A 144,179-nucleotide genomic window follows, 5' to 3' on the forward strand; every position below is an offset into this window, starting at 1 on the left:
GTAGGGAAAACATGGGCATGATTGTTTCCTGGCATTTACCTAGCACCTCTGGGACTCTGAGCAGCTCCACAGAGAGGTCCTCTTTAAAGGAATCCTGAAGGACCTGGCCCAGGAGGGCTGCACACGGCCGCCAGTATGCCTAAGGAGGGAGAGGCCACACACACACAAACATAAACCATCAGCCAATCACCACAGTCACGTTAGTCTGAGACCAGCCAGTCACCACCGCCAGAAAACCACCACTTAGGGGGCAAATATGTCTGGTGTCAAAAGTTTGCCGTGTAGAGAATATATGGCCCCGAACACTACATGTACATTGCATAAATGTTGATCTTACCTAGATACGGCATCTCATAACATAAGAATGCAATGACTTGACGTCTAAAAAAAATGTTACATTATTTTTGCTTACTTTAACCTAAAGAAAAGTATTGAAACAAGTCAGAATATCTTAAAACAAGACCAATTATCTTGATGCATTTTCTAGGTGAGCCAAATCAACTCAAAACAAGTAACTGCAGTTTGTGGGTAAGCAAAACAAGTATTTTATATATATATTTTTTAAACTTCATTACCTCAATACACACTAAAATTCTCAGCACAGTGACTTCAGAAAGTATTCACACCCCTTGACTTTTTCCAAATTGTGTTGTTACAGACAGAATTTTAAATGGATTCAATTGAGATTGTGTGTCACCAATTATCCACACAATACCCCGAAATGTCAAAACTGAATTTTGTTTTTAGAAATATTTACAAATGAATAAATAATGAATAAATATGCCTTGCATTGGTAGATGGGTAAAAATAAAATAAAATCAGACACTGAATATTCCTTTGTGCATGATGAAGTTATTAATCACACTTTGGATGGTGTATCAATACACCCAGTCACTACAAAGATACAGGCGTCCTTCTTAACTCAGTTTCCGGAGAGGAAGGAAACCGCTCAGGGATTTCACCAAGAGGCCAATTGTTCTTTTAAAACAGTTACAGAGTTTAATGGCTGTGATGGGAGAAAACTGAGGATGGATCAACAACATTGTAGTTCCTCCACTATACTAACCTAAATGACAGATTGTACAGAATAAAAATATTCCAAAACATGCATCCTGTTTGCAATAAGGCACTAAAGTACTACTGCAAAAAAATGTGGCAAAGAAATGAACTTTAGTTATGTTTGTGGTAAATCCAACACATCACTGTGTACCACTTTTTCAAGCATCGTGGTGGCTGCATCATGTTATGGATATGCTCGCCATCGGCAAGAACTAGACAGTTTTTTGGGGGATAAAAAAAATCCTAGAGGAAAACCTGGTTCAGTCTGCTTTCCAACAGACACTGCGAGACAAATTCACCTTCCAGTAAGAGAATAACCTAAAACACGTCCAAATATACATTGGAGTTGCTTACGAAGACGACATTGAATGTTCCTGAGTGGCCTAGCTAGAGTTGATTTAAATCGACTTGAAATCTATGGCCAGACTTATAAATGGCTGTCTAGCAATGATCAACAACCAACTTGACAGAGATTGAAGAATTAAAGTATACATGGGCAAATATTGTACAATCCAGGTGTGCAAAGCTCTTAGAGACTTACTCAAAAAGACTAGTGATGCACCAATATGACATTTTTGGCCGATACCAATATCTAACATTTTCCTTGCCAGTGTCGTCCAGGTTTGGCCGGGGTAGGCCGTCATTGTATATAATATTTTGTTCTTAACTGACTTGCCTAGTTAAATACAGGTTACACACACTCCACACTGACCAAAAAGTTACTTTGTTGGCATTTACGTATGTCCCCATTACCAGTAAAACATAATCAAAACCTGTTTCTTTCACTTACTTGCTGTGCTATTTCATTCTCAACCAGGATTTCTATGGAACGCCGTTTGGGTCTTTGCGTGTCAAATAACACTGTTTGACGGGTCAAATAAGCTTGTTGACCAATCAGAACATGAATATGACTGCACGTCACATAATTTAATGCGTTCATTCATTTTTTTATGTAGTTATTACACAATTACACAATCAGTCGTACACGTTGGACACAAACACACACACACACACACACACACACACACACTGGACACACACACACACGTAATATGTAGTCCGGTATGCTATGATGCTGGTAAAGTTGTCTTGCACACCTACAGTGCTGGTCATAAAATAAAGCTAGCTAGCTCATGGATGCAAACAATGTTCTTCCCTAAAAACATAACAAAACGACAATCTGTTTCAGTAGCTATATTCATCTAAAATAACAAACCGCAAATTCCACTATCGTGCCTAATCCTTATTGTTGCTCCCTTCACAACACGTAACCCGGTCCGGTCGAGCCGCACTAGCCAGATGAAGCTAGCTGGCTGCTAATAATGTTAGCTTTGAGCAACAGGGTTAAGTAGCTGGCTAGCTATTTATTTTCATGAACTGAAGTTCAATTTCAATAGGCATACAAAAATACTTACTCACAAGGATTCCTATCATTGCTAAGAATAATGAAAATGACTGCAGTTTCTACTGGTCATTGTTTTGAGGCTGGTTGTATTGATGCTAGCTAGTTAATCAAGCTAAAGATAGCTACCCCAGAAGTTGCGGTCGAACAAATTATGCTTTATTACCAATGAGTTATTATAAACACATCGTTCGTGGCCGGTGTTTGCAGACTTTTTTGTATATCTTTGACAGTGCTACTGTGTCTTTTTTGACACGCAAAGACCCAAACGGCGTTCCATAGTATGTATGTCGTGAAGCTAATAGCAGCATATTACTGTGTAAATCCGGTAGTGCAACATCTGAAAAATAGCGCACTTGGTAGTGTGTACCTGTGCTCGACCAGTCAGCGAAAGCCAACATCACCCACGACAGAGAACAAACGGTTGATTGTCAAGGGCAATGAATTCCATTATCGTGGCTTTAATGGATTTCGCCTTTTGAGTTGTCTTGCTGAAATGTTCTTACTCTTTCAAATGACTGCTCGACTTGTTGACTGCTCAATCCACACTGCAGACATTGTGGGCTAGGTTAGGAATGCTGTGTTGCACGTGTAGTGCAACATTTTACATGGCGTCATTACGTCATGTACCTACGTTATATATGTATGCACGTCAGCTTTGACATCGGTTTTGCACATCGGTATTAAACTAGACATCGGCCGATACTGATGTTGGCATTTTTAGCTAATATCAGCCGATTCTGTTCACCGATATATCATACATCCCTACAAAAGACTCACAGGTGTAATCACTGCCAAAGGTGATTCTAACATGCTGACCAGACCAGACACGTCGCGCGAGCGAGCGTCGCAAAAATAAATGTAGAAATCCATGTTATTCAATTATTGCATCCACACTGCTCGCGCACGCCAACGAGCGTCTGCGACGTCAAGGGCTAAAATAGACGTCATTCCTATTTCTGACGCAGATCGCGCTGCAAGTCCTGCCTCTCCCATCTCCTTGTTGGTTTATAGAAGCAGGTACCCACGTGCCATCTCCTCATTGGTTATACCCACATGGGTGATTGAAATATGAAATGTTTTGCCGGTTGTTGTGGTAAAAGTGTAGATGACAATCACGATAAAAGTCCTAATATGAAAAAGCCTGGAAGGAGGAGAGATGACTAGAAACGATTCGGTTGGCCGTTTTATGTGTGGATTAATTGTCAGAGTAAAAGACCTTGTGCATTTCAGGTAAAATAACAAGTCAATGTTTATATCCCAAGAAAAATTAGCTAGAAACAGCAAGATAGCAAAATAGGACAAATTAGCTAGCAAGTGCAAGCTAACTAGCTAAATTGCCATACATGTTTAATGCTTTTCGACCTGTCCCCAAATTAATGTAATTGGTTCAGAGTTTGTTTTGATATTTTAACCTGCGTGTCGTGATCACGTTACGCGCACAGATGGTTTGGGATCCGTGTAACAGCCTACAGACTGTAGGCAATTAAGGTCACAGTTCTGAAAACTTAGGACACTATAGAGGCCTTCTACTGACTCTGAAAAACACCAAAAAAAAGATGCCCAGGGTCCCTGCTCATCTGCGTGAACATGCCTTAGACATGCTGCAAGGAGGCATGAGGACTGCAGATGTGGCCAGGGAAATAAATTGCAATGTCCGTACTGTGAGATGCCTAAGACAGTGCTACAGGGAGACAGGACGGACAGCTGATAGTCCTCGGAGTGGCAGACCATGTTTAACAACATCTGCACAGGATCAGTACATCCGAACATCACACCTGCTGGACAGGTACAAGAATGCACAATCCCTCCATCAGTGCGCAGACTGTCTGCAATAGGCTGAGAGAGGCTGGACTGAGGGCTTGTCGGCCTGTTGTAAGGCAGGTCCTCACCAGACATCACCGACAACAACGTCACCTATGGGCACAAACCCACCATCGCTGTACCGCTGACGAGTTGCGGTTTTGTCTCACCAGGGGTGATGGTCGGATTTGCGTTTATCTTCGAAGGAATGAGCGTTACACCGAGGCCTGTACTCTGGAGCGGGATTGATTTGGAGGTGGAGGGTCCGTCATGGTCTGGGTGGTGTGTCACAGCATCATCGGACTGAGCTTGTTGTCATTGCAGGCAATCTCAACGCTGTGCGTTACAGCGAAAACATCCTCCTCCCTCATGTGGTACCCTTCCTGCAGGCTCATCCTGAAATGACCCTCCCTCATGACAATGCCACCAGCCATACTGCTCGTTCTGTACATGATTTCCTGCAAGACCCGAATGTCAGTGTTCTGCCATGGCCAGCAAAGAGCCCAGATCTCAATCCCATTGAGCACGTCTGGGGCCTGTTGAATTGGAGGGTGAGGGCTAGGGCCATTCCCCCCAGAAATGTCCGGGAACTTGCAGGTGCCTTGGTTGAAAAGTGGGGTAACATGCTTAATGCAGGTTGTGGCCGCACCAGATACTGACTGTTACTTTTGATTTTGACCCCCCCCCCCCTTTGTTCAGGGACACATTATTACATTTCTGTTAGTCACATGTCTGTGGAACTTGTTCAGTCTATGTCTCAGTTGTTGAATGTTGTTATTTTTTGCAAATATTTACACATGTTAAGTTTGCTGAAAATAAACGTAGTTGACAGTGAGAGAATGTTTCTTTTTTTGCTGTGTTTATATACAGGGATAGACGGATATACATGTAAAGAGGGCTGACAAGTGACTGGTAGCAGGAACATTTAAATACTCATGGTAATATACTAGTGGTAAGATATACAGTGGGGCAAAAAAGTATTTAGTCAGCCACCAATTGTGCAAGTTCTCCCACTTAAAAAGATGAGAGAGGTCCGTAATTTTCATCATATGTACACTTCAACTATGACAGACAAAATGAGAAAAAGAATCCAGAAAATCACATTGTAGGATTTTTTATGAATTTATTTGCAAATTATGGTGGAAAATAAGTGTTTGGTCAATAACAATTTTTCAGCACGCCCAATCTTTCAGTTTTTGATTTGTTAAAAAAGTTTGAAATATCCAATAAATGTCGTTCCACTTCATGATTGTGTCCCACTTGTTGTTGATTCTTCACAAAAAAATACAGTTTTATATCTTTATGTTTGAAGCCTGAAATGTGGCAAAAGGTCGCAAAGTTCAAGGGGGCCGAATACTTTCGCAAGGCACTGTATATGTAGCCCCCCAGTAGGCTGTACAATAGTGACATCTTCAGACAGAACAGAATCAAGTATCCCTATCTCAAATCAAATCAATCAAATTGTTTTGGTCATGTACAAATGTTTAGCAGATGTTATTGCTGGTGTAACAAAATGCTTGTGTTTCTAGCTCCAACAGTGCAGTGATATCTAACAATTTCACAACAATACACACAATACACACAAATCTAAGTAAAGGACTGGAATTAAGAATAAATAAATATATGGACGAGCAATGTCAGAGCGGCATAGACCAAGATACAGTTGAATAGAATAGAATACAGTATATACATATGGGATGAGTAATGCAAAATATGTACACATTATTAAAGTGACTAGTGTTCCATTCATTTAAGTGGCTGTAACGGCTTTCTTCTGGTGAAAGAGAGGCGGACCAAAATGCAGCGTGGTGGTTATTCATGTTTTTAATAAAGACGACTATACATGAACAGACTAAACAAAACAAGAAAAGTGAAAACCTAAACAGTCCTATCGGGTGCAAACACAGAGACAGGAACAATCACCCACAAAACCCAACACAAAACAGGCTACCTAAATATGATTCCCAATCAGAGACAATGACTAACACCTGCCTCTGATTGAGAACCATATCAGGCCAAACATAGAAATAGACAAACCAGGCACACAACATAGAATGCCCACCCAACTCACGTCCTGACCAACACTAAAACAAGGAAAACACATACGAACGATGGTCAGAACGTGACAGTGGCGAGTCATTTAAAGTCTATGTATATAGGCAGCAGCCTCTAAGGTGATAATGATGGCTATTTAACAGTCTGATGGCCTTGAGATAGAAGCTGTTTTTCCAGTCTTTCGGTCCCAGCTTTGATGCACCTGAACTGACCTCGCCTTCTGGATGATAGCGGGTTGAACAGGCAGTCGCTCGGGTGGTTGTTGTCCTTGATGATCTTTTTGGCATTCCTGTGACATCGGGTGCAGGTAGTTGCGGATGGTGCAGTTGCCGTATCAGGTGGTGATTCAGCACGACAGGATGCTCTCAATTGTGCATCTGTAAAAGTGTGTGAGGGCTTTAGGTGCCAAGACACATTTCTTCAGCCTCCTGAGGTTGAATGGGCACTGTTGCGCCTTTTTCACCACACTGTCTGTGTGGGTGGACCAGTTCAGTTTGTCAGTGATGTGTAGGCCGAGCAACTTAAAGCTTTCCACCTTCTCCACTGCGGTCCCGTCGATGTGGATAGGGGGGTTCTCCCTCTGCTGTTTCCTGAGGTCCACGATAATCGCCTTTGTTTTGTTGACATTAAGTAAGAGGTCACCACACTCGTCATTGTTGATAATCAAGCCTACTACTGTTGTGTCATCTGCAAACTTGATGATTGAGTTAGAGGCATGCATGTCAATGCAGTCATGGGTGAACAGGGAGTACAGGACGGGGCTGAGCAAGCACCCTTGTGGGGCCCCAGTGTGGTAGATCAGCATAGTGGAGGAGTTGTTTCCTACCTTCACCACCTGTGGCGGCCGGTCAGGAAGTCCAGGACCCAGTTGCACAGGGCGGGGTTCAGACCCAGGGCCTCGAACATAATGATGAGCATGGAGGGTACTATGGTGTTGACTGCTGAGCTATAGTCAATGAACAGCATTCTTACATAGGTATTCCTCTTGTCCAGATGGGATAGGGCAGTGTGCAGTGCGATGGCAATTTCATCATCTGTGGATCTATTGGGGCGTTAAGCAAATTGAAGTGGGTCTAAGGTGTCAGTTAAGGTAGAGGTGATATGATCCTTGACTAGTCTCTCAAAGTACTTCATGATGACTGAAGTGAGTGCTACAGGGCGATGGTCATTTAGTTCAGTTACCTTTGCCTTCTTGGGTACAGGAACAATGGTGGACATCTTGAAGAATGTGGGGACAGTAGACTGGGATTGGGAGAAAATGAATATGTCTGTAAACACACCCGCAAGCTGGTCTGCACATAAATGAGGCCATGGCTAGGGATGCCGTCTGGTCCGGCAGCCTTGCGAGGGTTAACACGTTTAAATGTCTTACTCACATCAGCTACAGAGAAGGAGAGCCCACAGTCCTTGGTCGCGAGCCGTGTTGGTGGCACTGTGTTATCCTCAAAGCGGGCACAGGTGTTTAGCTTGTCCGGATGCAAGACGTCGGTGACCGCGACGTGGCTGGTTTTCCTTTTGTAGTCTATGATTGTCTGTAGACCCTGTCACATACGTCTCTATACTGATGTTTTTCTTGTTTGATTGCCTTATGGTGGGAATAACTACACTATTTGTATTCTGCCAGATTCCTAGTCACCTTGCCATGGTTAAATGTGGTGGTTCGCACTTTCAGTTTTGTGCGAATGCTGCCATCTATCCACGGTTTCTGATTAGGGTAGGTTTTAATAGTCACAGTGCATACAACATCTCATATACACTTCCTGATAAACTCACCATGTCAGAAAATTTGTCAATGTTATTCTCAGAGGCTACCGGGAACATATACCAGTCCATGTGATCAAAACAATCTTGAAATGTGTATTTTGGTTGGTCAGACCAGTGTTGAATAGTCATTAGCACGGGTACTTCCTGTTTCAGTTTCTGCCTATAGGAAGGGAGGAGCAAAATGGAGTCGTGATCAGGTTTGCCGAAGGGAGGGCGGGCGGCGGCCTTGTAGTCATCCCGGAAGTTGAAGTAGCTGTCACGTCTGCTCCCACTTTTCCCTCTCCCTGGCGCTTGAGGGCGCCAGGTTGCCCTGCATCACACACTCCTGCCATCCATCACGCACACCTGCCTTCCCTCGTCATGTGCATCAGCGTTATTGGACTCACCTGGACTCACTTATCATCTGTTCATTTCCTCCCCTATATTTGTCAGTTCCCCAACTATGTTCCGCGCTGCTGCATTGTATTGTTTTTGTCTTTAATATTAGTTTGCTGATGCTGCTCCTGTCTCGTTCAATGTCCGTCTTTATTACATGTTTTACTCCCCATACCTGCTTCGTCTCTCCAGCGTCATCTCATGTGACAGAATGCAGCAGCCAACATCGGGGAGTACTGGTGTTCCGGTTGGTATGGTGGCATCGGCTCTGGGACGCCACCGATGGAACCGGGGGTGCCTAGCCAGCTCGTCAGGCTTCCACGCCCTAGCTGGCTCAAGTGGTTTCCTTACCTCGGTTGGCTTGATGGCTTCCCATCCCACGTCACTCTCCACCGGATCATCTGGCTCCCTCTCTGCAGCAGGATCGACAGGCGTCTTGCCTCAGCTGGATCGCCAGGCTCCCATGCCTCAGCCAGCTCGCCAGGCTCTCACGCTCCTGCCGGTTTGTCGGGCTTCCACGCCCCAACCGGCTTGTCCCAGCGTCCATATCTTGGCCGACTCGTCCAGGTGGGACGCCGGGTGGCGCCCCAAAAGGGGGGGTACTGTCACTTCTGCTCCCGCTCTTCCCTCCCCCTGCCACTTAAGGGCGCCAGGTTGCCCTGCATCACGCAGTCCTGCCATACATCACTCACACCTGCCTTGCCTCATCACGCGCATCAGAATTATTATCACCTGTTCATTTCCTCACCTATATTTGTCAGTTCCCCAGCTCTGTTCCCCGCTGCTGCATTGTAATGTTTTTGTCTTTAATAATAGTTTGCTGACGTTGTTCCTGTTTTGTTCTATGTCCGTCTTCATTAAATGTTTTACTCCCCGTACCTGCTTCGTCTCTCCAACGTCATCTCATGTGACAGTAGCAGTGGTTGAGTGTTTTTAGCAGAGTGAGTACTGCAGTCAATATGTTGATAGAACTTCGGTAGCATTTTCCTCAAATCTTCTTTGTTAAAATCTCCAGCTACAATAAATGCGGCCTCAGGATATGTGGTTTCCAGTTTGCAAAGAGTCCAGTGAAGTTCTTTGAGGGCCATCGTGGTATCAGCTTGAAGGGGAATATACATGTCTGTGACTATAAGTGAAGATAATTCTCTTAGGAGGTAATACGGTCAGCATTTGATTGTGAGGTATTTTAGGATGGGTGAACAAAAGTTCCTATACAATCACACCATGAGTAGTTAATCTTGAAACCTACACCCCTGCCCGTCTTCTTCCCGGAGAGATATTTATTCCTGTCTGTGCAATGAACTGAGAACCCAACTGGCTGTACGGACTCAGACAGTATTTCCCGAGAGAGCCATGTCTCCGTGAAACAGAGTATATTACAATCCCTGATGTCTCTCTGGAAGGAAATCCTTGCCCTCCGCTCGTCAACTTTATATCCAGAGATTGAACATTAGCGAGTAATACACTCCTATCATTAATGTGTTTGACTATTATTTTATCAAATCAATAAACTACGTTTAATTATTACGATGATTACATAAATCATGTATCAATTATTAACTCAATTAGTAATCTTGAGGCACCACGGGAAAAGTTTATTCAACGAGTAACTGTCTCCTGACTAAACTCTAAAGAATATCTCTTACATCAGTCAATTAATTAATTCTTATTTCCCTCTTCCGTGTCATTCTGAATGTCGCAAAATTCTTGAATATCTGCATGAACCCTAGTATAAATGATGAATCAGCGATATACAAATTGTCTTAATTATTTATTTACAAACTAACTAAATAATCACACAGAAGTACATAAACACACAGAGGATAGATTACACACTTATTACTACATAATGCAATGAAAAGTCCCTAGTGGACTAACCCGATATGACGGCTTGTTACACAATGAAAAGGGAGGGCATGTAAAAAGGAGTGGGAAAGAAGAGGCAAATGACTTCACCTATCATACATACAGTTGAATAATACGCTCACTGTAAATATGGATATTTAATAACCCAACAACCGCTCATTCGTATTTAGAAATGCAATGTACATATTTACAATTGTATGCCTTTGTCGTCTCGCTCTGTTGTAATCACTCGATCAGTCTGTGAAGAGTAGTTCATCAGAAGTCTCTGGTTGTGTCCCCCAGAATTCACAATGTATTTTGTAGCTGTAGCTTCTCTGTCTCTGAGTGTCTGTTGGAAGGTATCTTCCAGAGGAAGTGTTCATTAGAATGGATCTTTCAAAGTACCACCCAGTGGTTCTCGGTCGAGTTTACTAGACTAAAGTACTTAAACAGCTGCAGACTGAATGTACCTGTGGAGTCTTTTTCGAGGGAGAGTTTCAGTGTTTCTAACCATTTCGTACCTTTCAGCTCACGCTGTCAGTCACGCTGGTCTTATGTAGAGTCCAACCATTTTACACGTCTGGCTTACTGTCCGTATACTAGTCTCTACTGTCTAACCATTTGTGACGTCCGGCTTACTGTCCGTATACTAGTCTCTACTGTCTAACCATTTTACACGTCCGGCTTACTGTCCGTATACTAGTCTCTACTGTCTAACCATTTTACACGTCCGGTACTAGTCTCTACTGTCCCTATACTAGTCTCTACTGTCTAACCATTTTACATGTCCGGCTTACTGTCCCTATACTAGTCTCTACTATCTAACCATTTTACATGTCCGACGTCCGTATACTAGTCTCTACTATCTACTGTCCTGTCCGTACTAGTCTCTACTGTCTAACCATTTTACACGTCCGGCTTACTGTCTGTGTACTAGTCTCTACTGTCTAACCATTTTACATGTCCGGCTTACTGTCCCTATACTAGTCTCTACTGTCTAACCATTTTACATGTCCGGCTTACTGTCCCTATACTAGTCTCTACTGTCTAACCATTTTACACGTCCGGCTTACTGTCCGTATACTAATCGCTATTATCTAACCATTTTACACGTCCGGCTTACTGTCCGTATACTAGTCTCTACTGTCTAACCATTTTACACGTCCGGCTTACTGTCCGTATAATAGTCTCTACTGTCTAACCATTTTACACGTCCGGCTTACTATCTACTGTCTAACCATTTTACACGTCCGGCTTACTGTCCGTATACTAGTCTCTACTGTCTAACCATTTTACACGTCCGGCTTACTGTCCGTATACTAGTCTCTACTGTCTAACCATTTTACACGTCCGGCTTACTGTCCGTATACTAGTCTCTACTGTCTAACCATTTTACACGTCCGGCTTACTGTCCGTATACTAGTCTCTACTGTCTAACCATTTTACATGTCCGGCTTACTGTCCGTATACTAATCTCTACTGTCTAACCATTTTACACGTCCGGCTTACTGTCCCTATACTAGTCTCTACTATCTAACCATTCGTGACGTCCGGCTTACTGTCCGTGTACTAGTCTCTACTGTCTAACCATTTTACTGTCCGTGTACGTCCTACTGTCTAACCATTTTACTGTCCGTGTACTAGTCTCTACTGTCTAACCATTTTAACCATTTTACATTTTACATGTCCGGCTTACTGTCCGTATACTAGTCTCTACTATCTAACCATTCGTGACGTCCGGCTTACTGTCCTACTAGTCTCTACTGTCTAACCATTTTACACGTCCGGCTTACTGTCCGTATACTAGTCTCTACTATCTAACCATTCGTGACATCCGGCTTACTGTCCGTGTACTAATCTCTACTGTCTAACCATTTTACACGTCCGGCTTACTGTCCGTATACTAGTCTCTACTGTCTAACCATTTTACACGTCCGGCTTACTGTCCTTATACTAGTCTCTACTGTCTAACCATTTTACATGTCCGGCTTACTGTCCGTATACTAGTCTCTACTGTCTAACCATTTTACACGTCCGGCTTACTGTCCGTATACTAGTCTCTACTGTCTAACCATTTTACACGTCCGGCTTACTGTCCGTGTACTAGTCTCTACTGTCTAACCATTTTACACGTCCGGCTTACTGTCCGTATACTAGTCTCTACTGTCTAACCATTTTACACGTCCGGCTTACTGTCTGTATACTAGTCTCTACTGTCTAACCATTCGTGACGTCCGGCTTACTGTCCGTATACTAGTCTCTACTGTCTAACCATTTTACACGTCCGGCTTACTGTCCGTATACTAATCGCTATTATCTAACCATTTTACACGTCCGGCTTACTGTCCGTATACTAATCGCTATTATCTAACCATTTTACACGTCCGGCTTACTGTCCGTATACTAATCGCTATTATCTAACCATTTTACACGTCCGGCTTACTGTCCGTATACTAGTATCTACTGTCTAACCATTTTACACGTCCGGCTTACTGTCCGTATACTAATCGCTATTATCTAACCATTTTACACGTCCGGCTTACTGTCCGTATACTAATCTCTACTGTCTAACCATTTTACACGTCCGGCTTACTGTCCGTATACTAGTCTCTACTGTCTAACCATTTTACACGTCCGGCTTACTGTCCGTATACTAGTCTCTACTGTCTAACCATTCGTGACGTCCGGCTTACTGTCCGTATACTAGTCTCTACTGTCTAACCATTTTACACGTCCGGCTTACTGTCCGTATACTAGTCTCTACTGTCTAACCATTTTACACGTCCGGCTTACTGTCCGTATACTAGTCTCTACTGTCTAACCATTCGTGACGTCCGGCTTACTGTCCGCCTACTGGTCTGATGTGAATTTCGTCACGAGTACTTTTGTACACTTTGGAAAAAGGGCGGTTCCATTACGTTTGGCATAATGTCTGTGCTCACATGGTCGTGGGTACTGACTGGATAAACTTCATTTGAAAAACCATTTTCTCATTTAGAAGGCTAAGACCACATTTAATCTTCTCACAAATAGTTTCATATTTAATCATATTAAATAATATTGTAAATAATATTGTTTCAGTCTCCCCTTTTGGATGATGGAGTTTTGACGGGAAGAATGTCTTTTTTACAAAAGGGTTATTTCCCCTCAATTCTGCAGAGCCCAAAGGCAGAGTTTCTGCAAGGTATTTACGACCATCATAAAACTGTTCAACTCCATCCCTCTCCCCTCTTCGGGAGAGAGAGGGCGCTGTAGAGTGGACCCACTGTAACCTGATCCTTCAGATCCTCAGGTGAGTCATGACACTTGGAAGTGGTGGGTGGTGTGTGCGCCTCCTGAGTCAGACTAGAAGTCCACTCAGAGTACATCTTCTAGTTAATTTGCATTTGGGAGTACGAACGTAGGATTAGATCCTGGAAAGTCATATTCCTGGTCGTAAAGGCTGGTGAGTTACCGCCACTCTGATATCCAAAAGTTCTTCCCGGCTGTATTTAATAAACATTTTTCTGGCCTAATTATTTAAGAAATAACACATAAAAAAACAAAACTCGGATGCTTTTTCTATGATAACTGCTACTCACCTAAGGAAACAGCAGGGATATGCTGCTTCTACCTCCTATATCCCCCCATTAACAAAAGTATGTTTGGACTGCCAATAATTTTCAATCCATTGAATGTGCTGGTATGTCATAGAATCAGATATCTGCTCTTGAACAAAGGTGCAATAAATGATTTTATGCATAATTATTCCATCATGGTTGTGACAAACAGAGCAGTTTCTGTTTTCTACCTACACATTTGGCTGTAACTTTTGAGACATCTTATCCAATTATTTTCTGATATACTGCCTCAAAAACAGCCAGATCGATCTAATATTGGATTGCGAGAAAGTAATCCAGATCACTTTGATCGAGGTTGAACATTTTGAAAAAATTTGCGTAGGGTGACAAAATCTTAGAAATACTGTCAAGAAAGGTAGCCACACTCCTTATGTTCCATTTAACTTGTCCAGTGATTTTTTTTGGCTGACATTTAGAAAGTTCACATAGAAAATACACACCTCTACGGTGAGTTCCCATGGAACTGTTTAGTGTCAATAAAAACAGCTAGAGGTAATGTCACACCTAAAAAAAAAAGTCAAAAACCTAGTGTCTTGAATAAAAATGAAGTGGTTGAAGTGTTCCCATTATCCATTTAGGTATATTGCGCATGAATACATTGGTGACAGCCTTTATGCCCTACCACCTACACTACCTTCAGAAGTATTCTCATCCCTTGGCTTTTTTCCCAAAAATGTTGTGTTACAGCCTGAATGTAAAATGGATTATATTTAGATTGTCACTGGCCTACAAAAAATAGCCCATAATGTCAAAGTGGAATTATGTTTTTAGATTTTCATTATGGCAAGCCTCAATAAGTTCAGGAGTAAAAATGTGCTTAAGAAGTCATATAATAAGTTGCATGGACTCACTCTGTGTGCAATAATAGTGTTTAACATTATTTTTTGAATGACTACCTCATCTCTGTACCCCGCACATACAATTATTTGTAAGGTCTGTCACACCCTGATCTGGTTCACCTGTCCTTGTAATTGTCTCCACCCCCTCCAGGTGTCACTTATTATCCCCGGTGTATATATCCCTGCATTTCCTGTCTCTCTGTGCCAGTTTGTCTTGTTTGCCAAGTCAACCAGTGGTTTTCCTTACGCCTGCTTTTCCTCAGTCTCTGTTTCTAGTACTCCTGGTTTCGACCCTTGACTGTACTGACTTCGAAACCTGACCACTCTGCCTGTTGTGACTACCAGCCTGCCTATCCCCTTGTACTGTTTGGACTCTGATCTGGTTTCTGACCCCCTGCCTGGCCTGACCTCGAGACTGCCTATTGCCTGGTACTATTTGGACTCTGACCTGGTTTATGAACTCTCGCCTGTCCCTGGCCTACTCCCTTTTGTTTTAATGAATATCGGAGCTCAACCATCTGCCTCTGGTTTCTGCATTTGGGTCTCGCCTTGTGCCCTTATAGTACGAACTGGCCATGACAGACCCAGCAGACTTTGACCAGCTCTGTCACGTTGTCTCCCTGCAGGGAGCCACCATTGGGAGGCAAGAGGAGCTACTTTGGGACATTTTGGAAGGGCTTCATTCCCTGAAATTATAAAATGTTAGGTCATAGCAACTGGTGTTGAGTAGGAGTGCTGATCTACGATCAAACTCACCCCTGTCCATATAATCTTATTTCAGAGACTGATTCAGTATGATCTAGGCAAAGGAGATCCTGGAACAGTATTCCTCTGTATGCATTTATTAAATGTCTCAGGCTAAGAATGCTGAACTGGAATCATTTACCCCCTTGTCAAAAGTAATGTTATTCATTATACTCAAATGCTTAACAGATCCTAGTTCAGCACTCAAGCCTACTTCAAACCACCAAGTGAATGTTGGGTCTGGGGTGCTAAATGACTTGAACAATGGTTGAAAAAGTACCCAATTGTCATACTTTAGTAAAAGTAAAGATACCTTCATAGAAAATGACTCAAGTGAAAGTCACCCAGTAAAATACTACATGAGTAAAAGTATTTGATTTGAAATATACTTACGTATCAATAGTAAACGTCATTGCTAAAATATACTTAAGTATCAGTGGTGAAAGTATAACTTATTTGACATTCCTTATATTAAACCAACCAGACAGCAGGATTTTCTTGTTTTTTTATTTATTTAAGAAATAGCCATGGGAACACTCCAACACTCAGACATAATTTACAAACAAAGCATGTATTTAGTGAGTCCGCTGGATCAGAGGCAGCAGGGATGACCAAGGGTGTTCTCTTGATAAGTGTGTGAACTGGACCATTTTCCTGCCCGACTAAGCATTGGAAATGCAAGTACTTTCACATGTGAAAATTGTATGGAGTAAAAAATACATACTTTTCTTCAGGAATGAGGTGAGGCAAAAGTAAAAGTTGTAAACAAATAGAAATAGTAAAGTAGAGATACAAAAAACTACTTAAGTAGTACTTATTATTATTTTTACACCAGGGAAATTGTATGGTGAAAAAAGCACATACTTTTCTTTAGGAATGTAGTGGAGTCCAAAGGCAAGTGGTTGAGAAGCATTTCCCTCTAGCAATGTAAAAATGTTAATGTCCTTGAATGTACATAACCCATCTGAATGTATTTATATACACACTGTATGAAAGTTGATATTGTAAACCATGAAATGTAGATGAAGTATTTGTGAAAGACAACCGGCAGAAAGATAGTGTATATATATATACACACACATACATATATACATACATACATATGTATGTATGTATGTATGTATGTATGTATGTATGTATGTATGTATATGTATGTATGTATGTATGTATGTGTTGTGGAGTACATTAAATATTTTAAATATTTTTTTGTTAAGTAATTTACACAACTGAACTTGAAAGGAACGTTGTTACAAATGAAAACTTGTTGTGAACCTGGTTTAACAATATTGAACCTGTGCTGACACCTAGTGGACATTAAGAACTATACCACACACAATAAATAACCTTAAAACAGATGGATGCTTTACATACATACATTGGTTGTTTTTTATTGGACACTACTATATCTCCAATAAAGACATTCAAAAGTCAGAATGTAAAAGAACAATCGACTGGAAAGTTCTTCAAACGCCGCTGTAGTGAGTCAAGCATCTTGAGGTTACCTGAAATAGGTAAAAGCATATCTTTTTTCTTTTCTCATTTATTTAATATCTATTTAACTAGGCAAATTGAACTCAACAACATCGACATAGACACACATTACCTGCTATATTTAGCCAACAGGATTAACACAGAGAGAACTTGTCAAAATGCAATGCATGCTTCTGTATTACGAGTAGGCTGGTATATACATCATCATTGGTAACAATTATGTACAAGCCACCTAGCTTATAAAATAATGGAGCTAGCGGTCATTAGTTACATTTCAACCATAGCGATAGCTTAATTGAGGCGCAATAGAGTTCACCGGCGAATGTCGAAACGCCGGAAATAATAACTAAACCAACGAGCGAGAAATGGTGGAAGCTACCAGAATGAAGAGAGACATTTTTCAGAATAAACGTGGTGAGTGAAAATCTTAGTTACTACATCGCCCACTCCCTACCAGGTCTCTCATTATACTGCTATATGACTTTGTATGCGTTGTTTGTTGGCAACCTTGTTACGGATTCCTGTTGGAACGTTCCACAAATTACACACACCCCGTTTAATGATTGGAGTAAGGACAGTGGATTTACCATTTATGTTTGGTTTATAATTAATACTTTTGGATTGCTGATTAAGATGTAGCATATTGAATGCTAACGAAATGTACACACTTTTCCAGAAGAGGGGTTTCATTATCTCGCTTTGGAATGTTTCCCGAGACTGTGGTTTTGGGTAGAGCAGTGAGTGAGATTGAGGCCGTAAACTACCAAATTAAATAAAGCCTGACCGTTTTTACCCTAATTAGAATTACCGAATAATTTTGAAAATACGCGTGGCATGTGATGTCTACTATATAAAGTTCCACTCCACATGTAACTCTAAATGCCTACTGCTGGCTAAATATATTTTTTCAACAATATAATGAATGTTTATTTTAGACATTTTTGCAAATTTATTGAAAATCAAATACAAAAAGGTGAATTTGTCTCCCAGTGTAGGTTATAAAGCGGACTGACCCAGGTTTTCCTCTTGGATTTTGCCCCAAACGTAACACTTTGTATTCAGGACATAAAGTTCCTTTCTTTGCCACATTATTTGTACTTTAACTTTGGTGCCTTTTGCAAACAGGACGCATGTCTTAGAATATGTTATTATGTACAGGCTTCATTTAATTACTATTTTATTTAACTAGGCAAGTCAGTTAAGAACACATTTTTATTTACAATGACGGCCTACACTGGCCAAACCCGGACGACGCTGGGTCAATTGTGTGCCACCCTATGGGACTCCCAATCACAGCCGGTTGTGATGCAGCCTGCATTCGAACCAGGGTGTCTGTCGTGTGTTCAATTAAAACTTCAGAAAATTCCATGTGTGTGCGTGCCCCTTTAAGAGACCTTGGCACGAAGACAAATGGAAAACTCACTAAACACGTGAAAAAGAACACTCACAATAAATCAAACATAGTATTTTAAAAACACCAACAAATAGTAATAACTGTGTTGTGTGTGTGGGTATTTGCAAACCTTAAACATATATATAAAACACTGCATCATCATTTGTCTCGATAAAGAAAGTTCAACAAAATAAAATGACACCCCTGTCGAAACGTAACATTTTGTTGATCTTTACTACGTCTCCTATAGCTGCCATTTTCATTACATATGTCACAATGTTTTTTGAGACGTTGCTTTTGTTGAATAACCCTGGGTTATGCATAATACGTTATTGCAGTGGGCAACAGTGTCCATTATTTTCAACTTTGGTTTACTGTTGCAACAATTTAAGATTGGCAACTCTGACAAAACCAAAGTTCAATGTCCTTCAATGCGGTCTCGATTCAATGGCCTATCAATAATGAAAAACAATCAGCCATATTTATATCTCCCAGTTAGATATACAGAAATTAGTGAAGTTGCTGGAGCTTCATCCAGGAATGAGCGAGTTGCTAAAATGGACTGCTCACTTAGTCATTTATGTAACTAAATAGAGAGGTATTGTCATCATATGACTCAACTCTGAAAGAAGGCATACATCATCCTGCAAGTAACCCAGTAAACGATACTCAATATTAAATGTTTTCCATTGCAAACATGATGGTCGATATACTTTAGGACGCTGATACTTCCTCAAATCACAGGTGTCAAAATCCATTACTGAAGGTGCCAGTCTGCACTGCAGGTTTGTCTTCTTTTCCTTTGAAAAGCTCTTTAGACTTGGAAAAGTCATGGGTGTGGACTCCCGCTTAGACCAGTAGTTCCCTACTCCTGGGCCCAATGCAGGCTAAAATATTGGCCCCATGTAGGTTGCCCACGTTGGGCCAATGCACCTTTGCTCATTGGCTCCACATTGGCCCTAAAGCAGTTGGCCCCAAGGGCATCCCTCTCCATTTGGACTCCAATATAAGTTTATGGTATTGGCCCTATGTGTATTGCCCACCCTATGCAAATGTATCAGTTTTATCTATTATTTATCTACAATTTATTTATTACAATTGAACTAAAATATAAAGTGGTACAATTTCCAAGTGTTATAGGTATTTAGTGAATGTGTATCAGAAAGACAACCAAGTTGTTACTATCATACTTAAACTGTATTTGTACAATTTCTTTTTTTAACGAGGCAAGTAAATTCTTATTTACAACGACAGCCTACACCGGGGCAACTGTGCACTACCCTATGGGACTCCCAATCACAGCCGGATGTGATATAGCCTGGATTCGAACCATGGACTGGCCCCTTGAACCACCTTCTTGAACCGAGGTGCCTTAAAACCACTGCTCCACTCGGTAAACCATGAAGTAGCCTATTATCCCTCAATTTACAGTGATGATGGTCTATTTTGAAATGAGGTATGCCTAACTTGGTGTTTTGACGGTATTAAAAATATAACATGTTATTGAGACTGTGTGGGCATAGGCAGACACTAATTGGAGAATGCATTTCATTGCTAATGGGCTAAAAATGTCAGTATGAAATGATGCAATAGCCAAAATAAAAAAAATAGCACTACACCACTGCCTAGTACACACCAGCTAGTACCTAGCTTCTAATTCTAAATGTAATTTCACCACCAGTGCTGTTGGTGGCTGTACCATACCATCCTCTCTGGCACCATTCAACATCTCATATCGTATCTCTCACAGCATCTGTGGCATGAGAAGGTACACTACATGGCCAAAAGTATGTGAACACCACTTCAAATTAGTGAATGCGGCTATTTCAGCCACACCGGATGCTGACAGGTGTATAAAAATCAAGCACACATCAATGCAATCTCCATAGACAAACATTGACAGTAGAATGGCCTGTACTGAAGAGCTCAGTGACTTTCAATGTGGCACCGTCATAGGAAGCTTTCCAACAAGTCAGTCAAATTTCTGCCCTGCTAGCTGTAAGTACTGTTATTGTGAAGTGGAAATGTCTAGGAGCAACAATGACTCAGCCGTGAAGTGGTAGGCCACACAAGCTCACAGAACAGGACCGCTGAGTGTCCTCGGTTGCAACACTCACTACTGAGTTCCAAACTGCCTCTGGAAGCAACATCAGCACAAGAAATGTTCGTTGGGAGCTTCATGAAATGGGTTTCCATGGCCGAGCAGCTGCACACAAGCCTAAGCTCACCATGCGCAATGCCAAGCGTCGGCTGGAGTGTTGTAAAGCTCGCCACTATTGGAGTGATGAATCATGCTTCACCATCTGGCAGTCCGACAGACAAATCTGAGTTTGGCGGATGCCAGGAGACTAGAGTCTCCTGACCCAATGTATAGTGTCAACTGTAAAGTTTGATCTGGGACGAAGGAATAATGGTCTGGGACTCATTTTCATGGTTCGTCTAGGCCCCTTAGTTTCAGTGATGGGAAATCTTAACGCCATAGCAAATAATAACATTCTAGACAATTCTGTGCTTCCAACTTTGTGGCAACAGTTTGGGGAAGGCCTTTTCCTGTTTCAGCATGACAATGCCCCTGTGCACCCAGCGAGGTCCATACAGAAATGGTTTGTAAAGATCGGTGTTGAAGAACTTGACTGGCCTGCACAGAGCCTTGACCTCAACACCATCGAACACCTTTGGGATGAATTGGAATGCCGACTGCGAGCGAGGCCTAATCGCCCAACATCAGTGCCCGACAGTCGGCATAGCAATGTTACAACATCTAGTGGAAAGCCTTCCCAGAAGAGTGGAGGCTGTTATTGCAGCAAAGGGGGTACCAATTCCATATTAATGCCCATGATTTTGAATGAGATGTGTAGTGTAAATTGAGTACTGAGAGAGACTTGGTCATCTCTTCAAACAATCATACTTATTTAATAGTGATTAATTATTGCAATAATGAAACAGTCAGCCCAACAGTCTTGACTGTTAGGCTGAGAGCCTTTCTTTTATAGACAATGCAGTGTTTATATAGCTAATACCCAGAATGCTTGGTTCCACCCCTGCCATATTGATTGGGGGCACCATAAGCCACTTTGGATTCATCCACTGGTCATCTGCCTCTGGTGCTGTCTTCTAGATGCCAGGATAACTAGGAATACTAAGGCCTTTGTTCTGTTCCTTCAGGCTATCTCGGTTACAGCCACCCTACATCCTGTCCATGGAATACATTTTCCTCAGTGCACCACTGATCATAGAATGGAATGTGGCTGTAAAGTGTTATCACCCTCTAGTAAAACCTATTTCCTCGACTCCCAGACTAGCTGCAGGAAGCTGGAGTGAACACTAAAAAAACTCAGCCTTAGCAGGCCAGTCTTACTCTTAGTTAAAGATATAATCGTTTACTATTAATATCGAACAAATCAGGTAAGTATGTCATTTTTCTATCACAGATGTTCAATGCCATATAGTGTATCTGCTAGGAGCCAGACCCTATTGAGGAGATGTGAGTATACCTTTGGTGTGTGTGCATGAGAATTGAAGCACATCACAAAAGCCCAGATTCTTCTCTTCCCAGCCATACCTTCCACTCATCATCAGTGGAATCTCCCTGTTTTGTGTTTTCCCAATGTGGTTAATAAGATGGGCCTTGACAGTCAGCTGTGTATGTATCCATTTATTTTCTTGATAGATTTACTTTGCAAACTTGCTTTCTTTACTCCATGCTTGTAATCCTTATATTTATATTCTGAGAGTAAATTCATTACACACACACACACACACACACTGGGTATTTGTTGGGTCATTCCACCAATTAAGTAGCCTAACTTTTTTTGTAAAAAAAAACATTTGATGAAAACCTGGAGAACTGTTGGAGATAAGTGGGTTAAAGTCTTCCTAGGAGTCACAGCAGTGTTGGCACTTTAACAAGTCTATAAAGAATCAGATTTACAGTGCATTTGGAAAGTTAGAAACAAGATCAGTTTTTTTGCCGAAATGAGACCATAAGAGATTGTTTTGGGGGTTGGTTAATCCGTTTAGGGACTCAGATACTCCCAGGATTATCAGAAGCGGGTCTGGGTCTATTGAAGTCTCCAAAACTTCAGAGAGGATCCCAAAAATTACACACCAATAACCATGCAAGCTAGAGCATAAGGCAAATCAGTGGAGTAGTGTACTCTGCGCAGCCTGACATTTATCAGGAAATATCCTATGCAGTTTAGTTTTGGAATAGTGTAATCTGTGTAATACATTGAATTGTATGAGACAATGTCTGGAATTAATGGAGCAACCACCCTTGGGTTGTGCTGTGGCGGAGACCTTTGTGGGCTATACTCGGCCTTGTCTCAGGATGGTAAGTTGGTGGTTGAAGTTATCCCTCTAGTGGTGTGGGGGCTGTGCTTTGGCAAAGTGGGTGGGGTTATATCCTTCCTGTTTGGCCCTGTCCGGGGGTGTCCTCGAATGGGGCCACAGTGTCTCCTGACCCCTTCCTGTCTCAGCCTCCAGTATTTATGCTGCAGTAGTTTGTGTCGGGGGGCTAGGGTCAGTTTGTTATATCTGGAGTACTTCTCCTGTCCTATTCGGTGTCCTGTGTGAATTTAAGTGTGCTCTCTCTAATTCTCTCTTTCTCTCTTTCTTTCTCTCTCTCGGAGGACCTGAGCCCTAGGACCATGCCTCAGGACTACCTGACATGATGACTCCTTGCTGTCCCCAGTCCACCTGGCCGTGCTGCTGCTCCAGTTTCAACTGTTCTGCCTTATTATTATTGGACCATGCTGGTCATTTATGAACATTTGAACATCTTGGCCATGTTCTGTTATAATCTCCACCCGGCACAGCCAGAAGAGGACTGGCCACCCCACATAGCCTGGTTCCTCTCTAGGTTTCTTCCTAGGTTTTGGTCTTTCTAGGGAGTTTTTCCTAGCCACTGTGCTTCTACACCTGCATTGCTTGCTGTTTGGGGTTTTAGGCTGGGTTTCTGTACAGCACTTTGAAATATCAGCTGATGTACGAAGGGCTATATAAATAAATTTGATTTGAGGTGTGGATATACTCCAAGCTATCTTCCGAGTCTGCCACAGAAATGTCAGTCCCTAGTTCTTCCTCCCATTTTGCCTTAATGGCATCTGTAGAAGGTGCGCTAACAGATTGAAAAGCATCATATAGACGCGATATCAGTTTGTCTGAGGTGGGGCATATTTTTATGCATCCGTCAAACATGGAAGGTTTAGCATTCCCAAATGTTGGGAGGTGTTTTCTAACGTAGTCTCTAATTTCTAGGTATCTGAAAAAATGTCTTCTGGGAAGATTATAAGTTTCCCTCAGCAACTCAAAGGAAGCAAAGGTCCCTTCTATGTATAAATCCCCTATGGTACTTATCCCCAATTCTCCCCATCGCTCAAAGGTGTTATCAAGGTTAGAGGGGGCAAAGGAGGGATTCCTGGCGACAGGGAGCATGAATGACATTGGTCTAAGCTCAAAGTGGCTTTAATTTGCTTCCAGATTCGGACTGTGCTATGTATAATAGGATTGTTACAATAAAGTGACATCTCGGAAGTGCGTCATCCAGCAGAAACGTAACAACGCGGAGGTTAGCGGCCCAGTAATAAAATATTAAATTTGGGAGAGACAATCCTCCTTCCATCTTGGATTTACAGAGTTTTTTTTAACCTATCCTGTGTGTTTTATAATCCCAGATGAAAGGATTGATAATTGAGTCCAGTTGTTTATGAAAGGATGTAGGTATGAATACTGGGATGTTCTGATATAGGTAGAGCAGTTGTGGGAGGAAGACCATTTTAATGGCATTAATGCTTCCGAACAGAGAAATTGGGAGAGTTCTCCAAAATAGTATGTTTGCCTTGAGTTTTTGCATCAGAGGGGAAATTCTCTTTAAATAGTAAGGAGTATTGTTTAACTACAATTCCTAGGTAGGTACATTTTTCTGAAGATAACTTAACTGGGAGATGCTCTAGCCAGGAGGTGGTTTGCGACCGTATGGGCATTAATTCACTCTTGTTCCAATTTATTCTGTATCCCGATAAGGTACCAAACAAATTGATCACATCAAGAATAGCTGGGATACTAGCCTGGGGTTCGGTTACATAGAGGAGGATGTCATCTGCGTATAGGGACATCTTATTTTGAGTATCTTTAGTATTATAGCCATGTATTGCTGCATGAGATCTAATCGTCTGAGCGAGAGGTTCGATAATTAGGGCGAAGAGCATAGGCGACAGCGCACAACCCTAACTTGTCCCTCTGTTAAGGTTAAATCGGGGCGACAATGATTGGTTAGTGAGTATTCTGGCACCCATGAACCCATCTTCAATATTACATTTCTGTAGGACCTTGAATAGATAGGGCCACTCAACTTGGTCAAAGGCCTTTTCGGCGTCAAGAGATATGACGGCAAGGTCCACGTTGGGTAACCTCTGAGAATACATAATATTGAAGAGGCGCCTGAGATTGAAGAATGAGTTTCTGTTAGGGATAAAGCCGGTCTGGTCCGAATGGACCAATTTGCCATTTAAAGTGCTAAGCCTGTTAGCCAGAGTTTTTGCTAAAATCTTTTGGTCTGTATTAATGAGAGATATTGGTCTGTATTAATGAGAGATATTGGTCTGTATATGACCCTACCTCTTCCGGATCTTTACCCTTCTTATGTATAACTGTAATGAACGCTTCATCCAAAGTAGAAGGGAGAGCTCCATCCTCATTGGCCTGAACAAACATTTTGTGCAGGTAGGGAGAGAGCATGTCGCTGAATGTTTTATAGAATTCACCAGGGTATCCATCTGGGCTTGCCACTCTTTAGAGATTTAATTGTTTCTCGAATTTCATCGAGATATTTCCTTATTCAGGAAGTTAGAATCTTCCTGGTTTCAGGGCAGGAAGATTAGTCCTCCAAAAATGTTTGCATAATTAAGGGGTTAGGATCCGCTTTAGATGTATATAGAGTCTCATAAAACCGACGGAAACTGGCATTGATGTCTTTGTGGGAAGAGAGTAATTCCCCAGATGCAGATTTAACTTTGTGAATCATTCGGTCACTCACATTTTTTTGAAGTTGTCTGGCGAGTAATTTGTGTGGTTTGTCACCAAACTCAAAATATTTTTGCTTGGCATAGAGAAAAGATTTAGCAATTTTAGCTGAGGGAATCTGATTATATTCAAATTTTAAAGAGGTAATTTTTTATGTTTCTCCATAGATGGGTGGCTAGCATTCTCCCTATCCAGTAAGTGAATTTGTCCCTCCAGTTCTTCCAGTTTTCCTCTGTTTTGCCTACTCCTGGCAGCCTGAAAGGAGATGATACAGCCTCTCAGATAAGCCTTCAGTGTTTCCCACAATAATGCTGGGGAAGTCTCTGTGTTGTCATTGGTATCAAAGAAAAATGTAATTTGGTCTTTAAGACATTCACAGAATGTTGGTTCTGTGAGGAGCTGAGGATTCAACCTCCAGACCCTCAGGGAGAAGGTGAGTGGACTGTGGTCCGAGATTATAATATCATGATACATTACAGGTATAGGGGAGTAGTCTAGCATCCACCAAAAAGTAGTCAATTCGAGTGTAAACGTTGTGAACATGAGAGTAAAAGGAGTATTCCCTACCCGTAGGGTTAGCGATCCTCCATAATATCAAATGAGTTCGATTTTTTTATGTAGGTATTCAAGAATATGCTTGAATAGGAGGTAGGGGTTCGCCGGGTAGAGGATCTATCCAAATATTGGTCTAGCACACAGTTAAGGTACCCTCCAATGACCAGGTTAGTATGGGAGATATCTGGAATCAGGGCAAGGACTCTTTTGAAAAAATAGGGGTTATCAATATTTGGCCCATAGATATTTAGTAGAGTTACTGAGGTAGAGTGGATTTCTCCTATTACGATCACATACCAACCCTCTTAATCCGCAATAGTGGTTTTATGTAGAAAGGGAATTCCTTTCCGTACCAGAATCGCTGTGCCTCTCGTTTTGGCAGAGAAGTTAGAGTGATACACTTGCCCCACCCACCTACAATTAAGTCTGCTATGAGAGTTATTTTTCAGATGGGTTTCTTGCAAAAATATAATATCAGACGAGAGTGCTTTCAAGTGGGCTAGGACCTTGCCTCTCTTAATTGGTTCGTTTAAACCCTTGACATTCCAGGATGTGAATGTAAGCCCCGCCCTCCTCTCGTTTGTAGTTCCTATGGTGGCCTGCATACCATGTAACTTGATAAAAAGGAAAGAAAGCGCACCAAGCCATCACGATCAGCATATGTAGCACCTACACCCGAGCAGTATCCAACCCACCCCTCCCACCCTGCAAGCACCTTTACTTCCCACCCTGTTCCCCTAATTTCCCCAACACTTACCCCCAATCAACCCACATTTAACAGGCATGCACAAACAGGAGAGAAAAAAAAGAAGAAATACATTGTCTGGCCGATGCCAAATAAGCACGGCGCGACCTCGAACAAGAGGTAAAACAAAAATAAAATCCCAACTATACGTTCACCTCTCACTATCCTAGAACTTCTTCTAACATATGAACTGAGGAGGCTCCCGCAAATAAAGTGTTCAGTTAGCATCTAATAAACCTAAACAGAATAAGTTGCAACTTAAACATATTGCGCACTTAAGCGTCATCCTGGGTCAATCCCAGAGATAAGCAAGATATAGCCTCACAAGATTATATTGCTAAGCAATGCCGGTCAATATATACATACATATCCACACCCACACATACATACACACACAAAAAAATGCATATATAAAAATATATATTTAAAAAATATGTATATACATCCATATGCACATATACACACATACAAACATTCATACCCCACTGATTTCAAATATACACATACATAATACTAAAATGCTAAGATAAAATGGTAATAAAGTACAAATAGTAACTATATGTACGCACACCTACACAGACACAAGCACTACAGGGGACTAGTGGGAATCTAGTCGGGAGAGAGGCCCATGGCTAGACAAAGGCAGAACGGCACAAAACATCAACTTGCTAACCAGGTGTCTGCGTCTGCCCCTTCTCAACCATCACCCCCAGTCCCCTGCAAGCAATAAATAAATGGTATGGTAATAAGAATAATGTAAGGATTGTAAAATAAATAACGAAACAAAACAAAAATGGGGGAATATAAGTATATCCATCCGAAGGTGTCAGTGATCAAACCTGGAAGTAAAAATATGCATTGCTCTGAGCACAGCTGGGATGAAAGTGAATGTAACGTTAAATGAGAGCTCTGACCTCCATCCAGACGCTCAGCGTCTTACATGTTCGGTAGCCCTTGTTGAGCCCGTTTAATACGGTTTCACCCAATATGGTATAGTATGGATTCGAGTCCATGAGCAGACCCTAACACGCAATGACAAGGCACTCTAACCTGTACGGGGGATTGGTGTATATCCCCGGATAAACTTCTCTGCGTCCAAAACCGAGGAGAGCCAAATCTTCTCACCGGAAGGCGGGGTAATTCTTAGTCTTGCAGGGAAGAGTAAGGCTGGGCAAAGATGGAGTTTGTAGAGTTTGGTCATGACATCTCTGTAGTCGGTGCGATGCTTTGCCACATCGGGCGCATAATCCTCATAGACACGGAATGGATGCCCTTTATGTGACAGGTTGCCCTTCATTCGAGCTTCACGCAGGATAAGATCCTTGGTCTTGAAACTGTGACAACAGACGATTACTGGGCGAGGATGTTGACCCGGTTCAGGCACTGGGACAAGGGAGCGATGTGCACAGTCCAGCTGGGGATCCGAAGCCAAAACATCCGATCCCATTGCATCCTTTAATAGCTTGGCGAAGAAGTCGGTGGGGCGAGAGCCCGCCTCCACCCCCTCTGCCAGACCAACAACGCGAAGGTTATTACGTCTGGATCGGCCCTCCAGGTCCACCACTTTCACAGAAAGCCTCTGCACACTATCCTGCAATGACGTGCATAGCTTCTCTAACTCGTCGATCCAACCAGCGTTGAATTCAGAAGCTTTCTCACGGTCCACAATACTGTCACAATACTCTGGCCATGTGAAGCGACCGTTCGAATGATGCTCTCGATTTTGGTGTCCAGTTCAGCAATAGTGGCCTTAAGATCCTCAGCTATGGCAACACGTAGCTCCCCCAAAGCCCTGGTAAGTTCTGTAAGTGTCACGTTGTTGCATGTGCCTTCCACCATGTCTTTCTCGTTGTTTAGTGGGGAGTAGGCCTCCGCTGTGGATTTATTGTCCTTTTGTCACTTATTACTCTGCATTTTCATATGAAAAGTTACAATCTTGTATTAGATTAGAAAGAAACGTTTGTTGTAAAAAGTGCCATAAAGTAGGTTAAATTAGATGATTTCGCAAAACAGTTGCAGGAGCCTCTCACACACAGCCATTCACTCCAACATGCTAGCTCCGCCCCCCCCTGGAATACGCAGATTTAAAGAGGAGTCCGTAATTTGCTTTCTAATAATCATGATCTTTTCCTCAAAGAAGTTCATGAATTTATTACTGCTGAAGTGAAAGCCATCCTCTCTTGGGGAATGCTGCTTTTTAGTTAGCTTTGCGACAGTATCAAAAAGGAATTTCGGATTGTTCTTATTTTCCTCAATTAAGTTGGAAAAATAGGATGATCGAGCTGCAGTGAGGGCTCTTCGATACTGCACGGTACTGTCTTTCCAAGCTAGTCGGAAGACTTGTGGCGCCATTTCCGTTCCAATTTTCTGGAAGCTTACTCGGGTATTTTCTTTTTAGTTTTTAGGTGTGCAACTGCATCTAGGGTATTGTGCAAGGTTAAATTGAGTTCCTCAGTTAGGTGGTTAACTGATTTTTGTCCTCTGACGTCCTTGGGTAGACAGAGGGAGTCTGGAAGGACATCAAGGAATATTTGTGTTGTCTGTGAATTTATAGCACGACTTTTGATGCTCCTTGGTTGGGGTCTGAGCAGATTATTTGTTGCAATTGCAAACGTAATAAAATGGTGGTCCGATAGTCCAGGATTATGAGGATAAACATTAAGATCCACAACATTTATTCCATGGGACAAAACTCGGTCCAGAGTATGTCTGTGACAGTGAGTAGGTCCAGAGACATGTTGGACAAAACCCGCTGAGTCGATGATGGCTCCGAAAGCCCTTTGGAGTGGGTCTGTGGACTTTTCCATGTGAATATTAAAGTCACCAAAAATTAGAATATTATCTGCTATGACTATAAGGTCCGATAGGAATTCAGGGAACTCAATGAGGAACGCTGTATGTGGCCCAGGAGGCCTGTAAACAGTAGCTATAAAAAGTGATTGAGTAGGCTGCATAGATTTCATGACTAGAAGCTCAAAAGACAAAAACGTCATTTTTCTTTTTGTAAGTTAAAATTTGCTATCGTAAATGTTAGCAACAACTCCGCCTTTGCGGGATGCACTGCTTCAGCCATCAGGCTTAAGCCATGTTTCAGTCAGGCCAATCACATTGGTGTTACTGTATAGAGCAAGTTCTCAAGTGATTAGTTAATTGACTATAATTGCCTTTGAAGTAAGGGATCTAACATTAAGTAGCCCTATTTTGAGATGTGAGGTATCACAATCTCTTTCAATAATGACAGGAAGGAGGAGGTCTTTTATCCTAGTGAGATTGCTAAGGTGAACACTGCCATGTTTAGTTTTGTCCAACCTAGGTCGAGGCACAGACACGGTCTCAATGGGGATAGCTGAGCTGACTACACTGACTGATCTTGGCACTCCTCCACCATTCTAAAAATATTTTGGAAGCTATAGAAATGCATTCATTAATGTTTCACATTTATTCTATTATAAAGCCTAAACCTCTGTTTTGGAAGATATTAACTTTATGGCCAAATTAACCTTTTTTTGTCCATTTTGCCACTGGAATAAAGGTTTCTGATTAATATCGATGTCACATATGCCATTTTTCAAAGAGATAAGTCAGTTCTCGAGTTCAGTTCTGCTTTAATGTTTCCCAGCAATACTTCTGTGACCCACTTACACTGTCTGTGCTGATCTGAACATACAGGATAAGAGAAGGCAAATGTCAGAATACTTTCACATGTCAAAATCAAATATAAACATTTGTAAAGGAAAGGATGCTATTTTAGACCATTCATAAAGATCATTTATCTGAAAGGAATTCTCAATTTACAGTAGCGAGACAGATAAGCACAGTGATATACACACACACAATGCCAGATGCCTCACATCTGATCTAAAAACAAATAATAATAACGCGTTTCATTGGAACGTTGCAAGAACATTCCTGTGTCCATGGACGTTTAAAACACAGGACATTCTGTCATGGTCCCCTGGAGGTTTTTTGTTTAGTTGCCGGCTTGTTCCGGGGTATGTACCTAAAGACATTTTCAGGACCTCCACCGATGGTCCTAAAGAATCGTCTCCAAAAAAAAACGTTTAATTCCACATCACCCCTTGTTACTGTTGCCGAGCCCAGCAAGGCCCTGATTGGTGAACCACTAATCCATTCACAGCTCTTCGTCCGTTGGTAATGTTAGGGACACCCCCCACACAAACAGCACTTTCAACATGCAGCGTTTGTATGTTGAAAGTAGCAAGAGGTGGTGTGTAAAGAAACACATTTTTTTTTAGAATGTTTCTTAGGGACCATTAGGTGTTTAAAAAAAACACGAATTTAGGCATGTCCCCAGAACAAGCTGGGAACTAGACAAAAACAAACAAACATGGGATCATGAGAGAACGTCCTATGTTTTAAATGTAATTGGACACAGGACTGTTCTTGCACCTTTTGCCATGAAACATGTCTAGAACACTAATATATTATATTCTGAGAACATGGCAACCATGTTCTGTGTGACATTGTGAGAATGGTCTGTTGGAAAATTATAGGTAATAACTTAACGAGACTCTTAAGGGACCATTCTCTAAAGTTGTGGGAATGTTTATTTTTGGGAAGTTGGTGTCTACATGTCAGCTAGGCCTAGTTATTTCTACTTGTATGTCTTCATTCCTTAAAAACAACAAAATATAATATAATGCATGATTTACTAAATTGATAACAATTCATTCTATGAGCTCTACTTATTTGGTTACATCTCATTTGTATTATGGATGCTCGATGCTGATTGGTTAAAACCACATTCCAGCAGTTGTTTATCCTGGTTGCGGTCTCTGTTCAGCTATTACATTCCACTCCTTGCCACTTTGGAAAATGACAGGATCGGCAAGGAGTGGAATGTAAACTAAAAAGACTGATACCCAGACTAGTAGTTTCGACACCGAACAAATGTAAACTGTTGGTCCCATGTTTCATGAGCTGAAATAAAAAATCCCAGAAATGTTCCATACACACAAAAAGCGCATTTCTCTCATATTGTGTGCACACATTTGTTTACATCCCTATTGGTGAGTATGCTGGAGAGTATTCTGTTTGTAATAAAGCACTTTTGTGGGGAAAAACTCATTTTGATTGGCTGGGCCTGGCTCCCCAGTGGGTGGGCCTCGCTGCCAAGTGGGTATGCCTATGCCCTCACAGGCCCACCCATGGCTGCACATCTGCCCAGTCATCCCTAAATTAGAGCCTAATGAATTTATTTCAATTGACTGATTACCTTATATGAACTGTAACTCAGTAAAATTGTATTTTTGTTCAGTATATTTCACAACTACCTATGATGACGAAATGCCTATCTGCTGTTCCATCTAAAAAGTAAACGTGTATCCCTGTCCCATCAGCCCAGCCAGGCAATTGATGAACAAGATCTCCACTTTAAAAAACCATCTAGACAATATCTCCCCTTGCTTTTGGCTAGCATTTAGTTTGACTCAATGTCATCACAACCAATGTCACTGCTACAGAGAATATACTAATAGTCAGTGACAATAATTTGGCCTAGGTGGTGACCTTCTTTCCCAGTCAGGGTTGTGCTGAGGTCCAGCTCCTAGTCTGCTTTCTGACAGATACAGCATCACCTTTGTATGTGTGTGTGTGTTCTATGTGACATGATTTGTGTTATGTCCCAATTCGCTACCTCAGGGGTTCAGCTTGAGAACCAAATGAGGAATTAACTATCCTACAACGACCCAAGTTAAGAACAAATAGTATTATATGTGATTATAAATGTATTAACTCTTGACCTACCTCTCACATGCCCAGTGCCCACTTTGGGTCCCAACCCACAGTTTAAGAAACTGTGCTTTACCTCCCTAAGTGTGCACTAATGGCATACCTCATTATTGACTTTAAAGCATTGGATTGAGTTATATACTTTTTTCATTCTGGTTTGTATTTAAAACCCAGCAATTCAATATGATTTCAGATTTTCTGGTCAAAGAGCACTGAACACATTTTTATCGGCCATCGATTTTTTAAAATAATAACATAAATTGAATACCAATGCACAAATGCTACACTTTTGGGAAAGATACAATGCCCGTAAGAACCCTGATAATAGTACTTATATAATTAAGAACTCTTTGTTTGGTTTACAGGTATTGGAGGAGGTTGCAGAGTGAGCGAGCACTTGACTCCCCTGTACCATAGATGGTGTCCAGACAATTGTGTAATCCGGTGTGTGTGTGTCAATCAGATTGCAGATTTCTCCAAACCTGTTTTAAAAATGAATTGTTAACTGAAATTATAAATGTGTTAATTGTTTATATTTAATTGTGTAATCCTGTGTGGTGTTTGTGTGTACACATCTTCTAAATAAAATGTTAGATATATTTTGTTTAATTCATGCATAATTATGAGAAAGTTAAGAAAACCAGGTATGGGAACATTTAGGGAGTTCCTTACTTTGTAACCTTCAGAGAACATTCCCAGAATGGTCCTACTTTGTAACCTTCAGAGTGCGTTCTTAACTTTAATGTTCCCAGAACGTTCCCAGAACGTTCCCCACTACCTTCAGTACAACCAAAGGAGAACATTCAAAGAATGTTAAGAAAACCATCTATTTGAACCTTTAGGGAACATTGGTCAAATGATCAGGGAACATTACCACAACCTTCAGAACCAAAATGTGTTATCTTGGTGTTACTGTATAGAGCAACCTCTCAAGGTGTTTGTGGAGGCTGATTAATGGAAACAGGATGCACATGAGCCCAATTTTGAGTCTCATAGCAAAAGGTCTGAATACTTATGTAAATAAGGTATTTCTGTTTCTTATTTTGAATAAATTTCCACAGCAAAAATTGTAATTCATTTTAGAATAAGTCTGTCATGTAAAAAAAATGTGGGAAAAGCCAAGAGGTCTGAATTATTTCCAAATACACTGGCTGTGATTACGAGAAGCAGTTGTTCCTGGTTTTGGGTTTTCATCATTGATTATTTGGATGAATCAGGATTGGAGTGAATGCATTTCCTTTTGGCCATGATAAACACGAGTGAAATTAGCGGAAGGGAGAGGTTTGGCCTAAAGTTTCCGTTGGGGTTGCCAGGTCTAAGCAAAAATGTCTAGCCCAATGACCACTCAACCTGCACAAATGGCCTAAAAAGTATCCCCCAAATTATTTTCACAGCAAGAGACGAGTTGCAATATTTATACAATAAGCCCTTTTTCCATGATGTTATCGAGCAAATTAAGAAGGAATATCGTAGTAACTTGTAACGACGTTAGAAGCTAAATGAGGTTTTCCTAAAAATAATAATTGCGAGCTATGACATGCGTTATAAAGGAATTTGAATGCAGTACCAGTCAAAAGTCTGGACACCCCTACTCATTTCAGGGTTTTCTTTATTTTTTATATTTTCAAAACTATGAAATAACACTAGGAATCATGTAGTAACAGTGTTAAACAAATCAAAATATATTTGAGATTCTTCAAAGTAGCCACCCTTTGCCTTGATGACAGCTTTGCACACTCTTGGCATTCTCTCAACCAGCTACACCTGGAATGCTTATACAACAGCTTTGAAGGAGTTCCCCAGTGCTGAGCACTTATTGGCTGCATTTCCTTCACTCTGCAATCCAACTTATCCCAAACCATCGCAATTGGGTTGAGGTCAGGTGATTGTGGAGGCCAGATCATCTGATAAAGCACTCCATCACCCTTGGGCAAATAGCCCTTACACAGCCTGGAGGTGTGTTGGGTCATTGTCCTGTTGAAAAACAAATGATAGTCCCACTAAGCTCAAACCAGATGGGATGGCGTATCGCTACAGAATGCTGTTTTAACCATGCTGGTTAAGGGTGCATTGAATTCTCAATAAATCACCGTCAGTGTCACCAGCAAAGCACCATCACACCTCCTCCTCCATGCTTCACTATGGGAACCACACATGCAGAGATCATCCGTTCACCTACTCTGCGTCTCACAAAGACACGACGGTTGGAACAAAAAATCTCAAATTTGGATTCATCCTTTAATTCAAATTTGCCATGGTTTGCTTAGATAAAGTCAGTTAGCCTATAGCCCCTGATAGGCCTACACCTAATTTCAGATAGTTTACAGTAGCCTAGACAAGATGTAGGAAAGATGTAAACTGAACGATTTAGCAGCTTGCTTAGTTCAAATTAACAGACTAATTTGTTCAACATGAATAGCGAGACAATTTCGAGGTTATAAGTGCTTATGTTTCCCAATAGCCTGCTGGAAGGCTACTGAGGATAGGGTCATCATTTCAACACTTAAAATATTAATAATATGTACATTACCGTTCAAAAGTTTGAGTCACTTAGAAATGTCCTTGTTTTCCATGAAAACATACATGAAATGAGTTGAAAATGAATAGGAAATATAGTCAAGATGTTGATAATTTAATAGAATTATTTAAATTGATATCATTATTTGTCTTTCAAACTTTGCTTTCGTCAAATATTCCTCCATTTGCAGCAATTACAGCCTTGCAGACCTTTGGCATTCTAGTTGTCAATTTGTTGAAGTAATCTGAAGAGATTTCACCCCATGATTCCTGAAGCACCTCCCACATGATGGATTGGCTTGATGGGCACTTCTTACGTACCATACAGTCAAGCTGCTCCCACAACAGCTCAATAGGGTTGAGATCCGGTGACTGTGCTGGCCACTCCATTATAGACAGAATACCAGCTGACTGCATTCTCCCTAAATAGTTATTGCATAGTTTGGAGCTGTGCTTTGGGTCATTGTCCTGTTGTAGGAGGAAATTGGCTCCAATTAAGTGCCGTCCACAGGGTATGGCATGAAGTTGCAAAATGAAGTGATAGCCTTCCTTCTTCAATATCTCCTTTACCCTGTACAAATCTCAGACTTTACAACCACCAAAGCACACCCAGACCATCACATTTCATCTACCATGCTTGTGAGATGGCGTCAAGCACTCCTCCAGCATCTTTTCATTTTTTTCTGCGTCTCACGAATGTTCTTCTTCAAATCAAATCAAATTTTATTTGTCACATACACATGGTTAGCAGATGTTAATGTGAGTGTAGTGAAACGCTTGTGCTTCTATTTCCGACCATGCAGTAATATCTAACAAGTAATCTAACAATTTCACAAAAACTACCTTATATACACAGGTGTAAAGGAATGAATAAGAATATGTACATAAAAATATATGGATGAGCGATGGCCAATCGGCATAGGCAAGATGCAGTAGATGGTATAAAGTACAGTATATACATATGAGAAGTAATGTAGGGTATGTAAACAATATTTAAAGTGGCTAGTGATACAATTATTACATCCAATTTTTAATTATTAAAGTGGCTAGAGATGAGTCAGTATGTTGGCAGCAGCCACTCAATGTTAGTGATGGCTGTTTAACAGTCTGATGGACTTGAGATAGAAGTTGTTTAACAGTCTCTCGTTCCCAGCTTTGATTCACCCATATTGACCTCGCCTTCTGGATGATAGCGGGGTAAACAGGTAGTGGCTCGGGTGGATGTTGTCCATGATGGTCTTTTTGGCCTTCCTGTGACATTGGGTGCTGTAGGTGTCCTGGAGGGCAGGTAGTTTGCCCACGGTGATGCAGACCTCACTACCCTCTGGAGAGCCTTACGGTTGTGGGTGGAGCAGTTGCCGTACCAGGCGGTGATACAACCCGACAGGATGCTCTCGATTGTGCATCTGTAAAAGTTTGAGTGTGGGTGGACCAATTCAGTTTGTCCGTGATGTGTAAGCCGAGGAATGTAAAACTTTCCACCTTCTCCACTACTGTCCCTTCGATCTGGATAGGGGGCTGCTCCCTCTGCTTTCCTGAAGTCCACGATAATCTCCTTTGTTTTATTGACATTGAGTGTGAGGTTATTTTCCTGACACCAGACTCAGAGGTTCCTCACCTCCTCCCTGTAGGCCATCTCGTCGTTGTTGGTAATCAAGCCTACCACTGTAGTGTCGTCTGCAAACTTGATGATTGAGTTGGAGGCGTGCATGGCCACAGTCATGGGTGAACAGGGAGTACATGAGAGGGCTGAGAACGCACCCTTGTGGGGCCCCAGTGTTGAGGATTAGTGTGGTGGAGATGTTGTTTCCTACCCTCACCACCTGGGGGCGGCCCGTCAGGAAGTCCAGGACCCAGTTGCACAGGGCGGGGTCGAACTTAATGACGAGTTTGGAGGGTACTATGGTGTTAAATGCTGAGCTGTAGTCGATGAACAGCTTTCTTATATAAGTATTCCTCTTGTCCAGATGGGTTAGGGCAGTGTGCAGTGTGATTGCGTTGTCTGTGGACCTATTGGGGCAGTAAGCAAATTGAAGTGGGTCTAGGGTGGATGTGATATGGTCCTTGACTAGTCTCTCAAAGCACTTCATGATGACGGAAGTGAGTGCTACGGAGCGAGTCATTTAGCTCCTTTACCTTAGCTTTCTTGGGAACAGAAACAATGGTGGACATCTTGAAGCATGTGGGAACAGCAGACTGGGATAAGGATTGATTCAATATGTCCGTAAACACACCAGCCAGCTGGTCGTGGAATTGCGACTCTACTTTGTCTCTATACTGACGCTTAGCTTGTTTGATTGCCTTGCGGAGGGAATATCTACACTGTTTGTATTTGGTCTGGTTTCCAGTCGCCTTGCCCTAATTAAAAGCCGTGGTTTGTGCTTTCAGTTTTGCGCAAATGCTGCCATCAATCCACGGTTTCTGGTTGGGGAAGGTTTTAACAGTCGCTGTGGGTACTACATCACAAACTTAGATTAGTCTGTCCATAACACTTTTTTCAAATCTTCCTTTGTCCGGAGTCGCCTCTTCACTGTTGACGGTAAGACTGGGGTTTTTGCGGGTACTATTTAATGAAGCTGCCAGTTGAGGACTTGTGAGGCGCCTGTTTCTCAAACTAGACACTAATGTACTTGTCCTCTTGCTCAGTCGTGCACTGGGGCCTCCCACTCCTCTTTCTATTCTGATTAGAGACAGTTTGCGCTGTTCTGTGAAGGGAGTAGTACACAGCGTTGTACGAGATCTTCAGTTTCTTGGCAATTTCTCACATGGAATAGCCTTCATTTCTCAACCAAGAATAGACTGACGAGTTTCAGAAGAAAGTACTTTGTTTCTGGCCATTCTGAGCCTGTATTCAAACTCGCTGATGCTCCAGACACTCAACAAGTGTAAAGGCCAGTTTTATTGCTTCTTTAATCAGAACAACAGTTTTCAGCTGTGCTAACATAATTTCAAAAGGGTTTTCTAATGATCAATTAGCCTTTTAAAATGACAAACTTGGATTAGGTCACACAACGTGCCAATGAAACACAGGAGTGATGGTTGCTGACAATGGGCCTCTCTACGCATATGTAGATATTCCATTTAAAAAGTCAGCCATCTCCAGCTACAATAGTCATTTACAACATTAACAATGTCTACACTGTATTTCTGATTAATTTTATGTTATTTTAATGGGCAAAAAAAATTGCTTTTCTTTTAAAACCAAGGACATTTCTAAGTGACCCCAAACTTTTGAATGGTGGTGTAGCTTATTAAATCATGTCTCAAAATACAACACTTCCCCTTTAAGACATAAGAAAGCTCTTTACCTGACTGATGGGTAGAAATGCACATGTGCTTTTATTGGAAGCAACCACTCCTCCATTGTTGCATATAGGCCTACTGCACCTCTGATTGGTTATGGTGCACCGGTCTGTGTAGAGTACGGGCCTGAGTTGTGCCTGTCAATGCAATATCATCCTACTCCAATGCGCTATGCCTACAGGAGGGAGGTCAAAAAGGGAGGTCAAAAGGGGGGTGAGTGTAGCCGATGTGAAATGGCTAGCTAGTTAGCAGTGGTGCGTGCTAGTGGCGTTTCAATCGGTGACATCACTTGCTCCGAGACCTTGAATTAGTGCTTCTCCTTTTGCTCTACCAGAGCCACGGGTGACTGTTGACGTGTGCAGAGCGTCCCTGGTTCGCGCCCAGGTCGGGCGAGAGGACGGATGTAAAGGGATACTTTGGAATAGATTTCCACAATTTTTATCACTTGGAGCTGATTTGCTGTACTTTGTTTTATGTCCAGCAATAAAACATGAAAAATAAATGTAAATGTTTACTTAGAAAAGTTAAAATTTCACCCCTCTGCTGGTTGGGCCACATAAAATCATCCGTGGGCTAAATTCAGCCAATGGGCCACCAGTTGGGGAACCCTGTTGAAGCATGTCTGTCATTCACCATGTCCATAAGAGCATTATTCATTTTTACATTTTGTCCATTAGCAGACACTTGTCCAGAGCGACATACAGTCAGGACTTTCAACTAAGGCAAGTAAGACAACCCAGTCATTATTCACGTAAATAAGGTCATTTCAACAAACATAATTTCCATTTTTTCTTTCTTTATTTCAATAGATTTTACACTATCTTGCTGTAACATAAAATCGCACAAAGAAAACAGAAAAATGGTTACATCAAAACTAATAATCCAATGAATCTGGTCTTTTTCTCTATATATATTTTTTGTAAAGTAGATGGGATACTGCATTTCTAATGACAAAGCAGTCTCAATTCATTACCTGGGTAATATTAAATAGTGAAAACCGTAAACGAAACGTTTTGCAACATTAAACATAAACAAGCGTTTCTTATTGGACAAGTTCACTTAGCCCCTTCCCGTTTCAGCACATTTGCTTCCTTGTGAATACAACCCTGGCTGCAGTCCTTTTAGGGACCATTCAGCATGGCATGATGGCCACAACCCTCATCGTCAAGCTCTCTACAAGGACAGAATAGGGCCCTGTTCCAATACTTTAACAAAATGCATCATTGCTTTCCCCCTTCCTTGAAGAAATACCCAATCTGCCATGGCTGGAGCTATATGATAGAACTGTTGCTTAAATTTAACAAATTGTGTTAGATCAGAAAGTAAGTAAGGAAGGGTGTGTTATTAAAGTATTCGAATGGGGCTTTAGGACACAACTGCTTTTTGTACAGCAGTTGATCCTTTTGGCCTCACCAAAAAATACTAAACTTAAAACGATATTTAATTTATGTGTATAAATAAAAATATTGTTTTAAGTTTTTACTTTTTTTTATATATACACACACACACACACAACCGTTAAAAAGTTTGGGGTGTTAGAAATGTCCTTGTTTTTGAAAGAAAAACATTTTTTTGTCCATTAAAATAACATAAAATTTATCAGAAATACAGTGTAGACATTGTTGCAAATGACTACTTTTTATGGAATATCTACATAGGCATATTACATTATTACATACATGGAACATGTGTTCCAATGGCACGCTGTTAGCTAATCCAAGTTTATAATTTTAAAGGCTAATTGATCATTAGAAAACCCTTTTGCAATTATATTAGCACAGCTGAAAACTGTTGTTCTGATTAAAGAAGCAATTACAACTGGCCTTCTTTAGACTTGTTGAGTATCTGTAGCATCAGCATTTGTGGGTTCGATTACAGGCTCAAAATTGCCAGAAACAAAGACCTTCTTCTGAAACTCGTCAGTCTATTCCTGTTCTGAGAAATGAAGGCTATATTACATGTGAGAAATTGCCAAGAAACTGAAGATCTTGTACAATGCTGTGTACTACTCCCTTCACAGAACAGTACAAACGGTCTCGAACCAGAATAGAAAGAGTGGGAGGCCCCAGTGTACAACTGAGCATGAGGACAAGAACCTTAGTGTGTCTCGTTTGAGAAACAGATGCCTCACAAGTCCTCAACTGGCAGCTTCATTAAATAGTACCTGCAAAAACCCCAGTCTTTACCGTCAACAGTGAAGAGGCAACTCCGGGATGCTGGGCTTCTAGGCAGAGTTGCAAAGAAAAAGCCATATCTCAGACTGGCCAATAAAAAGAAATTATTAAGATGGGTAAAAGAACACAGACACTGGACAGAGGAACTCTGCCTAGAAGGCCAGCATCCCAGAGTCGCCTTTAAAACTGTTGACGTTGAGACTGGTGTTTTGTGGGTTCTATTTAATGAAGCTGCCAGTTGAGGACTTGTGAGGCGTCGGTTTTTCAAACTAGACACGAATGTACTTGTCCTCTTTCTTAGTTGTACACCGGGGCCTCCCACTTTTTTTTCTTTCAAAAACAAGGACATTTCTAAGTTACCACAAACTTTGTGTGTGTGTGTGTGTGTGTGTGTGTATATATATAAAACGCAAAAGTCTTCAGTAGAGACTAGTTTATAGCCTTTAAAAGTTTATTTTTAACAGCTCTGGAACATAAAACCTTAAGCACGATGGACTAACGATAAGGCAAAGTGTTTGGATAAGCTGTCTGCTCAGCTGACCCAAGTGCTTGTATATTTTTCTCTTACCGTCAGTCAATGTCAACACATTTAATTTCAATCCAAGAACAACTTGGATTTTTGTCTCATGTGCAGACTATCTTTTGTGTTTTTCGGTATAACTAGAAACATTCAGTAAATTGTTTATTAATAAAAACTTTTTCCATGCAAGATGCTCAAAGGTTATTTCTCTGATACAAACAGGTAGTGACTATTATACAGAATTACCGGTGTAGAGTAACTTTGCAAATTTCATTAGGTATGGCATCGTAATAATGAAATGTTTTACTTTACCGGAAGAAGTGCAATCCTTAACTGATGATAAACAATTTAACAAACTACATTCATAAATATTTTTCCATTGGTGTGCATGAAACCAGTGGTCCTTTCTCAGGGGAAAAGTTGTACATCTTAACTATTCAATTAATAGATCATTTGTTATAATTTCATCCTAAATAACATTGGAAACTTTGTCTATTACATCTTAAGTGTTAAAGTTACACCTTTACAGAGGCTGCTAAGGAAAATTGTCATAATCACGACAAATAAGAAATGTTGAAATCTGCTTTACAATCTAGTGATGTGTGCAGTGTTCTAGAAAAAAAAGTCAACTTAATGATTACATAATTTACAAAAATACAGAACTTTAGTAATTGCAACTTTGTTGCCACAGCAACAACTTAATATTATGAAATACTAGAGTGAAAAGTACATATTTAAATCATTTTTTTGGTAAAATTTCACCTATACAATTAACATTCTTATTTTCTTTTTTTTTGTTGAACAATAAGCAATTCTAAAGCCTTGTTCATTACTGTAATGCGATGAACTGTGTTGATGACAAGACAAGGGAGATCCAGTAGCTTTCTATTGGTGGCTTTTTAAGACTCCACCCCCTTGCTTCTGATCTGCATCTCATTGGCTGACCAAAGAGACACGACCTTGTAGGTATGCACAGCGCAATAAATTACATTCATTTCAAAATAGAATAGGTTACATCATTCTGACTCATTTGACAAAACATTAAAATACGATAAGTTACCAAAAAATACCTTCGTTCACCTTCCACCAAAAATTACATTAAAACTGTAACCTTTTAGAAGAAAATCTCAGTGAAAGTGAACAAAAATAAACAAAAAACGAAATACTAAGACCAGTGCCTTATTTTTGAACCAAAGGTGTCTCGTTGTGGATTGTCTGTTGATCAAGCGCCATGAAAATATGTCATGATTCTGATCCTCTTTGTTGAACACAAGGAAAATAATTGGTTGTGTAGTGTCGAGAAATGTGATTTAGAGTCGAAATACACATCTCATAAACCATTAGGTAATAACGTGGAGGTTGGTTTAAAACAATGCAAGTACACAATTAACTATAGCATGGCATAAAATAACAGACTGTTCTGGTGACACACTTATTTTGATGCTTAACATCATAAAACAAATTGAAATAAATGTGAATACATTGCTGCTACAACCATGATTATAAACTCTCAAAGAAACACATTACATACATTACACATAAGTCACAATTTCCTGTATTCTCGATCACTTTTTTCAATGTAAACTACTAAAAACCTATGGTAAGACCAAAATATTACATCATGAAAATGTTTAACAAACATTCTACCAAGCTATCTTGGTTAGTTTATATATATTTTCTATTCAGAAAGTTATTTTTTGTTGTGTTAAATATGTTTACAATAACACTAGGGTACTGCTTTAACCATGGCATCTGCATGAAAAGTGAATAGTCTTTTCTCTAAATAGGTCAACATACTATTGGGAACTTTGCTTGAACCATCCTTTAATATATTCTTATTTTTTTCTTTGACAAAATATGTTTCTCCAGATGCTTGTTGTTTTAAAGTTAGAGGATTTTTAGGCACTTCTACAGTTTTTCTAAAATAGAAACAGGATTCTCGGTGATAGCAGGGTGACGACTGACAGTCACAGATAGCCCTCCAGTCAATAACTTCACGTCATCTCACGACGATGACTAGCATCTTTGAATGCACCTTTTTGAGTCGTAGCACTTGTTTCACCCCTCGCCGATCTCACCCTTATCCCTCCTTCTAGCCCCACTCCCCAAAAGGCCTCGTCCCTGTGGTCTTGACTTTGGGGCCTCTGGTGGACTTACAGTCGAGTCGGTCTGTTCCAGTCTGCTGGCAGAATCCATGGCTTGGCCCATTAGGCTGAGGCTCTCTCCCGCCGTATGCTTTCGGCCACCCGCAAGCTTTTGTTAAGCCCTTGGCACACAAACCGGGGCCATATAGGCTAGTAAGCACTCCCTGATGCCCAGTATAACTCTCCCCAACACCGACCCCTCTGAGGCTTCCACCCAACCTCACACACACACACACACACACAACCCAAATATCAGCACCCATCCAAATGTAAAATTGAAATTTAACAAAGGAGAAGAAATCGAAATTCTAGGTTCTTTTTTTCCAGACGTGCACAAAAACGAGGCCCGACTGCACGTTTTGGCCACGAAGCTGTTCCACGTCTGTTCCCTTGCAGATCGACTCCGATCGCTTCTGTCCGTTAGTCTGTCAGTCGCGATGACTTTCGTTTGGCAAGCCGTTTGTTTTCCAGAGATTAAATGTTGGCAAATGGTTCATATGGAGTGCATACCACACCATTTTAAAGGGGTGGTGGTGATGGGGTGGGGGAACGCGTTTAAACCATCATTAAGAGGACAGTCATTGAGTAAACATGTCGTCTTCCCTAACATTTGTCTTTTAAAAATAATTAGAACAAACAAAAAGTAAAACGATCCCTTCTAGCTTGATCTGGAGCGCCAGTTGCAACCAGGGGCTTCTCTGTGACTCTCCTGTTTAAAACAATGAAGCACTTTTGACAATAAGCACTAGTTCTCTTATAGTGCAAATAAGGTGTTTTCAAAGGGTGAACATTTGTGCAGATCGAGGTTCTGTTTTGAAAACAAAATATAAAAAAGGACCCATATTACTTTAACAGAGAAAACAATCGTTAAAATGAACTATTCGCCATCTCTCCACTAAGTGTATGTAGTTCAGTACATATTATTTTTTGTCATAATTTTCATGGCAATAGTTTCCTAGCAATACATTTACATATTTTTGTTGTGTGTATCATCTTACACCAGCACTCAAGTCTTATGGTTAATTGGTAGTATTACACTCTTAGCATGCAGGTTGTTGAAGGGGAAGGTAGTATGTACAGAAAAAGGGCTGTTTTGGGCTTTGTAGTGCAGCTTCTTGACACTCCATTTCCTTCCTGACAGTTACTTCAGGATGATCTGTGGGAGAGGTGAAGAAAAATGGAGAACAAAAACATCAGTTCATTGCTTAAACCTTTTCAACTGATAGGCTCCATCTCATTTCATCTTTCCGTGATTCCTCACATCTGATCCCCTCACCTTCTTCTCAACCATATTGGAGAAGAACCAAGTTTCCTCTGACTTTCTCCAATGCGAGTAGAGAGGATGCAAGGAATCCAGGAAAGATTGAGCAAAAGACAGATTGTCTTCATAGGGTGGCTAAAAAGCCAATCCCTAACATACACTACATGACAACGTAAGTGGACACCTGCTAGTCAAACATTTCATTCCAAAATCATGGGCATTAATATGGAGTTGGTCCCCCCAATTGCTGCTACAACTGCCCCCACTCTTCTGGGAAGGCTTTCCAATAGATGTTGGAACATTGGAAGCAAGTCCTAGCAGCATCCAGCCACAAGAGCATTAGTGGAGGTCGGGCACGGATGTTGGGCGATTAGGCCTGGCTTGCAGTCCGCGTTCCATCGAACACCTTTAACATCCCAAAGGTGTTTGTTGGGGTTGAGGTCACACTGATCTCGACAAACCATTTCTGCATGGACATCGCTTCGTGCACGGGGGCATTGTCATGCTGAAACAGGAAAGGGCCTTCCCCAAACTGTTGCCACAAAGTTGGAAGCACAGAATCGTCTAGAATTTCATGGTGTTGTAGCTTTAAGATCTCCCTTCACTGGAACTAAGGGGCCTAGCCCGAACCATGAAAACTGCCCCAGACCATTATTCCTCCTCCACCAAACTTTACAGTTGGCACTATGCATTTGGCAGGTAGTACTCGGTTCTGTGAGCTTGAATAGCCTACCACTTCACGGCTGAGCCGTTGTGGCTCCAAGACGTTCCACTTCACAATAACAGCACTTCCAGTTGATCAGGGCAACTCGAACAGAGCAGAAATTTGACAAACTTACTTGTTGGAAAGGTGGCATCCTATGAAAAGTCACTGAGCTCTTCAGTAAGGCCATTCTAATGCCAATGTTTATCTATGGAGATTACATGGCGGTGTGCTTGATTTTATACACTTGTCAGCAACGGGTGTGGGGGAAATAGCCAAATCCACTAATTTGAAGGGGTGTGCACATACTTTGTATATATAGCGTGTGTGTGTGTGTGTATGCAATGTCGATCCTGCAAGCTCATAACAAGTACTTTTAATGACACGAGTGGAGTCATTTGACTTGAAGAAGAAAAAAGCTGAATGTTATATTGATGTTGTGTGATGTCCCGTTGGCTCCTAGTTGCTTACTGCTGGTTACCCAGACAGAGGCCTTCTCCAAACCCCTTGCCTCCACCCCCCACCCAGGCACTTGCGTAGAAGTAATATAAGAGGAAAAGGTCGAGCTACACCTATCCAATTCTTTCAAATATACAAAATAGGTCAACTGTTTAGGTGGTAGGGTCTAGGGGTCATTTTTGGACAGGGCCACAGAAAGCAAATTATTGGCTTATCATGGCAGTGAAAGGCCTCAGAAAGCAGACAGATACAGTAGATGAGCTGGCTGATGCATAGAGGACCACCATGATGTGTTGTACCAGCTACAGCATTGAAATATAATGATTATTCCCCCTTTTAGGCATTTTATTTCCATGCGTTACAGGCCAATGCTAGCAAAGGCAAAAGGTCACTTCACACACTGGCACAGTTAACTGGCAAACTGTTTGTTACAAGCGTTCTAATCACCTGTACATGCACACTGAACATGTGTAATGAACGCGTGAAAAATTATCATAAGTGTTCAAGGGTGGAGATGCTTGCATGCTTGGAAATGGAATACACAGACGTCACTGAGGACCGCAGTAACAACAGCAAATCAGATAATCAGTCATTTGGAGTGAGTGAATGGGCCATGATGGACAGAAAAAAGGAAATGACAGGTCAGGGGTGGATGCCTGACCCACAATAAAATAAAAGCAAACATCAGATGATGTTGTTGGAATAAAATGTGTGTGACACTGATTGCACCGTTTTTTTTGTGCTTCTGATGGAACTTTACATAAATCCTTACTGCAGACAGCAGCCCCAAAGGGGACATTGTACAATCATCCTGCATATATGTGAACCAATGTTTACTCTAATTACTTTTTCTAACCAATGTGACAAAACCACCACTAGTGTATCTCGGTGTATTTCCCAATTCAGTCAGAAGAGGGCGTCCCCACATCCGTGTCAGGGCAGTGAGAGGCTTGTCTGTGGGGCTGACGCCAATTAGTCGACCTGTCAATTGTTTGGTAGTTAGGCTGTTGGTCGACCGAGATCGTTTTAGTTGAGCAGTAACAAATATACACTACCGGTCAAAATATTTAAAACACCTACTCATTGTACAACAATAGTGAAGACATCAACTATGAAATAGCACACATGGAATCATGTAGTAACCAAAAAAAGTGTTAAACAAAATCAAAATATATTTTATATTTGAGATTCTTCAAACAGCCACCCTTTGCCTTGACAGCTTTGCACACTCTTGGCATTCTCTCAACCAGCTTCATGAGGTAGTCACCTGGAATGCATTTCAATAAACAAGGTGTGCCTTGGTAAAAGTTAATCTGTGGAATTTCTTTCCTTCTTAATGCGTTTGAGCCAATCAGTTAGGTAGGAGTGGTATATTTGGTAAAAGACCAAGTCAGAAACCTTCTGTCCAAAAATGATGCAGAAAAATCTATCCATGCTTTTGTCACTTCTAGATTAGACTACTGCAATGCTCTACTTTCCAGCTACCCGGATAAAGCACTAAAAACTTCACTTGGTGCTAAACACAGCTGCTAGAATCTTGACTAGAACCAAAAATGTGATCAAATTACTCCAGTGCTAGCCTCTCTACACTGGCTTCCTGTCAATGCTAAGGCTGATTTCAAGGTTTTACTGCTAACCTACAAAGCATTACATGGGCTTGCTCCTACCTATCTTTCCAATTTAGTCCTGCCGGACATACCTACAAGTACGCTATGGTCACAAGACGCAGGCCTCCTTACTGTCCCTAGAACTTCTAAGCAAACAGCTGGAGACAGGGCTTTCTCCTATTGAGCTCCATTTTTATGGAATGGTCTGCCTATCCATGTGAGAGACGCAGACTCATTCTCAACCTTTAAGTCTTTATTGAAGACTCATCTCTTCAGTAGGTCCTATGATTGACTGTAGTCTGGAAAAGGGGTGTGAGGGTGACCGGAAAGGAACTGGAGCAACAAACCGCCCTTGCTGTCTCTGCCTGGCCGGAAACCCTCGCTCCACTGGGATTCTCTGCCTCTAACCCTATTACGGGGGCTGAGTCACTGGCTTACTGGTGCTCTTCCATGCCGTCCCTAGGAGGGGTGCGTCACTTGAGTGGGTTGAGTCACCAACGTGATCTTCCTGTCCAGGTTGGCGCCCCCCTTGGGTTTTTGCCGTTGGGGAGGTCTTCGTGGGCTATACTCAGCCTTGTCTCGGGGTAGTAGGTTAGTGGTTGAAGATATCCCTCTAGTGGTGGGGGCTGTGCCTTAGCAAAGTGGGTTGGGTTATATTCTGCCCGTTTGGCCCTGTCCGGGGGCATCGATGGACAGGGCCACAGTGTCTCCCGACCCATCCTGTCCAAGTATTTATGCTTCAATAGTTTGTGTGTCAGGGGACTAGGGACAGTTTATTGTGTCTGGAGTATTTCTCTTGTCTTATCCAGTGTCCTGTCTGAATATTCCCCCCCCCAGGTTTTTTAACTAAATAAACAACAAAGAATATGATCTACATGATCCGTCACTTTGTAAAATAAAAAGTGGTTAATGTGAAAGCAAGCAGTTTGCATACGAATCACGTAGGTCACCTATTTTGGATTCAAAACGGCGAACTTCGCCGAAAGGTTTGCATCCCTGCCAAGTTCATTTTATGGCAAAAACAACTCTAATAAGCAAAGAAAAATGACAGTCCATCAATAGTTTAAGACATGAAGGTCAGTCAACGCGGAACATTTCAAGAACTTTGAATGTGCAGTTGCAAAAACCTTCAAGCGATATGGGTCATACGTAAATGCCAACAAAACTGGAAAAAAAAAATATGCTTCACAGAGTTCAAGTAACAGACACATCTCAACTAGGGATGCACGATATATCGGTGAACATATCGGAATCGGCTAAAAATGGCAACATCAGTATTGGCCCGATGTATAATTTAACACAGATGTTAAAAATCCATGTCAAAGCTACCGTGCACAGCATATAATGTATTTACATGACGTAATAACGCCACGTCAAAGTTTGCTCTACACGTGCAACAGATCATTCCTAACCTAGCCCACAATGTCTGCTGTGTGGATCGAGCAGTCAACAAGTTGAACAGTCATTTGAAAGAGTTTAAACATTTCAGCGACGCAACTCAAAAGGGCAAAATCCATTAAAGCCAAGATAATGGTATTCATTGCCCTTGACAATCACCGGCCACAAACGATGTGTTTACAATGCCGCGTTGGAAATAAAGCATAATTTGTTCGACCGCAACTTTTGGGGTAGCTATCTTTAGCTTGATAACTAGCTAGCACCAATACAACCAGCCTGAAAACAATGACCAGTAGAAAACTGCAGTCATTTTCATTATTCCTAGCAATAATTTAGGAACCCTTGTGACTATTAGCTAGGTTGCCACTTGTTTTTCACCTATTGAAATTGAATTTCAGTTGATAAAATAAATAGCTAGCCAGCTACTGATGTGAAGCCAGCCACAATAAGGATTAGACACAATAGTGGAATTTGCAGTTTTCCTTAATAAAAGTATGTCATTGACAGTGATGCAAATGAATACAAATAGTAGAACTATGCCATACTTTTATTTTGAAGGCTAACCCGCAAAATCCACTATTGTGGCTAATCCTTATTGTGGCTAGTTTCACATAGATGGGTCCGACCACCATTAATCAAATACGAACTGTCTTATAAATTAGGGTTATTTTTAGATGACACCTAGCTATATAGTTAGCTAGCTATCTAACTATAGCTACTGAAACAGATTATGTCGTGTTATTTGACACGTTTTAGATGACACCTAACTATACAGTTAGCTAGCTAACTATAGATGCTAAAACAGATCGTCGTGTTATTCAAATAGTGTTATTTGACGTATCTTTTTTGACATGCAAAGACCCAAACGGCGTTCCATAGAAATTGTGGTTGAGAATGAAATGACTAAACAATTGAACAACAAAACAGCACAGCAAGTAAGTGAAAGAAACAAGTTTTGATGATGTTTTACTGGTAATGGGGACATACGTAAATGCCAACAAAATAACTTGTTGGTCAGTGTGGTGTGTGTGTGTAACTTTTATTTAACTAGGCAAGTCAGTTAAGAACAAATTCTTATTTACAATAACCCTAACCCCAATCACAGCTGGATGTGATACAGCCTGAATTTGAACCAGGGACTGTAGTGACACCTCTTGCACTGAGATGCAGTGCCTTAGACCACTGCGTTCATGTGGGTGTGTTTTAACTATTTAACTGTACTAGAATGTTTAAAAGGCCGCTAAAATTTTAAATATTGCTTATCGGTATCGTTTGTTTTTGGCAAGGAAAATATCGGATATCGGTATCGACCAAATATGTAATATCGGTGCATCACTAATCTCAACTGTTCAGAGGAGACTGTGTGAATCAGGCCTTCATGGTCGAATTTCTGCAAAGAAACCGCTACTAAAGGACAGCAATAAGAAGAAAAGACTTGCTTGGGCCAAGAAACTTGAGGAATGGACATTAGACCGGTGGAAATCTGTCCTTTGGTCTGGTAAGTCCAAATTTGAGATTTTTGGTTCCAACCACCGTGTCTTTGTGAAACGCAGAGTAGGTGAATGGATTATTTTTTTCATGTGTGGTTCCCACCGTGAAGCATGGAGGAGGTGTGATGGTATGTGGGTGCTTTGCTGGCGACACTGTCAGTGATTTACTTAGAATTCAAGGCACAGTTAACCAGCATGGCTCCTACAGCATTCTGCAGCGAGATGCCATTTCACATCATTTGTTTTTCAACAGGAAAGTAACCCAACACACCTCCAGGCTGTGTATGGGCTATTTGACCAAGAAGGAGAGTGATGGAATGCTGCATCAGATGACCTAGACTCCACAATCACCCAACCTCAACCCAATTTAGATTGTTTGGGATGAGTTGGCCCGCAGTGTGAAGAAAAAGCAGCCAACAAGTGCTCAGCATTTGTGGGAACTCCTTCAAAACTGTTGGAAAACCTTTCCAGGTAAAGCTGGTTGAGAGAATGCCAAGAGTGTGCAAAGGTTTGATTTGTTTAACAATTTTTTTGGTTACTACATGATTCCATATGTAGTATTTATATAGTTTTAATGTCTTCACTATTATTCTACAATGTAGAAAATAGTAAAAAATAAATAAAAACCCTTGAATGAGTAGGTGTGTCCACACTTGACTGGTACTGTATATCACCAGTAGTACATTTACCGTTAATTCCTATAATTTCTAATCTACAATGTTTGTTACTTTGTTATGGTAATTTCTGTTAATGCATTCAATATCATTATTCCAGTCTTCTCGTTATCATTGCCCGAGTGGACACAACCTATTATACACTTGTCAGAAACAAGTTCTGTTTAATTTCATTCCATTATTGTCTTTTGTTTGGACCGCTCCTGTCAATGTTGAGAGTAAGGACGCGCACACATAGAAGTTGGCCTAAAGAATACCTGGCCTGCACGCAAATGTAGTCATATACATGTGCCCATTTGGGGATCTGATAGTATTTCTGATTGGCTTAACACACCACCACTAATGACCTGTGGAGCTTCTCAAAGTAACGTGTTCTTGAGCTCAAACAGCAAGCAAACAAAGTATGTTTTTACATCCATTGAGAATTACAATTGTTCCTCAATGTATTTGAAAAATCTTCCCAGCTCCCTACCTTTTCAATAATCACTCAGCATGAAAGGGAAAAATTGCATGCTCTGATTCAGTGGAAACGTAATAAAATAGGTCTACCTGATTACTTCTTATCAGTGCTGGAGTTCGACTGAAATAAGTTCCGGTACTCATTTTGTGTGCTGGTACTGTTTATATGTAGGATATCCACAATACCTTTTAGCTAATGTTCTATAAGAGGAACAGGAGCTCAAGCAGTAGAGAATGTGAGGTGTCGGTACTCAGCCCCAGTGAGCTCCTGCCCAAGTCAAGCACTGCTTCTTATCCCTTGCGCAAGTGCTCACTGGCGTGGGAAACTGAGGGCCCAGAATATTTTATACAATGTTTCAAGTTAGCTAGTGCAAGCTTCAGCCTGAACCAAGTTAATAGTTGATACAATGTTTCAAGTTAGTTGCAGTCAGGCAATCTGTAGCCAATGTGATTTATAGGATTTTATTTTTTATTTTTTAAAATCGGGATATTTTGTACCTGCAGTCTGCAATGGTTTTATTTGTTGGCTTTATGTAGGCTATTTTTACATCGTTGGCAATGGAAATAGAAGTTACTTTCAGTTTATCATTTTCATTTAGATTTGGATAGAATTTTGATTAACCACAAGACAATGACTTTGACAGTGACTGTTTCACGAAAATGTGCATATGAAAACCATAACTGGCAAGCAGAATGGTAGAAATGTTAAGACAAATTGGCATTCCACATGAAAAAAAGGTCAGTGTAGCCCATTACCGGCAACTTCAGGAGAGTAATGGCAGAATCTGCGAAAGCCAGCAGGAGGAGAATAGGGTCAGCTAAGTTTTTTTTTTTTTTTTTTTACTATTTCTTATTGGTCTATTAACACATTTACCGCCTGGTGATGTTACCAGGCCAAAACTCCATCAGACCAAAACTGGCGGAAATTTCAGTTAAAAGGGCATGATCATCATCTTCACAATTTCACAGTATTATTCCAAACTCATAGTGCGGAAATATATAGAAAACACCACAAAAATCACTTTTTTGACTACATTGGGCCTTTAAAAGAGGGTCCACTTCACCTATGTCAAACACGTTACTCCAAACCATTACATTTTGTACTGTGAAAACACAATGTATATGATATATTATAGATAGACAACTCATGTAATACTGTAGCTGGGTTGTGTCTGGACTGTGAAGGTATATACCCTGAATCTCTATAACATTGCTTACACCTATCCACTCCGCTTAGATCTACACAAGTGCATAGGGGTTAGGGGTAGGTATGAGATTCAGGTTTGTCCCCCATATTGAACCCTCTTCCCTGTATAGTGCAATACTTTTGACCAAAGCCCGAGGGACAGACCCAGGATGCAGACAGAGAGAGGGCGTGTAAGGGGAAGGCTATGGCTGTCTCTACAGCTCCTGTAAGACATATACACAGTCAAAGCCCGCAGCTGTTAGCTAGTGTCCATGCATTATGACTAGAGCCATGTGTTTCACTAGCTCACTGCGATGATGAGTCAGTGATAATGACGAGATCCACATTGGAACATCAAAAGTGGTCCCTCCCTCAGTTTCTCCCTGCCACTCTCTCTTCTACTCAGACACACTGGACAAAGCAACACCATCTGAAACTGGGAGGCTGTGTGTGTTTGTGTGTGCCACGTGTCCTCCCCGACGCGCACCTCGCAGTCTCATCTTCAGCTGCCTCACCAGGTGTGCTACTCTGAGGGTGGTGTGATGTTAGGGATGCGTCCGAAACGGCACCCTTTTCCCTATATAGTGCACTACATCACTGATCAGGGCTCATACGACTTTATGTGCACTGTAGGGAATAGAGTGACATTTGGGACGCGCCATAGCGAGAGGCTACAAAATGGCGATGGGTGTGTGTTTCGAAGGTAATCATTAAAAAGCTTTTCTCCCTGGTCCAAAAATAGAACAATATCAAGGAAATTGCTAGTCATGAATGATAAATAGCAAGTGGGACTGAGTTTTGAGGAAAAGGGTAGAGAGACATATGCGTAATAGTAGGCCTACAATAATAAAACATTACAGGTAGCAATAATAGGTAATGTGCTAGTAATAATACTAGTGTGGTTGGTCATACAAAAATAAATAAAAATACATTTTCATCCATTTTGAATTCAGGCTGTAACAACAAAATGTGGAATAAGTCAAGGAGTATAAATACTTTCTGAATGTGTAAGAGTGCATTTTCTGGTCCATTTTTTGACCAAATAAAGCCTGGGATTGAATGTGTAATGATGTGAAAACTAACAGAAAACCAACCATCACTTTCTCTCAATATAAACCAATTCGAGGGAACAGTGTGAAATAATGATGATTCACCCACAACCAGAAGTCTTGATGATCATGGATCGACATCATCCGTCCAATACATTTATGGGAAAGCTCACTGACCACTGAGTTGTAAATCAAATCTCATCAAGCCTGTAACGTGGCCAACGCTCAAGGCCTTTCTAAGTGGGGTTAATGGGAGGACTGCTTGGTTTGCTGAGGGCGCTCCACCTGGCAGTGCGCTGTAATTGTCAGGTTTAAAAGGAGTAGTGTGTGTGTGTGTGTGTGTGTGTGTGTGTGTGTGTGTGTGTGTGTGTGTGCGCGCGTCACCTGACTTCCGCACCAAACTGCACCTTCCCGGCCCCTGCTGACACAGAGCCATGCGTCTAACTAGTAACTGTGCTTATCTGAAGCTATTTTAGGCTTTTCCGGAGACGTCCTTCCTGTCTCTTGTAACACTAATATAGCAGACATGTCCACCCTGGATCGACAGTTTCCTCAAGGCTTTTGTCCTCACCCATCACCGCCAAGCAGAAGAGGAAGTCAGAGAGTGAAAGCTGTGTTTGCTGACAGGAGCCAACATGGTGGATGGAGAGGCTAGGTTTTTTTAGGTGGAAAAAAAGTATGTGCGTGCGTGTCACGAAACACACAAGTGATGTATGTTTCTAACGCAAGTGAAGATGGAAACTCGACCACGTAAAGTGGATGGAAAAACAACATACATGCAAAACAAAACCTAGCATCTAGTGAAACACAAGACAACAACTATTATTTGCAAATGTGAGAGCTCTGAATAAGTGCTTCACTGGGTCATTGTGAAACATGCCCAATAAATTACTAAACATTACTGTATGTTTGTACAAGTATGTCTTCTGAAATAATAGTCAACACATTCTGACACCTGTGGCAGACATTGAAATACCACAGTAGCAGACTAGAGCATGAATGAGTTGGGACAATACAATTTGAATTTAATTGAAGGACGTGGAGGTTGGGCTCAGCCATAGAGTTGGATAGAGGGCACACAAAGAAATTGACTAGTTCAATTGAAATTATAGAAGATGAGCTCTATGGTCATCAAGCACTTATTTAGAGCTCTGGGACTGGATGAAAAAGCTTTAAAATTAGCAAACCTGATTGGCTGGCGCTGCTGCTGCGTAGGGGACACTTGTGACAGGAGTTGTTGTTGCAGAGATAGTAGCAGGCGTAGCACTGTACATCATGGGTACTTTTTCAGGAAGGGGGGGGGGGGACATGGAAGCAATGAACAGGTAGGCAGTGTGATAACAATGGCAACGGGTGTTGATTGTTTGGTTGTTGTTTTTGGGCATGATGCATATTACAGAGGGGCGAGCCATCATTAGGTTAGCCCAGCGGAAGGTGTGCGCATCACAATGCAAAAGCGAGAGAAAGCATGGGAGAAAAAAAAAGAGGAGAAAAAGCTGAATTACAATCACAAGTAAGGAAATTTGGACCCACAATCAGTTGTTCCCAGAGGACTGAGTGAGATATGATGAGTGGTATTATAAGATTTAGATTAACTAGAAAACAATTTGAGCCCCGTCAAGATCGAGAGCTTTTCTACCAATTGTGTTCACCCTCTATCTATTTTTCTCTGGGATCAACACAGCACAGTAAAAAGCACAATATCTACTTTTCAACAAACAATTCATTTGGAATGCCATTTTTTTAAATTTATACTAGTAATACTGATAATGTTAAGAATGACACTTCACATTTCATAATTAGGGTAGAAGACAGTAAGTAGCTAAGTAACAAAATATATTACATCATAATTGAGAATCATCTCTTACAGGTGAGTTCGAATTAACATGTAAGGACTTCGCATTACTTTGTGGCACTTTTCAGTAAAAACAATCATGCACTCTAGCCCAATGTTCTACAACCGTGCCTCTCACTGTGTCACAACATCCATGAACTTTGTGTCACCTGTAATCGCTTACATCTCCCGGCCTGTTCCCGCTCTCCCCCCAATTTAAAGAGGCTCCATGGTGAAGTTTCCCCTAGGTACAGATCTAGGATCAGCTTCTCCTCCCCCAATCCTAACCTTAAACATTAGTGGGGACCCAAGATCAGAGTCTAGGGGCAACTTCACCCTATATTCCTTTAAAAGCATAGTGAGAATGAAAAAGGGAAAGGAAGGAACCTACCAAGGCTGCTAGCTGGAGTCATGCACAAGACTGACCCTGTGTGATCATGCAGTGGAAGAGAGTGAACAGAGGGTTAAATAAGGGGAGGAGAAAAACATGTTAAAGAGGAGACAGAGATTTTGGTTGTAGCCTGGTTCCAAATCGGTTTGTACGGTATGGCATGCCATTGACCATAGGAGTCGGCAAGTGAGCACAAACAGATCTGGGACCAGGCTAGAGATTTTGGTAGCTAGCTATATAAACAACATGCCTTTAAACAAATTTCACAAGCCTGCAATTGGTATGACTGCACTGTGCAGTTTGACTCCATTTGTAGTCTTATGCCATACATTATGACACACATCTGGCCGTGATTGGGAGTCCCATAGGGCGGTGCAAAATTGGCCCAGCGTCGTCCTTGTTTGGCCGGGGTAGGCCGTCATTGCAAATAAGAATTTGTTCTTAACTGACTTACCTAGTTAAATAAAGGTTCAATTCAACAAAAAAACAAAACACAAAAAAAAGTCTGGTCTGTAAATATATCATGAAAAAAATATGTTCTGGGGGGGTGGGAAGGTAAGATCACACATACTACAAATGAAACTTTTTAAGTGTCAGAGGTTTATTAGCCTCATATGTGTGTGCCATCTTGCCAACTCCTATGGTCTCTGTCACAGCAGACACATGGTGTGACAATGGCAATAGGAGCTGGCAAGACAGCACACACATTTCTGGGATCAGGCTAGAGAAGGTTAGGGGCTGGATGCTTGAACCATGCAGTGAGAACGAATCAGACCTGGGTTCAAATAGTATGTCTTCTTTCAAATTACTTTATGCGTTGGACCTGGAGTGCCAGATGGGCAGCGTTTGCACTTTTGGTTCAATAAAGCACAGCTAGAATATTCCAAGAGAAATCGTTATTAATTGAACCCATGTGTGGTGTGTACACAGCATTCTGAACATATGCTTCCTACACTGGGAAAGGAGAGGAAGGGTGTAAAGGCCATGGAGGATGATAACACTAAAGAAAGGAGTAGGTAGGGAGGGATAGGGGGTTAGAGGAAGGTAGTCTCATCCACAAGAGGCTTAAAGGGATAGTTCGGGATTTTGGCAATGAATACCTTTATTTACTTCTCCAGAGTGAGATGAACTCATGGATACCATTTGTATGTCTCTGCGTCCAGTATGAAGGAAGTTAGAGGTAGTTTTGCGAGCCAATTCCAATTGCAATCTTTGAACAGGGCCCATAACAACTTGAGGAAAAGCGGTTGATCACACTGTTGGTTTAAAGAGAGACTGGCCTCAAACTTTTGGAGAAAATATGGGGAGTATCCCATTTCTTCACAAGCTCACCTGGTGAAACCCTTTACGGGTTATATACTTGAACTTTGCCCTTTGATGCTTTTATGGGGAAACGGAAAGTTAGGGAAGCTCTATCCAGCTTGTGTCTACATGCTACATGGGTGTGTATCTGTGCACATAAATGTGTGTGTGTGCCTACATGCGTCTGTGTGCAGGTACATGTGCATGTGTTGTGGGCCGGTGTACTCCCTACCTGTGGGAAAGCCACAGAAAGCTGTCTGCTGCTGCAGCTGTGCGTTGGCCAAGGCCTGCTGGTAGTGCAACATACTGGGGTGAAAGAGCGAGCTGGCCCCGTTGCTCTTCTCAAGTGCTTGTCTCTTTGGTAGGGGCTGCAGGCAGCCGTGGGGGAAAGCCTGTACGGGAGGGACGAGGAGACATTAGATACAACGAGGCGGAGGCCTCAAAAATGACTACATTCATATGACTATTCTCTATACTATCACACTGCTTCTCTGGGTCTTTTGTGGCTACTAGCTACAAAACGGCACAGTTACAACAGAGAAGTCACAATGGCAACTTGGGTTTAAATAACCACATGGGGACAATAACGGAACTACACACGATATCTAGCAAGGCAATTTTAAACAATGATTTACAGTAACAAACAAATTGATACTTGGGAATTAACATTCTCATTGTTGTTATACGATCAATCAATGTAAAGCATACTAAAATAATAACTACAAGAATCATATTGGTGGATATTAATTGCATAATAAAACATACTTGGACATTTAAAACAGCAAAAAGCCAAATTAAAATTATTGTGAGTTGCTACAGTACATTAAAGAAGCTACATGCAAAGCAAAAGGTGAAAGGTCAAAGTACCAGTTCTACAGTTGCCTCGAGGGGTCGCTTCATTGCTTTGGCAGTCGACTGAGTCTTTAAATAGCAGGCAGCGAGCACATGATGGCAGTGGGCCAATGGGAGTCAAGCGTATTAACATACAGGTAACAGCAAGCAGAGGTGCGTCATGGGGGACAGCATTGCATTGTGGATAGGTGAGAAGGAAAAACAAAACAAAATAATCTGAATGCAGTATACCACATACAAAACAATAGGCATGCACATAAACAAAAAATAGTTTGCTGTTTGTTTAAAGAAACATATCACTAAAGTTCTGTAAAGCAAAAAAAGCATCTACTATACCTTTGGTTAAAAAGTTTAATAAATACAAAGATTTTCAAATGCACTTATGAAGTAAACAAACTATTTGGATTGCAGTTATTAGTTCTGTAAAGCTAGTTACGTCTTTACAAGTAAATCAGTTATCTAACCAATCTATGTATCAACATATGTTGGGGTATTATTGATAAACAATTGACATTCAGTTGGGCCAAATCCTAACTTGAGAACTGTGCGCATAACTCAACATTTTTCATAAATCTCCATTTCAAATCGTGATTTACGTGAAAGTTTGAGTTATGTACACAGATCTAAAAAAAGGTAGGATTCGGCCTCTTCTGTAAACACACTTGTACACGATCTGCTGTATGGAATATTGTTGGCTCTGTTTTTGGTGCTTTGGTGTGACTGGCCACCATGACAGAATAGGATGTGAGTGCAACAACCATTTCTCACCGAAAAACCCTAGTCTTTGTTCTAGCCCTTACTATTGTGTTCATAGAGCTGAAAGGACTGGATAGGTGAAAGCAATAGGAAACATATTAGAGGGCTAGGATGGAACCATCACATAAACCTATCCAGTTCTTTTAGATATGAGAAAACAAAAAAACAAGGGGCTAAGGAAATGGGCTACCAGGGACTAGATGTTCTCAGCAAGTGAGAGTTTCTGATCAATGTACAATGGAGAATCATTGTTGAATATAGTATTGTTGATTGGACAATGAAGGACCACATGTCTTGTTGATTGGAATTTTTAGTTTTTACAATAAAAGCAGTGCAATTTGGAACCAAAGCACATTTTAGAGACCATTATGACCAATGATTTGATAGAAGCTGCCCTATGGCAGACAATGGTAGAATGGACAATGTTTTGGCAGCCGGTCGGTCACATCCATTTCAGTCACGGGGTAAAATAAAATCTGATTTAGGTGTTAAAAGCAAAACTATTATTTTTCTTTCCATAACTACACTAATAAATGAGTGAACCCAAATGTGTAACTTGTTAGTGTGTGGTTAATGGGCAACTTTGTAACAATATTTGTTATTAGGAAAGTCATCACAAAATGTGGAGCTCTGTTTATTCTACATTCCTCTTTGATTATACAGTAAAAATATATATATATTTGCTCAATGCAATAACATTTGAAGAAGAGAAAATGGATGTTTTTTTAGCAAGGCTTCTGAATGAAACCAATCGATGACATTGCACAAAGGAAACATCGATGGGACAACCAAGGCACTTATGATTACTAGGCCATGCACAAGCCTTTGCTTTATGTGTAGGATAATACTAAGATTATTCGGTAACACTTTATATTAATGTACCTTTTATAAAGATATTAGATATTTTATAAAGTGTTACCGAACATTCCAAATGAATACACCTCAGATTCAGTGTTAGATTTAGACTGAAATGTTATGTTAATGGAAGCATACGGAGGAGAGGGAAATATGACAGCATTCAACTTGCGACACAACAGGCTATGGAAGGCAGAAATGGAGCTAAATTAAATCAAATGACACCTCAGTGTAACTGTATAGTCTAAAACTCAACACATAGCAGGATCTAACCTCCACCTGTTGTTTATAATCTTATGTACTATAAACTTGGTTCTGTCTGGGGTATATTTCCAGATGAACAAATCTTTGGGTAATGTAAGCTCATGATACATGTATTGTTGGTACAGTTGTGGGCACTAAAAAGTTACACAATGCATGAGCAACATGGCACTTGGTCTCCTTTTGATAGTTTGTCACAAAAAAACTGTACTATGGTACAACTTTTCAGTGCCCGTAACTGTATCTAACTTAGGACAAGAGTCTGGTCGAGTGGTTAACCCTCTCGCTTCCGGAACCATACGATTCCCCCTTCGGGAGGGATCTAGTTTTTTTTATCCTGCTAATATCCTGCTAATAATAAAATATACGCAAGTTCTCCTTTATAAAAAACTAACACAGTATCTAACTTACTGTACCTTGTGCCAATACATTGTAATGGCTGTATAGTACATGATACATTTATGCAGAGGATTGCAGTGGGGAAATGCTCCCATAGAGCTGACTAAAAAGCTCTTTGTCCTCCGGTAAACCATAAGCCCCGTCGCCCCAATATCTTATCTAAGGTCACACTAGCTTAAGGAAACAAAGCGCGAGTTGTCATTAACTCATAATCATGTCTTCTGCACTGGATGACGTGTGTTTTCCTATTGTTTGTGTCCTTTTTCTTTTAAACCCTAACTGTGCTCGAGTCATCTTTTCACCCAGTATCAGTGGAGGTGCGTGCGGTTGGGGTTTTAGAGAGCAAGCAGCGATGGAGGAGCAAGCTGATGAGACGAAAAGCATGCTGGACGATGCCATGGAATCAGACAGCAGCGCGAGAGCAGTGACGGCAGTGTGAGTGGCAGCGGGCAAGACAGAGCCAAGTCTACTCATTCAACAGCCACTGACTCGGACCAATGTTGACACAGAGTATAGAGAGGGGGAGGGAGGGTCACAGCCAAGTGAAAGTCCTATTACCAAAACCTGCCTGCCTCTCTGCCTGCCTGCCTCTCTGCCTGCCTGCCTCTCTGCCTGCCTGCCTCTCTGAAGGGGGAGAGTCCAATAATGATGGAGTGGATCAATGACCAACCAGAGCCCTAATGTCAGTTTGGCCTCGCATTCTCACCCATCTCTCTTGATTCAATTTGTACTGATCTACAGAGAGCTACACTTATCATTGAGAGGAGGGCGGGCATTGTCTGTTTGTATGATCAAGGGCGAATAAAATAGCTCCTAGCCTGAAGCTAATAATAGACTGCGTCCCAAACGGCACTCTATTCCCTATATAGTCCACTACGTTTGAACAGAGGGCTGGTAAAAAGTAGTGCACGATATAGGGAATAGAAACCATTTGGGACGCAACCATAGACTGTTGTGGTCGTGATATACATTCGCTTTACCTTCTCTAAAGCCTGATAACTATAGAGCCTATACCTGACCTGAGTGTGGGTTGAGTGGTCACATTTACGTGAATTGTATAGAAGAGTCCATAATAGTATTCTAGGAAGGTGGTATATCAACTGTATGGAAAAATAAAGCAGTGCTCCACATTTTATATACTTGTGTTCTTTTCTAGATGTGTAAAATATACTTTTTAAAGATTCTAGTGTGTGTACTTTACCAAACTAGTTGTCTATAGTTGATTACATATTATAAACATTAGAAATGATATTTTTTGATCTGGCCCTTTGTCAGGTATGCTTTCTGACATTGCTGGGGCTACAAAAGTCTTGTAACTTTTCCAAAAGTCCAAGGTTTTCCAGAAATTACAGTTCAAGGATTCCCTCCTGACTTCAGGAATATTTCAACCAGGATTTCTGGAAAACCAGGGAATTTGGAAAAGTTAGCAGATTTTTGAAACCTACTTTAGTGCGTGTGCTCTGCTCACTACTCTACAGGCTGTGAGGGTGGCGGAGGGTCTCACCATGGCAGCAGCTTGCGCGGCCACGGCCGTCTGGTTGGCCTGATGCTGCGCAGCCTTGATCTTGGCCTGCAGGTGGGCCGGCGGGTGGAAGTACTTGCACTTCTCCCGGGAGCAACGTGACTTGATGTAGTCCATGCACACGGTCACCGTGTTATCGCTAGTGTCAATCATAGGGCTGTCACTGGGGTGAGCGAAGCGGCAGTCCGTCTCGCCACGCGCGCAGTTGCCCCGCTGGAACTCCCGGCACACCTGGGAAGGGGGGTAGGGTGCACACGGACAAACAGACATGCACACGTACATACATGGACAGACACACGCATAATCACACACAAATGGACAGACATGCACAGTGACAGACAGACACAAATATTAGCTTAATATATCATACAATATAATACACATACCAATAACATATCAACAACTTATCATTATGTTTATAACTATGGACTGAATAATGATGTTAATCTATTCAAAGCCTGGGCGTAGTCAATCAGAGGGGGCTTCACTCACAGCCTGGGATGTAAAACATAACACCGCACACTCACTAAGTGTGCACACACACACACACACACACACACACACACACACACACACACACACACACACACACACACACACACACACACACACACACACACACACACACACACAGACAGAACATACACAAACATGCAGAAGGCGGTAAACAGTCTCACTTAGTGTGGGAGTATCCCCATTCCTCAGTGGAACATGGCCTCTCATTAGCAACCACATCGCTCTGTTGCTAAGTGACGGTACTTTGAGGAAAACACACAATACACCTACACTCCCAGGTCTGTCTGTGCTTGCCATCCTTCCAAGGCTATTCTTTGTTTTCATTAACTCACAATTGCCTTGGTGCTTTGTTGTGGTATAAACAAACCCCCCATTGAAATAATCTCATCCATTTTAAGTAGATTTTTAAAATATAGATATTTTTATTTAACTAGTCAGTTTAAGAACAAATTATTTTTTACAATGACAGCCTCGGAACAGTGGCCTTGTTCAGGGGCAAAACGACAGGTTGACCGTGCCAGCTCGGGGATTCGATCCACCAACCTTTTGGTTACTGGTCCAACACTCTAACCACTAGGCTACCTGCCGCCCCGTTAATCAACGGTGAGGTATAGAATTCTGTTGGCCAGCGCTCAAGTTCTTAAAGTGATCTATTATTTTAAAGTAAAGGTGTGTGGAAAGGGAGTATGTAAAATATAAGTTTCATATCTCTGATGGTTAGGACTAGGGAAAATAAGATCTGTGATAAGGGGTAACTTCCACCTCAACCTAGGTGGGTAAGGATGGTGTCGTAAGGTAATTATGGAGAGGCTTTCCCAACCCGCTCAAAGGGCAAACTCTTGATTCCTCGTATCGTGACTTCCCAGAGGCCGGCTCTCCTAACTCCTGGTATTATACTTGGTTATTTTGTGATGTCTCCTAACTGCTAATATACTTCGATATACTATGACTTCTGGTATTGTTATTGGTTGGTGGTGGTGTACCTCCAGCTTGTCCGTGCGTAGAAGCTTCTGGTTGGAGGAGGAGCTCTGCATGGAGCAGGGAGGGCTGCCGGGGACGATGATACTCTGGGTGCTGGGCTGGAGCATCTCGGTGGGCATCATGCCCATGCTGTGGGTCATGTGGGTCAGGTAGGGAGCGTAACTCAGCCCCGGGCTGGAGCCCAGCCCCTGGCTAATAGGAAACGACTGCTACCGAAAAATAGGAGGCGAGATGGGGGGGAAGATGGGAGACCGAGAGGGACAGAAATGTTAAAAAGGCAGAGAGAAAAGAGGTTGGATGGAGGAAGAGAAAGGGAGAGACCCCAAAAGTTATAGATTAAGAAGAGAGAGAGAGAAAAGAGGGGAGAGAAATAAGCAATTGTACACATCAGGGGTAGTAATGCCTCGTAGTCCGTTACTCACCATGGTAGGCTGCATGGTCGTGCCAGGGAACATGAAAGGCATCTGTTGAGCCAACATGGCTGCTGCAGTCTTCTGTTGTATGAGGTTGTTGCGGCCGTTGATCTCCAGCTGGGTCTTCAGGTGGGCCGGGGGGTGGAGGTATTTGCAGTTCTCCCGTGTACATCGGCCCTGAAAAAAAATACAATAAAAAAAATATGGTCATATGGTCAGAGGTGAGGCATATGCAGACATTCTTCAATACATTGAATACTGAGGGGCACATTGATATTCACAGCTGATGCTTTTGCAGCGGCTAATGGGGATCCTAATATCAAATGACGAGGAGTTGGGCGTATTGGCCTCAGCAGCCCGGTGTAGCAAGCTCAGAGGTTTGCGCTTGATGGCTAGCTGCTTCAATAAAGGATCTTTAACACCTTACAATGTGTGGCTTTGGCTTCAACGTGTGTTAGCAAGATAATGACGCCAATGATAGAACAAGGCGCCAGATGCTTCACCAGATGTATAAATCTGAAGCATCCGGTATCCATCTCCTGCTGTTGAAATGCCTCACCTCAACACCACCAGGCAGTAAGGGAAGAGCAGTGACCCAATTAGCTGAGCATCAACGCCCCAGTCACGGGTCTATGCTGAAATAGGACAACCTCCCTAACAGTCCACTGACAAACAAGCATACAGCCAGCCGCTCTCCATGCGCACACTGACCAGCTGGCTCTGACCCCCAAAATAGTTCCACTGCGGTTACTACTGCAGTATGCTAACAATATTGTATGGTGTGCAGTAAATGTTAGGATGAGCCTAATGATGACCTTAGACGTGCTTTGCTTGTGATTATTTTGTATTGGGCCACTAAACATTCCCTAAATGAAGGCTGAAGGGATCTGTGTTGCCAGTGGTGTCATGTCCATACGGGGCAAAGGCACGTGCTCCCTCAGATTTGTCCTGTTTTAACATTCTCAGACATTAAATGACAATTTTTTATTTTATTTTTAAGCCCACAGATATTTTTTGAAATAATTATGATACTATTAGTGGTATTTTGAGGAAGGTGCCCACTGATTGGACCAGGCAAAGCGTACCCCCCCACACCCCATTTTCCCTAGTAAGTGGTTCCTTCCAAGGTGCACAGAGCAAAGAGATGCCTAGGCAAGACACTAAATACTCAATGGAGGAGGAGATAGGGAGTAGAGTGACACACACAGCATTTGTCTAGTCATTCCTTCGCAAATCAAACATGTTTTGTTGTGTCTCTGCAACACTAGCCACAAAGCAGTTTTATGAAGTTGGCTTTAGCTAGCTAGATTGGGAACCTATCTCCCAACTTCATAACTAGCTATAAATCAAGTCAGAGTAGATTTTCTAACTATCTTAGCTGGCATGTCTGGCAAGGTTGCATAATGATTGTCGCTCTAGATTGCAGGGGGAAAAAGCCGTTTCAGATGTTTGAAAAATTAAGTACCAAATAATGGGTACATGACGCCTCTGCTTTTAGCCAAAGCAACATGTCAGAGAAGATGAAGTGGACCGCATTCTTGATATTTTTCTTGACATCACATGTCAACGTCAACCCTATAAGGGTGGTTGTAAATCTGAACCACGCTTTATTTATGGTTCCCCCGTTTCAACATCCAGATTATTGTTCTGGCCACAAACATGAGCGGACCTTTATTCAATGAGGGGTTATTTGACCCCGGGGAGTCCGCAGAACAAATAACGTGTAATCACGCTGGTCAGCCGGGTGTTGTCTTCCCGAGGCAAAATTAGAAACCTGATGAAAAGTGCTTGTTTTTTACCCCACTGTGATAAAAAAGCACCAGTGAGAGCATCAAACTGAGAGCAGGCATTCACACTGATTTGGGACATGAAGTTGGACATAGAAGGCCAACCTAGGGCCGAACTGTGCCCAACAAAGCTGTATGTGTGAAGGTATGCCTTATTTATGTAATAAACTAGCTATAGCTAGATATAATATGATTATAAGTACTAAACCCATCATACAATCATCTCTAAGACAAGTCTGGGGCAAAGCAGGCTACACTGTTAAAAACAAACACTGATAGTCATCTATCATCATGGGATTAATGCAGAGTTATTTTTTTTGCGTCGGTGGATAAAACATGATTGTGTTCCTTTTACGTCAGGCCTATCCTTCAAATAACTACTATTTCAGGATATGAACATAATTCTCCCTAGTGGAGGGGCACAGAGGTCTTGGTTTAGTGTGGGGGAAGTCAAGTCACCCGTCGGATGGGGTGCCACAGGGCTGCACTCTACGCTCCTTTCAGTTTCTACAGATGGTTCGTGCCAGTGCTGCACTGTACTCCTTCTCAGTTTCTCCACTGGCGCAGGATATCCCTCCTCCTCCTCTACACTCCATCCCCAGCCAAAGAATAATGTTATCGCTGTGCCTCGCAGCCAAGAGCAAGAGAGGTGTCAAAACCAATCAGAGCCTCTCTCACTGACGCCGCTCTAGGCAGACAGACTCCATGGCGACTGCTGGGAGGGGAAGAGTGATGGGGGATGCGGTGCTGCTGAGGCTGAGCTTTGGATGCCTTCCCTGTGACTGTGAGGATGGCTTGAAGGGCATTAGAGAGTGCTGTGACCCCTGACAATCACACACATGAGTAGGGCCGTGAACACCTTGACCAAACCCCAGAACCTAGTTATAGCCTATTTTCTGTGGTCAGGGAAAAACTCAGAAAATCCTGGGTTGCTTGCTTAGAAACAAGCCACATGACAATGCTTTCTTTGTTACATTTTGCTGCCAATGTCGTGATTGATTCAATGCATTCGGTGCCAGTTTAGAGCATCGTTACTCACCATTTGAGGGAGGAGTTAAGCTGCCTTAAAAACACTTGGGGAGAGTGTTTCATTTGACACATTACAAAGGAGGGGGTTATATTCATAAGTGTGTGGCACAGCGGTCAATATGCTCTCCCTCCACATTACTTTACTTCTGCTTATTAGCATTGACGGAGTGGTGTAAATTTTAACAAGCATTATTAAATGATAATCACAGGGTCCTTTTCACTCAGGTACTAATTAACTTACAGCCCACTGGCTCTCTAAGTCAAAGCGATGCTGGCTAGAACACTTATGCAGTAAGTACACGTGAGATGACGCAAGCAGGGTCGGTCTTGTCAGAGTGACTGCAGATAAGAGACAACTAGAGGAGCGTTTCTGAGCAGAGCTGCCGGAGAGGGCCCCAGAGCGTTCCTCGTGTAACAATGACAGTGCTAAAAAGCTGCCTGTCTCAGATGATGAAAAACTGAGCGAGAGGCTGTCATTAGAGCTCGAGTCAGATGTTATCTTGCCCAGCGGGGGAATAGAGAGAGGCCCGTTGTCTTAACCACCCACACTGATGGAGCAAGAATTTATTCATCCTCACCATCGCATCAGAGCACGCATTTATGAAAAGGGGCTTTTGAAACCTGAGGCACATGATTACCCCGTTAAACAAGCCCATTTCAGACGCTACATCGTTCAGCTGTAATGACACAGTGGATCCCTTCTGATAGCTGGGTCCGTCTCAAAATTTCAGCACAAAGTCAAGGATCTATGCATCTAGCTAACTTGTGATACTATGCCTAATAATATAATAGGGTTGAGAAGATAATTATCTCTTCTGGGTTTGAAAAGCGATGACAACGAGGCCAGGAGTATAATACTAATAAATGCTGGCCCCTTTTTTACATGTTTAACCACAGGACCGAGCTTTCTTGCCACCCACTTTTAAAATGATGGCTCTAGGGAGACTAAACCTTCCTTTTCCTACCCAGTTAGCGGTCACCCTTCCCTAACCAACTGACTTTCTATGAACAGCCCCTGTACATTAGATTAATCCCAGGGGGACGCAGATGAACGTCTGTAATTTCATGAACAGATTAGGATTATGCTCACTTAACCCATTTAGGCCCGTCCCCTTGGAGGCTAATTACACCTATTAACTGCCCATGTGAATCCAAAGTCTTTAACACTGAGAAATTGGGGGTTTCACATGCATGTTGTGATCGAATCATGACAAGTCATTCAATCATGGTAGCATATTTTTCCCTTGTCATATTGGGGTAGTCAAATGGAGCCAAAGTTGTTTCCCTCAAGAATCTCAATAATAAACTAGCCTAGTTAGTCTCTTCCCACAGCTGCTGTGAGTTTGGGGCAAGCAAGACTACGAGAACACTGTATGATGCCTGCTGTAGCTTTAGCATTGTGCTACATTACCAAAACCAGAATGACACAGCTGCCCTCGAAGAGGCCTTGGTGAGGAGGGAAAAACATATATCCTTAAGGCAACACTGTGGCTGACTGCTGCTGTACTGGCATGGCCCCCCCCTGCCTAGAAAAAAAAAATACCTCCGACCCCCCCACCTTCTCAATAAGCTGTGCACTGAATCGAGACAGTGATGACTGCGTGTCTGTGGGTGGCACAGCACAGAGGGCCGCAGAACGGCGATTCAGTTGAGGCCTCCGCTGGCCATTTGCATTTTCCTTTCAATGGAACTCTATTCTGCCTCGCCCGAGGTTCACCATCCCTTGAGCCGACAGAGGTGCAAAAAAGAAATTCTAAAGTAAAGCTAGACCCTAATTCAGGGAAGGCTGGGTGGCATAGCGGCCCCTCTCGTAATGTGGGTGGTAGGGGTTCAAAACCCCCCTCTCAGTCCATCATTCAAACTCTTGCTCGCATACATAAATCGGTACTGGTACTCCTTGTACATATCCATGTTATTTTCTACTCCCTATGTATAGCCATGTTATTTTCTACTCTCTATGTATAGCCATGTTATTTTCTACTCCCTATGTATAGCCATGTTATTTTCTACTCCCTATGTATAGCCATGTTATTTTCTATGTATAGCCATGTTATTTTCTACTCCCTATGTATAGCCATGTTATTTTCTACTCCCTATGTATAGCCATGTTATTTTCTATGTATAGCCATGTTATTTTCTACTCCCTATGTATAGCCATGTTATTTTCTACTCTCTATGTATAGCCATGTTATTTTCTACTCTCTATGTATAGCCATGTTATTTTCTACTCTCTATGTATAGCCATGTTATTTTCTACTCTCTATGTATAGCCATGTTATTTTTACCTGTTATTGTTTTTTTTGTTTTTTTACCCTCCTTTTCTCCCCAATTTCGTGGTATCGAATTGTTGCAGTAGCTACTATCTCGTCTCATCACTACAACTCCCGTATGGGCTCGAGAGACGAAGGTTGAAAGTCATGCGTCCTCCGATACACAACCCAACCAGACGTACTGCTTCTTAACACAGCGCGCATCCAACCTGGAAGCCAGCCGCACCAATGTGTCAGAGGGTACCTCCCTCCCTAACCCGGACGACGCTAGGCCAATTGTGCGTCGCCCCACGGACCTCCCGGTCGCGGCCGGTTATGACAGAGCCTGGGACTCTGATGGCACAGCTGGCGCTGCAGTACAGCGCCCTTAACCACTGCGCCACCCGGGAGTCTACTTGTTATTGTTATTCATGATTCACTGTGTATTTATTCCTTATGTAACTATTTATGTCTTATAACATTTTGTATCTTCTATTTAATTCTGTATTGTTTAATATAATGACCTGTAAGTAAGCATTTCACTATTAGTCTAGTCTACACTTGTTGTTTACAAGGCATGTGACAAATTAAATTAAATTAGATATACATGACTTCGGGGAGGGAGATTATGTTGGTGAATGAGAATGGGGGCTTTAGTTATGGAGGGAAGTGGTGGGGTTCTCGCTCTCTTTGTGTGACTAGGGTCAGACACAAGCTACTCATTCACCCTCAGGAGAAAGGCACTGTACAGGGTTCGCATAGCTGAAACCCACATTATGACATTATCACCATCCTGACAGCTCGACAGCCAGGATCGATGGCCTTTTGGAGAAGAGTGACAGACGAGAAGGCCAATAAGACCTAATGCCAGTTTAATCAAGGGAGAAGAGTCGTGGGGGGGAATAAAAAAAAGAGGCACTGGTGAGACATAGTGGAACGCCGCGGGCTAGGCTTCTCTCTGTATGTTACAGTTAATGCGCTAAACATTATTTCTTCATGCCTTTGCGTTAGAGACATCCACCACAACTCCTGAGATGACGGCACCTCCGGAGAAACTCTGACAACACAAAGTTCTTTCTGTTTATCCGTTTGTCCTTCTCCCCGGCGACGACTTCGCTCACTGTGAGAACTGACACTAATTTCTCTGACAAGAAGCAGGGAATATCTGTAATCCCTTTACACCATATCAGAGGGGCTTGTGTCTCCACTGACCTGGTGGCCTCTTTTCCTCTCAGTCACTCTCCCTCTCTTCGTCTTTCTCTCTCTAGGTCTCGCTCTCCATCTCTCGGTCTCCTTATTCCCAGTCAGGTGTGACATTTAAGCGAAACCTCGTGCAATGAGAACCCAACAGGATGGGCACTTACGGAACACGTTAAGGTCCAGAAAAAGCAGGTCCTGACACCACTCTAGAAGAAAGCAGAAGGGTTCTCGTTGCTGGATGCACACAGACAGGAGGTCCCTTCATCCTCCTTAGGGGTAGTAGTGTTCCTTTCCGGTGCCCTATTCCACTCAAGCCCACTGTAACAGGTTCACCTTAGCCATGAATACTACTCAAGGTGCCATGACATCCGTGAACAGTACTGGGCACCATAGCTGCAAATGGCTCTCATGTTGAGGCATTCAACTCCACGCACACAGGTCTTCTAAAAGGAAATAAGCACTAATTGAAATGGTGTACTTTAAAATACTGAAATTATATCCTATGGCTTTTAATCGTGACATTTGAGAAGATGAACTATACCTATTAGCGTTTCCTTTAACGTAAGAGTTTCTTACACCATAGAAATAGTCAAAAGTACAAATCGAAGAAAAACTGTAGATATATCTGTAACAAACCTTGCCCATTTTGTATTGGCCTACATGTCTGGCGAGTCTCATCATAAGGCTATTATGCGACAACACAAATGAGAGCCACCATTAACAAAAATAAATTATGGAACAAAGGCCCGTTTTTGCTTTTTGTCACACACACGTCTCCCGTTGCATTCACACGCTGCCTACTAGATTACAGTGTTGTCTCGGCGGTAATTACATATGCCTTTGTTTGAACACCCGTAATCCTAGAGATGGGCGAGCGGTGCTACGGCTGACACGCCTGAGATTACCCCAGGAGTGTGGCAAAGAGCCTCCTAAGCCTCCTGGCTTTCCACTACAGAGGAGAGAGGAGCGAGAAAGAGGGAGGGAGGGAGAGCGAGTGAGTGAGTGAGAAAGATAGGTGATAATACCCCCCCCTCCTGTTCTCTCAGACGCAGACAGTGTCATCTGTGTTGGGACACTCCTCAGCAGGGGTCCCTCTACCACGGGCCCACACACAAAACACACACACACTCCCAAAAACACACATGTCCATCTGGAGAGAGGGCATTGTATAAAAGTGTGGCAGGCAGTACTGTGTATGAATCAGAAATAGATAAACTCATTCTAATTCTTTGACTGTAACATCAATGAGAGTGTATTCAGAGTGAGGTGCTGCCTGGAACATTGAGCACACACACACAGTTTCTGTGAAACAACACAGCTTGAAAATAGACGGGTGGCACTTAATACAAATGATGAACCTTGAGATACAGCAGAAATAAACACACAGTCTTTCTGACTAAAAGCAAGTCTAACTTATGTGCTTGTTGAAAAAGGACTGTCTAACAATGTATTGTTGTGGACAAGTTATGAGGGAGCGTCCAGACCGAAGGCAAGTTTTTTTGTGCATGTAAGTTACAGAGTTGTGTGTGTTCTGCTTGCCTGTCAACATAGAGATAGGATTTGTGTGTGTGTCTTCAATGCTCTTACAACTCTCTTGCCTCCCAGGTCTATGCTGTAGCCCAGTAGGCTGGGCTGGTAATCCAGTGAGCCCTGCCTACTCCAGTTAATCTGATCATCTGTGACCTGCTGAGACATGAAACCCACCCTGTTGAGCTGCACTAATCTAAATCACACACACACACACACACACACACACACACACACACACACACACACACACACACACACACACACACACACACACACACACACACACACACACACACACACACACACACACACACACACACACACACACACACACACACACACACACACACACAATCTCTTTGTTGACCGGCTGAGGTAAAGGACTGAGGCAATATTCCTGACAACTAAGCCTAACTGTCATGAGCACTCAGAGTCCATTTCAGACACTTGCGTACCAGTTGTAGATTGGCCTATTTGTCACTGACACATTCTAGGAGGAAGATAATTGTAGAATAAATACTAGCCAACGTCAAGCAGCAACTAGAGAAAAATAGCCATTTCGAGAGAGAAAATGAACAACAATTGCTAGCCTATCTACAGTGCATTCGGAAAGTATTCATACCCCTTGACTTATTCCACATACCCCTTGACCTATTCCCTTTTCTAAAATGGCTTACTTTTCTTTTAATCGAATAAATGAAATCTTGCATTTACATAAGTAAATCAGACCCTTTACTCAGTACTTTGTTCTAGCAGCGGTTATAGCCTGGAGTCTACTTGGGTATGACGCTACAAGCTTGGCACACCTGTATTTGGGGAGTTTCTCCCATTCTCCTCTGCAGTTCCTCTCAAGCTCTGGGGAGTGTCGCTGCACAGCCATTTTCAGGTTTCTCCCGAGATGTCCGATCGGGTTCAAGTCCGGGCTCTTGCTGGGCTACACAAGGACAGTCAGAGACTTGTCCCGAAGCCACTCCTGCGTTGTCTTGGCTGTGTGCGTCGTTGTCCTGTTGGAAGGTGAACGAACCTGCACCCCAGTCTGAGGTCCTGAGCATACGGGAGGGAGCAGGTTTTCAAGGATCTCTGAACTTTGCTCCATTCATCTTTCCCTCGATCCAGACAAGTTCCCCAGTCCCCCCACAGAGGAACTCTGGAGCGCTATAAGTGTGACTATTGGGTTCTTGGTCACCTCCCTGAACAAGGCCCTTCTCCCCCGATTGCCCAGTTTGGCCGGGCGGCCAGCTCTGGAACCGCCTAGGCCCTTTCTAAACTTCTTCCATTTAAAAATAAAGGCCACTGTGTTCTTGTAGACCTTCAATGATGCAGACATGTTTTGGTACCCTTCCCCAGATCTGTGCCTCAAAACAATCCTGTCTCGGAGCTTTACGGACAATTACTTCAACCTCATGGCTTGGTTTCCGCTCTGATATGCACGGTCAACTGTGGGACCTTATATAGACCGGTGTGTGCCTTTCCAAATCATGTCCAATCAACTGAATTTACCACAGGTGGACTCCAATAATTTTGTAGAAACATCAAGGATGATCAAAGTTAACAGGATGCACCTGAGCTCAATTTCAAGTCGTTTTCTATTTATAATTTTTTTTAAAACAAACATGTTTTTTTTCGCTTTGTCATTATGGGGTAATGTGTGTAGATTGATAAGGAAAACATTTACTTAATCAATTTTAGAATAAGGCTGTAATGTAACAAAATGTGGAACTAGTCAAGGTGTCTGAATACTTTCCAAATGCACTGTATACTGTTGTTTAGAAACAAACACCCAAATCCCCATGGGATTCAGTTCTAACTAGATGCTAGTTACTTCTTGATGGGGTGTTTTCCCTGAAAATGATAGGGCAAAAATGGGTATGAGTGTTTCCTTGCATACCTCCGAGACTCTGAGCAGCTCCACAGAGAAGTCCTCTTTAAAAGGCATACTGAAGGACCTGGCCAAGGAGGGCTGCACACGACCTCCAGTATGCCTAAGTCTCCAACCTGGATTACACAATATTTGCACATTATTATTATTTTAATTCATCAAGCTCTGTCAAATTGGTTGTTGATCATTGCTATCAATGTCATCTTGGTAAGCATCTCATGTGGATTTGGCCTAGAGTTTTTGGTTATTGTCCTGCTGAAAGGTGAAATCATCTGCCAGTGTCTGTTGAAAAGCAGACAAGCAGAATTTCATCTTATCAAATCAAATTTTATTTGTCACATACACATGGTTAGCAGATGTTAATGCGAGTGTAGCGAAATGCTTGTGCATCTAGTTCCGACCATGCAGTAATATCTAACAAGTAATCTAACCTGACAATTTGACAACAACTATCTTATACACACAAGCGATGGCCGATCGGCATAAGCAAGATGCAGTAGATGGTATTGAGTACAGTATTTACATACGAGATGAGTAATGTAAGGTATGTAAACATTATATAAAGTGGCATTGTTTAAAGTGGCTACTGATACATTTATTACATCAATTTTTTTATTATTATGGTGGCTAGAGATGAGTCAGTATGTTGGCAGCAGCAACTCAATGTTAGTGATGGCTGTTTAACAGTCTGTTGGCCTTGAGATAGAAGCTGTATTTCAGTCTCTCGGTCCCCGCTTTGATGCACCTGTACTATTAAATCGGTTCAATCGGAATGGCCGATTAATTAGGGCCGATTTCAAGTTATCAAAACAATTGGAAATCGTTATTTTTGGGCGGCGATTTGCAGATTTAAAAAATATATATATTATTTTTAATACTTTTATTTAACTAGGCAAGTCAGTTAAGAACACATTCTTATTTTCAATGACGGCCTAGGAACGGTGGGTTAACTGACTTGTTCAGGGGCAGAATGACAAATTATCACCTTGTCAGCTCGGGGGAACCAATCTTGCAACCTTACAGTTAACTAGTCCAACGCAATAACGACCTGCCTCTCTCTCGTTGCACTCCACAAGGAGCCTGTTACGCGAATGCAGTAAGCCAAGGTAAGTTGCTAGCTAGCATTAAACTTATCTTATAAAAGACAATCAATCATAATCACTGGTTAACTACACACGGTTGATGATATGATATGATGATACTAGATATTATCTAGCGTGTCCAGCGTTGCATATAATCTGACTGAGCATACAAGCATCTGACTGAGCGGTGGAGCGGTGGTAGGCGCGTAAACATTCATTCAAACAGCACTTTTGTGCGTTTTGCCAGCAGCTCTTCGTTGTGCGTCAAGGATTGCGCTGTTTATGACTTCAAGCCTATCAACTCCCGAGATGAGGCTGGTGTAACCGAAGTAAATTGCCTAGCTAGTTAGCGCGCGCTAACTAGAGGAACGGAAGCTATACTGTTACACTGGCAATACTAAATTGCCTATAAGAACATCCAATAGTCAAAGGTTAATGAAATTCAAATGTTCAAGGGAAATAGTCCTATAATTCCTATAATAACTACAACCTAAAACGTCTTACCTGGGAATATTGAAAACTCATGTTAAAAGGAACCACCAGCTTTCATATGTTCTCATGTTCTGAGCAAGGAACTGAAACGTTAGCTTTCTTACATAGCACATATTGCACTTTTACGTTCTTCTCCAACACTTAGTTTTTGCATTATTTAAACCAAATTCAACGTTTCATTATTTACTTGAGGCTAAATTGACAAAATCTCAATTGAATAATTTCAGGCTTTAACACAAAGTGTGGAAAATGTCAAGTGGTATGAATACTTTCTGAAGGCACTGCAATGATCACATGTTAGATGCCTTTAATCAAACTCAAGAATTTCAATTGATATTCTAAAAATCACCAGTCACACAAGGGAGCCTTAGCAGGTACTCCGAACACTCAAACCAGAAAAACCACAAACTTTGAACTTTAAAAATAATTCTTTAGAACATGGAATTAATTTTTAAAAACATTCATTTTTTAAAACTCTGCCTCCTTTGTTTACCTTTATGTTTTGAGTACATGCTTAACTCTATAGCCATGCACTTCTCTCTTACGCACCGGCCACCATTCACCTAAGCCTGAGAGCCGACCCTCATTGATAGCATGTCAGGTGTCGAATGTTTCAGAGTGATGTAAATCCATAGCCCAGACCAAGGGGGATAATATGGTGGAGGGAGGGATGGAGGGATGAGTTGGAGGGAGAGCAGGAGCCGATCTATTCATCAAAGCCCATTTCCAACACACTCAGCAAATGGATGAGCACAGATGCGTACCAAATGGCATATCATTCCATATTTAGTGTACTACTTACCCATAGGGCTCCGGTCAAAAGTAGTGCAATAGGGTGCCATTTGGGACAGACCAGGAAATCTGTAATATGGGAGACATGGCTGACGCAGGCCAGTGTGTCTAAGGTTACAGTGTTGGGTTATGGGCCTTTTCTATCATTCACAATTCATAGAAGGAAAATGCTGTATTAGTAAAATCACTCTCAAACTATGAAGTGGTGCTTATAAACAAGACATCAGTCCTCCATATGCGTTGAAATGGCACCATATTCCAGCTTAAGTTTTTTTTTCATCAACGTCAACTGCCCTTCAAGAGTGGCTTAGTATATTCTCGCATAACCCAATTCATGCACGTCGGTTTGGCATATACCTTTTCCTCTACCCTGTGCATTTCTGTCATCTTTCTATAATATGCCACTTTTTATCAAAAATTACTTGAATTATGCATGACAACCAAGCGAGGACAGAATGCATACAAAATATTGTTTTCTGGTTGGGATAGAGTTTCCCCTGGTGACAGATATCCACCTGTAGGGCTGAACTCAAGAGCCTCTGAAGGCTTAGAGATGTCGTGGCAGCTCCTCTCCAGGGCCATGTTCATAAGGAAGAAAAAAACATGAAATGGACTGAAACAGGGACGGACTACCTGGACTTGTCCAATGAGAAATACATACGTTTGTTTTCCTTTGCAAAGCATTTTAAAATTATGCATGCCTTAATGAACATGACCCAGAGGTAGGTAGCTAGCTAGGTAGGTACTGTATGTAGGCTCTCTAGTGATGTTGGCCTTCTGGTTCTAAATATAAGCCCAAGTTTGCCTCGCGCTACAGGAAGTGAATTAGATCCCAAGAATGATGACTCACACAAGCCACTCAAGTGGAGTAAGCACACCTTTTATTTCTACCGTCAGCGTACACACATGCCAGAATGACCAAGCCAACACTCGTGTATCGGAAATAGAGGGAGAGAGGCAGAGCAAGACAGAGCAACCCCCCAGAGAGAGTTTGTGTTTCTATGAGTAAAGCCTGTCTAACAGAAACAATAAATTAGTCTCATTTCATCAGTTAATTAATGTAAACGTTGAATTGCATTGGTCTTTATTAAACAATGACAAATGGAAGTATAAGAGTTTAGAATCCCTGCGTCACCCGAAGAACACACGCTCATTCCTTCCCTCCACCATATCACTCCTACCTCTCAATCCCTCCACCATATCACTCCTACCTCTCCATCCCTCCACCATATCACTCTCCTACCTCTCCATCCCTCCACCATATCACTCCTACCTCTCCATCCCTCCACCATATCACTCCTACCTCTCCATCCCTCCACCATATCACTCTCCTACCTCTCCATCCCTCCACCATATCACTCCTACCTCTCCATCCCTCCACCATATCACTCCTACCTCTCCCTCCAAACCGCCCACCTACTTTTTCCCTCTCGCCCTTGGTCCCGCCTACCTCTCCCTGCCTTCCTCCCTCACTCCTTACACCTAACTCTCCCACCTCTCACCTACTTTTCCCCTCCAGCCCTTGGTCCCGCCTACCTCTCCCTGGCTTCCTTCCACCTTCCTGCTCTCTCCCGCCTAGGGTAGTTATAATTACTACAAACACACCATGAGTTTGAATTAACTGCAACAGTATATGCGCTGCCAATTTGTGTTCCCCTCCACCACCAATACTCCCATCCATCTTTCCCTCCCACTGTACACCCTTCTCTCCCTCCATGGGATCATCTGAGTCTGGGGAAGTGTGTAGGCATCCCAAATGGTACCCTATATAGAGCTCTACTTTTGACTAGAACCCATGGTGCTCTGGTCAAAAGTAGTGCACTATAAAGGGAATAGGGTGCCTTCGGGATACAACCAGTTTGTAGGCCCTGACCCTATGTGCGCTGCCAATTAGTATCCCCCACCTGTCACTGCAGGTCAGTCGCGCAGGCATCTGCTGGGTGTGAAATTGCCCATCTCAATTTCATCCCTGAACTCTGCATGCCCCCCCCCCACCCCTGCTCCTACCACCAGCAGCATCTATAGACCTTTACCACACGACCATACACTGGGGGAAGGGAGGAAAGGCATGCTGCAGATAGCCTTCTGCTGGAGTATATGGTGCACTGGGCCGTATCATTAGTACATACCAGTGCAACATTTTGCAATGAAAGCAGGTGTTTCTTATTGGACAAGTTCAGGTCGTCCCTCCCCATTTTGGTCCGTTTTATTCCGTTTGGTTTTCTAGTGATTACAACCCTGGAGTGTGTAGAGCACTGGAGAACATGGAAAACACGGCTGTTGACCCAAAGGCTTCTCAACCTCGCCGGTCGAACCATATCACTATAATAACGACTCGTCTAATCTAGTATTTGTAGTTGTCAGTTATGTAATTATGAGGTACTTTGTTCATGGTCAAATCATTAGGCACCCTTAGTGCAGTTGGAATGGTAATCAATCTGGCCTCTGTAATCATTGGAACATTATCCACAATTGAAAAGCATGTGCACAGCGCAGACGTTGACAGATGCTATCCTGTCACAAAGTTCAAGGCAACAGTAAACATGTCGTTCCCCACGAATGATGCAGCAACACATTTCAGTTAATTACTAAAGCTCAAGCCTTGGGCCAATCAGTGTAATGAGATATGGCGTGTGACAAACGTACGGATGGAGACAGATCCACAGTCCTCTCCTCGATTTCATCGTGGGGGACAATTTTGAAATGTGACCTAACGGTTTACAAGTTCAGCGATTGGAACCGTTGTAAAGCATTCCCTGACGGATATATTGTGTGTGCCAAATGGCACCCTATTCACTAAATATAGTGCACTACTTCTGATCAGTCCTATGGGTCGTGGTCAAAGGTAGTGCACTACTCCGGTCAAAAGTAATGCACTATATAGGGAATCGTGGGCCATTTGGGACACAGTATTAGTGTGGTATGGTTGTTCAGACATCGAGGGAGTTTAAGGTAAGACTCAGTGGGCAAGAAAGAAAAACACCAGCTCATTACAGAGGTGCTATTATTTTGGTGGCCTCCACATCTGGTTGCCCCCGCTTTGTTCATTAATCACTGGTGCACTGCAGACACTCACACGACAAATGAAGTAGATTCCACATTAACAGCTTGTTGGGTGCCCACCACTGCAATCCACGGTCAGTATGATAACAGTAAGCTGGGGTGTATTAGCATTAGCTCTGCAACATAAAACATGTTTCTTATTTGACAGATTTGGGTAGGTCCCACCGTGCTAGCTTCTGTACGACTCCAAATTAATACTTCCCTGGTCAGTCACCTTAAGGGGAAATTCATATCATATTGCATATCTATGCATTCAGATAGGATATAGGCTCTGAATTGCATTCCAATGAGTTTAAAAGTATAGTCAAGTTAAGCCTACAGGGGAAAAAAAAGGTCCAACGGAGTGTTTATCGCAAAATCCTTTCAGGGTAACAATTAAGTACCTCTAGGTGAGGTATTAAAACGGTCAAAAAGAAAGAAATGCTGTCGCATCTTGGCACAGAGCAACTTCTCAAGAAATACATTTACTAGGATTGTCTGGGAAAGAAAATCTGAAAACTAGCCATTATTAGCAAAGAGGTTTGGAACTCTTTGGTCTATTAACTCATTTACAGCTTGGTAACATCACTGGGCAGGCCAAAACAGGCTGGAATGTCAGGTGGTTTTTTCAAACAGTTCTTACACTAAAAGGGCATTATCATAATTTGCACAGTATTATTCCAAACTCAGTGTGGAAATACAGTATATAAAACACAGGGAAATGCATTTTTTTTTGGACTGCAATGGGACTTTAAGGCTACCTCACCTGACTAAAACAAAAGAGTGCTTCACTTCAAGGGTTAAATCATGCCAAGATGGCCGCCTCACTCCCCCCCCGACATTCCCAGAAAGTAAAAGAGGAAATAATTCAATCTCTTATACATACAGACAAGTCCTTCACTGGGCTAGTGATAAGTAATCTACTTTGCTTGATATGATACAGACAGGGAAGAGACCTGCCTGTCAGCACAGCTTTAGACTGCATTCCAAATAGCTGGGTTTCTCAACTCCACTATATGTATAGTTCCTTCAGAAAGTATTAACACCCCTTCACTTTTTATACATTGTTTTGTTACAAGGTGGGAATCAAAATGAATTAATTGTAAATTTTGGTCAATGATCTACACAAAATACCATGTAATGTCAAAGTGGAAGAAAAATTGTCACATGTAGACTGAACCAGGATTTCCTCTAGGATTTTGCCTGTGCTTAGCTCTATTCGGGTTCTTTTTATCCTAAACATCCTAGTCCTTGTCGATGACAAGCATACTCATAACACGAAGCAGCCACCACTATGAGTGGTACTCAGTGATGTGTTGTGTTGGATTTGCCGCGAATATAACGATTTTGTATTCAGGACTAAATTAAATTCTTTGCCGTTTTACTTTAGTGCCTTATTGCAAACAGGATGCATGTTTTGGAATATTTGTATTCTGTACAGGCTTTATTATTTTCCCCCTTTCAATTAGTTTGGTATTGTGGAGTAACTACAATGTTGTTGATCCTCTTTTCTCCTATCACATCCATTAAACTCTGTTTTAAAGTCACCATTGGCCTCATGATGAAATCCCTGTGCGGTTTCCTTCCTCTCCGGCAACGGAGTTAGGATAGACACCTGTATCTTTTGTGACTGGGTGTAGTGATACACCATAAAGTGTCATTAATAACTTCCCCATGCTCAAAGGGATATTCAATGTCTGCTTTATTTTTTACCCATCTAGTAATAGGTGCCGGTTGTGAGGCATTGGAAAACCCCCCAGGTCTCTGTGGTTGAATCTGTGCTTGAAATGCCCTGTTCAACTGGGGGTTCTTACAGATAATTGTATGTGTGGGGTACAGAGAGGAGAATGTTTCAAATTATTTTTTAACGACTATTATTGCACAGAGTGTGAGTCCATGCAACTTATGTGACTTGTTAAGCAAATGTTTACCCCTGAACTCATTTAACCTTGCTATAACAAGGAGTTGAATACTTAGACATTTCAGCTTTCATTTTTTATTAATTTGTAAAAACACTCTAAAAACATAATTCCACTTTGACATTATGGGTTATTGTGTGTAGGCCAGTGACAAAAATCTAAATGCAATCCATTTTAAATTCAGGCTGTAAAATAACATTTGGAAAAAAGTCTAGGGGTGCGAATACTTTCTGAAAGCACTGTACATCTCGGTGGAGTTGGGTTACGACGACTGAGCAAAATGTACTTCCGACAACATTGAGTCCCTGTCAGTCGATACGAGAAAACAGTCAGTGGTTATATTTGACAAAAGTTTTACTTAAAGTATACATTTCAGCAAACAATGAAATGCACGCAGCAACAGAGGACAAAAGGTACACACTAAGGGTTTAAGAATGACATTTTTACACGTATTGACCGACAACGATTTGATGTAGTCGGAGGTTCAGTCCGCCCACAGTCGTCTCCACTCAACTCCATTGTAGAGTTGAGGAAAAACTTGGCTACTTCCCAAATGGTCAAAAGTAATGCACAAAAGAGAATAGGGTGCCAATAGGGATGCAGCCCTAGTCTCTTCTGGTAAACCTCAAAGACCTCATAGCAGCTCTTATATCACATGGGCTTTCAGTTGATAGCTTGTCTGCTAAAGATGAGTCATACTGGGCCGTCATACTGGTCCACTAAGTCTACATTCGTACACTAAGTCCCTCAAGGACTCTCTTGGGATATAGGACTGCTGTATAAAGCCATGATTGAACAGTGTTTTGTCTGGATCAAAAAGAGGCTTAGATGGTGGCGTGGCAGGGGATGTGGCAATGGGCACGGCTGACTTGTCAATGTGGCTGAATTGTGAAGAAAATTCAAAAAATAAACTGACATGCAGCTGAGAGAACATGTTGCAGTTTTAAAGTTAATTCCCTGCAATTCTATGCATTTTTCCATGGCTAACACTGTGTTATTTTGCTCAAACATAATAAATCCATGCTGCTAAATTCATTGTTTTTGAAAGGACAGTACACATATTTTCCTTTTTTGGGGGTAAGGGGCTTACCATTAGAGCTAGTTAATCAGGAAAATTATGCTTTTGCAGCCTGAATAGAAGATACTTTATGCATGAGTAGGGCTACGGGACACAAGTGTATTACATCAAACCTAGACGAGAGTGCAGATCTAGCGGTCACTATTGGCTGCCTAGGCTAGCTCCATACCCAATGGCACCATATTCTGCATGGCACTAAAGCTTACCAGTCAAATTAATTGGTTGTGGTTGTGCCTCAGATTTGATTTTTTAAGGCCAATTAAAATAAGGCCCGTGGCTCATTAAAGGGACTCAATCCTCTCTGAAGACAGCTGTGGCTGCCTGTCGCCTAGCTGCTCCCAGACTGGTTACGTTCTGTACCACCAGATCCCAAGGCTCACAAAACATAACGAGGAAAACAAAGTACCTAGGTGGAGTGTAGGTCATTGAACAAATAAGAGTAATCTAGTCCCGTCCCCAAAAATTATAAATGTTAATTTAGCTTAATTTTAAAGTTATGTAATAAAGAGCACATGTTCAACTTCATAACAAATACTTCTTCCCAGAGTTTAATAAATACATAAAAATACTATAAAAAAGTGACTACAAAAAAGGGACAGGGTTGACAATTTCATCTTAAAATCAGCCATTAATCCCCTTGTGACAGAGGGGATGGAAGCTTGTTGTGTGCAACATCAAGGGGAAACTGAATGCAAGCTTAAAGATGCACTCTCAAACTTGTATTAATTTCAGCCAGTAGTTTTGAAAGTTGTGCTAATGAGCCAAGTGGTCCCCGTTTTTTGTGTACTAAAAAAAATATAATCAAAAGTTTATTGGTCGCGTACACAGATTTGCAGATGATCTCGCAGGTGCAACGAAAAGCTTGTTTCTGTCCCGAAGCCTGCGTTGTCTTGGCTGTGTGCTTAGGGCTGTTGTCCTGTTGAAAGGTGAAGCTTCGCCACAGTCTGAGGTCCAGAGCGTTGTGGAACAGGTTTTCATCAAAGATCTCTCTGTACTTTGCTCAGTTCATCTTAGATTGATGAGAAGAAAATAATTATATACATTTTAGAATAACACAATCCACTCATGGAATGACAAGTTTTCTATTTTTGACATAGGGGAGAAAAAGTGTGTTAACGAAAGTATGCTACTGTTGCTTAATCCCCATTCCACCTCCATATATATATATATATATATATATATATATAAAAACACACACACACACTGCTCAAAAAAATAAAGGGAACACTAAAATAACACATCCTAGATCTGAATGAATGAAATATTCTTATTAATACTTTTTTCTTTACATAGTTGCATGTGCTGACAACAAAATCACACCAGTGGCGAATTTGCCAATCTTGGTGTTCTCTGGCAAATGACAAACGTTGGGCTGTAAGCACAACCCCCACCTGTGGACGTCGGGCCACCCTCATGGAGTCTGTTTCTGACCGTTTGAGCAGACACATGCACATTTGTGGCCTGCTGGAGGTCACTTTGCAGGGCTCTCGCAGTGCTCCTCCTTGCACAAAGGCGGAGGTAGCGGTCCTGCTGCTGGGTTGTTGCCCTCCTACGGCCTCCTCCACGTCTCCTGATGTACTGGCCTGACTCCTGGTAGCGCCTCCATGCTCTGGACACTACGCTGACAGACACAGCAAACCTTCTTGCCACAGCTCACATTGATGTGCCATCCTGGATGAGCTGAGCCACTTGTGTGGGTTGTAGACTCCGTCTCATGCTACCACTAGAGTGAAAGCACCGCCAGCATTCAAAAGTGACCAAAACAGCCAGGAAGCATAGGAACTGAGAAGTGGTCTGTGGTCACCACCTGCAGAACCACTCCTTTATTGGGGGTGCCTTGCTAATTGCCTATAATTTCCACCTGTTGTCTATTCCATTTGCACAACAGCATGTGAAATGTATTGTCAATCAGTGTTGCTTCCTAAGTGGACAGTTTGATTTCACAGAAGTGTGATTTACTTGGAGTGACATTGTGTTGTTTAAGTGTTCCCTTTATTTTTTTGAGCAGTGTGTGTGTGTATATATATATATATATATATATATATTTATTTTATTTTTTATCTAGTGGTTTATTTGTCTAGGATGTGATAGACAAATTATTTTGTAAATTGATTAGGGACGGCACAGTATCAGAAAAAACAAGGTGCCTTGTAAGGGTAACTCGATTATGCTCAAACCAGTTGAAGAGAAAAACTGCTACCCAACAAAAGTGAATGACCAAAATCTAGGGCCGGGACAATTCCAGTATCGCAATATTTTTTCCATGGCAAAAATGAAAACATGAAGCAGACAACTATTTGATCCTATAAAAACCTGCCGTATGTAAAATATTGTGTGCTATAGTGTCATGTCTACTCCCGCTCCTCCCCTCCGGCGTTCAACATCGCCGGAATACTAACCACCGGCCCTAGGATCCATCATTACGCACAACTGGCATCAATCATTACGTGCACCTGCATGTCCTTATGATAGTCACCTGGACGCCATTACCTTCCTGATTACCTCTCCTATATTGGTCAGTCCCTTTGGTTCTCTCAGTCAGTATTGTTCCGGTGTTTATGAGTAGACACCACTGTTATGTTGTCTCTTTTCATGTTTTATTAAACATTTCACCTGCTTCTCAGCGATTCCATTACATATAGCTTGAAAAACAAATAAATGTGACTCTGGATGACAGCATAAATTACAACATTAGGGCTGTTTCCCAAAATAAGTTAAACATGCTTTAGTTTTGTTTCCTTGCCACGATACTAATGACTACTGCAATACTTGTATCATCCCGGCCCTAACAAAATCATGTATAAGTAAAAGGCACAATTAAAATGTGCATTAGGCTCATTTCAGATCAATAAGTAATGACAATGGCTATGTCCCAAATGGCACCCTATTACCTATATAGTGCATTACTTTAGACCAGAACCCAATGAGCCCTGGTCAAAAGTAGTTTACTACATAGGGTGCCACGTAGGAAGCAGACAACGGCATAAAGGCCAAGCGTGTAGCAAGCTTCCGGCCTGCCTGCCTTGCACTCACTGGATCTCCCCTTGGTCTGCTGCAGTGTCTGTTTACCACATCCCACAGTGGATGGATGGTGCAATTAACAAGTGTGAGGGATACTGTAGAGCAGGGGTGTCAAAGTCAAATGGACGGAGGGCCAAATAAAAAAATGTAGCTACAAGCCGAGGGCCGGACTGTTCGAATGTTCATTGAAAAATGTTTAAATGACGCATATAGTCTAGTGAACCTAATTGAACCTACTGAAAACCTAACAAATATATTCCAATATGATCAGATAAATAAAGCAATATTTTCTTATGGCTCTGTCAGTAATCTTTAATTTTCAACAGACACAAAAGACAAATTTCCTTTATATAAAAATCCCCATAACATGAACATTAAATGAAAGAAACCGGTATTCAAGACACCATCAGTAGCCTATATTTTCTATTTTAGCAAAAGTGGGCTAAATTTACTTCAAAGAAAAAAACAATAATAGCAATTTTCTATCATCCACTCAACTGAAATATTTTTAAAATATAATTGGATTGAAATACAATAAAATAAAGTGCAAAAATCTATTAATCAAAAACAACACTTTGTTTAAGGAGAAGTAACATGCAGTGAAAACAAATATTAAACTTTAACTTTTAAACTTGAACTGAGTAAAAACTCTAAATATGTGATTGCACAGTAATGTTCACTTGTTTGAGGTTGAGGGTGATACTTGGTGGTGTCCCATCTTTTCCACAAGTTCATCAATGTTCGGGGTAAGGCTCTGAGCTGAGGAAATCCTCAGAATTGAGTGGAGGTGTTCAGCAGTAAGTCGACTTCTGTGTGATGTTTTGTTCAAGTTCATCAAAGAAAACAGTTGTTCACACAGGTATGTGCTGCCAAACATAGACAACGTTTGAGCAGCCTGGATGCGCAGCTGGGGCATTGTGTCGGGGAGGAAACGGGCGAACTCCGCAGCACCCACTGCCGCATATTTTGCCCTCAGTGCATCATTGCATTGGAGGTCAATCAACTCCATTTGGAGGTTTGGTGGTGAGCTTTCCACGTCAACAGCAAATGGGTTACCGAGCAGTTCCAACCTGCTTTTTGTGCTTCAAAGTCAGCAAATCGGCGTCGAAAGTCAGCGGCAAGCATACCTATTTTATCAGCCAACTGTGCGCTCGGGAACGCACTGGTAGAGAGCTTCTCTTTCATGGTCTGGCAGCTGGGAAAGTGGCTCAAATTTTCTTTCCGCATCTGCGTCTCCCACAGAGTCAGTTTGGTTTTAAATGCCTTCACTGTACTGTACATATCAGAGATGACACGATCCCGACCCTGCAGCTGCAAGTTCATTGCATTCAGATGACTCGTAATGTCACACAGAAAAGCCATTTCACACAGAAACATTTCGTCTCGGAGTTGTGTTGTGTCTTTCCCTTTGCTGTCCAAGAACAGACAAATCTCCTCACGAAGCTCGAAACATCTTTGAAGCACCTTTCCCTGGCTTAGCCATCGCACCTCTGTGTGATAAGGCAAATCACCATGCTCCGTTTCTAACTCCGTCAGAAATGCCTTGAACTGGCGGTGATTCAAACCTTTGGCTCTGATAAAGTTAACTGTGCGCGTGATGATGCTCATTACATGCTCCATTTTCAAGGCTTTACCGCACAACGCTTCCTGGTGTATGATACAATGATAAGCTGTCAGCTCACCTGTCGCGTTTTCCTCTTGCATCTTTTCCCGTATCTTCGCCACCAGTCCGCTCCTGTGTCCACACATCGCAGGTGCTCCGTCGGTTGTCAAACCCACGAGTTTTTCCCAAGGCAGCTCCATCTCATTTACACATCTTGACACCTCTTCATACAAATCATGCCCCGTAGTTGTGCCATGCATAGGACGTAAAGCCAAAAACTCCTCTGTCACGCTTAGGCTGGAGTCCACTCCGCGGATGAAAATTGACAACTGGGCAATGTCAGAAATGTCGGTGCTCTCATCCACAGCCAAGGAATATGCAATGAAATCTTTTCCCTTTTTCACAAGCTGCTCTTTTAGATTGATGGACAACTGGTCTACTCTCTCGGCAATGGTGTTTCTGCTCAGACTCACATTTAAAAAGAGTTGCCTTTTTTCTGGGCAAACTTCGTCACAAACTTTAATCATGCAGTTTTTGATGAAATCCCCCTCCGTAAATGGCCGGGCTGATTTAGCGATCTCTTCTGCCAAAATAAAACTGGCCTTGACAGCAGCCTGGCCTTGTGATTTGGCTTTTTTGAACAGAGCCTGTCGAGATTTGAGGCCTCGTTTTAATTCCTCTGCCTTTTGTAGCCTTTGTTCCATGTCCATATTCTTGTTTTTGTCCGCGTGTTTCGTTTCATAATGTCGTCTCAGATTATACTCTTTCAGTACCGCCACACTTTCTCCACACAGAAGACACACAGGTTTTCCAGCTACCTCCGTGAACAAATACTCCGACTCCCACCTTGTTTGAAACCCCGGTTCTCAGTGTCCACCTTCCGTTTTGCCATTTTTGATGGGTATCTGAAAGTTAATTTTACTGTGATGCTGACAACTGCTGTGCCAATAAATATTGAAATGAAGCAGCCTACTGCTCGGTGCGTCACCGTTGCATTGTGGGAAATGTAGTATTGGTGCGTGTAAAAGATCTGCGGGCTGCCGGCTTGCTGCGGTCTGCGGGCCGGTTCTAATAATAAATCAAGATCATCCCAGGGGCCGTAAAAAACCTTCTCGCGGGCCGGATGTGGCCCGCGGGCCTTGACTCTGACATATGTGCTGTAGAGGGATACATTCCGCAGAAGAAATTCTTCAAGGAAAAAAAGCATTTCTCAGAGAGCATCTTGTTTTATCAAAAGAAGAGAAAGAGAATGATTTAGAGCCTGTGTGGGAGAACTAGGTGAAGCCTCTGTCCTACAGATAGATTTTTTTCTGCTCTGGCTCCCATTATTGGCTTGGTAGTAATACTGGGTCACTAACACCCTATGCTGAATCTTTGTATTACATCATGAAGGGGAAGAAATCAATACAAAATGACTACGCTTTAGTTCCCAATAACAGACTAAAGCAGCCAATGCTTCAAACAGCCTAGACCAATTTTGCAGAGGTCAGAGCGGGGGCTGTGCTATATCAATGGTCTGACCTATTCTCACAGCGTAATTTGTGTTTAGGAAGTCCATTCCAGGACTGTGGTTTCCAGCCCACAGAGACTGTCACTGGTCCCGCACTGCGCTATACTGCACTGTGGAGATGAGCAGGCGGGCGGGCGGGCGCACACACACACACTGGGCTCATCAGCTGCAGCAACCATCTGCGCCAACTTAACCTTCGCCTCGTCCCATTAACTGTCTGTCTCGGGTCACAAGACAGTAGCAGGGAAGAATGACGTCACAGGGACCAAATTGAGTCTGGCGTGATTGAGTGTGGGGGGGGGGTCGAGAGGCCTCTGTTAAGAGGGGATGCTGCCTGCGGGGGATCATCAAAGCCTGGCCTCCTCCCCACCGGTAGCGCTAGACCTACCGTTAAAGCTCAGGTCAGCAGCCAGCGCTTCTTTGTTGCTGTGAATGACCCTGGGGGGGAATCACTTGCTTTACTATGCTTTGCTGCCTGGCATACATTCCCCCATCCATGCATGTTTGCTCAGGCGAGGGTGTGGCCCAGTTTAGGGGATTACCCTGAGGAATGCATGTCCTCCCACAATCCCCTAGAAAAAAAGTTAGCAAGCTTACACACACACACACACACACACACACACACACACACACACACACACACACACACACACACACACACACACACAAAGTGAAGCATTCTTTCCTCGTACGCAAACGTAGCAAATAGGCGAGGTATGATTTTGATCTAAATTCAAGACCTAAGATCTAAATTAAAAAACAAGATTTGAAAAGTGTGCCAAGTTAAATCCATGCTCCGCTGCCCAGATCCTGTACTGAAGCATGAGGGAGTGGCTGCTGCACAGAGCTCAAAAATGTCAGGGGACGTTTTTGGTTGAATCCGAGTCAAGATCTTTGACAATTGGTTTAAATCTTGCACCAGGCTTCATGCCTGACTGCACATGCTAAGATGTTCTTACAGGGGAGATAAAACAAAGGCATGTTCACACGGTGGGGCTATGTCAGTGACCCAAATGGCACCCTATTCCCAATATAGTACACTATGTACTAGAGGTCGATCGATTATGATTTTTCAACGCCGATACAGATTATTGGAGGACCAAAAAAGCCGATATATATTTAGAATCGGGCCAATTTATATTTTTTACATTTTTTTTTGAAAATGTATTTGTAATAATGACAATTGCAACAATTCTGAATTAACACTTATTTTAACTTAATATAATACATAAATAAAATTAATTTAGCTTAAATAATGCAAAAACAAAGTGTTGGAGAAGAACATAAAAGTGCAATATGTGCTATGTAAGAAAGCTAACGTTTCAGTTCCTTGCTCAGAACATGAGAACATATGAAAGCTGGTGGTTCCTTTTAACATGAGTTTTCAATATTCCCAGGTAAGAAGTTTTAGGTTGTAGTTATTATAGGACTATTTCCCTCTATACCATTTGTATTTCATGAACCTTTGACTATTGGATGTTCTTATAGGCACTTTAGTATTGCCAGTGTAACAGTATAGCTTCCGTCCCTCTCCTCGCTCCTCCCTGGGATCGAACCAGCAACACAACGACAACAGCCACCACGTCGAAGCAGCGTTACCCATGCAGAGCAAGGAGAACAACCACCCCAAGGCTCAGATCGAGTGAAGTTTGAAACGCTATTAGCGCAAGCTAACTAGCCAGCCATTTTACTTCGGTTACACCAGCCTCATCTTGGGAGTTGATAGGCTTGAAGTCATAAACAGCGCAATGCTTGATGCACAACAAATAGCTGCTGGCAAAACGCACGAAAGTGCTGTTTGAATGAATGTGTCCGCGCCTGCTTCTGCCTACCACCGCTCAGTCAGATACTTGTATGCTCAGTCAGATTATATGCAACACAGGACACGCTAGATAATATCTAGTAATATCAACCATGTGATTATGATTGATTGTTTTTTTATGAGATAAGTTTAATGCTAGCTAGCAACTTACCTTGGCTTACTGCATTTGCGTAACAGGCAGTCTCCTTGTGGAGTGCAACGAGAGAGAGGCAGGTCGTTATTTTGTTGGACTAGTTAACTGTAAGGTTGCAAGATTGGATCCCCTGAGCTGACAAGGTGAAAATCGGTCTTTCTTCCCCTGAACGAGGCAGTTAACCCACCGTTCCTAGGCCGTCATTGAAAATAAGAATGTGTTCTTAAGTTATAGTTATATAAAGATTAAATAAAGGTGTAAAAAGATATATATAATAATAGGCAAATCGGCACCCAAAAATACAGATTTCCGATTGTTATGAAAACTTGAAATCGGCACTAATTAACCTCTTGAACCTCTGGGGGCAGTATTTCACTTTTGGATGAAAAAAGTATTTTGTCACGAAAAGATGCTTGACTATGCATATAATTGACAGCTTTGGAAAGAAAACACACTGACGTTTCCAAAACTACAAAGATAGTCTGTGAGTGCCACAGAACTAACGCTACAGGCGAAACCAAGATGAAATTTCATACAGGAAGTGAGCCAGATTTTTGAGCCGCTGTGTTCCAATGTCTCCTTATATGGCTGTGAATGCGCAAGGAATGAACCTACACTTTCTGTCTTTTCCCCAAGGTGTCTGCAGCATTGTGACGTATTTGTAGGCATATCATTGGAAAATTGACCATAAGAGACTACATTTACCAGGTGTCCGCTCGGTGTCCTCCGTCAAAACTATTGCGTAATCTCCAGGTGCGTGCATTTTTCCATTTTGTTCAGAGGAGAAACCAAACTGCCACGAGTGATTTATCATCGAATAGATATGTGAAAAACACCTTGATGATTGATTCTAAACAACGTTTGCCATGTTTCTGTCGATATTATGGAGTTAAATTTGGAAAAAAGTTCACCGTTGTAAATGACTGAATTTTCGTTTTTTTTTTCTTAGCCAAACGTGATGAAAAAAACGGAGCGATTTCTCCTACACAAATAATATTTTGGGAAAAACTGAACATTTGCTATCTGAGAGTCTCCTCATTGAAAACATCCGAAGTTCTTCAAAGGTAAATTATTTTTATTTGAATGCTTTTCTTGTTTTTGTGAAAATGTTGCCTGCTGAATGCTAGGCTTAATGCTATGCTAGCTATCAATACTCTTACACAAATGCTTGTGTAACGATGGTTGAAAAGCATTTTTTGACAGTGTTGTGTTGTTAACAAAAGGCTAAGCTTGTGAGCCAAAATATTTATTAATATATTTATATTTATTTCATTTGCGATTTTCATGAATGGTTAACGTTGAGTTATGGTAATGAGCTTGAGGCTATAATTACGCTCCCGGATACGGGATTGCTCGTCGCAACAGGTTAAATCGGCCATTCCGGTTAATTGGTCGACCTCTACTATGTTGTCAATAGGGTGCCATTTGAGACTCAACCGATGTTTATCTGACATGAGGAAAACACAAACATAAAAAACAATTACTATTAGCGTAGCTAACCGCTTCTGTTTACAAACTCTGAAATATGATAGGCTGAGGCAGCGTTGGAAAACAGGTTGGATGTAAACACTCAAGTCAGACATGGTGGTCACCGAGAAGTAGCGCTGATGGTGAAGATAACAGGCATGGAGGCGAGGGAGGAATAATCCAACACCTCACAACAGCATTCCGCTGGCACTGTGAGAATCATGGGCAGTTTTTACTTTTAAAATCACAATTAATAAGAAAATATGGACAGGGGGGGCCTGATCATATATCAGCACCTCTACTCTGAGATACTTATTAAATTTGTCCGCTCGTCGTTTTCATTCTAAGGAATTTATTTTTGATATTCAAACCCCTTTACTTATTCCACATTTTGTTGTGTTTATAGCCTGATTTCAAAATGGATTAAACAAAAAAAAACATCTCACACAACACACAATACCCGATAACGACAAAGTGAAAACATGTTTAGAAATTTTAACACAATGTATTGAAAATGAAACACAGAAATATCTCATTTAAATAAATTCACACCGAGTCAATACTTTGTAGAAGCCTATTTGGCAGCGATTACAACTGTGAGTCTTTCTGGGTAAGTCTGGATAGCTTTCCAAACCTGGGTTGTGCAACATTTGCCCATTATTCTAATCAAAATTCTTCAAGCACTGTGAAATTGGTTGTTGATCATTGCTAGAGAACCATTTTCAGGTCTCGCCATATAGTTCCATGTAGATTTAAGTCAAAACTGTAACTTGGCCACTCAGGAACATTCACTATCTTCTTGGTAGGCAACTCCGGTGTACTGTAGATTTCGCCTTGTGTTAAGCAACTCCAGCGTCGATTTGGCTTTGAGTTGTAGGTTATTGTCCTGCTGAAAGGTGAATTGATCTCCCGGTGTCTGGTGGAAAGCAGACTAAACCAGGTTTTCCTGTAGGATTTTGACTGTGTTCGGCTCAATTCCATGTTTCATCCTGAAAATCTCCCCAGTCCTTAATGAATACAAGCATAACCATAACATGATTCAGCCACCACTATACTTGAAAATATGGAGAGTGGTACTCCGTAATCTGTTGTATTGGATTGGCCCCAAACACTTTGTATTCAGGACAAAAAATGAATTGCTTTGCCACATTTTTTGTAGTATTACTATAGTGCCTTATCGCAAACAGGATGCATGTTTTGGATTATTTGTATTCTGTACAGGCTTCCTTCTTTTCACTCTGTCAATTAGGTTAGTATAGTGGAGTATCTACAATGTTGTTGATCCATCCTCAGTTTTGTCCTATCACAGCCATCAAATACTAAGTCACCATTGGCTTAAGGTGAAATCCCTGAGCGGTTTCCTTCCTCTCTGGCAATAGAGTTAGGAAGGACTCTATGTATCTTTGTAGTGACTGGGTGTCATCCAAAGTGTAAATAATTACATCAACATGCATAAAGGTCCTGATCTTTTGGATTCCTGCTTTTTAAATCTGGCAGCTGATTTCATAGCTGAACCACTTAGTGGAGCAAAAAAGTATTTAGTCAGCCACCAATTGTGCAAGTTCTCCCACTTAAAAAGATGAGAGAGGCCTGTAATTTTCATCACAGGTGCGCTTGGAAAATAAGTATTTGGTCACCTACAAACAAGCAAGACTTCTGGCTCTCACAGACCTGTAACTTCTTCTTTAAGAGGCTCCTCTGTCCTCCACTCGTTACCTGTATTAATGGCACCTGTTTGAACTTGTTATTAGTATTAAAGACACCTGTCCACAACCTCAAACAGTCACACTCCAAACTCCACTATGGCCAAGACCAAAGAGCTGTCAAAGGACACCAGAAACAAAAAATTTTAGACCTGCACCAGGCTGGGAAGACTGAATCTGCAATAGGTAAGCAGCTTGGTTTGAAGAAATCAACTGCGGGAGAAATGATTAGGAAATGGAAGACATACAAGACCACTGATATACTCCCTCGATCTGGGGCTCCACGCAAGATCTCACCCAGTGGGGTCAAAATGATCACAAGAACGGTGAGCAAAAATCCCAGAACCACACGGGGGGGGGACCTAGTGAATGACCTGCAGAGAGCTGGGACCAAAGTAACAAAGCCTACCATCAGTAATACACTACGCCGCCAGGGACTCAAATCCTGCAGTGCCAGACGTACTGGCTTAAGCAGGGGGACACATGTCCAGGCCCGTCTGAAGTTTGCTAGAGAGCATTTGCATGATCCAGAAGAAGATTGGGAGAATGTCATATGGTCAGATGAAACCAAAATATAACTTTTTGGTTAAAAAAACAAAGCGTCTTGTTTGGAGGACAAAGAATGCTGAGTGGCCTAGCCAGTCTCCAGATCTCAACCCCATAGAAAATCTTTGGAGGGAGTTGAAAGTCCGTGTTGCCCAGCAACAGCCCCAAAACATCACTGCTCTAGAGGAGCAGTGTGTGAGGAACAGTGTGTGAAAACCTTGTGAAGACTTACAGAAAACGTTTGACCTCTGTCATTGCCAACAAAGGGTATTGAGAAACTTTTGTTATTGACCAAATACTTAGTTTCCACCATAATTTGCAAATAAATTGATTAAAAATCCTACAATGTGATTTTCTGGATGTTTTTCTCTCATTTTGTCTGTCATATTTGAAGTGTACCTATGATGAAAATTACAGGTCTCATCTTTTTAAGTGGGAGAACTTGCACAATTGGTGGCTGACTAAATACCTTTTTGCCCCACTGTACATATATGTTCAATCTAACCCTGGAATGGAATGAAATTCCAAAGATCCTAAAATCAGCATTTGTCCTACCACTTTTAAAAGGGGGAGATCCAACTTTTTAAAATAATTATAGACCAATATCAAAGCGGTCACCCCTGGCGAAAATACTTGAAACCCTTGTGAGTGAACAGCTAAAATAGTTCATTTACTAAATCTATTTTATCAATGTACCAATTGGGCTTCAGGAAGAAGCATAGCACAGTTACAGCAGCCATGAAGGTTTTAAATGATATCACTGAAACCATTGACAAAAAACAGCACTGTGTCTCATTTTATATTGATCTCGCTAAGGCATTTGATACAGTTGATCATGCTATAAAAAGGCAGAGATTGTCGAGTGAAGGTCTTCCAGAGCATGCAGTTGCATGGTTTGCTAACTATCTGTCTGATCGAACTCAGTGCACTCAATTTGATGGGCTTATGTCTGTTAAATTGTCAGTCTTTAATGGCGCGCCTCAAGGCTCTGTACTTGGTCCTCTCTTATTCACCATTTATATAAATGATTTAAAAAAAAATGTCCAAAATGCACAACTTCATTTTCATGCTAATGAGACTGTTATTTACTGTTGTGCCTCATCTCTTACAAAAGCTATCCAGAACTTGTAAAATGCTTTTTATACTGTTCAACATACCTTGTGTCAATTGAAGCTTATCCTCAATACTGACAAAACTAAACTAAAGGTCTTTTCTAAAGCAAGACATAAACCTCTGAACCTTTCACCTATTGCTACCTGTCAGGGCAAGGAGATTGAGGTTGTAACCTCATAAATATCTTGGAATTTTAATTGATGACAGCCTCTCTTTTAAATTGCATATTCAACAATTTACAAAACAATTTAAGCTGAAATTAGGATTTAATTTTAGGAATTAGGCTGCTTTTTCTTTTGAAGCCAGAAGGAGGCTAGTATCAGCTACATTTATGCCCTTACTAGACTATGGGGATATTCTATATATGAATGCTTCCGCTCAGTGTTTGAGATCAATTGACACCTTTTACCATGGCACTTTGAGATTTATTTTAAACTGCAAAACCCTTACGCACCACTGCACTTTGTATACCAGGGTTGGCTGGCCTTCTCTAGTCAATCGTAGGCTCAGTCACTGGTATACTTTTATTTACAAAGCCATTTTGGGTTTACTACCTTTTTATTTGGGCATTTTTAATGTTCAGAAATGTGGTGGGTACTTTCTTCGTTCCCTGGACTTTATCCTGCTAACTGTTCCAAATGTCCGAACTGAATTTGGTAAAAGGGCTTTGATGTACTCTGCGCCATTGTGTTGGAACGCCTTACAAAATACTTTTCAACTGGAAGAACTTGTCCCTATTGGTATTTTTATATCACTGATGAATGATCTTGAGACTGATTCCCTGACCTGTCAATGTTTTAAATTTGCTGTTTTGATTTTGTTATACTCTTGTGAATTCTATGGTTTTTACTAGATTACAGGCTGTTCCATTAAAACTTTAGCGTACCTTGTAATCAAAATTCTAATCTTGATTGGCGCATTTCAAAATGGTGCTTTTTTTAAGCGCAGCTGGGAACTAGTTATGTATGATGGCGAGTGGTGGGGTCGATAAACCAGGAGGATTCTATCAATGTTTGAATATCCAGTTTGTAATCTACTGGGGAGCCAAAATGTCCCCAAAGGCGATGGACAAAAATAGTGTATTGCCACGCTACAACGAGAATGGCCTACGCAGCTGCCGACACAAGTTACACTGAAATCACCCCAGTATTCCTACCACCGGAGAAAGACGGAAACATAAAAATAAAAAAACACAAGCAGAGGATTCTGACCGGGACAAAGAAGTTATGAGTGATAGGTATGTTTATAGCCGTGGAATGCAGCCATTCTTGGTGGTTGAGAAGAATAAGGAATTTCAGCACCTCGTAAAAATCTCAAGCCACCTTATGAACTTCGCCCTCTCGCACCCATTTCAGCCTACCCACCTCTATAAGGAAGCTTAAGCCGAAGTTGTAAATGAATTGGCCAATGCACCCTGTATTGCACTTACTACAGGTTTATGGACCTCCAGGGCTTAACAGGGCAGACACGCCCCCTTTATGAGTAACAAGAGCGCATATTGTAGCATAGGCCTATATAATGTCTGAGTGATGTTTACATATTGATTTCACACAGATATTGCACTTATAATGCATTTATAATACTGTTGTTGATGACTAATCGTGCGTTTTCATTTAAGAAAATCTAAAGTGTTGGTATTCCTGATGGTGCTCCCATCAGGCATGATATGACTCATGATCATATATGGAAATCAGGAATACCAACACTTCGGATTTTCTTAAATAAACAAAAACTACAGTAATGGTTGGCATTAAATGTTCCCGCTGTACCGAAACCAAATCATGACCACAAAACGAAAAACTGCAATATGTACCGAAAAGGTGGATTTGGTAAACTGTTATACCCCTAGACTTGTCAGTAACAGGCGGCACTCAACAACAGGCTATTCACTCACAGCCACCGTGACACAATCACATGACTCCGGCATTTGTGTTTTCATAGATCGCTCTTCTGTCCTTCAGTACTGTCCCCCAATCCCTCCTCCTTCACGGTCATCGTTCCCTTAGACAGTAGTCTGACTGTTGCCAGGTTAGTTCAAAGCAAACCTGTCGCCTATGCCACAAAGCGTGAGAGGAGTAAGTGAGCCAACTTAGGCCAATTCTGAAATCAAAACCGGATAACCGTTGTCACGAAGGTGGCTCACCTTTTAGCCAGGTAAATTGCTATGGCAACACATCATTCAGCTCTAACCTGCTCTGGGGGAAGGCTCACTCCAATTAATCCTGAATGTGTCTTAGCTCAAACCAAACCTAGTTTATAAACCCAGATTATTTTAAGGGACAGTTTTGCCTACAGTAATGATAACATATTGTGCTTTACACACAGTGTGTATGCGACACACAACTTCTGTACCATCAGGAGAGAAAAGTACCTGAAAGGACGCATGCAATCCACGAGACCGTATGAAATGTTGAGAGCAGCAAGAGAAAGTCACAACGACACGGTGAACATAAACGATGCCTGTGACAGAATTTCTCTTGCACTTCTTATAAATGCAAAGCACACAGAGGTGGGAGAATGCAAAGCCTGTTGTTCAAACCTGCCTCTGCAGGTCAATCCTGCCAGCGTTTATCTGGGCTCTGCTGCCAGTGGCCTGACTGGCATCTGTCTCACTGCCCTGCCCCCGCCCCGTGGAAGCTCTTGGTCGGGTGATTGTCATGCCTCTGGGGGTTTGGCGAGAAGGCTGAAAGGCCTGGCTGTTCTATTCTCATCTCGCCTTATGCCTCTATGCAGCAGAGTATCTCTACCTCACCTCTCTGAGGTTACGCCTTTGAATGGATCCCTTCAGATCTCCCCGTGTCACGCCTCGCACTACAGACAGGCTCGATAACCTTGGTCACAGATGGGGTGGCGGAGGAGGATCCAGGCAGGCAGACATAATAGTAGACAGCTCGGGCTCTGACATTGGCCTGGTGGTGATGTCTCAACTGGCTCCCGAGGCACATGAGGATATGCCTCGGAGGGACAGGTCAGCAGAACAGGGCTCCCCCAGATAACCACCAGAATAACACTGAGTTTACAATGAGGGTTAGGAGGACACACCGTTTCAACACAGCCTTGCAGTTAATTCCTTCATATTTGACTCTGTGGCATCTCAGTATCTGTTTTACACTTCATATGAACAATAACATCGCATTTAAAATGTCAGTGACAAATCAGACATTTCAATGCAGTTTGCGTCTCGACAGAACGTAGGCTAACACCCGGAGAACGGACATCAGGTCCTTACGCGGCACAATTACAAATCGTTCCCAATTGGAGTCAGCTGTAAACCCATTAAGCTGCTGCAGGGTTTGACGGAGCCGGCCAGCTGTAATAGACCGCCAGTCAATTGGCCGATTGCTCTGCAATAACTCACAGGGATTTACAAATAACAAGGGGGTTGCCAAGAAAGCAGCTGATGTCCCCATAAATACAATGCCATTTTCAACAGCGTGTTGCCTCTAAATGACATAGAGCTGCCAATACTCATGTAGTTAGAGTGGTTATTGGGTTTGGTTCTGAACTGAAGCAGGCATAAATCCACACATGCCAAGGAGGTGGTGATCATTACAGATGATGACATACACAATTTGCAAATGAAAAGTATAGTATATAGTATATTGGCCCTAAATCTTGCTGGACAGAGAGTTTGTATCATGTAGAACGCACATTGACCTTAACCCACATTCTTAAGGGGTCAGCGACAGCGGGAACAGCCCCAGAATAATAACAGACCCACAGTGAGTTCCCAGTATTGGTATCATGTAAAAAGCGCATCTCACGCTTATGTTTGAAACTCATCCTCTGCCTTTGACCCAAAGCATGACCTTGAAGATTGTGTTATAAACACTGCATAACCTTCTGGTTGGTGTCCCTTTAAAATTGCTGCAATAGCTCACACTTTCATCTCAAAAGCTAAGGCATTGTGAGGTACGACTATTGTTCGGCAAGATACCTGCTCCAGTTTCTCTGGTCATTCATCATTGTCACTGGGTAGGTTTCCAAGGTTTATTGCAGCTACTGCTGCCGCTGTCTTAAAAACAAGGGAGCCTGCACTCCCCCACCCCCACTGCAGTAGTTCACTGTGTAATGTTATGTAAGGGGACCTGCTTTTAATATGAGGTTCTTGTCAGGTTCTTTCATCTTGAACTTTCTCAGGGATTTAGTTGTACTTGATTTTCTTATTGATTCCCTGTTGAATTATTGGATTACGAGGCACCATGATTGCAGTATCGGCCTAGGTCTTTTCAATGTCTAAAACAAAATGTTTCCACAGTGTAGAAAAAAATATGGATAAATAAACATTAAGCATAAATCCTTGAAACACTATCTGGATAGTGCCAAGTAGATGTTCAATAAGGGTCAACAACATTTCCACTAACTATCCACCAGCCCCAAAACTAATCCTAAAATTAACCCTTAACCTAGCCCTTACCCTAACTCTTATTCGAAACCAAACCATAACCCTTTTGTAACAGTCGCAAGCATTTGCTGATCAACAGATAGTGTGTTTATCGTATGACTATCTGTTGATCATCTATATGGGACTATCCAAATAAAGTGACCATGCAGCATACTCTTATAGTTTTATGCTATTGCAACAACTGCTTGCATAAGCTAAATAAAAACCATTCACCTTATTCAACATGTTGTTTTGTGTAACAGCTGACACAGTCTAGAAATAGAACCATCGGACACCTCTACACCGATCAGATGTTAGACACTAGTATAAAGGATGGACGTGGAATGGTAACAGAGCTAAACATATAACCCACAACTGGTGGCAGTGATCACAACAGAAGACCTCTGACATTTCACGCTATAGGTCAAGACTCTGGCATTGCGTGAAGAACTGACACACTCTCTAATTTGAGCACCCCCCCTAGCATTGGAACAGCAAAATGTTAAAATCAGGTGTACTTACATGTTACTGTGGTATGAATGATCTATAGCACATGTTGTTTATCCATTACCTGCTCCAGAATGAGTCCCCTCATATTACAAAGTTGTTACGTAATAGGCCAAGCTAATTTGCTTCGACTGAATATATGAAGACACCTTCACTTCTTTGGGACTGGGGGGCAGTATTGAGTAGCTTGGATGAATAAGGTGCCCAGAGTAAACTGCCTGCTACTCAGGCCCAGTTGCTAATATATGCATACTATTTGGATAGAAAACACTGAAGTTTCTAAAACTGTTTGAATGATGTATGTGAGTATAACAGAACTCATATGGCAGGCAAAAACCTGAGAAAAAAATCCAACCAGGAAGTGGAAATCGTAGGTTTGTAGTTTTTCAACTCATTGCCTATCGAATACACAGTGTCTATGGGGTCATATTGCACTTCCTAAGGCTTCCACTAGATGTCAACAGTTTTTAGAACCTTGTTTGAGGCTTCTGATGTGAAGTGGGGGCGAAAGAGATGGGATTGAGTCAGGGCTCTGAAAGAGTGCCATGAGCTGACCACGCACGTTCACGTGAGAGTTAGCTTGCGTTCCATTGCAATTCTGCAGACAAAGGAATTCTCCGGTTGGAACATTATTGAAGATTTATGATAAAAACATCCTAAAGATTGATTCTATACTTCATATGACATGTTTCTACGAACTGTAATATAACTTTGTCTGAACTTTCGCTTGGACCTGCGCGTTGTAAGTCTGGATTTTGTTTTTCTCATTTTGTCTGTCATAGTTGAAGTGTACCTGTGATGAAAATTACAGGCCTCTCATCTTTTTAAGTGGGAGAACTTGCACAATTGGTGGCTGACTAAATACTTTTTTGCCCCACTGTACATGTATTGTGTAATATGAAGTCCTGAGTGTTGTCTGATGAAGATCAAAAGTTAGTGATTAATTTTCTCTATTTCTGCTTTTTGTGACTCCTCTATTTGGCTGGGAAAATGGCTGTGTGTTTTCTGTGACTAGGTGCTTACCTAACATAACCGTTTGGTGTGCTTTCGCTGTAAAGCCTATTTGAAATCAGACACTGTGGCTGGATTAACGAGAATTTTATCTTTAAAATGGTGTAAAATACTTGTATGCTTGAGGAATTTTTATTATGAGATTTCTGTTGTTTTGAATTTGGCGCCCTGCACTTTCACTGGCTGTTGTCGAGGTGGGACACTACCATCCCGAATATCCCAGAGAAGTTAACAGGCTGTTTTAAACTGACTATAATTAGGGAGTTGTTTAAAAATGATTAGGCCTACAGCAAGACAGATCTATTCAAACCTGGGTAAAATTCAAGCCATTATGAAACAAAACCTGTTGATTCTTAAGGGGTCTTCACTCTGTAGTGCCCAATTTAAATATACAGTAAATCTGTCCCAATTTAATGAGCAAAGGATTTGGAGAGTGATACCACAGAAGCCCTTAGAACAGGGGAGTCAAACTCAATCACTGCAAGGGGCCATATTGGGAAGGGGAAAACAATTGTGGGCCAGACATAGCCTGTTTGTTTTTAGAAAAATATGTTAAATAAAAACGTACATAGGATGCTGGATAGAGCATTTTAACATTAAACAAAAGATAATACTTGTCCAACCGTTGCTGCTGTGTTTGCAGAGGTGCATAATATGCTACAACCCTAATCAAAAAGTATTTCAAAATTGCAAATAACAAAAACGTAGGTAGGTTGTTGTAACATTTAAACTTAAAATATGTTTATAATTTTTCACACTGCATGAATCACAGGTAGTTGAAAGCAGCTGTATGTTGCTTTAACGGGCCTATAGGTTTACCCTTTGCATGGTGTTTTGTTGCATGTTTAGTTTTTTGTTTATTCATTGTCAAGCTTTAAAAAACTGAAGCCAGACTCCAACATTTTAGTAGCCTAGGACTGTGGTATGTGTCCATGCACTTTTTCTCCACTGCGCACTTTGGGAGCGTATCAAACTGTTGACTCACCACACTCACATGTGAATCCTTTATCTAATAATGTCATATTGGTTGACAAAAAGTTGTCTGTAGTACAGCAATTGCCTGGTTCTGACAACACGCTTAAATTGGTCAGTACCATTAATGAGAACAGTTGGGGATGCTGCAAATGTTTAGTGATGAAATGATACAGCACACTGGCTGGCTCATGGGTAGGTGTGTGTGTGTGTGTGTGTGGGTCTCTGGGAGGAGGAGTGTGTGGCAATGCACCGCCTTTGGCGCACAGAACGGGCCTGACAGAAATGTGTCATGGGCCAGATCCTGCCAGCGGGCCTTGTGTTTGACACATGTGCTTTAGAATAAATACTTCCCCTTTATCTGTGCTCTGCATTCCTTACCTTTAGCGAGTCAAAGCAGGCAATCACCCTTCCGTTCTCCACCTGGCAGCTTTTGGGCGGGTGCGCAAATTTGCATTCCTCGTCACTCCGCGAACATGTCCCCCTCTGGAACTGTCGGCACACCTCCAGCGTCAGCCATTTTGTGTCTCGCATCGAAGCAATATTTAAAGCCATAGCAATGCCGGGGTGGGGTAAAGCTAGCCACTTGTTTAAGGAGACGCTATACTCTAATGGCTCTTCAGTGTGCTAAAAAAACTACTAAAAGTGTAGCAAAAAAGATTGTGTGGGTCAGTGAAAGTCGTTTGCCCTTGCGGACTTCAGAGCAGCAGAGTTGGTGGACTTGCAACCTGGATGTGGGCGCAGCTTGGGAGATGGCGGCTATCAGAGAATCTGTCAATCAAGAGACGTCGCTTGTCAATCAGTTAGTCCCAGGTGCAGGCCACTGACAGGTCAACGGGGGCATGCTCAGAGGCAGGGTGGACTGACGGACCGTCCGAATGTGGTGGTAGTGTGAAGAAAGGGGGAGGGGGTGGGGAAGATAATTGAAACTGGTGCTATTTCGAGGGTGATGGCACTGCTTGGGCGAGAATATAAATTTGTGCAGATGGTGGGTTGGGTATTGACTAAACTTCTCCGAATGGGTCAGTCAGCACTCTGTTTTGGCAGAGAGTCCAGCCAGTTCCCTCAACCGCTGCAGTTAAATATTTCTGCTTGGGTTTCTGAGGCAGCGCAGCGACGGAGCCAGATAAAGATGAGTTGGTAGGGCAGGGGGTGAGGTTGAGCTATCTTCTGTCACAGCGAGGGAGGGAATGTTGCATGCTTGGTGGAGGTGACGTGCAGGCAGGCAGCTCAAGTAGGGATGTCTGACAAGGCACTTTCTGTCGACGATCTGTGTGTGAAAGAGAGAGGGGTTATATTCAGAGGAGTAGTTAAACAACTGCCTGAGGCATTAATGCAACAGTCTGTTTTTTTTATTTTAAGCTAAAACAGTTCATGAAATAAAGTGGAAACATATTGCTGGGGACAGCATTATTTCCCCCAAATCAATTAGTGGACAATCAATTAGAAAACTCTATAAACGCAATAAATCCACTGTTCACAAGATAAAGCTGTGAATGTTCTTTAACAATACAGACCCAACGGCAAAAGTATTCAGAGATTTTTCTGCCTTTGTACTGCTTGGGCAGGCCGCTAATGAATGTTTCTATTTCATAACATTTTTGGGATGGAAAAGGTTTCAGTGGAAACTTAAATGACTAAAACCAAACAAACGTAAGCTATGTAGAAAATAATAGAACATTAAAAAAACAATTAATAATAAAAATATTATACATTGTTATTATGCGAAAAATAAAATAACAACATCAGCCATGGAAAAATTGATAGAATTGCAGGAAACTAGCTTTAAAAATCATTAAAATGTTATATAAAATGTACTTAAATTCCAACATTTCTATACACCGCCAAGGGGAAAACGTAAAACAAAATGTCACGCAGAAAGGCTGCCAATATAATTCTGATCCATTGTCAAGAATTCGGTCAAGCCCTCCAAATCGGAAAAAGCTTAAGCTATAAGAACATTTTATTATGTCAATTTCATGGCCTATTCTGTCCTGTCCTACCTAACTAGTAGACTTTACCAGTAGTGGAAAAAATATCCAATTGTCATACTTGAGTAAAAGTAAAGATACCTTCGTAGAAAATGACTCAAGTAAAAGTTTTAAAAAGTCAGCCAGAAAAATACTGCTTGAGTAAAAGTATTTGGTTTTAAATATACTTAAGTAACAAAAGTAAAAGTATAAATAATTAAAAATTGCTTATAATAACAAAATCAGATGGCACAATTTACACTCCAACGCACAGACATTTACAAACAACGCATTTGTGTTTTGTGAGTCCTTCCGATCAAAGGCAGTAGGGATGACCAGGGATGTTCTCTTGATAAGTGAGGGAATTGGACCACTTTCCTGTCCTGCTAAGCACTGAAAATGTAACAAGTACATTGTTTTCTTTCGGAATCTAGTGAAGTCAAAAATATAAAATGGTAAAGTACAGATACCTAAATAAAACTACTGAAGTACTTTACACCACTGGACTTGTCCCCCAAAACTTAAGCTTGTGCCCTAGAAATGTAGGGCCAAAGCCAAACACTGAGAAATGTTATAACAGTGTTTAGCCTATCATATTAAGAATAGGAGAATAATATGGCTGTCGAAAACACATTGATATACAGATGACTGGCGCCCTGTTTTTAGTGGTGTGAGTGAGAGTGAGAGTGAGACAGAGAGTGAGAGTGAGAGTGAGAGTGAGAGTGAGAGTGAGTGTGAGTGTGAGTGTGAGTCGCCCTTGTTTGTGTGTGGCTAGGTAGAAGGAGGCTGGCTTGAAGTGTTGTGTAAGCCAACAGAGGGCAGTTGCGAGGTTATTCAGCTGCCACTTGGTCTGAGTTCCCGATCATTACTTTGCGTCATTGTGCGCCAACTCGCCCGGCGCAGCCATCAGGCGTGTTGAATACAAAGCAGAGCGGAGAATGGCAACGACCCCTGTGCAATGAGACAGCAAGAGTGCAGTAAGCCAAGCCAGTGCGGGACAGGAGGGACAAAGCCCCTGGGGTCCACCCACCCTGTCGAGTAATGCCGTGACGAGAGCCGCTAGCTAATAGAAAACGTGCAGTGCAGCAGTATTCCGGGAAGCCATCCAACAGGCAGAGCAAGAGAGACCGAGACAGATGCATGTGCCAGACACAATTACGCCACTGCCTGGGTACCTAGAGTGCCTCAACACCCACCAGACAAGACCAGTCAAATTAGACGTCAGATCATTGATATGGCCAGTGGATTTTCAATTCACAGAGAGAGAATAAGAGTCTCGCGCCTCTCGCTCTGCATCTGTTTTCAGGCAATGTCCTCCGGCTACTCGGGTTGGGGAGGGGGAAAAGGACTTGATAGATCAAATTTAAAAAGGGGTCTAGCCTTTAGCTTGCTTTTTCAATCCATTACAAACTGACTACCGTGCAGGGAGCCTCTTTCCCTTAGAACATCTGGAAATACTTTCTGGTGATAACTGGGAGAAGGAAGTGGGGGTAGGGCAGGCGAACAAGGGAGGGAGGGTTGTAAAAAGCTGCAGCTGCTGTTTAGAATTCTCTTCACTGTTTCATATCCCACAGATCCCTCCATTCAAAGACATGGGACAAAATAAGTACAACAACACTAGCATAGTGAGCATACTGCACTCCACAATGAACAAGAGACATTGGTCGGACTCCATACAAACAAATAGACCTATGTACAAATCATAGTCAAAATTTTGAGGGAGTAGCTTTAGTGGTCATGAAAGAATACGAGTCCAGACAGTAAAAGCCATGGCAGTAGTCTACTGTAAGATAGACCGCCCATCTTTGATCGCTTGGCTCGATATCATGGGCAGTTGTCACATTCAGGTCTGCTTAAATATAATGTTAGAATAAAAAAAATGTAAAAATACATATCTACGACTATAACCATGCAACAAGCTGCTGGTGCTAAGTTAAAGTAGGCCTAACCATTATCAGCCATGATGCTCCATTTCTGGACCTGGAAACCAACATATAGGCATACTTTATGGGCAAATTTACAATATTATAGTCACATTCTCATTAAGGCACATGAAAGTTCACATGTATTTTGATCAAATATTTTTTTACATTCAAACGGCTCTCCTGTGAAGTCGTGACTTGCGACATACGCCTAGTTCCTGAATCGGGTCACATATCGGCCCAACCCTAGTGTGTGTGTGGTAAAACACCATCCTGTCATCTTGGAAATTGGCCCACTTTAGAACCGTACTACAAATATGAAATGAGATGCATTTTCTCTCTGACTCCAAGCCTGCAATCCCAAAGGCAGGATTTCATTTCACAGCATCTCCCCCGGGGACAAGATGGTCGCTATGAAAGAACCAGGTAAGAATCATGTCAGATGTGACCTCACCAGTTTATTTTTCTATGTTTTTATTTGGCTCAGAAAACACTTTTTGTTCCTAAATCATGGTAAATTCTGAATCATCATCGCTTAGAAGTGAAGTATTTCTTAATTTCCCGGCATCAGCAATTCCCACAAATCTATGTGTTATTTGAATAACTGTCTGGGTTACAATATGAGTGCGGGCAAAGTTTTTTATTGTAATGGAATTTTGCTAAAAGATTCAAACAAAATGTCAACACAGTGTCTTCTTTCAATGTATTATGACCCCATATCAGGGTGACATATGATAAATGCCTTTCTGCTTCATCTATCAGGTTACCAGTTTAATATGTTATTGGCCTACTCTAACACTTATTTCCTGGTTCAGAAAATACAAAGAACACAGCTAAGATACCTGGTAGCCTACATATCATGGAGAATGCCCTAGAAATCAGGTTACTTGAGCGAGAGAGAGCTCATTCAGCCATATGATATAGCACAGCTTAGCCCTAGCATATTACTGAGCCCCGTGTTTGTACTGTAGCCTGGCCTAAGATAGCCAGTGCATGGGCTACATAAGGGGCGGCAGGTAGCCTAGTGGTTAGAGCGTTGGACTAGTAACCGAAAGGTTGCAAGATCAAATCCCCAAGCTGACAAGGTAAAAATCTGTTGTTCTGCCCCTAGGCTGTCATTGAGACTAAGAATTTGTTCTTAACTGACTTGCCTAGTTAAATGACTTTTTCAGCTTTTTTGAACGACTGCCTCATTTCTGTACCCCAAACATACAATTATCTTTAAGGTCACTCAGTTGAGCAAGTGCATTTCAAACACAGATTCAACCACAAAGACCAAGGAGGTTTTTGAATGCCTTGCAAATGTAAACTTAATTTAACTAGGCAAGTCAGTTAAGAACAAAATCTTATTTACAATGGACGGCCTACTCCAGCCAAACCCGGACGATGCTGGGCCAATTGTGCGCCGCCCTATGAGACTCCCAATCACGGCCAGATGTGATACAGCCTGCAAAGAAGGGCACCTATTGGTAGATGGGTTAAAACTTGTTTTTTAAAGCAGACATTGAATAGCCCTTTGACCGTGGTGAAGTTACTAATTATCTGAGCAGCTAACCGATCGCTGCAGCTGCACATAGTCCATCGGTAAATAGCCCACCCAATTTACCTACCTCATCCACATACTGTTTTTTATTTATTTACTTTTCTGCTCTTTGCACACCAGTATCTCTACCTGCACATGACCATCTGATCATTTATCACTGCAGTATTAATCTGCTAAATTGTAATTATTCGCCTACCTCCTCATGCCTTTTGCACACAATGTATATAGACTTTTTTTCTACTATGTTATTGACTTGTTTATTGTTTACTCCATGTGTAACTCTGTGTTGTTGACTGTTCACACTGCTATGCTTTATCTTGGCCAGGTCGCAGTTGTAAATGAGAACTTGTTCTCAACTAGCCTACCTGGTTAAATAAAGGTGAAATAAAACAATTGTAAAATTAAAAATTATAATTTGGATGATGTATCAATACACCTAGTCACTATAAAGATAGAGGTGTCCTTCCTTAACTCAGTTGCCAGAGAGGAAGGAAACCGCTCAGGGATTTCACCTTGAGGTCAATGGTGACTTTAAAACAGTTAAGAGTTTAATGGCTGTGATAGGAGAAAAATGAGGAAGGAGCAACAACATTTTAGCTACTCCACAATACTAACCTAATTGACAGGGTGATAAGAAGGAAGCCTGTACAGAATAACAAGACACTAAAGTAATGCTGTAATTAGATATTTATGCGTTTCATTTTCAATAAATTTGCAAACATTTCTAAAAACGTGTTTTTACTGTCATTATGGGGTAAAAGACAAAAGCAAATATGTTATCAATTTTGAATTCAGACTAACACAACAAAATGTGGAATAAGTCAAAGGGTATGAATACTGAGGCTAGCCTAGTGGACACACCTCCAGGAAAGAGTGCTGATGAGGACGAGAGGAGGGACAGATGGTGCGCAGATAGGTAGGGCCATGCGACACCCTTGTTGTGACCTGCACAGATCAGTCCTGTACGCCCCTGCCAAGCTCTCTCTTGGTGCTTTCAGGGCAGAGTGATGTGCGCAGTGCTCAACAGTCAAACTTTTTTGACTTTCATCTACAAAATAAAAAATGGCATATGCAAAAAAAAAAATAATGATCCCACTAGGTACACTGAAATGTGCAACCTTTAAAAACTGTACTCTATCGCTCTGTTCCTTGAAAAAAAGAGGCAGGCAAAACCATGCCATCCAGTAAAAGTTCAACATTTTAACAAAGCGCAACTAGCCTAACCAGCCAGGAAAGCAGACCAGAGATTTGTGGGGACTGGGGAAAGCTCCATGTTACGACTAGACCGTCATGTATTCCAGTTACGAAAGCCAGCTGGCCAGGCATTATCGTGGCCATCTCCTAATTTGAATGAGAGCAGGCCAGTGCAGGGTTCTCTCAAGTAAAAGTCATTAGCTGACGTCTGAACACCACCCACGTATCCTATTAGCTGTGTATGCGGTGTTAAGTCTCTCCTGGATGTTGTCACCCTGAGAGAAAGGCCTAGCAGAAACTTTGCATCGTTTCCATTTTACAGACAATCTTCTTAAAGCACCAGCTCGCTGTCAAACAGCAGGTCTATAACAATCAAGCAAATGAATACCTGCTCTTTTGAATTTATTACAATGCAGGAGATGGCAATCCAGCATATATTTGCATATGGCCAAGAGAAACACGGGTAGGCTACATTTTCCATGGCAGCAAAGAGTGCGAGTGTGCTTCAGTGTAATGAAAGCAAAAATGTCCATCTCCAGTTGGTTGTGGGAAAACAAGAGTAAGTGTTGTTTTTTATGATCAGGCTAGTTTAAAATGATTCCTGACGTGTTTTACCATCCTAATAATAATGGTTCTAAAAAGCATATTTGATGAAGGCATTTTGTTCGGAATTTCCATATGGTCAACTGCCGTATCGTGCAATCCGTTTGCTGAGAATTCTGCATAATAATATAAGCCTAGGCTACTTATTTGAGCTGCAGATTTCTCTTAAAAAGATCTTGTTAAATGTACAAATTTAAGTACATTCACATCACATGGGAACGTATTTAAATAAGCTAAACTTGTATATCACAATTTCCTGGAAGTCTACACAAATGTCTTAGCAATGCATATTTTCGAAGCTCAACTCATAGGCCTGCTATTGAAATATTAGGCTAGGATAAATGGATGGAAATTAAAAGTATGTCATCCTGCAAATTGATATTGGCATTAGCTACAGCTCCTGGAGCTTCAAATTATCAAATGTCATTAGCGTAAGGAGAAATGAGAGACACCTAGCTAAGCAGAGGTTAGCAGACTAAGCTAAGCAGAGCTACTGGGAAGGGGCAAAGCAGAGAACATTTAACAAAGTCAGCAGAAATGTGTGCCTCATATCCTAATAGCCTTAACTAAAACTTGGTGACCGCAATGGTCATCTCATGCCACTGACAGGGGGAACTGGCCTATAGGATATTTAACCAATCCCCTGCCCTGATTAGCCTATCTACAGGTCAATATATATCTGATAGCCAATGAGAGGACTGGATTTTAAGTGTATGTAGCCTGTAACAGACAGAAGACCCATTTACTGTGACTGTCAATTACTTTCCAGAATTGAGTACTAAAAGATATGATTGCAACTGTGCATTCACACAAAAGTTACTCAGGAAGAAATGATGTGAAACTATTATATCATCCAACTTCAGATGATCCTCTAATAGCCTGTCTGTCTTTTTAAATTGAGCATTTAGCTAAATTAAATCACTTCCCGGTAGTTCTGGAAGAGAAAACCCTTAAAAACAACTCAACTGTCAAGCTATGACTCATGACCAACTAGCAGGCTAATTTTCAAATGGCTTCCAATGTGGCCTGTTCATTTTAAAGTAGAATTATCCTTTCACTGAAAAGCCATGCTAATGTGAGGGCCAAATGATTCAGCTTTCTTTTCCATCCATCACAGCACACACACAAAATCAGTGCTTGGACATAAAGAGCTTATTTTGAATGTAATGTAGATTGTTGTTACTGTTTAAAAGGTCTGGAGGAAAAAGAAATTGCTAAAAGCTCCCAATCCTTTATAAAGGCATGGCTAATTACCTTTCTGTGTCAGCAGTGACAACCCGCTTGTGAATCAATTTAGGGAGGGAGTTGCTCAGGCTTGCAGCCCCTGCCTTCCTAATGAAGAGCCATTGCATGTCTGTGACGTTACTGTTTTTTGTTGTTTATTTTTTGTAAACAGGAAGGGCTTAACGGTCTTCCATTTCAGAAAACACCCACTTCGTCCTCCACGACTGCCAACTGTTAGTTAGACAGACACCTTTCTAGTGTTTTCCAGCTCGTTTCCAGGCCGCACCGGTCAACATTTACAGCTCCCTCCCATAATAGCACAGTACAGAGCAGTGGATAAAGAGCTTACTGTGGAGTGTGGCTGTGGACTTCCTCTGTGATAAAAGACGTGGGACCTCCTTTAAAAAAGTAAGAAGCCCAACCAAGGCTAATTAGGGAGCCAGCCCTCAGCTCTGTTTCATGTCCACCTCCAGTACAAGCGAAACATATTTTATCTACGCCTATGAACTGCATTGAAAGTGAAACTCTTTTCTGGCATAAAAGGAAAGTTTGAAACAGCCTATTGGAGCGGTCTACAAATAAATCTGACAAATCTTTCTCTCTCTGGCTAGTCCATGTGCTCTGAACTTCATGGAGAGAAGTCTGCATAATTTTTCTAAATCACGAAGGGAAGGGAGAGGCACTGTCTGTCTGTGGAAGTTAGTTTCCCTAGTCATCAACAAGTCCCAACACAAGCACGAGAAATTCAAGCGGCTATAACCAGCAAAGCGTTCGTTAGACTGTACCAGCGAGCTCCCCTCACCCATTTGTGCTCCCCCTCTCTGTAGCTCCCTCTCCAACACAGACTCTCTCTCTTTCCTCCCTACCCACCCAGGATGGTATGCACCATACTGCAGCAAACTACTTTTTAAAAAATAGATCAGAGAGACGTTCTTCCCACCTCGTTTTTTGCTGAGTCCTGTATAGCTCTGTCGTGCCTCTCTCTTTAAGCCACAGCAAAGAGACACCAGGTGCAGCTGCTGTGCCTCGGAGTAGTTCCCCTGCTTCAGCGTCTGGAGCTAATGACCATGTGAACTGTTGTCATTCCCTGGGAGGAGCTGCAAAGCGCTGCAGCAGCCAGAGTCCCATGCCTAGACAGAGATATTTTTTTTCTTTCTCTCAGCCACAGAGGGGAGGGGAGCGAAGCAGGCAGGAAGCAGAGCAGTGTCTGCTCAACTATCTGGCTAAAATGCATAACAGCCATCCCCCACAGCCAGCCCCTTCCTGCCCACCCGCCTCCAGCCAGGTCTGCCCACTCCTTGCTCGGTCCAATAGGAAAAGGAATATCAGATCACAGCTCTTTCCTGGTTGGCTCGCAGGGTACTGACTGGCAGGCAGAACTCAGAACTACCCAATGACACAGACACTGCTGGACCTTAAAGGTATTTCCCCAATTTCATGCCCAGCTTACACACCATCCATCCCCCTTTTGGCCATTCCACGAAGGACACAACATGTAGGCTACTAGGCAACCAACATGAAAACATCACATCATCCTCTGTATCACCATAGGCAAAACATAAACACAGTTTAAATAATATGAAATTATCTGATGTAGAGCATAAGCTCTCCCCACCTGCACTGTAACATGACATAAGCTTAGCAGCAGCCCCTCATGAAAGAGAACATTGTCCCTCCTCTTCTCCCCACCCCAGTGACGACACAAACAGCAGCCTATTTAGTATCACGTGAGATGTTGTGGATGGAACGGCGGCAGCACAGAACTGATGAGTCAGAGCCCCTGCTTCATGATTTTTCAAATCCAATACAACAGCTGTTATTCGCTCCAATTCTCTATCCAACTGTCCCTTTTTATCTCGCTCACCCTCTCTCTGTCTGTGTTGAGCTCCCACTCCTATACATGGACAGCAGATTATGTGGCAGCCTGAGTGCTTCATCAACATCAATGAGGCTAGATATGCTCTTTCCAGTTCACTGCCAAATAAACCTGATAACCCTCAAGGCTAGCTCGGACAATAACACCTCTCTAAATCTGTGGTATGGTGTGAATCTATCTTCCTAAACAAAGTGAATTGTGTATCCTACCTCAGCAGTTGACAGACTAAAACATTTATGTTAGCGCCATCCACCAATGTCACCTTTGCATGCGACCCACCCATAGATCGTAATAGGGGACCCAACTTAAAGAGTCGTATTCATTAGTGCACATTGTAGCAAAACATTTTACAAACGAAAACATAAACAAGCGTTTCTTATTGGACAAATTCAGGTAGGTCCCTCCTTGTTTCAACTTGTTTGCTTCTGTTTGGTTTTAGTGAATAACCCCCCAGGTGATATAGAATCAGTTGGTGCTCTACTCTCATTCCTATGCTTGGGGGGGAGGGGGGCTGGAAATGCCTTGAACAGACAGCAAACTCACTTTACAGCTATGCTTGACAACACTAGAAAGTGCTTCAGAGAGGTGGAAGGGAGATGACTGCTGGAAAACAACTGGAAAATATAGCCTAGGAGGCTATTGGGGAGCAAGTGGTCCTAAACAAAGTCCAATATTCTATCTTAATCACCATGTGACGATGGTATACTAGCCATAACAAAAGTAATGTTGCAGAAACAGATTTCCAACAGGAAAACAAAAGCCTTGCGGACAAACAAGTCAGGCTACTTTCTTCCCACCATGGTATCCCCTCCTTAACCCCTGTCCTGGTTCACCCTTGTGCCTCGCTGTGATATTAAACAACAGGCTATAAACTGCACAAGTGACTTTCCAATGAGTAGGCTAAAGAAACAAAAACAACCAACGCAGAGATATACAACAAGGTATAACAAATAGAGGAAGGGTTTGAATTTTAATTGCACCCTGTGCATATGACAAACATGATATAAATTTGATTTATATAGCCTATGGCTAAGAGGCATGCGCACCAATTGTCCACATAAAATAAAGGGTGTGGCATCTCTCCATTTCAAAGATTTTAATAAAGGAAATAATAGAAACCAGTGAAAGATCAATGATAGGCTACTGCCTTCCTGTTGTTCGCTGTAATTAAATAGCAAAAGGCAGGAGAGGAGTTGTGTTTCACTTTGAACCCCTTGGATGGACTTTCTGCTGACCAATGAATACTTGACTGAGTAAAATGTACAGAACACTATATAATAGAGTGAAATGAGAAGGCTTACCCTACATCAAAATGCAGGATCGTTCAGATGACTGACAATACAAAGAGGCTCCATCTTGTTGAATTGTTTATTTGCCCCTGCAATGTTGCAGAGCTTTAAGTCTCAATCAGCAGTGGGTTTCCATGGCTACCGAAGATGGACAAAACAGATCCACGGATAGACCCAATATCCTCTGTGAATCTCATCAAACAGTTCTTTGCAATGCATATTCATTTCAGGATCTCTCTTTTTGTAATATATAATAATAATATATGCCATTTAGCAGACGCTTTTATCCAAAGCGACTTACAAGTCATGTGTGCATACATTCTACGTATGGGTGGTCCCGGGAATCGAACCCACTACCCTGGCGTTACAAGCGCCATGCTCTACCAACTGAGCTACAGAAGGACAGATAAGACAGACGATAACATGCTACTTGAAGGCTAGGCTATACCATTAACTTCTAAAGTCCTAGCAATTCTCCAGAACACTGAGCAAGATAACATTTGTTAACCTGATTCAATAACTTTTTTTTAAAATCAGGCCTAGGCTATTGCATTAGTTGAGTCTGAAATCTGTATTCTGCTCTGCAAACAGTAGCCTGTTTGCAGTGCACACATGAACATCAGAGCATGGAATAAAACAATTATTAGTAATGAATTATGAGTCACATCCATTGCCTAACTGTTTATTGAGCCTTACTATATCATCCTCAATCAGCATCAATCATATTTGGTACATTAACACACAAGCATAGCCTATTGACCTTCACTCACACTAGAAGAAAACTGTGAGTGAGTGAGTTTTTGTATTTCTAAGTCATAAAATATGTTATATGTCAAAGTTAAATAACCTACATTATGTTTACTTCACCTACAATGTGATGTATGTACTGTTACTGTGGGTGATAATGTCTGCAACACACCGTCATTTGGATCTAACTTGCTCAACCTATCCATGAACGTTAATGAATAGAATACTCGTCTCCCCCCCTTTAAAATTGGACCAATATGTGGCCATTGAATTTATTTCAGGTAACTAGCTAGTTTGCATCGGCTTTGGTATGGCAACATTGGCTTGCCAAAGCCAACTAGTTAGTTAGCTATGTAGGTACAACAACTATCAAGTCAATAACAACATTAATAACGTTAATGACACTGACTGCCACCTGAAGCTTGACAGCTCGATAACACGTTCGCCTGCCGTGAAATTAGGGAACCGTTCTTAGCCAATAACGTTAGTTGGAAGCGACCTCGTGGGTGGAATTTAGTGCGAGCTGACAACATTGGCTAACTGAAGCAATAGTTTCTACAAAATCTGTCAACTCACTTTGAAAGCCTACGAGATGCTAGCTAGTTAACGTTAGCTAGCATTCCTGTTGAAGTAGCTGCGGCAAAACGAACTAACGTTAGTTCGTGCTGGTATAATAACATAGCTATCTATCTATGTTGGCAACCACATTCACATAGCCACGCACAAGGTGACAAAGTAAACAAATTGGCTAGTTAGCAGGTAACTAAACACAATCGTAACAACCCAAGTATGAATTTAGCTAGCTAGCTATTCTATGCTAGCTGGCTACCTGCTTACCTGTCGCATCCAGATGTACTTGTCACCGCGCGCAGGCAAAAGACTTCCAACGGCCCACGCGGAACTACTATCAGGAAAGGTAATATCGAGTTGCAAACATTCTGGTCGGAAAATAAAAATAGAAAATCGGTATGGCAGAAATTACTTTTGCTCACAACTAACTACTGTACAGTAAGGCTATCGTGTTGCACAAGCAACAAGCTATTTTGCAGTTCAGTCACAGCCAGAAGGGGTAACCCAGACACGTCACAGGGATTATAAAACTGAAGCATCCGTTTAGAACGTTTTCTCTTTACCAAATATGGTAGTGAGAGGAAGTCCAGTGGAAGTTAGAGATGATGGAACGAGGTGAAATTGGGCCAACATTCTTCTTTCTCATCGATTAAACATCTGATCTCAAAACTGTGTTTCTGTTTCCAAAACTATAATCTGTTACGAACACAGTGCACTACGTCTTTATAGACTTTACGCTTTGCCAAAGTTTAAAATTGCATTGTTTAGAACGAGTGGGGTCGAATTGAGTTTGTGCACACACGCACTTTACAGAGAAGGCGGAAAATATGCAAATTCATGCTTACAACGCGCGAATGGGATCTCGCTTGCTCGTGCTTGGATTTGCCCACCTCCTTGCTTGTTCTGCCCCCTATGCTTCATGTGCTCTCACTGTAAACGACACAGATGAACTATCTTATGTTACTTATAAATATCTTTGGTTCAGGGATGGCCAAATTATGGTAAAGAAGGATGCACTTGACTACTTGGGGGTAGTGATATAATTCTGCATTGCATGTATTAACACTCTATTTAATTTTTTACAATGTCAATTTAATTTGTTGTCCAACTTGCACGTTTAAATAGATTATGTTTAGATAAATATCCCCGTCATCCTACCAATAGCTGTACTTGGTATGGTCCAAAAGGAACGTCAGCAGCACACGGAAGGGCAAGGGATCCACTTGTTGCCTAGGAAACAACTGTGAATCTCATGGGACAAAATATGTAGCTAGCAAGCTACAGATTTTAATAAACAAAATCAAATCAATCAAATGTATTTGTCACATGGTTAGCAGATGTTAATGCGAGTGTAGCGAAATGCGTGTTCTTCTAGTTCCGACAATGCAGTAATAACCAACGAGTAATCTAACCTAACAATTCCAAAACTACTACTTTATACACACAAGTGTAAAGGGATAAAGAATATGTACATAAAAATATGAATGCGTGATGGTACAGAACGGCATAGGCAAGATGCAGTAGATGGTATCGAGTAGAGTATGAGATGAGTAATGTAGGGTATGTAAACAAAGTGGCATGGTTTAAAGTGGCTAGTGATACATGTATTACATAAAGATGCAGTATATCATATAGAGTACAGTATATACACATATATATATATATATATATATAGGAATTAGAATACTAGAATGGACATGAACGTTGTTATTTAATTTGATTTAACTAGGCAAGTCAGTTAAGAACAAATTCTTATTTACAATGACCGCCTACCCTGGCCAAACCCAGACGATGCTGTGCGAATTGTGCGCTGCCCTATGGGACTCCCACGGCCGGATGTGATGCACCCTGGATGCTGCATCACATAAACAAAAATGTAGAAAACAAAAATGTTGACATTTATGGTCTGTTTACATATATTGTAGAGGCTATTTATACAGAACATCTGTATTAAACCCCTATAAACTGTATTTATAATTATATTACAATATTTTAGGTTGAGAAATATTCTATTACACAATTTCTGATCTATCACATGCCTTACATTTATTTTCCTGCAAAGTAAAATCAGGATTAGACCTCTACTGTCATTCATTCAGACTGGTTTGGATTTCTCCCTGGCCAATATTGCTGCCATTTTAACTGCATTCTGGGGTTTATGACATAGTCCCTGAGATCTCTATGGGTTTACCACACGCACACAGACACACACACACACACACACACACACACACACACACACACACACACACACACACACACACACACACACACACACACACACACACACACACACACACACACACACACACACACACACACACACACACACACACACACACACACACACACACACACACACACACACACACACACACACACACACACACACACACACACACACACACACACACACACACACACACACACACACTTGCTCTTGTAGTTAAATTAAGGTTTTGACCCGTAAGGCCTCACTTGAAATGGACACCTCTGTCACCTTCATAGAGTAGCTCCCCTTCTATTACATTAGCATATTTCTCATGCTCAGATGCTCTGCAAAAGCTCCCACTTGTTATGATATTTTACAATGTTGCCAAAACTGGATTTAGCATCCATCTGCCACACAAACACTTCTGCCCTCAGCAAGTTGCACAAGTCAAGGAGGACCATGTCAAAAATATTCATGGAATGAGCAGGGCATGGATTTGGCTCTTCTGAGTCCTACCCACGCCATGCCTAGGGCCTATTGAGTGAATGAACAATGAGCCAGCTAGCGCTAGCATGCACTGTGCTCAAGACCAAAGGGCCAGCATAGTGAAATGTGTGTGAATCCTAGCACATGATCAGCAGCAGATGAAGGGGGAACATTGACTCATCTTTAGGGATTGTCAAGGATTGACAACTGTATAGTAAAGGCATGCTTTTTATGGTTAAGTAAATAGAATGAATTATATGGGCAAAACACTGAACATTCGTCAATTTAAAAAGATTATGGAATTGTAGCCGACGGCGACAGTAAAATGTAGATATTGTAGTACAAAATATGTGACGCATGTTTCATTATGCTACTACGTGTAAATACATCACTGTAAAAGGACTTGTAGAGAGAATACTACAGACACAGTGGAATCATTGATCAAAATATGACAATTATTGATGAAATACAATACAATCGTAACAGGTTTCTCTGAAACAAAGCAAAAATAATTAGCTACAAAAAAAAGAAAAAAACTACAGTAAAACGTCAACTGCAGTGTTCCTCACCTGGCTTAACAAAGGATTGATTACTGTACTTCTATATTTCAACGCTGTCTTGTGGATTTGGCCACAGGTTCTCATCCACATCACAATGGATGTTTTCATTAGCCAAACATCTTGGGAAGAATCTTCGGGCATTGCGAATCCAGGCCTGACACTGGTCTGCCGTGATGTCATTGCATGCTTCATCCATGGCCTGGAGAAGGGTGGCTTGTTCATGAGGGCGCCTATCATATACCTTCCACCTCCATGTGTAGAAAAAATCCTCAATCTGGTTAAGGAAAGGAGAGTATGGGGGTAAGTACAGGGTGGTAAATTGTGGTTGGGCCTGAAACCATGCTTATACCATTTGAGCATGGTGGAACCTGACATTATCCCACTCAATGACATTGGTCATGCCATCAGCTCTACAGACCTGATTTAGTTCATCAAAGAAGGTTACATTCGAACGGCAAATCATGTGGCTGCCTGCAACTCAATATATAGAGTAGATACTGTAGAGCTTTAGATGTTGTTCGACCAAACTTTAGAACAGGCAAGATGAGTAATCTAAGCAATTTTGACCGTGGTATGATTGTTGATGCCACACATGGTGATTCTAGCATCTCAGAAACAGCTGCCCTCCTGGGATTTTTACGCACTACAGTCTCTAGAGTTTACAGAGAATGGTGCGATAAGCAAAACACATTCAGTGAGCGGTAGTTGTGTGGGAAAAACACCTTGTTAATGAGAGAGGTCAGAGGAGAATGCCCAGACTCATTCAAGCTAACAGAAAGGCCACAAATGCTCAAATAACAGCTGTTTAAAACAGTGGTGTGCAGAATACAACACCATGAATAATTCAGGCTGTTGTGGAGGCAAAAGTGGGTCCTACCCAGTACTAGATATGTGCACCTAATAAAGTGGCTGGTGAGTGTACAGTAATGTAAAATCTGAAAACATAGTCTGAAAAAGTGGTACATGGGACCATAGAAACAGTGTCTGATAAAGAATGATGATGAAATATTACAGCCATAGATAATGTGGTCCAATTGGTTCATATTCCACGGTAATTGGTGTCAATGAATCTCGTTATCCTGAAACTTTCATGATCTAAACATGAAATATTGTTCTTCAGTTTCCATAAAACTATGCATTAAGAGTAATGCAACAGCTACTTATCATTTTGAGCAGTTGTACCAATTGATAGTTAGATCATTGTAATGAAATTAATAGACAGTCATTTCAGATGTAATGTGTGAATTGCATTTTGAAATGGTAATACTTTGATGTTAAGTTGTGTCATTTTGAACAGGTGATTTTAGTTCAATGAACAAATGAACTTAGCTTTATGTGTATTGTATCCAAGCAATTGGAAAAAGTGTTAGCGTTTTGAAGAATTAGCATTTTGATCATTGGTTGTGGGTTTTGTATCTAGAGTTTTGAAAAATGACATTGAGGTTCCGAAATTAGTGCCAAAGTGATTGTAAAAACTGTAAGTAAGCTTAATTCACAAATGGGACTTCGTTACTTATCCGTTTGTCATTGGAATTTCCTTAGCAAACAGAGCAAGTCAGTTACTGTGTCCCAAATGACACCATATTGCCTTTATAGTGCAATACTTTTGCATGGCACTCTATGGGCCCTGGTCAAAAGTAGTGCACTACAAAGGGAAAAGGGTGCCATTTGGGACATACACAGTGTCAGATATGTGGAAAGTATTTTACAATAGTGCTCATGTTTGAGGGTACTAGAGTCAGATGTAGTTTGATTCTGCTGACTGTGAACATACCCTACATACACAGCCTGTTACTTCTACGTGTGTGCGTATGTGTGTGCATACCTGCATGTGTGTGTCACAAGTTAAAAGGTTTCACAAATAATGTGCATCATTTTTGTAACCTTTTCAGTTAAGGATTTCATGGTAGTGGAAAAATGTCTCTACAATGTGCTGAATTCGCCTCTGAAAACTCAAAATGGGGCTCATGTGCTTTTCCTTAAGTGGAAAGTGAAGATTGTCCGACAATTTACAAATACATCCTAGACCTTTAACCCCAGAGAATGATGTTAACACTTAAGTGGTTGATAAATATATGTTATTGCATGTCAGGTATGCAACTGCATGGATAACAACATAACAAAATGTTAATGAATCCCATCTATACTGTACTTTTCTATTGTGTGTTGCAATAAATAAGTATGTGAATGGCCTCATGGTATTATAACAGGGAGTTATTGTAAATACTTTGTTTAATGAATTTGAGGGTAGATTTAAGGGTATCCTCTTCACCCCAGAAAGCCCACTAGTGACAACTAGAGCACCAACTAGGCTACCAGCTAGTGAGAGGAATCCTTTATACTGGAAGATATAGATTCATCACAACACCTTCAATATCCATATGTTTGACATTGAAATTAAAGTTTGATATTCAAATATTATACTGAATAAAAATATAAACACAATATGTAAAGTGTTGGTCCCATGTTTCATGAGCTGAAATACAAGATCCCAGAAATGTTCCATATGCACAAAAAGCTTATATCTCTCAAATTTTGTGCACAAATGTATTTATCCTTTGCCAATATAATCCATCCACCTGACAGGTGTGGCATATCAAGAAGCTGATTAAACAGCATGACCATTGTGCTGGGGGCAATAAAAGGCCACTCTAAAATGTGCAGTTTTGTCACACAATGCCACAGATGTATCATGTTTTGAGGGAGTGTGCAATTGGCATGGTGAGTGCAGAAATGTCCACCAGAGCTGTTGCAAAAATAAAGTGAATTTCTCTACCAATGTCGTTTTAGAGAATCTAGCAGTACGTCCAACCGGCCTCACAACCACAGACCATGTGTAACCATGCCATCCCAGAACCTCCACATCCGGCTTCTTTGCCTGCGGGATCGTCTGAGACCAGCCAGCAGGACAGCTGATGAACCTGAGGTGTATTTCTGTCTGTAATTAAAGCCCTTTTCTGGGGAAAAACTCATTCTGATTGACTCCCCCATTGGGTGGGCCTAAGCCCTTCCAGGCCCAACCATGGCTGTGCCCCTGCCCAGTCATGTGAAATCCATAGAGTGGGGCATCATTTATTTAAATTGACTGATTTCCTTATATAATGAACTTTAACTTAGTAGACTCGTTGAAATTGTTGCATGTTGCGTTAATATTTTGTTTCAGTACCCTCCAAATAGGTTCTTTGATTATTCCCATATCAGAACCCTTTTTGGTTCCAGATAGAACCATTTTTATTCCAGCTAGAACCCTCTGTGGAAAGGGTTCTAAGTGGAAACCCAATAGGTTCTACCTGGAAACAAAAGGGTTCTGCCTGGAATCAAAACAGGTTTTTAAACGGGGGATAGTCGAATAACCCCTTTAGGTTCTAGATAGCACCTTTCTTTCTAAGAGTTTACTACACAGCAAATGATACAACAGACAAAATCTGTTTATCAGAATGTAAAAAAGACTCAAAACACATCGATGAGAGACAAACGCATAGGAGTAGTTTTATACTGACAGTGGCAAGACCGTAACAATGACTAAGAAAAACTGCCTATGCCTGAGTCACGCTTATCCCTAAGGGTCTCCCTATGGATTTCACTGCAGAGGAGACTTTACCATAGTTTTGTAAATACCTCTCTGTGCCCCTATATGTTTTCAGGTGTTGAATTGTAATTGTATGGGTATGGATAGACCATATGTTAATGTAATTTAATTATGCCAATGTGCTTTCATTAATTGGAAACCCTTCATCTATTTTAGGAGAATTTGTAAGATTCTTGTTTGCATAAAATAGACGCAGACCAGTCTTTCAATAATAGGTAACAGAATTTATTCCCGGAGCGCGCTCCCACTTAATCACGAGCAACAGTTTATATACAGATCATGACGTAATTTCATTGCTTTAACAGAATCCCCTCCTCTCGACCGGGACAAAGTGAGGTGAAAAGTTCATTCTAACTTACTAACACACTCCCAGGTAACTTTTGACCCCTCAACATTATCAATCACCACTGAGCTGACAGTTCTAATTAACAGAAAACTTAGGAATGCACTCATTGTCCTATCTAAAAACACCAGAGCTAAGTTTCTGTAGGGTCAAACATAGGCTAACGACCTTATCTGTTTTCACAGTCCACAACCCATTCGTTTCTTCCTAGTTGAAATGGTGTTCATTAACTTTAATTACTCCTTGTCCGTGTCTCACAATCCCTTCTTATGAACTCATATTGTTAATCAGATATAATAAAACAGAGTATAAGTTTTACTTAGTTACAGTTCCATTTAAAATTATTTGTTCAGTCATTTAATCATAATTTTACCAACACCATATAATTAAAAAGAACACAGAACAGGAATATAGACCATATAATTAAAATTAACATAGAACAGGAACATAATGTACTGTACAGTATCTCAATATCTAAATATCAAAATTAACATCATATGGTTCTCCACAACTGAAGTACAGCACCCGTAATTGATGGGTAGTATCTCCCATATGACATCCTGACCTACTAGCCTGGACAACACCGGCTCCGACACTCATCGGATGTGGCAGGGCTTGCAAACTATTACAGACAACAAAGGGAAGCACAGACGAGAGCTGCCCAGTGATACGAGCCTAGAAGACGAGCTAAATTACTTCTAAGCTCACTTCGAGGCAATTAACACTGAAACATGCATGAGAGCTACAGCTGTTCCGGACGACTGTGTGAGCACGCTCTCCGCAGCCGATGTTAGTAAGACCTTTAAACAGGTCAACATTCACAAGGCTGCAGTGCCAGACAGATTACCAGGACATGTACTCCGAGCATGCGCTGACCAACTGACAAGGGTCTTCACTGACATTTTCAACCTGTCCCTGACTGAGTTTGTAATACCAACATGTTTCAAGCAGTCCACCATAGTCCCTGTGCCCAAGAACAATAAGGTAACCTGCCTACCGACCCGTAGCACTCACGTCTGTAGCGATGAAGTGCTTTGACAGGCTGGTCATGGCTCACATCAACATCATTATCCTAGAAACCCTAGACCCACTCCGATTTGCATACCTCCCCAACGGATCAGCAGGTGATGCAATCTCTATTGCACTCCACACTGCCCTTTCACACCTGGACAAAAGGAACACCTATGTGAGAATGCTGTTCATTGACTACAGCTCAGCATTCAACACCATAGTGCACTCAAAGCTCATCACTAAGCTGCCAGGACAACAACCTCTCCCTCAACGTGATTAAGACAAAGGAGATAATTGTGGACTGCAGGAAAAGGAGGACCGAGCACGCCCCCATTCTCATCGACGGGGCTGTAGTGTGGCAGGTTGAGAGCTTCAAGTTCCTTGGTGTCCTCATCACCAACAAACTAACATGGTCCAAGCACATCAAGATAGTCATGAAGAGGGCACAATAAAACCTATTCCCCCTCAGGAGACTGAAAAGATTTGGCATGGGTCCTCAGATCCTCAAAAGGTTTTACAGCTGCACCATCGAGAGTATCCTGACGGGTTGCATCACTGGCTGGTATGACAACTGCTCGGCCTCCGACCGCAAGGCATAACAGAGGGTAGTGCGTTCGGCCGAGTACTTCTCTGGGGCCAAGCTTCCAGCCATCCAGGACCTCTATACCAGGCGGTGTCAGAGGAAGACCCTAAAAATGGTCAAAGATTCCAGCCACCCAAGTCTAGGTCCAAGAGGCTTCTAAAACAGCTTCTAACCTCAAGCCATAAGACTCCTGAACGTCTAATCAAATGGCTACCCAGACTATTTGCTTTGCCCCCCGTCTTTTACGCTGCTGCTACTCTCTGTTATTATCTATGCATATTCCCTTTAATAACTCTACCTACATGTACATATTACCTCAATTCCCTCGACTAACCTGTGCCCCCGCACATTGACTCTGTACTGGTACCCCCTGTATGTAGCCTCGCTATTTTCTTTTCTTCTTAAAGCTGCATTGTTGGTTAAGGGCTTGTAAGTAAGCATTTCTACACCTATTATATTCGGCGCATGTGGCAAATACTATTTGATTTGACTTGATTAGGTTTGGTGAAAAGGTTACTGTGTGATTTTGTGTGTTGTACTTAGTCAATTGAAAATGTGCTTAAAGTTTTGAAAAAACAGCCTTTTTGATGATATGAGTTTTGTAATAAGAGTTGTGAAATTTGAACACATACTTGTGAAAATATTATTAAAGCGATAAAAAAAACTGTAATGCAAAGGAGGCCATACAAGGCAGACGTGAGAGGTGTGTGTGTGAGTGTGTTTGCGTGTGTTATGTGCATTTGTGTGTCCGTGCATGCATGTTTGCACTTGTGTTTGTGTGCAAGCATTTGTGTGCATGCTTATATGCGTTTGCATGTACAGTATGTGTGTGTGTGTGTGTGTGTGTGTGTGTGTGTGTGGGCATCTATCCTCTGTCAGTCACTTTAATTGATTGAGCCTAGCTCACCTGGGTATTCCACATCCTAGTTTTGCCATTTATGTTCATTCCCCTAATCACTATGCCTAAGTAATGATGGATTCGCGATTTCCCCATAGTCATTCCTTATGCTCAAACTTTAGCTGATGTGCTGAGTGTTGAATTCTTGTCAAATGGCACCCTATTCTCTATATATGACATTTTTTTTATGAAAAAGGAAAACAAAAATGAGCATTTCTTATTGGACATTTCCCGGTTGTCCTTCCCTGTTTCAATACATTTTCTTCCGTTTAGTGTGTGCTGAACATGACCCTTGTAATTTAATTCAAGACCATATTGTCACAGCAGATGAGTTTCAAGTATGGCTTCCTTCCTCCAGGCTGTCCTTCATACTTTTTCTAAGATCTCCTCTTCTATGCAGTATTTGTGTGTGTGTGTGTGTGTGTGTGTGTGTGTGTGTGTGTGTGTGTGTGTGTGTGTGTGTGTGTGTGTGTGCGTGCGTGTGTGCGTGCGTGCGTGCGTGCGTGCGTGCGTGCGTGCGTGCGTGCGTGCGTGCGTGCGTGCGTGCGTGCGTGCGTGCGTGCGTGCGTGCGTATCAATTAAACATTTATTGGTCACATACAGATGTTAATGCAAGTGTAGCGAAATGCTTGTGCTTCTAGTTCCGACAGAGCAGTAATATCTAACAAGCAATCTAACAAATTCACAACAACTACCTTATACACACAAATGTAAAGGGATGAATAAGATATGTACATATAAATATATGGATGAGTGATGCCCGAACGGTATAGGCAAGATGCAGTAGATGGTATAGAATACAGTATATATATATGAGATGAGTAATGTAGGATATGTAGACATTATTAAACTGATGTTATTTAAGGTGATTAAAGTGACACACTGTGCAAACTTGATGATAGAGTTGGAGGCGTGCATGGTCACGCAGTGACTAGTGATACCTTTATTGAATCCATTTATTACCTTTTTTAAAGTGGCCAGAGATTTGAGTCTGTATGTTGGCAGCAGCCACTCTGTTTTGACAGTCTGATGGCCTTGAGATAGACGCTATTTTTCGGTCCAGATGCACCTGTACTGACTTCGCCTTCTAGACGATAGCGGGGTGAACAGGCAGTGGCTCGGGTAGTTGTTGTCCTTGATGATCATTTTGGCCTTCCTGTGACATCGGGTGCTGTAGGTGTCCTGGAGGGCAGGTAATTTTCCCCCAGTGATGCGTTGTGCAGACCGCACTACCCTCTGCAGAGCCTTGCAGGCGGTATTACAGCCCGACAGGATGCTCTCGATTGTGCATCTCTAAAAGTTTGTGAGTGTTTTAGTTGACAAGCCAAATTTCTTCAGCCTCCTGAGGTTGAAGAGGCGCTGCTGTGCCTTCTTCACCACACTGTCTGTGTGGGTGGACCATTTCAGTTTGTCCGTGATATGTACGCAGAGGAACTTTCCACCTTCTCCGCTATTGTCCTGTCAATTTTGATGGGGGGATGCTCCCTCTGCTGTTTTCTGAAGTGCACGATCATCTCCTTTGTTTGTTGACTTTGAGTGAGAGGTTATTTTCCTAAAACCACATTCCGAGGCCCCTCCCCTCCTCCCTGTAGGCCGTCTCGTCGTTGTTGGTAATCAAGCCTACCACTCTAGTGTCATCTGCAAACGTCATGATAGAGTTGTAGGGGTGCATGGCCACGCAGTCATGGGTGAACAGGGAGTACAGGAGAGGGCGGAGAACGCACCCTTGTGGGGCGCCAGTGTTGAGGATCAGCAGGATGGAGATGTTGTTTCCTACCCTCACCATCTGGGGGGGCGACCTTTCAGAAAGTCCAGGACCCAGTTGCACAGGGCGGGGTCGAGACCCAGGGTCTTGAGCTTAATGACGAGTTTGGAGAGTACTATGGTGTTAAATGCTGAGCTGTAGTCCATGAACAGCATTCTTACATAGGTATTCCTCTTGTGCAGATGGGATAGGGCAGTGTGCAGTGTGATGGTGATTGCGTAATCTGTGGACCTATTTGGGCGGTAAGCAAATTGGAGCGGGTCTAGGGTATCAGGTAGGGTGGAGGTGATATGATCCTTGACTAGTCTCTCAATGAAGACAGAAGCGAGTGCTATGGGACGATAGTCATTTAGTTCAGCTACCTTAGCTTCCTTGGGACACAGGAACAATGGTGGCCATCTTGAAGCAGGTGGGCACAGCAGACTGGGACAGGGATTGATTGAATTTGTCCGTAAACACACCAGCCAGCTGGTCTGCGCAAGTACTGAGGACGCGGCTAGGGATGCTGTCTGGGCCGATAGCCTTGCGAGGGTTAACATGTTTAAATGTTTTACTCACGTTGGCCATGGTGAAGGAGAGCCCACAGGCTTTGGTAGCAGGCAGTATCAGAGGCACTGTATTGTCCTCAAAGCGAGCAAAGAAGTTGTTTAATTTGTCTGGGAGGAAGACGTCCGCGACGGGACTGGTTTTCTTTTTGTAATCCATGTCTGTGTGTGTGCCTGTGCCTGTGGGTGTGCCGGTGTGTGTGTGTGTAATGAGTACTGACATTTACAAGATGCTAGCTGGGAAAATAGACTGGTGTAATTAGAGGAAGACACTCTCACTCCTCCAAATGTTAGTGAAATGCTAATGTCAATAAAGTAATATATATATTGTTTTTTTCGCAGGGTAGTTAGTGGAGCCGGGCGTCTTGTCTCAGTATGGCACCCTGATGCTGCATGGCCACCAAGAAATGTCACAACACACAGCTCAGAATCAGGGCCTACAGTGTAAATTAATTTGATTGGGCAAGCACTTTGAGCACTTTGAGCTTTAAATCCAAGAAACAGGCAATGTGTGTACTCGTCACCATTATCAGTGTCCACTTCTGATATAACTTAATAGTAAGCTATACAAGACACAAAGAAATCTATGGCAGTTATTGAGTTTCACTCTCTTTCCCAAAGAGGTTCCATCCACACTGTACAGTAAACCTCTTTATATTATGAATGTATCAAGGTTGCATTAATCGTTGAGAGCCTGGAAGTAACTGTGCTCCAAAACCCCACTTCTTCTTCTCCCTCTGCTCCTCTTAAGTGTGTCCTAAATGGCACCCTATTCCCTATATGGTGCATTACTTTTGACCAGAGCCCTATGGGGCCTGGTAAAAAGTGGAGCACTATATAGGGAATAGGGTGCCATTTGGGACGCATATCAAGGCTATGAACCCTGCTTAGCAGTCTCCTCTTGGCCCTCAGGATTTAGCTTATTTGTAAATATTCAATAAAGCATAAGGATCGGAGAGAATTCGGCTAATTACTATCTTTCGACGTCACGCTCACTCATGCTCACTCTGCTCAGCCCAACCCACCAGCCCAGCAGCACACTAGGATGTACAACAGTTAGACAGCAAATGCTGACTGGCGACATGGGTTTTTGTGAATGAAAAATTAATGGCTGAGGTTGAGGTTATGCATGATGAGTGTGAGTGTGTGTGTGTATGTGCGTGCGTGCGTGCGTGCGTGCGTGCGTGCGTGTGTGTGTATGTGCGTGTGTGCACATCTGTGTGTGTGTGTGTGTGTGTGTGTGTGTGCGTGTGCGTGTGCGTGTGTGCGTCTGTGTGTGTGTGTGCGTCTGTGTGTGTGTGTGTGTGTGCGTCTGTGTCTGTGTGTGCTTGGTAAATAACCACTTACATGCCATGCACAGTCTGAGAGACAATAATAACCTGTCTCAAGGCGCTCCATCAGTTTGAAATATTGATGGTGCTGCGGCTACAAAGCTGCTGCAATAGGTTACATGGACAGTTACTATGACTAAGGGAATGAGAGAGGCAGAACCAAAGACTGTGGGAAGGACGATGTGCAAGAAATAGACTAGTGACATGAAATATTAGAGTGGAGTGACCTGCATCCCTTTAAGAATAGAAAAAAAGAAAGTCTCCAATCGATCTCAAATTTTATGAGAACAGCTCGGTGAATAGAACAAACACAAATTTCTTTGTGGCTTTAAGTATGAAAATAAAGTATGTTTTCTCTCTCTATCCACATTACTACAATGGTAACGGGGCGGCAAGTAGCCTAATGGTTAGAGCGTTGGGCCAGTAACCAAAAGGTTGCTGGATTGAATCCCCAAGCTGTCGTTCTGCCCCTGAACAAGGTAGTTAACCCACTGTTCCCCGGTAGGCCGTCATTGTAAATAAGAATTTGTTCTTAACTGACTTACCTGGTTAAATTTTAAAAAATAATGATTGATGTAGTTGTGCATTCAATTGCTCAGTGAATACAACAAACATGAATGAAAGGAAAATAATCCATGTTCTCTCACGTTACTGAATTGATGTAGCCTCACATTTTAAAGCTCAGTGAATGGAACAATTATAAACATTTTCACAGTCATTAGTGTCTATTAGTCATCATTCAAGTCCAGCAACTACTGTCGTGTTTTACTGTTACTATGGTAATATGCAACAGGTGGTGTGGACCAATAAAAAGGCTATATTTGGTTTATAAATTTACACCCTTGCAGCCACATATGCTCTAGTTTTTCAATAGACATAATATTGATACAGTATACAGAAGCTAATGGATACAGTATGTATGTAATGGATACAGTAACAAATACTTGCAGTAGCTAATGATGCATGCAGCACCTTCAGAAAGTATTCACACCCCTTGACTTTTTCCACATTTTATTGTGTTACAGACTGAATTTAAAATTGATTTAATTCAGATTTTGTGTCACTGGCCTACACTTGTCAAAGTGGAATTATGTTTTTTGATATGTTTACAAATTAGTTGAACATTTAAAGCTGAAATGTCTACAAAACATGCATCATGTTTGCAATAAGGCACTGAAATAAAACAAAACAAAAATGTCCTGAATACAACGCGTTATGTTTGGGGCAAATCCATCACGACACATCAATGAGTACCACTCTTCATATTTCCAAGCATGGTAGTGGCTGCATCGTGTTATGGATATGCTTGTCATTGCCAAGGAGTAGAGACATTTTTAGGATGAAAAAAAAAATTTATTGAGCCAAGCACAGGCAAAATCCTAAAGGAAACCCTGATTCAGTCTGCCTTCCAACAGACACTGGGAGATTAATTCACCTTTCAGCAGGACAATAATCTAATACACAAGGCCAAAAAATACACTGGAGTTGCTTACCAAGACGTCATTGAAAGTTCCTGGGAGGCCTAGTTACAGTTTTGACGTAAATCGCCTTGAAAACATATGGTAAGATTTGAAAATGGCTGTCTAGCAATGATCAACAACCAACTTGACAGAGTTTGAAGAATGAAAATAATTATAATGTGCAAATATTGTACAATCCTGGTGTGCAAAGCTCTTAGAGACTTACCTAACATGTATTGACTCAGGGGTGTGAATGGGTATGTAAATTAGATATATTTTTGCTAAAATGTCTAAAAACATGCTTCCACTTTGCCATTATGGGGTACTGTGTGTAGATGATTAATATATACAGTATATATATATATATATATATATATATATATATATATATATATATAAAATTCAGGCTGTAACACAACAAAATGTGGAAAAAGTCAAGGGGGTATAAATACTTTCAGAAGGCACTGTATATACATTTAATCGATTGATGTGAAAAATAGAGCAGATACTATAAGTTGATGTTGTTATTGTTGTTGTGTTTTCCATCTCTCTCTCTCTCTGGCCAGGCACAACACCAGTGAGGACGGGGTGGTGGGTGGCAGGTCAGTGTGAGAGAGGAGCCAGGAGCGAAACCACCCACACACCTCCCACAAGCCCTGCCAGTCCTGCCAGTCATACATACATACACACACATGCATCAACACACGCACACATGCACACCACACACCCGCACACACCTACACACATTTGTATTAACGCCAAAGGAGCATCATAAAATCTACATGCAAAATTGCCATTTTAGCCTTTGGTACCTGGTACCTGATACCTGACAATGACATCATTAATGACAATGTGTTAACTGTGATATGTAGGCCAATCACCACTTAAATTATCCTTGTCCACCTTGTGTTCTTCAAGTCAAGTGTTAAGTGGGATCAAATATTGAATTGGATCTTAAAAGTCCAGTAGTCAAATGTTGCTGTTTAATTGTACTAATTAGAGTCTAATTAAATATACTGTTTCAGATACACACAACAGTATAATTCTACTATTGAAAGATGTTTGCAAAATGATATCAAGCTGCAGAAAGCTTCAGCGAACACTTCCATGTTGTTCCCCATCGTTGTTCCCCATCTAGTGGGCAATTCTGGTACTTCTTGTATCATATCGTAAGCTCTAGTTCAGATGTCCTCAATTACGTTCATGCTTGTGACGATTTTTCCTTGAGCGGATGGTCAGGGGGCCTGAGTATAGTGCAAAATGTACAGTGCAAATTGACTGTCTATTTATGCGTGGGAATACTTGGGAACTATAGGAGGCTGCTGAGGGGAGGGTGGCTCATAATGTCATAAGGTGAATGCACCAATTTGTAAGTCGCTCTGGATAAGAGCGTCTGCTAAATGACTTAAATGTAATGTAAATGATAATGGCCGGAACGGAGCTAATGGAATGGCATCAAACCCATGGAAACCAGGTGTTTGATGTATTTGCTACCATTCCACCTACACTGCTCCAGACTATTCCAAGAGCCCGTGCTCCCCAATTAAGGTGCCACCAACTTCCTGTGTTGGGAACAGATTTCCTAAACAAAATTTTTTTTTACAGTCTTTTAGTCCAAGAATGAAATTATTTCAAGAGCCAAAGTACTTTTTTTTTCTTAATGGAAATGGCGCCGGGGGAGATGGCTAACAGCCCTTTCAAGCTTAACATCCTTATCATTTATCGCCCTCCAGGTCCCCTCGGAGAGTTCATCAATGAGCTTGATGCCTTGATAAGCTCCTTTCCTGAGGACGGCTCACCTCTCACAGTTCTGGGCGACTTTAACCTCCCCACGTCTACCTTTGACTCATTCCTCTCTGCCTCCTTCTTTCCACTCCTCTCCTCTTTTGACCTCACCCTCTCACCTTCCCCCCCTACTCACAAGGCAGGCAATACGCTCGACCTCATCTTTACTAGATGCTGTTCTTCCACTAACCTCATTGCAACTCCCCTCCAAGTCTCCGACCACTACCTTGTATCCTTTTCCCTCTCGCTCTCATCCAACACTTCCCACACTGCCCCTACTCGGATGGTATCGCGCCGTCCCAACCTTCGCTCTCTCTCCCCCGCTACTCTCTCCTCTTCCATCCTATCATCTCTTCCCTATCACACTCTTCCCTATCACACTCGATCCCTCCGATGTCAACAACTACAGACCAGTATCCCTTCTTTCTTTTCTCTCCAAAACTCTTGAACGTGCCGTCCTTGGCCAGCTCTCCCACTATCTCTCTCAGAATGACCTTCTTGATCCAAATCAGTCAGGTTTCAAGACTAGTCATTCAACTGAGACTGCTCTTCTCTGTATCACGGAGGCGCTCCGCACTGCTAAAGCTAACTCTCTCTCCTCTGCTCTCATCCTTCTCGACCTATCGGCTGCCTTCGATACTGTGAACCATCAGATCCTCCTCTCCATCCTCTCCGAGTTGGGCATCTCCGGCGCGGCCCACGCTTGGATTGTGTCCTACCTGACAGGTCGCTCCTACCAGGTGGCGTGGCGAGAATCTGTCTCCTCACCACGCGCTCTCACCACTGGTGTCCCCAGGGCTCTGTTCTAGGCCCTCTCCTATTCTCGCTATACACCAAGTCACTTGGCTCTGTCATAACCTCACATGGTCTCTCCTATCATTGCTATGCAGACGACACACAATTAATCTTCTCCTTTCACCCTTCTGATGACCAGGTGGCGAATCGCATCTCTGCATGTCTGGCAGACATATCAGTGTGGATGACGGATCACCACCTCAAGCTGAACCTCGGCAAGACGGAGCTGCTCTTCCTCCCGGGGAAGGACTGCCCGTTCCATGATCTCGCCATCACGGTTGACAACTCCATTGTGTCCTCCTCCCAGAGCGCTAAGAACCTTGGCGTGATCCTGGACAACACCCTGTCGTTCTCAACTAACATCAAGGCGGTGGCCCGTTCCTGTAGGTTCATGAGCTCTACAACATCCGCAGAGTACGACCCTGCCTCACACAGGAAGCGGCGCAGGTCCTAATCCAGGCACTTGTCATCTGCCGTCTGGATTACTGCAACTCGCTGTTGGCTGGGCTCCCTGCCTGTGCCATTAAACCCCTACAACTCATCCAGAACGCCGCAGCCCGTCTGGTGTTCAACCTTCCCAAGTTCTCTCACGTCACCCCGCTCCTCCGCTCTCTCCACTGGCTTCCAGTTGAAGCTCGCATCCGCTACAAGACCATGGTGCTTGCCTACGGAGCTGTGAGGGGAACGGCACCTCAGTACCTCCAGGCTCTGATCAGGCCCTACACCCAAACAAGGGCACTGCGTTCATCCACCTCTGGCCTGCTCGCCTCCCTACCACTGAGGAAGTACAGTTCCCGCTCAGCCCAGTCAAAACTGTTCGCTGCTCTGGCCCCCAATGGTGGAACAAACTCCCTCACGACGCCAGGACAGCGGAGTCAATCACCACCTTCCGGAGACACCTGAAACCCCACCTCTTTAAGGAATACCTAGGATAGGATAAAGTAATCCTTCTCACCCCCCTTAAAAGATTTAGATGCACTATTGTAAAGTGGCTGTTCCACTGGATGTCATAAGGTGAATGCACCAATTTGTAAGTCGCTCTGGATAAGAGCGTCTGCTAAATGGCTTAAATGTAATGTAAATGTCTAACCAACTGTGCTATTTTATGTGTTTTTTCGTGTTGTATCTTATTTTGTACATAATGTTTCTGCCACTGTCTCTTATAACCGAAAAATAACTTCTGGATGTCAGAACAGCGATGACTCACCTTGAACTGGACAAAGATTTTTTTCTTTAACAATTCAGGCGCGAAGGTTTTCTCCAGTTAACGAACCAGGCCCAAATCACTGTCATTTACATGACGAAAAGACACCGGTACAGGGGATACAGGTCAGATGCCTTGTGAGAATTTGTTGGTGAGTGGGTAACACGCCTCTACCATCCATCCTATTGGCCAACGTGCAATCATTGGAGAATAAACTGGTTCCATTTAAGACTATCCTACCAATGGGATATTAAAAATTGTAATATCATATGTTTCACAGAGCTGAACGATGACATGGATAATATACAGTTGGCTGGGTTTTCGGTCCATCGGCAAGATAGAACAGCTGCCTCCAGTAAGACAAGGGGTAGCGGTCTGTGTCTATTTGTCAACAGCTGGTGCGTGAAATCAAATATTAAGGAAGTCTCAAGCTTTTGCTCACCTGACGTAGAATATCTCATGATCTGATGTACTGAAGGCCACACTATTAACCAAGGGAGTTTTCATCTATATTTTTTGTAGCTAGAGCATAATTATATCCTACTGATTCCTCCTTACAAGCAAAAACTAAAGCAGGAAGTACCAAACCCATGCCAAATCTTTTCATTCTCCTGAGGGGGAATAGGGGATGTCATTCCCTCTTCACGACTGTCTTGGTGCTTTTGGACTATGATAGTTTGTTGGGGATGGGGACACCAAGGAACTTGAAGTTCTCAACCTCCTCCACGATAGCCCCGTCGATGAGAATGGGGGTGTGCTCGGTCCTCCTTTAACCTGTAGTCCATAATCATCTCCTTTGTCTTGATCACGTTGAGGGAGAGGTTGTTGTCCTGGCACCACACGGCCAGGTCTCTGACCTCCTCTCTATAGGTTGTCTCATCATTGTCGATGATTGTGTCGTCGGCAAACTTGATGATGGTGTTGGAGTTGTGCCTGGCCATGCATTCTTGAGTGAACAGGGATTACCGGAGGGGACTGAGCACAGACCCCTGAGGGGCCCCCGTGTTGAGGATTAGCGTGGTGGATGTGTTGTTACCTACCCTTGCCATCTGGGGGCGGCCCGTCAGGAAGTCCAGGGTCCAGTTGCAGAGGGAGGTGTTTAGTCCCAGTGTCCTTAGCTTTGTGATGAGCTTTGAGGGCACTATGGTGTTGAATCCTGATCACTAGTCAATGAATAGCATTTTCACATTGGAGTTATTTTTGTCCAGGTGGGAAAGGGCAGCGTGGAGTGCAATAGAAATTGCATCATCTGTGGATCTGTTTGGTCGGTATGCAAATTGGAGTGGGTCTAGGTTTTCTGGGATAATGGTGTTGATGTGAGCCATGACCAACCTTTCAAAGCACTTATAGCTACAGACGTGAGTGCTATGGGTTGGTAGTCATTTAGGCAGGTTACCGTAGTGTTCTTGGGCACAGGGACTATGGTGGTCTGCTTGAAACATGTTGGTATTACAGACTCAGTCAGAGACAGATTGATTATGTCAGTGAAGGCCTCCCGGGTGGCGCAGTGGTTAAGGGTGCTGTACTGCAGCGCCAGCTGTGCCATCAGAGTCCCTGGGTTCGCGCCCAGGCTCTGTCGTAACCGGCCGCGACCGGGAGGTCTGTGGGGCGACGCACAATTGGCCTAGTGTTGTCCGGGTTAGGGAGGGCTTGGTCGGTAGGGATGTCCTTGTCTCATCGCGCACCAGCGACTCCTGTGGCGGGCTGGGCGGAGTGCGCGGAGTGCACGCTAACCAAGGTTGCCAGGTGCACGGTGTACCCTCCAACACTTTGGTGTGGCTGGCTTCTGGGTTGGATGCGCGCTGTGTTAAGAAGCAGTATGGCTGGCTGGGTTGTGTATCGGAAGACGCATGACTTTCAACCTTCGTCTCTCCCGAGCCCGTACGGGAGTTGTAGCGATGAGACGAGATAGTAGCTACTACAACAATTGGATACCACGAAATTGAGGAGAAAAAGGGGTAAAAAAAAAAACATTAAATAAAAAAAATATGTCATTGAAGACACTTGCCAGTTGCCCAGCGCATGCTCGGTGTACACGTCCTGGTAATCTATCTCGACATGCGGTCTTGTGGTTGTTGACCTGTTTAAAGGTCTCACTCACATCGGCTACAGAGAGCGTGATCACACAATCATCCGGAACAGCTGATGCGCTCATGCATGTTTCAGTGTTACTTGCCTCAAAGCAAGCATAGAAATGATTTAGCTCATCTGGTAGTCTTGTGTCACTGGGCAGCTCGCGGCTATGATTCCCTTTGTAGTCTGTAATAGTTTGCAAGCCCTGCCACATCCGATGAGCGTTGGAGCCAGTGTAGTACGATTCAATCTTAGTCCTGTATTTACGCTTTGCCTCCTTGATGAATCCTTGGAGGGCATAGCAGGATTTCTTATAAGCTTCCGGGTTAGAGTCCCGCTCCTTGAAAGCTGCAGCTCTATCCTTTAGCTCAGTGGGGTTATTGCCTGTTATCCATGGCTTCCGGTGTCATCAATGCATTTATTGATGTAGCCGGTGACTGATGCGGTATACTACTCAATGCCATCGGAGGAATCCCTGAACATATTCCAGTTTGTGCCTGCAAAACAGTCCTCTAACTTAGCATCTGCTTCATCTGACCACTTTGTTATTGGGCGAGTGACTGGCACCTCCTGCTTTAGTTTTTGCTTGTAAGCAGGAATCAGGAGGATAGAATTATGGTCAGATATGCCAAATGGAGGGCGAGGGAGAACTTTGTATGTGTCTCTGTATGTGGAGTAAAGGTGGTCTAAAGTTTTTTTCCCTCTGGTTGAACATTTAACATGCTGATAGAAATGAGGTAAAACGGATTTCCGTTTCCCTGCATTACAGTCCCCGGCCACTAGGAGTGCCTCCTCTGGATGAGCATTTTCCTGTTTTCTTATGGGCGTACACAGCAAATTCAGTGCGATCTTAGTGTCAGCATCGGTTTGTGTTTGGTAAATAGACAGCTACGAAGAATATAGATGAACACTCTCTTGGTAAATAGTGTGGTCGACAGCTTGTCAAGAGATACTCTACCTCAGGCAAGCAAAACCTTCCTTAGATTTCATGCACCAGCTGTTGTTTACAAATATACATAGACCACATACCCCTTGTCTTACCAGAGGCCACTGTTCTATCCTGCCGAAAAGCGTTATACCCACCAGCTGTGGGTTATTCATGTTGTCGTGCAGCCATGACTCAGTAAAACATAAGATATTACAGGTTTTAATGTCCCATTGGTAGGATAATCTTGATCGTACGTCTTTGATTTTATTTTCCAATGAGTCCACATTGAGTCCACACTACGCTGGGGCGACAGCGTAGCCTAGTGGTTAGAACCGGAAGGTTGCGAGTTCAAACCCCCGAGCTGACAAGGTACAAATCTGTCGTTCTGCCCCTGAACCCACTGTTCCCAGGCCGTCATTGAAAATAAGAATATGTTCTTAACTGACTTGCCTGGTTAAATAAAGGTCAAATTTAAAAAAAAAATTGGCTAATAGAACGGATGGCAGTGGGGGTTTAGCCGCTCGCCTGCAAATTCTCGGAGACCAACCGCCCCCTTTTTCTCTGTCTTTTCTTCACGGAAATGACAAGGATTCGGGCCTGTTCTCGAAAGCAGTATATCCTTTGCATCGGACAAGTAGCAAGTAGCATCTTTGGGTTTGCAAGAATACAATGAAACTCCCTGTCTTTTTCCCCCATCCCCTGTCTGTCTACAGTATCTATAGCAATTATATCTCCTTGATGAGACATATGATATAGGATGCATCTCCTTGTTTTCTGTTCTTCATCTTTACTAAGAGGAGAATCCTATCTTCCACTTAGGTAACATTTTCACTTGGTCTCCCATAGACATGACTAAGTGAAAATTCAATTAAAAGTTAGGATTTACCCCTAATATATATATTTTTAAAGGACAGGTGAAAGCAATATGGAGGATCCCTGCCTGAAAAGTGTTTTTCCCTGTCCAATTTCTTTCCCATTACTGCAGATGAAGGAATGTAGTGGAGGAGATGAAGCAATATGAGGATGCACCCACGGTGTGAATTTTGTTTTTAACATATAGTGCTTGAGCTGCAGGGGGCAATATTGCTCTTCTCTACAGATTTCACTGCATTATCATCCCACACAGTTATTGAGCTGTGAGGGAACAGTCGAGGTAAATCTGCTTTCACTGTACGAGAGTGATATGTTTATTGTAGGCTATACCTGGAACTGGATAAAAGACTGATAACCACTCAAATACTAAAACAATACTAATTTAAATATAGTTGACCTTACTTACTCACTCACTTAAATCAGAGAAACACACTTGACAGGTAGTCTATTGTGTAAACTATACACTGAGTATACAAAACATTAAGAACGCTGCTCTTTCCATGACATGACTGACCAGGTGAGTCCTGGTGAGGTGAAAGCTATGATCCATTATTGATGTAATTTGTTAAATCCACCTCAATCATTGTTGATGAAGGGGAGGACAATTGAAACAACTGAGGCATGGATTGTGTATGTGTGCCCTTCAGAGGGTGAATGGGCAAGACAAGAAAATGTAAGTGCCGCCGAAAGGAGTATGGTATTAGGTGCCAGGCACACCAGTTTGAGTCAAGAACAGCAAAGCAGCTGGGTTTTTCACGTTCAACAGTTTTTTGTGTGTATTAAGAATGGTCCACCACCCAAAGGACATCCAGCCAACTTGACACAACTGTGAGAATTATTGTCTACATAGGCCTAGGAGGGGGGGGGGGGTGCAACTCCGTGTAGACTGTTGTTGTGAAAACTGATTGTTTAATTTGAATTACAGCAGAGATTGATGGTGATACAGAACCCCCCTGCCGAGGATACTACAGGACGGTATATCACTGTGTTGTGTGCACATTTGCTTATTTTCTCACCGTTTCTCCCCCTCACCTGAGAGATCGATATGTCCCGGCTTTGTCGTGGCTTCAGCCAATCGGACAATAGCCACGTGTCTCACTCCTGTGTACTCTCTAGCCATGCAGTCTATCTAGGCCCTGATTGGCTAGTAGCCTAACCCATTCTCTCCAAGGGAGTAAAATATTCCCCATACCGAACGGTATTTTTCCAGTATGTGAGTGTAGGTGGACTTGTATACATAGGATGCTTGAGAACATGTACATTTGTATCACTATTGTAATGCCTGTTAGACGTGTTACAGACGTGTTTACAACATACATTGCCTTCAGATCGTATCCATATCCCTTGACATATTCCACATTTTGTTGTGTTACATACAGCCTGCATAGAAAATAGATAAAATATTTGTTAAAAATCTCATCCATCTAAACACTTTCCCATGATGACAAAGTAAAAACATGTTTTAGAAATGTTTGCAAATGAAATACAGAAATATCTCATTTACACCCTAGTCAATCATTTGTAGAAGTACCTTTCTGAGAAAGTCTCTAAGAGCTTTCCACACCTGGATTGTGCAACATTTGCCCATTATTCAAAATTCTTCAAGCTCTGTCAAATAGGTTGTTGATCATTGTTAGACAATCATTTTCAGGGCTTGCCATACATTTTCAAGTACATTCAAGTTCAAACTGTAACTTGGCCACTCAGGAACATTCCCTGTCTTCTTAGTAAGCAACTCCACTGTAGATTTGGTCTTGTGTTTTAGGTTATTAAGAGGTCGTGGATAACTAAATCTCACAGCGTTTAGTACCACATCAGGCCACTATGAGTACCTCGTCATGCCGTATGGGTTAAAGAACGCCATAATAATTTGCAAATAAATTCATTAAAAATCCTACAATGTGATTTTCTGGATTTTTTTTCTAATTTCGTCTGTCATAGTTGAAGTGTACCTATGAGGCCTCTCTCATCTTTTTAAGTGGGAGAACTTGCACAATTGGTGGCTGACTAAATACTTTTTTGCCCCAGTGTACGTCAAGGCTGAGAAATGTGTTTTCTCCAAACGAGCCGTTTCCTTCCTGGGTTATCGCATTTCCACCTCGGGGGTGGTGATGGAGTGTGACCGCGTTAACGCTGTGCGTAATTGGCCGACTCTGACCACGGTAAAGGAGGTGCAGCGGTTTTTAGGGTTTGCCAATTACTACCGGAGGTTTATCCGGGGTTTTGGCCAAGTGGTGGCGCCTATTACCTCACTGCTGAAGGGGGGGGGCCGGTGTGTTTACGGTGGTTGGCTGAGGAAGATGGAGCTTTCAGCCAGTTGAAGGCGCTGTTTACTGACGCGCCGTGTTGGCGCATCCGGACCCCTTTTTAGCGTTCATAGCGGAGGTGGATGCGTCCGAGGCTGGGGTTGGAACCGTGCTGTCACAGCTCTCGGGCATGCCACCGAAGCTCCGCCCCTGCGCTTTCTTTTCTAAGAAGCTGGGTCCGGCGGAGTAGAACTATGATGTGGGGGACCGGGAGTTGCTTGCTATGGTAAAAGCTCTGAAGTTGTGGAGACACTGGCTTGAGGGGGCATAGCACCCTTTCCTCATCTGGACTGACCACCGCAATCTGGAGTATATCCCGGCGGCGAGGAGACTGAATCCTCGTCAGGCTAGGTGGGCCATGTTCTTTACCCAATTTAGATTTACGATCTCTTACAGACCAGGTTCCCTCAACACTAAGGCCGACACGCTGTCCCGTCTCTATGACGCTGAGGACCGGTCCATCGATCCTACTCCCATCCTTCCAGCTTCTAGGCTGGTGGCTCCGGTGGTATGGGAGGTGGACGCGGACATCGAGTGGGCGTTGCAGTTGGAACCTGCGCCTTCACAGTGTCCTACGTGCCGCTTGGTGTCCGTGATCAATTGATTCGGTGGGCTCACACACTACCTTCTTCAGGTCATCCGGGGATTGCGATGACAGTGCGGGGTCTTAGGGGGAAATACTGGTGGCCTACCTTAGCCAAGGACGTGAGGCTCTATGTCTCCTCCTGTTCGGTGTGTGCCCAGAGTAAGGCTCCTAGGCACCTGCCTAGAGGGAAGTTACAGCCCCTCCCAGTTCCACAATGGCCCTAGTCTCATCTTTCGGTGGACTTTCTTACTGATCTTCCCCCGTTCCGGGGGAACACTACCATTCTGGTCGTGGTGGATCGGTTCTCTAAGTCCTGCCGTCTCTTCCCATTGCCTGGTCTCCCTACGGCCCTACAGACTGCGTAGGCTCTATTTATCCACGTCTTCCGGCACTACAGGGTGCCGGAGGACATCATATCTGATCGAGGTCCCCGGGGGGGGACTGTCATGCCCTGGCCTTAGTTATCTTTGTTTTCTTTATTATTTTGGTTAGGTCAGGGTGCGACATGGGGGATTTATGTGTTTTGTCTGGTCTAGGGGTTTTGTATGTTTATGGGGCTGTTTCCTTTCTAGGTAGTTTTTTTAGAGGCAGCTGTCTGTCGTTGTCTCTGATTGGGAATCATATTTAGGCAGCCATGTTCTTTGGGTATTTTGTGGGTGATTGTCTTCTGTCTTTGTGTCTATGCACCAGATAGGACTGTTTCGGTTTTCACATTTGTTGTTTTGTATTTTGTAGTGTTCACGGTTATTGTCGTTATTAAATATGTTGAACACTAACCACGCTGCATTTTGGTCCTCCTCTCCTTCAGCGGAAGAAAACCGTGACATATGGAAATGTATGCTCTAACCAAAATTACAACAAACTAATTGCAGCATTACTACAAAAAAAGAGAAGAGGCAAGTGGAAGAGGCAAGTGGAAGGGGGGGAAAGGGGGGAACTTGTCTGTCATAAAAGACCAAAATTGGTTCAAGAAAATTGTGATAAATAAAAATATATACCAGTTTCATTAGAGTTAACTGCACCTCACATTGCAGCCCAAATAAATGCTTCAAAGAGTTCAAGTAACTGACACATCTCAACATCAACTGTTCAGAGAAGTTTACATGAATCAGGCCTTCACGGTCGAATTGCTACAGAAATCACTAATAAAGGACACCAATTAGAATAAGACACTTGCTTGGGCTAAGAAACATGAGCAATGGGCATTAAGACCAGTGGAAACCTGTCCTTTGGTCTGATGAGTCTAAATTAGAGACTTGGTTTCAACCGCCGTGTCTTTGTGAGATGTGGAGTATGTGAACGGATGATCTGAAGCATGGAGGAGGAGGGGTGATGGTGTGGGAGTGCCTTGCTGGTGACTCTGTCTGTGATTTATTTTGAATTCAAGGCACACTTAACCAGCATGGCTACCACAGCATTCTGCAGCGATGCGCCATCCCATCTGGTTTGCGCTTATTGGTACTATCATTTGTTTTAAAACAGGACTTTGACCAAAACACACCTGCAGGCTGTGTAAGGGCTATTTGACCAAGAAGGAGAGTGATGGAGTGCTGTATCAGAATACCTGGCCTCCACAATCACCTGACCTCAACCCAATTGAGATTATTTCCTGCTCACTATACCTTATCCAACCGTGGTCCTTCTGTAGCTCAGTTGGTAGAGCATGGCGCTTGTAACGCCAGGGTAGTGGGTTCGATCCCCGGGACCACCCATACGTAGAATGTATGCACACATGACTGTAAGTCGCTTTGGATAAAAGCGTCTGCTAAATGGCATATATTATTATTATTATATTTATTAGTTCCACCACCCACACATGCAATGACATCTCCTGGTTTCAATGATGTTTCTAGAGACAATATCTCTCTCTTCATCACTCATACCTAGGTTTACCTCCACTGTATTCACATCCTACCATACCTTTGTCTGTACATTATACCTTGATGCTATTTTATCGCCCCCAGAAACCTCCTTTTACTCTCTGTTCCAGACGTTCTAGACAACCAATTCTTATTGCTTTTAGCCGCACCCTTATTCTACTCCTATGTTCCTCTGGCGATGTAGAGGTGAATCCAGGCCCTGCAGTGCCTAGCTCCACTCCTATTCCCCAGGCGCTCTCTTTTGACGACTTCTGTTACAGTAATAGCCTTGGTTTCATGCATGTTAAAATTAGAAGCCTCCTCCCTAAGTTTGTTCTATTCACTGCTTTAGCACACTCTGCCAACCCGGATGTTCTAGCTGTGTCTGAATCCAGGCTTAGGAAGACCACCAAAAATTCAGACATGTTAATTCCAAACTACAACATTTTCAGACAAGATAGAACTGCCAAAGGGGGCGGTGTTGCAATCTACTGCAAAGATAGCCTGCAGAGTTCTGTCCTACTATCCAGGTCTGTACCCAAACAATTTGAACTTCTACTTTTAAAAATCCACCTCTCTAAAAACAAGTCTCTCACCGTTGCCGCCTGCTATAGACCACCCTCTGCCCCCAGCTGTGCTCTGGACACCATATGTGAACTGATTGCCCCTCATGTATCTTCAGAGCTCGTGCTGCTAGGCGACCTAAACTGGAACATGCTTAACACCCCAGCCAACCTACAATCTAAACTTGATGCCCTCAATCTCACACAAATGATCAATGAACCTACCAGGTACCTCCCCAAAGACTTAAACACGGGCACCCTCATAGATATAACCCTAACCAACTTCCCCTCTAAATACACCTCTGCTGTCTTCAACCAAGATCTCAGCGATCACTGCCTCATTGCCTGCATCCATAATGGGTCAGCGGTCAAACGACCTCCACTCATCACTGTAAAAACGCTCCCTGAAACACTTCAGCGAGCAGGCCTTTCTAATCGACCTGGCCGGGGTATCCTGGAAGGCTATTGATCTCATCCCGTCAGTAGAGGATGCCTGGATATTTTTTTTAAATGCCTTCCTAACCATCTTAAACAAACATGCCCCATTCAAGAAATTTAGAATCTGGAACAGATATAGCCCTTGGTCCTCCCCAGACCTGACTGCCCTTAACCAACACAAAAACATCCTATGGCGTTCTGCATTAGCATCGAACAGCCCCCGTGATATGCAGCTGTTCAGGGAAGCTAGAAACCATTATACACAGGCAGTTAGAAAAGCCAAGGCTTGCTTTTTCAAGCAGAAATTTGCTTCCTGCAACACTAACTCAAAAACGTTCTGGGACACTGTAATGTCCATGGAGAATAAGAACACCTCCTCCCAGCTGCCCACTGCACTGAAGATAGGAAACACTGTCACCACTGATAAATCCACCATAATTGAGAATTTCAATAAGCATTTTTCTACGGCTGGCCATGCGTTCCACCTGGCTACTCCTACTCCGGTCAACAGCACTGCACCCCCAACAGCAACTTGCCCAAGCCTTCCCCATTTCTCCTTCTCCCAAATCCGTTCAGCTGATGTTCTGAAAGAGCTGCAAAATCTGGACCCCTACAAATCAGCCGGGCTAAACAATCTGGACCCTTTCTTTCTAAAATTATCTGCCGAAATTGTTGCCACCCCTATTACTAGCCTGTTCAACCTCTCTTTCGTGTCGTCTGAGATTCCCAAAGATTGGAAAGCAGCTGCGGTCATCCCCCTCTTCAAAAGGGGGGACACTCTTGACCCAAACTGCTACAGACCTATATATATCCTACCCTGCCTTTCTAAGGTCTTCGAAAGCCAAGTCAGATTACCGACCATGTCGAATCTCACCATACCTTCTCTGCTATGCAATCTGGTTTCAGAGCTGGTCATGGGTGCACCTCAGCCACGCTCAAGGTCCTAAACGATATCTTAACCGCCATCGATAAGAAACATTACTGTGCAGCCGTATTCATTGATCTGGCCAAGGCTTTCGACTCTGTCAACCACCACATCCTCATCGGCAGACTCGACAGCCTTGGTTTCTCAAATGATTGCCTCGCCTGGTTCACCAACTACTTCTCTGATAGAGTTCAGTGTGTCAAATCGGAGAGTCTGCTGTCCGGACCTCTGGCAGTCTCTATGGGGGTGCCACAGGGTTAAATTCTTGGACCGACTCTCTTCTCTGTATACATCAATGAGGTCGCTCTTGCTGCTGGTGAGTCTCTGATCCACCTCTACGCAGACAACACCATTCTGTATACTTCTGGCCCTTCTTTGGACACCTGTTCACCCACGACTGCGTGGCCATGCACGCCTCCAACTCAATCATCAAGTTTGCGGACGACACAACAGTGGTAGGCTTGATTACCAACAACGACGAGACGGCCTACAGGGAGGAGGTGAGGGCCCTCGGAGTGTGGTGTCAGGAAAATAAACTCAAACTCAACGTCAACAAAACTAAGGAGATGATTGTGGACTTCAGGAAACAGCAGAGGGAACACCCCCCTATCCACATCGATGGAACAGTAGTGGAGAGGGTAGCAAGTTTTAAGTTCTTCGGCATACACATCACAGACAAACTGAATTGGTCCACTCACACAGACAGCATCGTGAAGAAGGCGCAGCAGCGCCTATTCAACCTCAGGAGGCTGAAGAAATTCG

General features: G+C 42.3%; 1 protein-coding gene across 15 annotated transcripts; it reads right to left on the bottom strand.

The window, feature by feature from the left end:
• Nucleotides 1-39,060: 39,060 nt before the first annotated feature.
• Nucleotides 39,061-114,824, bottom strand: LOC118363665 (muscleblind-like protein 2a). 15 transcript variants are annotated; one of them, XR_004821446.2, is made up of 11 exons: nt 114,567-114,824; nt 101,743-102,631; nt 63,500-63,667; nt 63,080-63,286; nt 61,563-61,811; nt 57,803-57,856; nt 57,168-57,327; nt 55,634-55,669; nt 55,413-55,530; nt 54,596-54,690; nt 44,228-44,278 (listed from the first exon to the last, which is right to left on the bottom strand). XR_004821446.2 is itself a non-coding variant. In XM_035744758.2 (10 exons), exons 2-10 carry the CDS (start codon nt 101,914-101,916, stop codon nt 44,264-44,266), a joined length of 1,158 nt encoding a protein of 385 aa, XP_035600651.1. In that variant the 5' UTR covers nt 101,917-102,631; nt 114,567-114,823; the 3' UTR covers nt 39,061-44,263. The 15 variants fall into 15 exon arrangements, 14 of the variants coding, with proteins under 14 accessions (XP_035600651.1, XP_035600652.1, XP_035600648.1 ...); XM_035744758.2 differs by lacking the exon at nt 55,413-55,530 and having other exon boundaries at nt 39,061-44,278; nt 114,567-114,823; XM_035744759.2 differs by lacking the exon at nt 55,413-55,530 and having other exon boundaries at nt 39,061-44,278; nt 63,080-63,283; nt 114,567-114,816.
• Nucleotides 114,825-144,179: the final 29,355 nt, after the last annotated feature.

This window comes from Oncorhynchus keta, chromosome 30 (genome assembly GCF_023373465.1).
Source record: "Oncorhynchus keta strain PuntledgeMale-10-30-2019 chromosome 30, Oket_V2, whole genome shotgun sequence".
Lineage (NCBI taxonomy): Eukaryota > Metazoa > Chordata > Actinopteri > Salmoniformes > Salmonidae > Oncorhynchus > Oncorhynchus keta.

What these genes read in the sequence shown, in the direction of transcription:
- LOC118363665 (XM_035744755.2), bottom strand. Translation starts at nt 101,916, where the DNA reads ATGGCTTTAAATATTGCTTCGATGCGAGACACAAAATGGCTGACGCTG. An exon ending in TACGCACGGACAAGCTGGAG is followed by an intron (nt 61,812 to 63,079) that starts GTACACCACCAC and finishes CCCCCTTCCCAG; the next exon opens with GTGTGCCGGGAGTTCCAGCG. An exon ending in TCGAGGCAACTGTAGAACTG is followed by an intron (nt 57,328 to 57,802) that starts GTACTTTGACCT and finishes CCTCCCGTACAG; the next exon opens with GCTTTCCCCCACGGCTGCCT.